General features: G+C 31.5%; 5 protein-coding genes across 8 annotated transcripts; 2 read left to right on the plus strand and 3 right to left on the minus strand.

Annotated features, from left to right (window-relative positions):
• Positions 1-60,996: 60,996 nt before the first annotated feature.
• On the minus strand, positions 60,997-68,200 carry Elp6 (Elongator complex protein 6). The gene is made up of 2 exons (XM_088236945.1): positions 68,043-68,200; positions 60,997-61,869 (listed from the first exon to the last, which is right to left on the minus strand). The coding sequence occupies exon 2, from the start codon at positions 61,866-61,868 to the stop codon at positions 61,110-61,112; it is 759 nt and encodes a 252-aa protein (XP_088093071.1). The 5' UTR covers position 61,869; positions 68,043-68,200; the 3' UTR covers positions 60,997-61,109.
• On the plus strand, positions 64,729-85,836 carry Dic1 (Dicarboxylate carrier 1). Of its 4 annotated transcripts, none has more exons than XM_088236943.1 (6): positions 64,729-67,872; positions 69,489-69,680; positions 70,844-70,959; positions 74,328-74,467; positions 75,116-75,323; positions 75,904-85,836. In XM_088236943.1, the coding sequence occupies exons 2-6, from the start codon at positions 69,512-69,514 to the stop codon at positions 76,144-76,146; spliced, it is 876 nt and encodes a 291-aa protein (XP_088093069.1). In that variant the 5' UTR covers positions 64,729-67,872; positions 69,489-69,511; the 3' UTR covers positions 76,147-85,836. The 4 variants fall into 4 exon arrangements, with proteins under 4 accessions (XP_088093069.1, XP_088093068.1, XP_088093070.1 ...); XM_088236942.1 differs by lacking the exon at positions 64,729-67,872 and adding an exon at positions 68,197-68,301; XM_088236944.1 differs by lacking the exon at positions 64,729-67,872 and adding an exon at positions 68,319-68,596 and having other exon boundaries at positions 69,489-69,629.
• Positions 85,837-94,074: 8,238 nt separating this feature from the next.
• Dgkepsilon (diacylglycerol kinase epsilon) lies at positions 94,075-106,785 on the minus strand. The gene is made up of 10 exons (XM_088236947.1): positions 106,494-106,785; positions 104,780-104,942; positions 103,577-103,695; positions 102,994-103,117; positions 100,644-100,849; positions 99,674-99,819; positions 99,288-99,426; positions 98,014-98,179; positions 97,044-97,189; positions 94,075-94,409 (listed from the first exon to the last, which is right to left on the minus strand). Exons 1-10 carry the CDS (start codon positions 106,674-106,676, stop codon positions 94,284-94,286), a joined length of 1,518 nt encoding a protein of 505 aa, XP_088093073.1. The 5' UTR covers positions 106,677-106,785; the 3' UTR covers positions 94,075-94,283.
• Positions 106,786-107,460: 675 nt separating this feature from the next.
• LOC148274561 (uncharacterized) lies at positions 107,461-115,952 on the minus strand. Its single transcript, XM_088236946.1, has 4 exons — positions 115,678-115,952; positions 109,776-110,021; positions 108,855-109,027; positions 107,461-107,711 (listed from the first exon to the last, which is right to left on the minus strand). Exons 1-4 carry the CDS (start codon positions 115,780-115,782, stop codon positions 107,567-107,569), a joined length of 669 nt encoding a protein of 222 aa, XP_088093072.1. The 5' UTR covers positions 115,783-115,952; the 3' UTR covers positions 107,461-107,566.
• A 1,589-nt stretch (positions 115,953-117,541) lies between these two features.
• Positions 117,542-121,694, plus strand: LOC148274562 (uncharacterized). Its single transcript, XM_088236948.1, has 3 exons — positions 117,542-118,010; positions 118,237-118,455; positions 120,497-121,694. The coding sequence occupies exons 1-3, from the start codon at positions 117,644-117,646 to the stop codon at positions 120,622-120,624; spliced, it is 714 nt and encodes a 237-aa protein (XP_088093074.1). The 5' UTR covers positions 117,542-117,643; the 3' UTR covers positions 120,625-121,694.
• Positions 121,695-127,562: the final 5,868 nt, after the last annotated feature.

Raw genomic sequence — 127,562 nt, forward strand, 5'->3', positions numbered from 1 at the left:
AATTGTTGCAATGCGGTAGGTACTGCCAGGCTGCTCAGGTTCCTACTTCTCAAGGAAAAGCCGATAACCAAAATTTATAAACGGCAGTAAACATTCACGCGTAACCAAAAAGAATAAAAATTAATAATAGGCAGAGTGATGAATGTTACACAGTGTGTAAGGTGGCCACTTGTCCAACCAGCCAATGTCATGTTATAAGCCCTGTAAAAGCCTAGACTTAAAAATTTCCTTCTCTAAAACGTTTTTCATCTCTGTTGCAACGAATTTACAAATTCGATGATAAAATAATGCCGACAGCGGAAAACGGGAAGAAGACTTTGTTTTTTATATATAAACTGATTTGCTGAAAGATGAAAGGGTAGATAAAACAATACATAAGTGGTATAATAATGAACGTGTTACATAAGTGAGTTATGGGAGATTAGTTTGGCCCAAATTACTCCAGTAACGTTTATCGTACATAATACATGTATCGCTTTGTTTGTTTACGCACGTTTTACAAATAATGGACGAATAAAACTGTTTGTAAAACGTAGTTCCACTTGCCCTAAATTGTTAGTTGAATCATGCGTGAATATCTAATCGTTAATATCATAATCCTTCGCTAAGACGAGTACGTAAATAACCAAAACTACGCATTTCACAAGGAAAGAGGAAATGCGGTGGCAGAGAAATTATTAGTTACGCTATCGGTTTTCTTACTATTTGAGAATCAACTGCTCTTAAAGAGCGTACGTTTTGATTCTTGAATCTGGTATTTTGATATTTAAATCCTGGCAATACTCTTTAACATGTTTTGCTGTGGCAATGCTGATAAGTGGAATAAAAATTATTTTAAAAAAAGATAAAAATCCTTATGGACTTCATCTTTAGAAAGTCAATTTATTTATTTGATTTATTTATACTTTTACATTGTTTGTATTTTTTTTATACAGAATAATGTTCCACTGGGGTGTCCCGTGCCGAAGGAAACATTTTACAAAATATGAAAAATGCCTAAGATTAGCTATTGAACAAAGTTAACATAATAATATCAATCAAAAAAACGTTATTAATCCAATTAACCTAATTATCATTAACAGAATAAACAATAAAAAACTAAAATAATCATAAAAAACATAACCAATTTATATATACCAATAGAACAAATTTCATAAACAGTACACACATCGATCCGTGCGCAACCCACCTCCACTATCCATTTCTTAATAGCAATTTTATACTGTGAGAACTTACTAATTGTCCATATGGATAATGGAAGTAGATTGCACACTTTAACTATGATTCCAATTCCACTAGATCGAGGAATATCCATCTTCCCCTTCTAAAAACTCTGCGACCTAGAGATATGCCGATAATTTTAAATTATTGCGGATTTTTTAAAGTTTTGTTTTTCTGAAATTACTCCGCGTATGATGTTTCAAGTTCTCGTCCGCTTGTTTTCGGCCAGTTCTGCCGATTGGTCCGTTGACGCTAAGTAAACCGGAAATCTTCTTCAACTCTCTTATCGACGGTTGGTTCATATGAACTAGTGACGTCGTCCAAAGTAATTTGTTTTTATAAAAAAAATAATTTTGTGTATTTTCTAGAAACTTTGCCTAATTTTTACCGCGCGTAAGAAAACATTTTTGTATCCAATTTCCCGTAGAGCTGAAGTTCCTCATCATATATTTTTATCTCAAAAACGTTTTCCCTCTCTGTAGCAGTAGGTTCATTATTTTGGTCTTTTTTATTTGATTTAATATCTTGTTTTGTAGAACTCTGACCTTCCATTTTATGATAATTTCTTTGTTACTTTCTACAGTTTTTCCCGATAAGGAAATTTCGTGACTTTTGTCGTGCGGTTTTTTCACGTTTTTTTAGTTACACAATTTCAGTTATACAATATTCATTTATTATTTAAGAATGTATTTTTAGTAAATTTTCCGATTTTTCTCGACCTAAGCCTAGTTAACATTTTTTTACAAATTTATTAAATTGAATCCGGGTCATGGTTTTGCAATGTTTGGGTAACATATTGAATATTTTGGGGGCCAGAAACCTGAAATTTCTTTGCCCGAATTCAGAGTTTGTGATAGACCCCATGACCCATCCGCTAGTTTGACTTCTGGTAGTGTGGGAGTGTTCCTTTTGGGATTTGGTAGAATAATTTGCTTTCACAAACATTATTATTCTAAAAATATATAATTGCCTTATATCTAAGAACTCAAATTCCTCGAATAACTTGATGCTGGGGTACCTCAAGGGCTTTTTAAAAAAATATTTATGGTTTCTTGTTTTGAGTATTTTTTATGTGGTAGTGTTGCGATCTTCTCGTATTGTGAATGTGCTATCATTTTTTATATGTCTTTGTGTTATTTTGTGGATTAATTAATTTATTTATTCATTCATATTTTTTTCCATTATAAACTATGATTAATAATAAAAATAATGTGACCTCACTGGGGTTACCCCTGCCCGTGATTAGGTTAAGTGTTTCTATTTTTCTCAGGCTGTCTATGCCTAAATCTTTTACGTGTTTATAGAGTTCTACGGTCGGCGTAAGGTAGCCCAGATTACGTGTGTTTTGTAAGTCTATGAGTAGCCATCGAGTGGAAACTACTCTCGTCCGGGGTTCTGGTTCTGTTTACACTCAGAACTGTATTTTTCATAAGCCACGATACATTGTGGCGGGCAAAACCGACAGCCGTGAGGTTGGCAGATCCAAACTCTGTTTTGGCCCGCAACGCGTAGTTCGCTGTAATGTCAGCCTGGACGAGACTACTAAACACCGTACATCGAAAGTACTCGACACATTTATTTTTGAAAGTTCGTATTGCTTGGCCATCAGCTCTCCGCCAGTGCTCGCTTTTGTAAATTCCTTCTGCACGAAATAATAAGATGTGACTCGTGTGTAACTACTTAGTAAATAACTTCAATTGAACGCAGTTATGCAGAAAGCAGCCAGTTCACAATTTTGAAGAAATTAGATATTGATGTTATCACCTTCTGAAAATAGAACCGATCACAAAAACGGAATTTCTCAATTTGCAGAAAACACCCACAGGACTAAAAAAATCTTACGGTACTTTATAAAATTAATTTACACTGTTCAAACACATAAAAAGATTATTTTTTGTAAGGCCAAAAAAACGAATGTATTCATTATTAATCATTTGTCAAAGTTGAAAAAATTTTAACCGTTGTGTAGATTTAATAATTCTGTTTTCTCACAAAAGTGCTATTATCTCAGTTTCACTTTTCTATGGCTGGCTGCTTTTTGCATAACTACGTTCAATTGTAATCCATCTTACTCATTTAACCTCAAATCAACTCAGGCGCACCCATCCTATAACATAAATCAGAACCTTTAAAATCCTTCATTTTTGTAACCGATCGCCATTTAGGCCGCGCGAAGGATGGAAAAGTTCACATTATGAATTAATAAGGAGCGATCATTATCTATTCCGATAAATATATTTTAATGTGGTTATTTAAAAAGCCTTGATATTCATTTGTATTCTATTACCACTCGAGGAAAACCCTCTAAATATCGAAATAATTCAATTATTTACCACTTCGTGTGCCCATTCTATTTACAGTGCCGACATTGAGGCAATATAATTAAAGGTCAAAAGCTAAACTTTGGAATAATTTTACGAGTATCGAGCAGGTAGATTTTACAATCGCAACCCTACCCCGCCGTTTAAAAATAAATTTGTCCGAGAAGAAAAATAACAGTCATTGATTTTAGAAAAATTATTAATAAATTAACATGATCAAATTTCATTTGAATTTAAAATTGTGTAAAAATAATGTTGATGGCTTCTTTATGGTCATTTAATTAAAAATAACATTATCATTAAATGAAAGAAATCTTTACAAATTTCAATATAAAGGGCGTTTCATCAAAAAGGTACGGCGCATTATATGCAACATGTATCGTTTTTTTTAATCTGGCAATTTAATATTACGAGTTTCCCTTTCAACTCGTCACAAAGTAACTCATTTCCTTTTGCCTTATTCGTGTTAAAAATGATTTTCGAAGGCAGGATATTACGTCGGGGTTGTGTAATAATATAGCTAGTGTGTAAGTCAGTGAACTTCATACATTTCCGCATGCATGTCCTTGAAAACACGACCCTTCGTATTTGATTGATTTAAAGGCTTTATTCAGTTCGAAGCCTCCGTAGTACTATGGTGAGCGACACTACTAAACTTAACATAAATAAAAATATACTAAACCACATTTCTAGTTTTTAATGCCTAGGACTAACAATAGACATACAACTGACACGGACAATTAATATCAACAAGTTAATTAGCAAAGTGGGACATTATCGAGTCTTTTTTTAAAAACCAAAAACGGAAAAATTCTAATGTTCATACATGTTAAAACTAAAATATGTTATACGCAGCAGGATATCAAAATGACATAAACTAACTACAAAGACAACAAAATAAAATATTAAAGTTAGTACATGACCTTCCCTATCTAACTGCAACTAGAGAACTTTTTAAACAAACTAAGAAATTAAATATAACTGAACTCTTTCAACTAGAATCATTAAAATGTATCCATAAATTAGCCACTAATGTAATTGTAGACGAAGAACTTGTAAAAAATTGTAGTCAACATGGACATAATACGAGAATATCAGAAAAATATTATACACAACTTTCTAAAACAAGACAAGGATAATCGAGACTAATAAACCAGGGACTGAAATTATACAATAAACTACCAGACAAAACTAAACAAGACTCAGACAATCTTTTCAAAAGATGTAAAAAATATTATTTGAACAACATGAATAAAAAATGTTTACATTATTTTTGTAAAATGAATGTAATAATCCATAAGGGTTGTAAATACATTTTCAAATAAAAAAATATATATATTTTTTTAAATTTAGTTCTATTATAAACATAGTCTAATACGATATTTACAACGCAATATTTAGATTTACAATTCGTGAACTTCGTGAACTCGGCAATAGTTATTCCCACGTATCGGATATATTTAGTGTAGGGTATTGTTCCTATAGAACAAACCTTTTGAACTTTTTCAAAGATGGTGAATGGTAATTATATTTATTTATTTATGCATTTCATAATACATACAATTTTTCGTTCACTTTGCCCAGCTGTATAAAACAGAACTTATAATTTTCTTGTTATATCACTTTAAAATATTTTATTACTTAAATTTTTTTTACATGTATTCTGTTGTTAATTGTTTAAACTTCTTCTACTGAATATGTTGTATATTTTTTTAATAATTTTTTTTTATAAATCTTGTATAATTTTTAGGTTTATTTTTTTTTATAAATCTTGGGTAAAAGGAAATTTATATATTTTTTAAATATGTTAGTATTATAAATTTTTGTAAAAGGCAAATTTGCCGTTTATGTTAATAAAATAAAATAAAAATAAATAAATATTCTCACATTATTTTACACGTACTGTACTTTTTGTATAATATTTAAATTGTTTATTTATTTATTGTTGCACACGGATCGATGAGTGGATCAAGCCAAATAGGTAAAATGTGTGTAGTGTTAATGAAATTCGTTCTATTGGTCTATATAAATTGGTTATGTTTTTTATGATTATTTAAGCTTTTTATTGTTTATTATGTTAATGATAATTAGGCTAATTGGATTAATTACGTTTTTTGTTGTTATTATTATATTAACTTTGTTAAATAGCTAATTTAAGGCATGTTTCACATTTTGTAAAAAGTTTCCCGGTGAGTGAACATTATTCTGTATAAAGAAAAGAATCCAAACAATTTAAAAGTATAAATAAATATACGCTTATATTAACTTACAAGCCTTTACCCGTGGCTTCGCTCACGCGGTATTAGGGAGAAACTAGTCAGGTAATTAATTAGTATTGTCGTTTAGCAATAAGATTTTTCCCAATTAAATTATATCTTTTTCGGAACAGAAAGTAGCTCTTACTTAATATATTTGAGGGTATCAGAAGCAAACTTTGAAATCTCCACCAAAAACGGAAAATTAGTTATTGATGCCAAAATAAATTATATTGAAAAACCTACCTACCTAAATACCAGCGTAATTTAAAACCGTCTTTAAATCTTGCAAAACAGATTTCAATTATACTACTTGACACCGCAAACTAAGCATTCTCCATTAAATTGGTGAAGCATGATTAGGAATCCCACATTTTTTTTTTTTAATTCGCAAATATCTCAGTCTGCACTCCTGCAATGGAGATTTCTACGTTTCCTTCTTATACCTTCATTTATACATATATATAATATATTTCAATGATTGTAGGGATGTTTTTTATCGATTTATTTTTAAATCGATCACAAATTACTGGCAACACAAAATAAAATATAACTGGGCCAATTATGTGGTATTTTATTTCTATTTTATAATTTTAATTTGTATTTAACTTAATAGGTTTGTACTCGTACGTGTCAAAAAATGATGCAACAGATTTAAAAAAAATACAACTATTGTTAAAAAAAGCTTATCCACATAAAAAATATCTTAAAATATCAACGTTTCTCGCAGCGTTTATAAGGGTTATAATGTATATTTAATAAAAGAATGTTTAAATTTAATAACGACATAATTAGTGGGATTTGTAGGGTCCATAATCCATAATCGATGACAAACACGTGTTAAACTAGTTCACCTGAAGTAGACAAATGACTGACGCGCAACGATGCAGTGTCATAATTTTTTATCGAATCCAATACATACGTATAATGCAACTCTTACAGTATTGCACGTTAAACCGGGAACATTGTTCTGCAGTACATTCACATCTTCCCTACTATGAAAAATGAACTAAAAAGGAATGTGGTTTACAAAGAGACCACAGGACCGGGAGCATTGTTCTGCAGTACATTTACATCGTCCCTACTATGAAGAAATTAACTACAAAGGAACGTGGTACATAAAGAGACCACAGGACGCAGCCAAGTCAGTCGGCCCAACAAGTTCAGTTCAGTCAGTCAATCCAGTGTCCAGTCCATCGACGTAACACTCGTCCGACATAATTCATAATTTATTTGCCATGTAATAAATAACCATCAAACAGCAACCTCGTGTCTTCTCTGTCAATCTCTAACTGGGGTAGGAACTCCAATCCCCAACAACCCTAAATTCCTACAGATTTGGGAAAAATTGCAATAAATATAGTGTGCAAATTACCGTGTAGTCCGAAGGGCTCGGCTGCGCCTGAACCTGCGCGAAGAGGCCCGCGAGCGCGCGCTCCATGAGGCCGGGGTCCCGAGGGCCGCCCCCGGCCATGGTGTGCGTCTTGCCGGCCCCCGTGGCCCCGTAGGCGAACACAGCCCCGTTGTACCCCGCCAGCACGTCTCGCACTAGCGCGCTGGTGGTCGCCTCGTACACTTGCTCCTGCATTATTCAAAAAACATTAGGTACGTTTATAATAACAACAACAACAAAAAACTATCACGCCGTTTCCCCGTAAGGGTAGGAAGAGAAGATAAAACGCCACATCACTCTATCTTTGCATACAGATCTCGCGTTTCGTCCATTCGTACACCTTTTTTTTACGCACGCGCGCCGATTATTCCGACTTTTGACATGTCCATCTTCAAGTATTTGTTGGATTTGGTCATGCCATGTCTTTCTCGGTCTTCCTCTATTTTTGCATCCATCAACATTCGCCTTGTAAATATTTTTAGCCGTTCTTTCGCTCTCCATTCGCTCTACATGTCCTAACCAACGCAGAGCTCCTTTCTTGATTTAGTCGATAATGCTTACCTCCGCCTTGCATAATGTACAGATCTCGACATTTGTGCATCTATCTTACATAGTTTTACCACATGTTTGCCTGAGAGATCACATTTCGACAGCATTTAGCCTACTTTCATCCCTGTTTTTCCAAGTCCATACTTCGCTCCCATACATCAGGGTTCATTGTGGACTGCTAATTTTGCCTCTTGCGACAAACATTTATTTACCAAGGTTGAGTCATGTGCACCGCTCACTCTGTTTCCGGCACTCACTTTCCTTTCAATGTATTTCTCAGCTATTCCATCCCTAGTAAACATACTTCCCGGATACACAAATTCCTCTACTTATTTTAGTATAAACCCATTCACTGTGATTTCACATTTAGTCATACTTTTATTTATTTCAAAAACCATCACATTCGATTTATCGACATTCATCAGCAAATCGCTTCCCTCGCATAAATCGTAGACTTTTGACACCAAGAATTGTAATTCCTCTTTGTTTTTGTAATATCCTCGGATAGATTTTTTGTACAGTATATATTTACGCAATAAACAAAATATATTGCTCCAACTAACATAAACTAGACTAGTGTAAGATAGTAAAGGTTTTAATTTTAACTTTTTAAATCCATAAACCACAAAACAAAGATTGTGTCCTAATTTGCGTAACCCTTACCGAAGACAATTTACAATATACTTTTGAATGTTTTACTAACGACAATACTTTTAAAATATATAACAAAACAAAACTTTACATAGACCGAAAAAATTCAAAATATCGTGACAATAATATCTTTCAACGGTTTTAAAACTCAGAACATATTTATGTTATTTATTTTTTATTACTTAATCTGTCGTTTTTCGTAAACATAAACAGAATATATAAAAGGAAAAATAATGAAACCCACTAAACCGCGAAACTGGTCTATCAGCAGATTTCTTATTTTTTCTTTACAAAGAATATGATATGATTAAAGAAATTATATAAATTTAAAAAGTAATATAAACATTATTAAGAACTAAAAGCAGACGTATTTTTCACACAAAATATATTTACAAAAATTTTAATAGTTGACTGTTATTACATATACATCAAATATATTTGTGTAATGTACATAAACGTATTTAATAAATATATTTGAATTTAGATTGGTACGTGGCTTGTTTTACAAAACCATTAACTTTACATAAAGCACTAGTTTAAAAGTCGCATCTCTTTTGTAATCTGGGTCACAGAACAATTTTAGTTAGCGTGTCGATAGTTATTTTTCGCCATATGCTATTACTCGTACTCTGTTCACGGCATTCAAAGCTATGGAAATTTTAAAATAAAATCGACAAAGGTTAAAGGGATTTGTAATGAAGGGAAAACTATTAAAAATTCTGACAGCCCCTTTTCTTTTCCGTAAACCTAAAAATAACAATTTTGTTGGATTCATTGTTTCTTTTGTATTACGTCTCCGATTAACACCTCAAATGGATGATTTTTTTCCTACAGTTCGTTGCCACGGGAGTTATTTCTCCCTTTTTAAAATTATAATCGAACGAAAAAATCATTAGTGCAAAACACGTCATATATTAATTTACTGGCAACTTGGTTTTAGCCGCGGCTCTGCTCGCGTAGTATTGAAATTAGTTTCGTCGCTTAGCAAATCATTTTTTTGTGGCAGAAAATACCCTATATTGATTGTTGGTCCTCCAACTGTCGCTATGCAAAAAATCGACAGTCCGTCAGTCTACGGCGACAAAGCATATTTAACAATGTTTTGAGAATGTCCAGCTGGTTGGATTTCCTCCCTAGGGAGATATTTAGATCTAAATTTGTTGCAACAGAGGGGGAAAACATTTTTGAGAAGGGAATACTAAAGTCTAAGCATTTACAGGGCTTATGACCTGTCGTTGGCTGGTTTGAGTGGCCCATTATACACTGTGTAACATTCACCATTCAGCCCATGTTTAAATATCCACATTTCTTCAACTCTTACGTTGATTTTTGTGAAGTAAAAGAGCTGAAACGTTTATCATGTGGTTGAAATTCATTCGGCTGAACCAATTCACCTACTGGGCATCGCCTGAAAATAATTTTCGAATTTCATACTTCTTTTTTTTTTTTACCAGTTAGTAAATTCAACAATGCTTTGAGTATGTCCAAGTGTTTGCAGACTGGCTAAGGAGTAATTTAGATCTAAATTTACATGCAACAAATTTTGACTAAGCATATGTATTACGTATACGGCGGCCACCGTGGTGTAATAGCTAAGATACTCGAATCACACACGGAAGGTTCCGGGTTCGATTCCCGGTGAGAACACAAAAATACAATGCGATTTTTCTCAAGCCTGGGTGTTCTATGCTGTAATTCACCACTGAAATTGGGCCTCGTGGCATTTTTTGAGGCACGATAAAATCATAAAATTATATGCATTTTCCACTATTTTTCATTATTCGTGATTTCGAGTGATTTTTTTTCGTGATTAAAAGTAACCCATTTTACTTCACATCTTTTCAGTTATCCCTATGCAAAAAATCAAGTCGATCGGTCTCTCCGTTGTGACGTTTTTGTGGCATGAAATAGGGAAATATTACATTATACGAATACCGATAAAAACATGTGAACTGGATTTAGACAAAGTATTGTATTTTCGAAATCAATATGGATATTGTGGTGAATTGTTTTTATACATAATTTCAAAAATATGTTTTTACAAAAACGCGACGTGTTTGGCCTTAACAATTGTGACGACAAGATTGGTGACGGTGTTCTTTTTAAATTTAAACAGTCTCAAACAAAGTTTAAAATTTAACTGAATCGTGACGTATTAGGGGCTGGCCAATACTTAGGCGGGAATTTGGAATTGTACATAAAAAAAAAATACAAAAAAGTACGCGCGGTAGTTTAACTTTGTGAGGAATGAAGTAATAAGAGAACGGACGCAGCAAACGACGGTGACAACTGTCATCAAGCGGAGGCGATACGGTTGGCCCTAGCCTATATGGCCTACCATAGACTGCGGATGCCTCCTGAGAGCGTTAACCACGCTTGCTTACTTTACGAGGCATCAGGTTCTCGACGTCCTGTACATCCACTGCTGACTGTTTGTCGGCAGTTTATGTCAGAATTTCGGAACGAGAACCTGACTTAGAAGAACGCAAAGGAGTTTGCAACCGATAGAGATGCGTGGAGGCTCTTTGTGGATACCATTTGCTCCAACTAGGGAGCGGACACGAAATGGAGATGACTAAAAAGTACGACAAAATATTTTTTCCAATCGACAGTATTGAATAGACCCTTTTTAATTTTAAATTATATAAACTTTTTAAAATAAACAACTAAAACAGTGTAAGTCACTATCCAAGCACTAGAGTTAGTCTCTTTTTTTGGAGAGTTACAGTGATAACATTTACTAGATGTGTAAAAGTAGATATGTTTGGAATTTTACAAAAACATGTACTTTTTATGAAATTTATAAGTATTTTTTTTTTTTTTTAAACAACGTTATATTTCCCTGTTGGGACATGTATTTATAGAAATGTAGATTCAATTATTGATTTTTTTAATTAAAAAAACAACGATAAATAAAAAAAATATTCCAAATTTTAGTCTGTAAGCATCTTGGGAATTAACAACATTTTATGGTTTAACATCATACAAGTAAAGGTTCTCAACCTTTAGCATTAGCGTATAATCACATTAAAGCATAAATAGTCTAATATAATGTCTTGTAGCATAAAAAGCTCGCATGATTCCATATCGTGTTAACGTGATACATATTTCACGCTGGCAGTTTGTGCTTGTACGTCTTAATAATTTAGGGAAATTCTTACCCCTTTTGTTTTTCCGCCCAAACTATAAATACGTAAACGGTTGAACAATTTTATTCGCGACATAATGTGTAAGTGCTTAATATTTGTGTTGACGAATCTAATAGGAATTTTTTAGCGTAGCTTTTTAAGCGCCGCACTGCAACTTTTACAACTTACACTTTTACATACAAGCTAGACGCTATAAATTCACCTTACATTTTTTAAACGATGACGCCATGGAAGTATTCCAGGATAATGTACTCTCCTATACCCAGGATACATGGGTATGGAAATGAATTGGAACAAATATTCGATATCTTCAATATAAATTCTGTTCATGAATTAAAACGAATTCTCACTCGTTATTTTTTAGAAAAATAATGGATTTATTTTTAAATATATTATTAAATTTTACTTTATTTCCTGGAATACGTGATTTTTTATTTCTTTTTTAACATGTTAGAAATAATTTCAAATTGTACATTGGTGGATTTACTGCCAAATGGCAACTTCTTCCAACCAACTGATGATGATGATTTTACTAAATAGAGGTATTATTTGAGGAAATGTGGATGTTCAAACATGGGCAGAATGGTGAATGTTACACAGTGTGTAAAGTGGCCATGACAGGTCATAAGCCCTGTATATGCCCAGACTTCTATATTCCCTTCTCAAAAATGTTTTCCCTCTCTGTTGAAATAAATTTAAATATGAACAACTCCCTAGGGAGGAAATCCAGCCAGTCTGCAAGCATTTGGACATAATCAAACATTGTAGAGGTATTATTTAGTAATGTAACTATTTTTTTATTTTTTTTGTTGTTTTAATGCTCAAAAAACGTATATTTTTTTAAGTACTCATGTTGTATTATTTTTTTATTATTATTATTATCTAGTTATTCTCAACTTTACTGTGTTATATTTATATTTAGTACATAAGATTTTCTCATAGTTATTGCTTTCTTTTATTAAGAAATGTTATGTTTATTTTTAACTTTCTGTATTATATGTTTACTAAATTATTTAGTATTAATTATTCTATTATTTCTTACATAATTATTGTGCACTGCTGTGATTATTTCTGTAAATTATTATTTTTTTGTAAAAGGTTCTTTGAACCGTTGATGTATAAATAAATAAAGAAATAAATAATCAGCTTGACAAATGCATGCTTTATTGATCCGATTCATTAATGCGTTTACTAAAGTAGAGCCAATTTAATGGGGCACATTTGACATTTGTCGGTTTTAGCTTCATAGTGAGGTGACCTGCTTAAAAACATAGATTAAAGTTAATGAATCGATTCGGACTTCAAACATAATATATGTGAATTGAATTCAGTTACTATGAAAAAGTACTTATAAGTACTGTAATTTTATTTTTAAAACCATAAGTCAAATCCCTGTCCCATTATTACTTTCTTTCGTAAATTTAAGGAACAAAATAAGATAAGTACATAATTTAACAAAATTATCAACATTTGATTTTTCTGGGTAACATCCCTAGTGTTTAAAAATAAAAAGGGTTCACTGATGCAACATTGTAACGACGTTTAGAACAGAAAAAGTTTATTATGTTTAGAATGGTTTATTAGTGAAAGTAAATCGTAAAATTACCTTCTTTTGTCGTTATTACAATAAATATGTAATCGCAATTGAAAAAAGTTAAGCAATTGAGCAGTTCTAAATTCGATAAAATGAATAATATTTTATTTTTTTTACAAGGTTATGTTGTCGAATTTTGATGAAGTGTCAAATGTGACCTATTCAATTGGCCCTACTATAATTATTGCATCTTAAAGAACATATACTTATTTATGATTACTTAGTTGCATTTATTCGCTCATTGCCGCGCTACGGTGCCATGTCGGGAATTGAACCCGAGACCTCTTGCAACTTCTAAAAAGTATCTATGAGAAAATGGTTTACTCATATTTTATTGGTAATGAAATGCAAAAAATATTCATTATTTTGATATATACAAATCATTGTAGACGGGTAAGTAGTGGACTTTATCTCCTTGAAAGTTTAGGTACAGTTTGTGCAATCACAAAATTAATTTATTTTGCTTACTATAATATAAATTGATAATTTATTTTGTAATTTATTTGTCTTCTCTAAGATATAGTTAAAAATGCTAGATAAGGGTTTTTCGGTTAAAACAGTAATCTGCGGTACCAATTTAATTATTAAGTGTAGATAGCAAAAAAATTAGTTAAGATTAGGTTATAAAAAATGGGTCTTAGAAGAAAATATGACAAATATATAATTAATTTAGGTCAATGAATAAATAATAAACCTTGAAAAGAAATGTCTAATCTCTTATCTATCAGCTTATTTAACGGTCCGAAAGAATCCATTAATCCTTATAAATTCTCCACAAGAACGAATAAATATGAACAACGAAAAATGAATATTATCAAACGTTGGACAACCTTGTACGCGGTACTAGCCTTAACCTGAGGACCTTCTAAATATGTGTAGAACTCGGTCAAAAATTAGGGTAGGTAGTTTTGTAAGAATTTGTGTGGGTGGGGTCAGGGAGGGACAGTGTAACACGGGGTACACTATAACAGTAATCATATTTGCAGCAATTTTCTCATTTACACCAATGGGTAAGATGCTCGAGTCATGCATGGAAGGTCCCGGGTTTGATTCCCGGTGAGATCACAAAAATTAAATGTGATTTTTGTCATTCCTGGGTGTTCTGTGTTGTAATTGGGCCTTCTGACCTGTTGTGGTGTTAAAAAATAAATCTTCATTGCAACACTTTTTTCTAGTCAATGAGAATATTAATATCCACCATTTTAATGCAGAGCTAATTTGATAACAGTGTTCACGATTTTTGTTGCAATTGCAAAATATTGTTTTCGTTGGTGTGAAGTAGTGATTTCAAAAAGTAATTTCGTTGCCATTCTAAAATTTTACATTGGTAAATAAACGAATTTAAATGTTTTTAAGCCATTTAATAAATCAAACAAGCTTGGTTGGACATTGAGATCAAACTTTAAAATTAAAAGCAAATCATTTAAAGGCCCAGGACACAAACTCCAGGCAGCCAACAATAGATATTTTATGTAGTTACATAGTCTTATATACCGTCTTATTTCAAAAACATATATATTAATGAAAACTGACGTGCGTTTAGATCAAAGTTTGCTCGAGAACTGACACAGAAGTTGTGCGGATAAAGTTTACTGACAAATCTGGGTAGGTAATATTGTTAACAATAATTAAAACTATTTTAAAAGCCACGTAAATTTGTAGGAGACAAGCGGCTCCAGCGTTTCGAAATACTCCCAAAGTTTAATTGAATTACATTGAAAATTTAATTACTTTGACGTGGTTTTAATCCTATTTTAGTTCTCGCATTTATTTCTCAAACGATTTTTAAAATTTCAATTTGGGATTTCAACCACTAAAATCCATATAGAATGAACGATTATCAGTAATATTTCTTCTGATCCAAAGTGATGCAAAGTTTATTACCAGAAAATAACTTATGCATATTTTAATTCACTAGTATGTTCTCTAGTGTTTTTTTTGTAAAACCAAGCCCAAGGATAAACTATTTATTGATTCGCGGTAAAAAGAGTGCTCATAAATTATTTTTTTTTTTTTCTAAAATTAAATAAAACTTTTTCACTCACCCCGTTTCCCATTTGACCCTACCGCCTTATCTTATCAATACAACAACCACATTACGGGAAAATAATATGGTGCTTATTCAATGTTCATGATTAAGTAAAAAAATAATGATAAAATGGTCATTATACGTAGGTACTACGAATACAACCTGAATTATGGCCATTATTCGATTGTATTTTCATTTCCATTACGAGGTGAGAAATCCATTACTGCCATTAAGGTGATAGTAGGTTGTTATGGCGTATTTTCTTTCTAAGCATTCCATTCAAAGAGTTTTTGTTACTTTTTGGCTCTGGAAGGTTTTGTGGATCAATAATTTTACGTGGGAAATAAAATCTGTTTTCCATTTAACATAACAATATTATTACATTTATTGGGCAAGTGTCATTATGGTATGTCGCATTTGACTTTAAACTTATGTATTTATGTGTTATAGAAATTATACAGTCATCTAATAAATACAAGGTGTGAGAAAACAATTTTAAAATTTCAAATCAATGCATTACAGATTTCACGTTCACATTTATTACGGAAACATAAGGAGAGGGGAAAATTTTGAATACTACAAAAAAAAAATTAAATAAAATTCTATTAAAGGGAGAAGATGCGGTTATGTGCCGCTTCTACTATCTTTGCTCTCCCTCTGTTTCCATGTATATAACGGTGGGCCGATATTTTTTTTTCCCAATTTTGAAATAAAAAGGGTCTTAAAGTAGCTTTTTGGATTACTCGGAATGCGAAAAATATCAAAAAAAATATTCGAAACTTCTTTTGGCCCTCAACCAGAGCTTGAAGTTTTCGAAAAAGTCAATTGTTTGCGCTAAACCGGCTGTCATTTCGTATTTAAGGAAGAAAATCGGTCCAATTAAATTTTATAATGTGCATTAAATCTTATTAAATAATCATCTAAGGGCATGATTTGCAATTTGTTCTTTAATAAATGGATATCATTGTTTAATGAGCCATTGTTTTCGTCAATATTAACCAGGCGCTCAACGGAATCAGATTTGCGGAGTGTAAACTTTTTGCATTTCGGTAGTTTTAAAACATGTTCGAATTTGTAATGTAATTTGATGTTATATCTTTACTAACAATCTATTTTTTTATCAGTATAGATAATTGACAAAATCTTCAGACAGTTATAAACTTCAAACCTCGGTTGAGGGCCTAAAGTAGTATGGAATATTGTTTTAATAGTTTTTACGTTCAATGATGTCTTAAAATTATTATGTCTAAAATAATAAAAAACTTCATACATCATCGGCCAACTCTTATGTGCATTTATTTTTCAAACAAAATTTTAAGAATCAACCATTCATTAAATATAGGTAGTAGGTATAAGTATGAGTTAAGCAGAAGATAAATTAAAAATGTATTTAACAGACCTGATAAAACTACAGCATTTATAGTGCAATACCTCGATGTCACTAAAACTGTCATTATAGGTATACTGTATTCTTAGAAAATTGCTGTTTTTCATATAATTAATCCGTTAGTGCAGAATGTCGAAGAGAACACAACGACGAGTCCAATGACAAAGACTTGGTATAAAATGTTTCCAACAATTTAGCATTAGACAATGTCAGATGGTTGCTTAAAATCTAGAATTCTAAGTGGAGGTCTAGGAAAACCACAAAAAAGGCGGCCAGATAAAGATGGGTATTTTTGTTTGTATAATTAAGTTTATAAATTTATTAGATTATAAATTTACTTGTTTAGTTCATTAACGTCCAAAAAGCATTTACAAAAAATAAAAATAAACTACATGCCCACATACTAAAGAATATACGGAAAAAATATGTGAAATTAGTTTGAAAGAATATCATAAAATGTTTTGCAAAGTAAAAAAAAAACAATTATAACAAAGGTATTCAAGAAAAACCAATAAGCATATAAACAAAAAATGCAAAGATATAAGCTTATGAAATAAATTCTGTAAAGCAAACAATAAATAAAGTGTTACGGTAAGCAAGAAAGACAGATTTAAGTTAAATTAATAATCAAGCAAGCATATATTATCGCAAAAAAAGAAGAAATAAAAATATGTATCTATGAAATGCGTATTTGCCAATACTAAAATGCAATTTGATATAATAGTAAAAAATCAAGTATAAGGTAATAAAAATAAACAAGTATTTTTTTAATTTAAAAAATTGAATTGTCGATAATAGTTTGATGAGCAGCTACAAATAAACTGGATATTGTAGACTTATAAGATAATAAAGAATTGGACAGAATGTCTGCAGCCGTTCCATAAGTGTTACCTAACCTATGCACTATGCAGTCTCGGTATCAATAAATAGTTTTGTTGGTTGGAAAAAGTACTGGAGCAATGAAACAATAAAGTACTTCTAGTGTTGACAGCAGGTACTCTAAAATCAATAAATTTAAGTATTTTTGGTACGTCAAAAAAGAGTTTACAATTTTATACAGTACAATGAGATCATTAATTTACTCAGTGCATGTTCGTCCTAATCAGTTCATGTGCGTATTAAAATGGATGTCGTGTTGGTTTTATATTTTTGTGCAACAACTATCGTGAAGGTGTATAGTGGGTTTTGCATGATGGTTTGCATGTTGGTTAAATTTGTTTCCTGACGAAGAGACGGGTACGTCTCGAAACCGGTAGACATAGAAAAGTCGGTAAGTGTTTATATACAAATATTTAATAACATTGTGATAGATTCCCTGTTTCCGGGAAGCCAACCCACCAATCAGTACAACTCACCAAAGAGAACTAGTGATGTCACGCATGGAGTAATAAAAAAAATACAAAACTTAATAAGAACTTAATCAAAAAAATCGTAGCGATGATACTACGGAGGCATAAAATTTATTTTTTTAACATAGTTTAATAGTCTATTCTATCTAATTTATTTCTTAAAATCTAGCCGAGCCGGCTTAACACTCTCTTAGCCGAGCGATGTCTTCCCACACATTAAATCTTAGACTTACTTATTGCAACTTCCACTTATGTGCTAAATTTTAAGAAATAAATTCGACTTAATGTTCTGTCCATGTTTTCATATCTGTACTTAAGATAACCATCCATTCATATGCCAACACCTTAGATAAGAATAAAACCCCCCTGCTCTAAGTTTCACTGATTAATCTGTTTATTTTTTTGTTTAGATTCGATGACATTGTGAACAATATTCTGTGTTTATTGTATTAGTTTTATATCACCCGTCGATGGGAGGAGTGCTCTCCCGAAACTATAGTTGTGTTCTTGTAAAAGAATAAAATTGTGTAACACTGATAACAAAGTTTTATTTTCATAATAATTTATAATGAAGTGTTACGAAGTGAATGCCGATTCAATTTAAAAAAGTCTATTAATTTGTTTAAAACCACTGAAACTCCTTAAATTATTTCGATAGTCTCTGTTGAGATATTGATAATAATAGTGGTAGAAATAAGACATACCTGTGTGGACTCCTCCCCAAAAGCTCTGTCGTATGTGTATATCCGCTCTGGGGCTCGCTTCCGGGGGCCCTCGCGTGAAGCTTCCTCTAACGCAACAGCCTGTAGCACCATAAAACATAAATGTTTACATACTGTGACTTCGCATATAGCAGGGAGTCCAAAGTTTCAACCACTCTGGACGACCTGCTTTTGAAATTTTTGCGGCAATCTACTAACACTTAAAGTAGTCATTTAAAGTGAAAAATAAATTTTAATTGACAATAAACATAAAAAGTACCATTACTAATTCAACATCAAGCTATTTTATTAACAGCATGATGAAAATAGTATTAACATATTACAACAGAGATGAAAAATATTTTAAAGAAGTCAATATAGATGTCTAGGCATCTACAGGGCTTATGACCTGTCATTGGCTGGTTTAAGTGTGTAACACACTGTGTTACATTCACCATTCTGCGCATATTTGAACATCCATATTACTTCAATTCTTTCATCTGTTTATGTTTGTGAAGTTAATTAATTATTTATTTGATGTTGTTCATAAAAAAAGTATAAATGTCTTATTTTTTGGTAAATAATTTTCTTAAACACACTATAATAGGCTTGTTTTTGCGTTTTTATATCAATTTTGGGAAACAGGGTTTCATGTTTGCATGAAAAAACTGATCAAATCGATTTGATCGATACATGATCAGTGATCAGTAATTTCCCATCACTAGTGACATTAGTTTGGCAGCTGTCAATTTAATCGAGCTATATTTTAAGGACTATGGTGTCAAATTCCGGTTTTTAAGTTATCGGTTATATTTCACACACATAACTGTATTGCTCATCCACCCACTGACAAAAAAATAATAATTCATGAGCAATAAATTAACAACAGCACACTTTGATTCACTAAATATATTTCTATGGCTTGAATGGAACGCAAAATACAGAGAAAATTAGATTTTGTACAGAAAGATAAGTGACTGTTCGCATTCTAGAAATTTTTATTGCTTACAACATTCAAAAGAAGTAATAGAAGTTGAACTTCATTTCGCACAAAGGCAACACTCAGTACCCATTAAAAAAAAACTCTCAATACTGACTTGCACTAACCTTGTCATTGATCACGTGTATAACCCTTTGTGTCTCTCCCTTGTTGAGCGGCCGAACTCTGACAGCAACCTGGAAAACATTGGAATACTTAGAAATATTTAAACTCGTACAAGTTACAATGGAAAGTTTTGCTTGTTAGGGGTTGCCGAAGACCTGGGTTAAATTATTTGCGAAGTTGTTATTCAAAGGTCACATTTGAGTTTTAGATAGAAGTGTTTAATCCTTAGACTGCTAAACAACGATATGGCGGCAAACTTAGAAATCTCCTCTTAAAAATAAAAATTAGTTATTGATGCCAAAATAAACTACGAATAGCGTAATTCAAAACCGTCTCTAAATCTTGCAAAAACAGATTTCAATTAAGTTATTTATTTATTTATACTTTTTCATTGTTCGTATTCTTTTTTTATACGGAATAATGTTCCCTCACTGGGGTGTCCCGTGCCGAGGGAAACATTTTACAAAATGTGAAACTTTTGATCAGCTATTTAACAAAGTTAACATAATAATGACAGTAAAAAAAACATAATTAATCCAATTAACCTAATTATCATTAACATAATAAACAATAAAAAACTAAAATAATCATAAAAAATATAACCAATTTATATAGACCAATAAAACAAATTTCATAAACAGTTTACACATTTTACCTGTTTGGCTTGATCCACTCATCGATCCGTGCGCAACCCACCTCCACTATCCATTTGTTAATAGCAATTGTATATTGTGAGAACTTACTAATTGTCTTTATGGATAATGGAAGTAGATTGTACACTTTAACCGAGTAGTAGGCCAATCCTCTTTGACCGAAGGTTGTATTTATTTTTTTATTTTTTTGCAGCATCAGGGTGGAGTATTTAGTAACTCTTGTATTTGTAACGGAAGGTATAATGTTTACGAATAATGTTGATAATGTTTTAAAGAATAATGTTTACGTGCGTATAGTAACAGAGCTTTTACATAGAGTTGTTTTATAGATTTTATATTAAGATTTTCAAATATACCGAGGGAGCTAGTTCTGATTGGGACTCTTAAGATAATTTTTATTAAAGCTTTTTGTGTTATATATTAATTATCCTACTGGTGGATTTTTTAAAGCTGGCGCGTTCGCAATACTTTCACAAACGCATTGTGTAGTTATCGGAATAAGCCCATGGTTGACATCGCACGGCATACGCATTATGAAAATAATATATGTCTCTCTCGCGCTCTGACGTGCTTATGAGCGTGACATATACAACTATTGCTTTGTTAGTTGCTAATGATATGGTAATAAAATATACACACAGGATTTTTCTGCGTTCGTTTGTATTTCGCTGCGATTCTCAAGAGTAAAAATACGTATTCTATGTATTAAGCCATGGATTAAAAACACTGGTTTATATAAAAAAAAAAATCAGTTAACCAAATCATGTATAGGTCGATTATGTCGTGCTGGCGCTTTCGCAATATTTTCACAAAAACATTTTTAATGTACAGAATATTAATTTTTAAAATCTTGATATTATCTTTAATGTTTTTAAAAATATATATTTTGGATTAGAGCAAAAAAACAAGCACTTAAGAAAATGTCATATATTTATTTATTTTTGAACAAGCATGTTTTTTATCTAATTTTTTCTGTTCATTATAACAATAATTAATAGTGTAATTAAAATGAACAGTACAAATTATATTGGAGAAAATAAGCATACACACTCATTGATAAACAATAAAGATAGTACATTTGGTTAAAATTAAGTATAATCTTTTTTAAAAACAACATCCTGTAGATTTAAATGCGTTTGTGTGATTTTTTGCGAACGCACCAGCTTTAATTAAACAATCAGTACTTGACACCGTAAACTTAGCATTCTCCATTGAGTTGCATACTTTGCATACTTTGAAAATCTCTTTTTTTTTTCGTTTTTCGCAAATATCTCAGTAATTCCTTCAATGGAGATTTTTAAGTTCGCTTCTAATATCCTCAGATATCGTTGTTGTTAATCAGGTCAATAAAATTCTTCCTACGTACATTTAACATAATACATTCGGACAATTATTTTGAAAAATGCATAGGTATTTCGTATTTGTGAATAATACAACAGAAAACATAAAAAGGAAAAAAAAAATACAATTTTTTATTTTGTTATGTTATTTTTCATTTCTTTTTTAAATATACGTATTTAAACCATTATAAAAGAGCTAAAAACAAGGCAACCATTTATAATCAATAAAACAACAGCGTAATAATTTACAAAAAAACCATGATAATAAAACAGTTAATATTTCAAAGAAAGAAAAATGTCGTCTTAAAAAAAATTACAACGCGCCTTGCCGCGCGATAATCATGAAAAAAAATTGTTGTTATATCCAAGAAGGAAAGGGTTTAAAACCACCGACTGACTGGGCGTTACCACGCCCTGTGGTCTCTTTATTGGCTACGTTCCTTTGTTCTTCATATCTCCATGGTAGGTCCGATGTTAATGTACTCTAAGACTACGCTCTCGTCTTTATGTGCAATACCATTAGGGTTGCATAATATGTTGTATTGGATTTTATAGAAAACGCTGACTTGCTTTTATCAGGTGAAGCCATTTACCACGTGTGTGTGTCATCGATCAATGAACTACGAACCCCACACTTTCTACCAACTTGTCATCTCGTTGCTGAATCCGAAATCTAACCAATAAATGACTCCAAAATTTTAGTCCGCGTTCCTTACTACATTAAAATTTAAAATAGTTCTAATTTGTATATTTTAAATAGGCTTCTGTAATAAAAAGTTTCTCCTTCAAAGCGATTATAAACTCCAATAAATCCCAGTTCGAGCAAAAAATGCTCGCATGAACATGATTTTTTAAATGACTTTTGAAAATTACGAAGACGGTATGCTTAACGATCGTCTTTTTTTATTTACTGGGTGATAAAAAATCCAGCTTCTTTAACGTCTCGATACGTAGATAGTAAAACAGATGGAAAAATATAATAACTAAATTTATTTTTTATAGTGGCAATATTTTACGCCTAGATGCTCTTACATGTTAATAAAGCAGAATCTGGTCACGCATCTGGGCGTTAGTTTTAAAAACTGACAGTTCTGTCCGAATTCAAGTCGACTTTAAAACTGATTTATTTCCCTTATATTTTTAATAGCCTTTTAAGAAAAAAAGTGCCAACCTCAGAACGATTCAATTTTTATATAAATCGTTATTAAAGGAAAAATTGCCCTGCGGAAATTTTTTTAAGAATTTTTAAGCGTATCGACGGGTACTAGACCCATCGGTACAAACCGATGTACTTACATCAAAACTTGATGATGGGGGGATTGGTAGTGTATCTTCGTGATCGATCGAGAGAATTGGTCTTCAACCACACCGTCATGGTGAAATTATAACGTTCTAAGCTTCCCATCGTAATCGCATCGGGAAATTAACAGAGTGAAAAGTTATATTCAACTGTCTGTATAGACAAATAATATAATCGATTTTTTGTACGAAAATGTGTATATTCGTAATTTTCCTCGTAACCTGTAGCTTTCTAAATAAATATGTGAATATTTCAAATTTCACACAGAAAATTTGCTTTTAATTTATTGACACTTGAAGATGAATATAAGTTGTTCAATTGACTCCAAAGTAAAATTACATTTTCTCTACGAAAAACTGAAACAATAGGAAAATATCACACACTACGAATACCAATAAAAATATGTAAAATAGATTTAGAAAAATTACTTTGATTTTCGTCATTCATATGGATATATGTGGAAAAACGTTTTAATTCAAAATTTTAAAATTAAATTGTTGAAAATTACCCCTCCTCAAAAATGCGACAATATTGGCCTTGACAATCGTGACATCGAGATTCGCGAAATATACGACCGACGCGACGCGACGCGACGCGACGGTCCTATACAAACGGTCACAAACTACGGTAAAAATTTAACCGAATGAGTGGCCAATGCAATGAAGCGTTTTCGCGTGAATTTTAAATTAAAAAATATTTTTCATTCTAGAAAAAAGTACAATTTTTCGTTTTTTATTACTTAGCAGTATTTCATCGATCCTTATTAATTCACAATGAGGAAGATCAGTGGTTTTTAAATTTATTTATTATTTGTTAATGTACTATTGAACTTAGACAATTTTTTTTTTTTAATTTTAATTTTTTATATTATAGTATTTTAGCTGTGATTTGGTACTTCTGAAAATAATCCGCATGTGACGTCTTAAGGTCTCTTCCACTTCTTCTCGGTCTTGTTGTCATAATCCACCATACTTAACCATTATGTCATTTATTTTTCCGTTAATTTCATTGTTGCACTTGACTTTTTTTCACATACTGTTTACTTTCAATCACTGTTTTATTGCTTTTTATATAATGTGCCGCATATAATGTATATTTTTTTTATTTTTATTTTTTATTTTTTTTTTATTATTATTTTTTTTATTTATTTATTTTTGCACCACAACAGGCCAGGAGGCCCAATTACAGTGGTGAATTACATCACAGAACACCCAGGCTTGAGAAAATACACACTTTAATTTTTGTGTTCTCACCGGGAATCGAACCCGGAACCTTTCGTGTGTGAGTCAAGCGTCTTGACCACTACACCACGGAGGCCGCCATGTCATTAAATGTATATTTACCTGTTATTTCCGTAAAACGGAAAAACAATGTATGATAGGTGCCCTAATGTCGAAATTAGAGCAGAATGCAAGGCTGAGTTAAGCATTATCGACAAAATTAAGAAAGGTCTTTTGCGATGGTTCGGTCATGTGGAGCGAATGAATGATGAAAGAACGGCTAAAAAGATTTATGATGCGAATGTGTCTGGTTGTAGAAGTCGAGGAAGGCCGAGAAAGACATGGCATGATCAAGTACAACAAATTCTTGAAAGTGGTCATGTGAAAAGTCGGAATAATCGACGTGCGTGCATGAGAAGAAGTATGAATGTGAAGGAAGCAAAGGAAGTGTGCCAGGACAGAGTGGTGTGGTGTTCTATCCTCTCTGCCTACCCCTCCGGTGAAATAGCGTGATGGTTAGTTAGTTAGTTAGTTAGTTAATGTTTTTATTAATGGTACGTAATTTAATGTTTTCAATAAAGAAAGTTTTTTAAATACATTGTTTTTCATTTAATATTCTACATTACTTTTTGTACTAAAGTCCGAGGAGGAATTAGGACGCGGGCCCGGGCGGTTAGAACAAAAAACATTGAAGTCCCATAGTTATTTGATAGTCCATATTTTTAAGACTTTTTTCTTTAATATTCTTATCAAAAGCCTATAAATCCAAAATAACAGCAATAAATTGTATTTTTCCTGCGAGACATACATTTGAAACAGTTTTACAACTTCAAACAGCCCTCCTGAAAAATTTGCCAAATGTGACTTCCAGCATTTCAGCTTTAAGGTACAGATTTTTGTATCCAATTTTCCATGGGGTTAAAGTTCCTCATTGTAAAAAAAAGTGATACTTCCCTATTGTTACGATCAAAATATTTGTACTAAGTATGTATCTATTTCATTAGCACTTCCATTTCCACGAATAAGTTAGTATTAAATCGATATAGTAAGTTTAGTTTATCGATTTGTACTTAGTACGAACTCGTGTTATTCTCTAAATTGTAAACATACAGAATTAAACAAACTATTCGTAATCATTTCGATGAAAATACTCCACTCAAAGGAATCATATAATTTTTTTTACAAATAAAATATCGTGTTTATGCGTTGTTAAGTTCGTTTATAACATATTAAGAACTAATATAAGATTCGGTTTTTTTATTTTTTTATCATTTAGTATTCTTCAAAATTGTTTAAATTTCTTTATTAATGTTTTTTTTCTTTTCTTGATTTTATTTAAAAGTACAAAATATTTCTCTTTTCAATTTTTTTTATCAGTATGTATTTATATGTATATTTATGTTTGTTACCTAAGTAGAAGTTTTAAATAATAATAGATGTAATTTAAAAAAGAAAAATCTTCGTTTAGTGTTATTCAAAATTGTTTCAATTTTTTATATTTTTTTTATTAATATGTGATTCTTTCTTACTTTTTTTTTTCTCTTTTTTTCTTTTTTTTTACAGGTTCAAAATATTTCTATCACCAAATATTTAATTTTTCGAGTATTTTTATAACTAGAAATATTATTTTTAAACCAAGAATCTTTTTTTTTTTAATTCCTTAATTTGTAAATAACTGTTAAGTAATAATTTGTTTTAAATACTATAGTTCACTTACATGTATGTATTTTATTATATTCAACTTATATGTAAAAGGCACTAAGTGCCGTTTATTTCAATAAAATAAAATAAAAATATAAACTTTTTACAATATTACAATTTTTTTCACTGTGTTTGCAGATAATTCGTAGAATTCAATATTAAAATTTGCTAGGTATCCAAAATAAACCACTTTTATTGGATTTAATTCTAGTTTTATCTTTTTTAAATATATGTGACGCGTTTCGTCTTGTTAAGACATTATTAAACTAACTTAAATACCTCCAAAGTTTCCTTACATATTTATTTATTTTACGGACATTGTCCATTTATTCAATTCATAGGGTATTAATATTACAATATAAGAATAGTTAAAATCATTAAAATAGAATAAAGAAGCATTGACAAACATAAGGGACATCAAGAGACAAGATCTGGACTATTTATTTAGTGCTCGCTTAAACCGCTGTAAACTTAAACCAAAAAAGTCTAGATCTTGTCTTGAGTCAACAAAACGACAAAGACGGGTCGGAGAATTAAGGCCATGGTTTTTTCTAGGCTAAATGAGTAAACCTACGAGTCGGAATATAGAATTTCACCTGTCCCAGTAATGATGGCACAATAACATAATTATATCCTATTTGTTTAATAATTGTTACTTTTTTTGGTCTGTTAAATATAAAGTATTAACACTATTATGCACCTACATATATATTTAAACGGCAATTACTGTTAATATAAGGAAACTTTGTAAATATTTAAGTTAGTTTGACAGTGTCCTAACAAGACGAAACGCGTCAGAAATATTTAAAAAAAATAAAAGTACAATTAAATTCAATAAAAGTGTTTCATTTTGGCTACTTTATAAAATTACTATTTTTTATCAAAATTTCTCAAGAACATAGTTTTTCAAATTAATTTTAAATATTTCAATCCTTTCTTATTCTTCTATTTCTACAGGTTACTCATTGCACAACTTAAATCTCTTGTACAAAAGATTTGGTTTTTCTCCTAATTGGAAATCTTTTTTTTTCTATCCCTAGTTACATATGTATGACACATGACACAGTTGGTTAAATTGTATTAGGTTTTTTTTATCCCTAGTTACATATGTATGACACATGACACTGTTGGTTAAATTGATTATGTTTTTTCTATCCCTAGTTACATATGTATGACACATGACACTGTTGGTTAAATTGTATTATGTTTTTTCTATCCCTAGTTACAAATATATGACATATGACACTGTTGGTTAAATAGTATTATGTTTTTTATTTTATTTATCCCCTTAATAATTTTATGCATAAAAATCGCTAGATTACATTTTATTTCTTGCTTTACTGTGAGCGAGCTAATTTATTTGTGCATTTTTCCTACATTGTAATACATATTTATTTTGAATATAACCCTCGTCGCCTTATTTTGTAGAATTAGTATATTTTTAATTTCCCCTCAATTACATAAAACATTTAAGTTTGTAAGTGAAAATTATTGATGAAAGTTCATTGTAATTTATTATATAAATAAAAGACGAGTGATACTTTAATCCACAAATTTGGAATATCCAGTGACCGGTTTCATCCCTTGACAAACTACACTACTAAGCTTTACAAGCTAAACTTGACAAACTAGAACTTCTCTAAATGAATAGATTAAAAATAAACCCGACGTTGAATTACTTAATGAACAGATAACACACGTGCATTCTCCATTACTTTACCCATTGTAATATATTTTTACTAATGACTTTTTACCCTTCTGTTTCAGAAATCATAATTGACAAAAATCACACTCACGAAGGATGGGGCACTAAAAATAAAATACTTAAACTCATTAAAATAGCATTATATGAACTCATTAGTTAATCCGAAAAAAAAATAGATAATGATCCTTAAGATAAAAATAACTTTTTTTAATTTACTCTCATATAATTTTGAATTATCTATCCCTACATCTGTTTGGTATAAATACATTGAACTCCTTAATAAAGATACCAGTCTCGAAGATGTCGCGAAAGCGATGAAACCGGTCACTGGATATTCCAAATTTGTGGATTTAAGTATCACTCGTCTTTTATTTATATAATAAATTAATTACATAAAAAAAGAATAAAAGAACAGTAATTTCTGTGTGAACACATGATTGTTTTATAAATAAGAACACCGCTCTTTATATATATTACATTTTGTAATCTTCCCATAAATGAATTTAAAAAAAAATTATTTTGTACATATTGAGAATATCACACTTTCTATTGCTCGACATGGCACATCATTTTTCGGCTATTCCTTTTCCGTCCAATCTGCTAGACTTTGGAATGAGCTACCTCTTCATATAAAAAATGCACCTTCGCTAGCCATCTTCAAGAAACGCCTGAAACATTTTTTTAGCCAATCAATAGGCTTATAAAAGCCCTAACAGATTGGCATTAATGAGTACATATAATGTTATAACTCCTAATCGAAACTAGCTTAAAATCTATTAAAATTTACAAAGGTATTATTATGGCATAATCTAGGCGGACATGCTTCGACATCTTGAATGCTTGCCTTTGCTGTAGGAACACATCGACAGTGCCGTTTAGTGAGATTTTATTTACTGTTCTGAGGATCCTTGGCAGAGGGGAAAAGAATCCGATGTTGGTTTTATAATTTCCCACAGCAAAGACAGCATTGGTACGCAAGCATATTTCGGAGTAAGTTTAGCCAAAAATTAAAATATCGAACTTTTAACTAAAAACGCACGTTCAAATAACAAACCTCCCCTAAAACCTGACCTTGGAAGGAATTCACAAAAAACTAGGGGCTAGAAAGATTTTACCATATCCTAGGTAGCGCTTAAAGATAACACAATCGTTGGGAACTTAACCTTTAACATACTGTGTGAAAAAAACTTCGACGAGTCACTGTGTTGTAACCTCGGGTTAGGAAATGATGATGAACTTTCTCTTTTCATCTTACTATAATTATATGTGTGCCTGGCTTAGTGATCAAATCAGATTGCATCTCTCTCTCTCAAACGATTTTTTTATTTGTCTTAGGGTACTCGATATTTTGTCATTTTCGGAGATTCTGATGCACAAAATATTTCATTTAAAATAATTAAATATACCTAAATATGTGACATATTTTTTTTAGTAGTGGTTGGCGCGTTCGTCTTCTGTTCGGTTCCTACCAAGACATAAAATATATCATGTCAAAGATTGTTAAATCTGGAATATTTCATTGTTCCTAGACTGGTACCTGAAGCGTTAGACTGATCACCTTACCTTCACATAATTTATGATCAAAATACGTGGCATTTGGTTTAACAGTGCACTGCCCTTTGTACCACTGGGTCCAGAAAGGGGAATGATGACAATAATAATGATTACTCCCTAGTTTCTTTAACAGCAAGAGAAACTTTGTCACATTTTAAAGTTTAACGTAAAAAAGCGTTTTAAATAGAAACAAAACGAGAAACTTGGCACATTTGATAGTTTAAAATGTAAAAAAAAACATCTTAAATAAAAACAAAAAGAGAAACTTTGTCACATTTTATAGTTTAAAATGTTAAAAAAAAACGTCTTAAATAGAAAGAAAAACTTTGTCACAAATGATAGTTTAAAATGTAAAAAAAACGTCTTAAATAGAAATAAAAAGAGAAACTTTGTCACATTTTACAGTTTAAAATGTAAAAAAACGCCTTAAATAGAAACAAAAAGAGAAACTTTCTCACATATTATAGTTTGAAATGTAAAAAAAAACGTCTTAAATAGAAACAAAAAGATAAACTTTGTCACATTTTATAGTTTAAAATGTAAAAAACAAGTCTTTAATATAAAGAAAAATATAAACTTTGTCACATTTTATGGTTTGAATATTTATTCAAAAAAGTCTTAAATAGAAACAAAAAGAGAAACTTTATCACATTTTGTGGTTCAAAATGTTAAAAAAAAGTCATTTTGCAGAATTTTCATGACGGCACATTGCTAAACTATCCCCTTTCTTTTACCAACATGGGGGTGAATTATTTATGTTTTAGAATGAGTGCGATTTTAATTCAAGAGCTAAGAATAATTTAATAACATGCGAAAGGCAAAGTCACCGCTCCGCCCAACCCACCCACTATCGCGTGACTCTCGTGTTTATGAAAATTACTTTAAATAAAAATAAATTCTCCTTATCACTTCATTTTTTGAATAAATTAAAGCAATTATGTTGCGGGTACTCGTTATTGTAAATTGTAAATATTACATTCACACTACAGCTGAACTTCGTTTTACGCGGTTTCAAAATAACAGGGCGCAAAAACGAAATTTCAACCTTTAATTTAACAAAACGTAATTTAATAATTCAGTGGAAAGAGTTTATACAGACAAAAAACTTTTAAAGTGGGGTTCTATCTTTTAAAAGGGAGGGTCTATCTCTATCTCTAAGTAAAAAAATATAAATAAAAATTAATATTCATAGCTCTTACACTCTTTTAAAAATCTTTAGATTTACATAAATTATGGGAATAAAAAAAACGACACAACATAGGGCTATATTTCGGGTCGTATTTCTTGGAATCTATAAAAGATAGATAAAAACATTTTTGTAATGTTTTGTAGAATACTAATAACATGTACCTAATGGCCCTGTGTTGTATTCGGATTTTTTTTGATCCGCTCATTTACTTAAATCTAAAGATTTCTTAAAACGGAACGAATGGATTAGAGCGAAAATTAGGGTTTCAGTAGCTCAATCACAAATAACTATCGACGTGCTAATAAGCGACGTGATAACAATTTCTCACCGTGGTTGTTTATCGTATTCGCGATCACAATGGAACATCCGTAAACACCTAATATTAAATGTCAAAATATTCACGTTTTGCGACGTATAATCCTGCTGCGCAATCACATTTTTGAATTTTTAATTTCGCCGGTGTAAATATAGAAAAGTTTTCCAAAACTGCTTTTTTTATTTACTTATTTATTATTTATCGTGCTATTTATTGCATTCAGCCAGCGGTTGGCAAGCAAAACAAGAAAAACAGTTGCCATAGTAATTGAAATTAATTTTTCAAATAAAAAGCAACTAGGATTTGCAATAAATAGTCTCTAGAATGTGTGATGTATGCCTGGAGAGCGAATTGGCGATGAACGAAAGTAAGTCAAAGTAATGGTAATTGAAAGGGGAAGTGAGGTTACTGACTGCATAATAAATGTAAATAACGAATTTCTCGAACAAGCAGAAGAGTTTGTGTATCTGGGAAGCGTGTTTTTAGAAGATGGAAAAGTAGAAAAAGATGTTGAAAGAAGAGTTGCGGGCAACAAAATGAAGCGCACTAAGCACAGTAATTGCTAATAAAAATATGTCAATCGAAGCTAAACTGGCAGTGCACAACTGAGTTTTAGTCTCAACACGTATGGAAGTGAAAGGTGGAACTGGCAGAGGAAGGATGAAAGCCGAGTGAACGTGGTTGAAATGCGATCTCTTAGACGAATGTGTGGGAAATCAATGTATGACAGGGTTACGAATGATGAAATCAGGCGAAAGTGTAAATCTGAGTTAAATATAATTGATAAGATTAAGAAAGGGTCTCTGAGATGGTTTGGTCGTGTAGAACGAACGGACGACGAAAGAATGGTAAATCAAGTATATGGGGCGAAAATGAACATGAGACGAGGACGACCAAGGAAGACGTGGCATGATCAGATAAACCAAAATCTTAAGTCTGGTCATATCAAAAGCAGACAGAACCGAAGGGCATGTATGACAAGATGTACGAATGTGGAAGAAGCTAGAAATGTATGGCAGGATAGACGTGTGTGGCGGTCCATTCTCTCTGCCTACCCCTACGGGGAAACGGCAAGATGGTAGTAGTAGTAGCACAATCGGGTGCGGATGGGGTATGGTGACGATACACGCTAATTAATAATAAATTCGTCAAATTTAAATTCCATTTCTTGCTTTAGGACACAGCAGGAATTCACCTGTTGACTCTATTGTTACATATTTCTATCATACAAGGGAAAACTTAATTGACTTTTTAGTTCTAATAATGTACTGTTGTTCTTTTGTGTCCAGGCAGGTGGAAATTACAGTTCTGTGCAGTTCTAGCGTCCCGTCACTTTCTAAAAAGGGGGAGGAATATACACATTTGTATATCAATATGAGCATATTATTCTCCCCTCCTTTCTAAGCAGTGCCTGATTCTGTGCCAACTGAAATGTTGGTAGGTCCGGCTGTGTGTCCGTATTTTAATGGGAAGTTGAAATTGAACGTAGTTATGCAGAAGCAGCCAGTCCACAAATTTTGGAAAAAAAGGTATTATCAGGTGCAGTAAGGCTAATTTTTTTATTTTAGAAAACATACATTACGGTTTAATACTTATATTTATATTTATTTATACAAGTTTAATATTTTACACAGTTAGATTTAACTCAAATGGACCAGTGAAGTTTCCATATTATATAATAATTATATGTAAGGTTATCAATAAAAGTGCAAAAAAGAGAAGGAAAAAAGAAACATAAATGGAAGTTGTTTAAAATTTTTAATTAAAGTAAAAAAAGTTATTTAAAATTTTGTAGTTAGTATTTACAAATGGAAATAATATTAAAAATGAAGAATTTTTTTTTGTAAAAGTAATTAAAAAGTCGGCCTCGTGGTGTGATGGTCAGCGCATTTGCTTACCATGCAAGAGGTCTCGGGTTCGATTCCCGACATGGTTGATATGAAATTTTATTTTAAAAGGTGTTTTTACACTAGAATATTTCATAGTCCCTGGACTGGTACCTGAAGAGTAAGACTGATCACCTTACCTTCATGTAACAAAAAATGATCAAGATATGCTGCGATCGGTGTACCAATGCAGTGCCCTATGCACCATTTGGTACGGAAAGGGAATGATGAATTAAAAGGTAAGAATTAAAATAAAGAATGAGAAACATGCTCAGATATAAAAAAATAAAAAATATTTTCAAAAAGGAAAAACATAAATATACACATACATAAACATGGTAATCTAGGCATTTACAGGACTTATGACCTGTCGTTGTCTGGTTTAGTTGGCCACTCTACACACTGTGTAACATTCACCATTCTGCCCACGTTTGAACATCCACATTTCCTCAACTCTTCCATCTGTTAAAACTCTTCCATCTGTCCAAAATAAACAAAGTAAAACTTAACCACGAATTTCATTCATATTTTTTATCAAAATCATTTAGTTATGGCCATTAAATTTTATGTGATTTAAATTTTAGAATGACTTTTTACGAAAAATTTAAGAAAATTACGAATTACCAGTATGCAGTAAGCAAAAATGTTCAACCCCTTTAACTACATTTTTACATTGTTCTGTCAAAGTTGAAAGGTGTTTGTGTTACGTCATCGTCACCCACATTTCCTTGTATAAATATATAAGTGTAAACACTTATTCATTATGGAAACAGGTATCTGAAATATGCATACAAAATGCCTTGAGTTACTTGAAAAGGGGGTCAAATTAATATGCCTTGAATACAGAGCAAACCTAACCCCTTGTCTAATTGACAGGGGTGAGTGATGGCTTTTCGTAAAACGAACTATTATCCTTTTGGTCTGAAGAATTACTAATACTTTTGAATGCGCTTTTGTTAAATTTACCATTGACGGGTGAATGTACTGATCATGTGTATTTGATTGATCAAATTGACAACACTGCAGTGAAAGCTTTTGAAGTTCTTTGTTTTGTGATTTTCGCGGTTCGATTTATTTATTTATGTATTTAAAAAATCAAACATGAAAAATTACAAACCAATATTGACGTATGGTCTGATTGGCTGGGGAAGCTGCATTAAAACGACTATGGCTTCAGAAGCTATAGCTCGAAAATCAGTGTTAAGAGTTATATTTAAAAAAAACCATACCGATACCCGAGTGATTTGCTCTTCAAAGAATTTCAAGTGCTGGATATTCGTCAACAGTATATATTAAGGTCAGTAGCGGTCACACATCTCAACAGGGAAAAATACGCAAGGGTTTGTCATTTTCATAATACTAGACACTCCAATAAGGATCTGATTCTACAGAGGGGAGTCAATACTTTTTTGGCTCAAAGGCAGCAATATTATATAGCCCCGAGGGTATATAACCTTATCCCAGTTTCGTGGAAATGTGGTGGGATTGCCAGGCTGAGGAAGGTGTTGACTCCATTCTTAATCCAAATTGGTCGGAGGGAGTCAGAGAATTTGTTGTCCGATGTAGAAGAACGTAAGCTGGTTGCTTGTTTTACTAGTAATGACTTAGGACTTAGGATATAGAGATTTTGGTATTATTTATGTTTTCTCTGGATATTCATTGTTTACCTTTAAGACTAAAAAAACACACATTATGATAAAACTGTAAATACTTTTAAATATCATTAAAAATACATAATTTACTGCTTTAAAACAGGGAAGCTATCCCTAGTTAGGCAGTTTAGATGAACCAACAGCAAAAATAACAAATAAATATGTTTACTTTTACTACTAAATTAATTTGTTGTATAAATAATTACTTGTATATTGCTGTAATAAATATGTAAAGAAAAAAATCAATAAATAAATATTATTTGCGGATGACACAGTTTTGTTGATTGAAGGTTTGGAACTCTGTTAAAAAAAACAAATGGTCGGATGTTATTTATTTATTAATTTTTTCATAGAGTCTTTATTCAACAAATTGTCGAATGTTTTTTTATTTATTAATTTTTTCGTAGAGTTTTTATTCAATAAATTACACACATTATTACAATGATTTTACATTATAAAGAAAACAAAGTATTAGAACATATTTTGTCCCGATAAACTATTAAATAATAGTTTGTCATCGGGTGCTCAGACACTCGTTTTAATTAATAATCAAATAAAAAAGTACAGAAATAATACTGTATCCGTATAAAACAATGATCATATATTATTTTGTTTTTGACGCTTTGAAAAATATTATTAAGAAGACAGAAAAGAAAAAACTCAACAAAACCAGATAAAAATGGTTTTAAATAAAAAAAAATTAAAGTAAGAAAATAGAGTACAATAATACAATTAAAATTAAAGAATGGCCATTTACTTAAATATATTTGAAATATAGGAAAAAAATATAAATAAATAGTGTGTGCTCATTAATGTAATGAAAGCACGATAAAAAATAAAACAAAGCAATTCGAAAATTTCAATTCATATCTACCTATTAAAATTAAGATCTAAAAAGTGTAAATAAAATAAGAAAGAAATAAAAGAAAGGGTTAACCTAAAAAAATAACGAAAATGTATTTAATGAGAGATAAAAAATGTTTTACATAAATAAAAAAAAATGAGGGTGGTTTAAGGCTGGCTAGATAATTTTATACTTACCCTGAATGTCGATAAAACCAAATATATCACGTTCAGTATAGGTAACAATGCCGCGATTATGAACGCTATCTTCATCGGTACATATCGAGACGGTACACTTAACTTCTGTACTACATATATATATCGACTACGGTATGTTCTACCGACTTGTCGTCTCGACGTCATATGACCGAATCCAACCAATGAATGACCCCGAAAATTTAGTCCACGTTCCTTACTTCATTAAAATTAAAATAGTATTATAAATTGGCTTCTATTTCAAAGGGCCCACTTCAGAGCGATTATAAACTCCAATAAATCTTAATTCAAGCAAAAAATGTTCGCTTGAACATGATTTTTATGACTTTTGACAATTACCACAGCGGTATGCTTAACGATCGTCTGTATTTATCTACCGAGCGATTACAAAACCGGCTCCTGTTACGTCTCGATGCGTTCACTCAGGAAGATAGTAAAACAGATGGAAAAAATACAACAACTAAATGTATTTTTTATAGTTGCAACATTTTACGCCTAGGTGCTCTTATTTGTTAATAGGGCAGAATCTAGACACATTATATGTGCATCTAGGTGTTTGTTTTACTGACAGTTATGTCAGTGTTCAGACTTCAAAATTTATTTATTTCTCTCTCATATTTTTAATAGGCTTTTAAGAAATAAAGTACCAACCTCAGTACAATTAAAAATTTTAATAAATCTAATGAAATGTTAGATTCCATTCCCGTAATGTTTGATACACAAAAAACTGTCTCCTGAAAGTAAGTAAAGCATTTATTATGCGGGTGAGATTCAGTTTAGCTCCTTTACTTCACAAAAGACAACAGATGGAAGAGTTGAGGATTTGTAGATATTCAAACATGGGCAAAATGGTGAATGTTACACAGTGTGTTAAGTGGCCACTTAAACCAGCCAATGACAGGTCATAAGCCCTGTAAATGCCTTAACTTCCATATTCGCTTCTCAATAATGTTTTCCCTTTCTGTTGCAATAAGTTTTATATACACTATTAAGCGTGTTGTCCAAATGTTTATTAAAATGTATTCTTTAATAATATGTATGCTTCCACTTTCCATTATGTTGTATCCCAACTCAACACTGGGCCCTTGGCCTCATAGAGTTAGGAAGACGTTATTATTTTTTTGTGATATGTATATTTGTATGAATAAATAAATAAATAAAAATAAATTATTCTACCTAAACACTAAGGATTAGTCCAACAAGCGAAGTAGTGCGGTAAAGCATAACACTTGGACGGATCTATCGATTCCTGTATGGGCAACGCCTCTTCTAAAGAACCGATTGTAAAGAAATTTTACATTTTCGCTAAATTAGATTTAAAAATTGATAAAACAGAAGAACTAGACTTTATGAGCTGTAATTTCGGGAAAGAGGCGGGCGTTTATCACAGTCATTATCCACTCCAACGATAAAAAGCTGGTGATTAAGGCAAGGGGTGTATGTTCTTGAATTAATTTTATTATTTCACGCATGATAATCTATTATTATCCATAACTGAATTTTGCCGAAGAGAAGAGACCACTGTATAAGATCGCTCGGGGATAATTTTATTAACATATTACAACAGAGATGAAGAACATTTAAGAGAAGGTAATAGAGAAGTCTGGGCATCTACAGGGCTTATGACCTGTCATTGGCTGATTTATGTGGCTACTTTCAAACTGTCGAACATTCACCATTCTGCCTTTATTTGAATATTTATATTCCTTCAATTCATTCATCTGTTGATGTCACCAGGGAGTTGAATCCAGCCCTACATTTTCGTCTTACCCTGTATGTGGATAAAACCAAATATATCACGTTCAGTATAGGTAACAGTGCCGCGATTATGAACGCTGTCTTCACCTGTACATATCGAGACGGTATACTTAACTTCTGTACTATCTGTATCTTCCTCGATATGTTCTACCTACTTGTCATATCGACATCATATGATCGAAACAAATATTTCTCATTTATATTTTAAATAGGCTTTTGTAATAGAAAGTGCTCACTTCAAAGCGATTATAAACTCAAATAAATCACAATTCAAGCAAAAAATGTTTGCTTGAACATGATTTTTAACAGGCTTTTGACACTTGCCAAGACGATATGCTTAACGATCGTGTGTATTTATCTACCGAGCGACTACAAAGCCGGCTTCCTTAACGTCTCGATACGTACGCTCCGGAAGATAGTAAAACAGACGGAAAAAATATAATAACATTTTTTTTATAGTGGCAACTTTCTTACGCCTTCTTACGCTTTCTTACGCCTCTTATATGTTAATAGGGCAGAATCTAGCGACATCATTTTTTGCATCCAGCCACTCGTTTTAAAAACTGACATTTATGTCGGAATTTAATTAGACTCATTTTTCTCTTATGTGTATTTTAATTAGGCTTTTAAGAACTGTTTTAAGTTGTTTATATTGTCCGAAATAAGTTTTTTTTTTAACTGCATGTTGTGTCTTCACCTCATCTCCTTAAATAAATACACCTAAACGGGCATCAATTCAACTCTTTAAAATAATCAAATATAGCGATAGTACGAAATAATTGTTTAATGATTTTATATTTATACAGTAAATGCGGTAGAAGAAACGTGTTGCGTGATGTAGAAAACTTTACCCCAATCAGACTATACCGCATAGCGGACAGAGTATATCTAGCTATGCATACATTATCTGCTGATATGAATATCAGGTGAGGGGTCTAGTAACGCCCCCTGGGCACACTATGCAACTTGCAAACACAAATGGCTATGGAAAATTACTTTCCGACTTTAAATTAGTTTTTTGTTACTCTGAATGTAAAATTCCTTATATTTAGTCTTCAAGATTCATTTTCGATAGTCTTTTTAGTATCAAACGTTTTCCCAAAAATGTTATCGTCAAATATCCAGACGTCACTGCGACGTGTGTATATATATATTGTGACGGGTCCTCGTGAATAGTTCTCGCCCTCCAAACCCAGTAGCCCAATAACAAATGTCTATCGACGTGCTAATAAGCGATGTGATAACAATTTCTCAACATGGTTGTTTATCGTATTCACGGTCATAATGGAACATCCGTGAACACCTAATATTAAATGTCAAAATATTTACGTTTAGCGACGTATAATCCTGCTGCGCAATCACATATTTGAATTTTACCGCGGTAAATATGGAAAATATTCTAAACCCGCAGTTTTTATTTATTCATTTATTATTTATCATGCTTTTTATTGCATTTAGCCGGCAAGCTAAATGTCAAGAAAAGCAGTAATAGAAATTTAATTTTAACTTTTTTATATTAGATAATAATAATAAAAACCATAGTTTATTAACAAAATAACAATGACTTTATCTACTACATATACACTAAGGTAATAGATTTTTCTGGATCATCTCTAGTCTGCCTAACTAGGTACAACCTGTTTTAAGGCAGACATTTTTATGCAAAAATAAACAATAACACCTAATAGTTAATTTACTATACAGTTTTACAATATTAAGTTTTACCATTTATTTTTTAAGAATGTATTTTGAGTAAATTTTTCTCTTAGAATACTTAATACTATTACTTCCTTCTATTTCGCAAATGCAATATATTGTATTATTTTTTAAAGCAAATGCCGATTATTTGCCAGCGAATTGTATATATTTACGAGGAAAACAAAAAACAAACCGACACGAGCGTTGACTTAGAGATTACACACGCATTGACTTATGACTGCGATAACTTAATCATGTTCATTATTGTTCATTGTGATCGTTCAAATGCTTTTCATGTTTTAAGCAGGTCGATAATTATTTGTGATTGAGCCTCTGGTCTGTAAAGAGCCTGGCTGCTGTGTGGAAGGCGAGAATTCACATTTTGCTAAATCTCTCCCTCCAAGCCCAGATCCACAAAGTATCGGACTATTAGGTAGGGGGCGAGCACTTTAACATCCTTAAATTTAACCAGTGGTCCCCCGAGGATGAGGCTCCTTTTATGATGCATCACATTCACATATAATGTGTATAGGTGTTTCCTCATCTGCACTGCAGAACCTACATCTAGAAGTTTCGGAAAGGTTCATTCTAGCAAGGTGTTTGTTCAATCTGCCGTGCCCTGGGCGGGCTTTAGTGATAACGCTCACTTGATTTCGGCTAGGCTTTAATATGTCAAAAGCAAAACTTTGCATCTTTCTAGTTACTGATAGAGAGTTCAGAGAGGATAGCTCTAATAACTGGCTATTTTTATTTTACCATTTTATCACATTTAAATTGTATCGCTAATTATTATTATTATGCATGCTTTGAATATATTTTTGTAATGTACATAACCGTGTTAAATAAATAAATAGAAATTCAAAAATTGAAATCACGTGATTGTGTGCTCGTGGATTGCACGTGTACAGCAGTTCAGTCTCCGTGAATGTCACCTAAATAATCTAATTTAATGTGATATATTTTTGTAAACATAAATTGAATCTCCTCTATTGTACTGTTGTACGCAATTGCCAATAATTGATGAAAAAGAGAAACGTAGAATGGCACGGTAATGGGATGCTTGCCTCACATGGACTCAGGGTAGCTTCAACCCCTGTACCACCAACTTGTTTAATGCCGACTGACATGCAAATATTACAACCATAACGAACCTAGAAGTTGAATCCACTAATTAAAACAGAGAAAAATGAATTTCAAGTGAGAATAAAATGATTTTTAAGTGGTGCTTTGTTCATTTACGTAGGTGGAAAAATACCTTTAAAATATATGCACACTGACAGCTTGAAAAGTGTTTCGTAATCAGGTCATATTTTTATTTTTCTTACCGAATTCAACTTATGAAAAAACATGTCATTTTGTTAAAGTAAAGAGAAACAAACGAACAAAATGAAAAGCAGAATCTTGTTGATAAATTTAGTGGGTAGATTTATTGCGTTACAACAATTAAATAATATAATGAATTTACTCTTGCTACGCAAATGGTACTTTCCAGAGAAGGATAATACAAAATTACCACTTAATCTAACGCAGATTTCAAACCCGTAGAATTTTGCTGGTTGCTGGTTGCTGGGTTGGAGATCCTTCCCCAGTCAGTGGTAGACAGAAGAAACGATGTTTATTTATGATGCGTATTTATTACATGGCAAATTAATAATGAATTTAATTATGTCGTGCGTGATACAGCGATGATGTGTTAAACTGACTGTAGCTCAATCACAAATAACTATCGACGTGCTTGAAAACATGCTAATCATTTGAGCGATCAAAATAAACAATAATGAACATGCTTAAGTTATCGCAGTCATAAGTCAACGCGTATGTAATCGCTAAGTCAGCGCTCGTGTCGGTTTGTTTTTTTGTTTTCCTCGTAAATAAATACAGTTCACTGGCGAAAAATCGGCGTTTACTAAAAAAAATAATACAATATATTGAATTTGCAAAATAGTAAGGAGACGACTCCTGAGGGGGTGCAATTCAGTATATTGTCTACAAACATTTGGAAAAAAACTCAAATATTGTAATGGAAATTTAGATTATTTCACTTCTTTTCTAAATTATAAAAATGTACTAAATGTTATACTTGTTTTACTGTTAATACTATGATACATCGCCTCTGTTACTTCAATACTTTTAGTCAAGTGAAGTGAAGTTAAAGAGAAAAACTTAAAGTAAAATCAACAAATGGAAGAATTAAAGAAATATGGATGTTCAAACATAGGCAAAATAGTGAATGTTACACAGTGTGTAAAGTGGCCACTTAAACCAGCCAATGACAGGTCATAAGTCCTGTTAATGCCTAGACTGCCATATTCCCTTATTTAAGGTATTCTCCAACCCTGTTGTAGTTTGTTTATCTTTATTTATTGTTAATTTGCTGCATACCTATGTTATAATATCTTATTTTATTTTCTTTACTTTATTTTGTGTATCTATATTTTCTATACTTGTGTATGGGTGTTTTGTATTTTGTTTCATTATAATTGTTTTTTATTATTATTTTATACTTTGTTAAAGGCGAAAGCCGTCAATTTAATAAATAAATTCACCGATTAATTCATTCCAATTTCATTCCAATAATATCATAAAACAACTTGTTTTTAAACACTTTTTTTTTACCTCCCACCGGTTCCAAAGCAAACAAGCTTCTTCGTCAAGGTTTACGTAACTAATAAATTATTACAATACTGGTCCAAGAAGAAGTTTAAAAATCGAAAAATTGTGTTCAGGCGTTGCCTAGTATGTGAAATAATTCAGTCAGATGAATCTCTGCACAACAATAAAGGTTTCAGCTTTTTAACTTCACTAAAATCAACAAATGGAAGAATTGAAGAAATATGCATGTTCAAATATAGGCAAAAATGGTGAATGTTACACAGTGTGTAAAGTGGCCACTTAAACTAGCCAATGACAGGTCATAAGCCCTGTAAATGCCTAGACTTCCATATTTTCTTATTAAAGGTATTCTCCATCCCTGTTGTAATTTGTTAATAAATTATTTCCAATTTATTTTATCCATGTTTACTAAATACCACCCGTGGAACTAATAAATCAAGTTTTTTTTTTTCCTAAAAGGTTGGTAATTTGTGATGCATATTTTAGAAACTAGGCAGGAGTTTTTATGGTTATTATTTGGTTTATTTGGTTAATAACCAAATAAACAAAAAATATTTTAGTCCACTCCTGTCTAGTTTGAAATTAGCACCCTTTTAGGAAAAAAAGACCTGATTTATTGGCTCCGCGTGTAGTATTTAGGAAGAATGGATAAAATAAAACAGGAAATAATTTATTGGTTACGTAAACCTTAACAAAGTAGCTTGTCTGCTTTGTAACCGGTAGGTGGAAAAAATTAGTGGCCAAAAACAAAGTGGTTTTGTTTACTTTACAATAAAACTTTTTTTATATATATATATAAACAGCTTAACCGATTTACGTGCGGTTTTCAGAGAAATGAAGATCTTTGCGCTGTGCGTGTGCGTAGATATTATTTTTTTTAATCGAATATGTAAAAAAGAAGTTAGGAGCATAAATGTTTTATTCATCAATCTACCAGGGTTGCATTTGAGGAGAATGCATTTGCAAAAAATGGAACAATGTTGTTGTTTTGTGTATAAAAAAAGTTTGTTTTTGAATTTTTACAAACAGCATTTGTTTTTCGTGGATCTCAATCAGATTCTTTCCTTAAAATCCTTATAATTTCATTTATTTCTTTTTATTTGATTTTTGGTAACAATAATATTAAATTCAATACATTTTTAAAAATCGTATTCCTACATAAGTACACCTCTTTGTTGGTGAGACGACCGGAGTTTGACTTTTGCAAAAATAATGCCATATTTGAAAAAATATTCATTTTATGTTTTGGAATTAAACCATAAATAAATACCTACTTAAATTCAATATTTTTTTAATATTGCCAATTTTTCGTTTTGGAATTTAATCACAAACAAGTACCTAGGTACGTACTTATCAATAAAAAGTATTTTTCCAAGGCAAGCTAAATTTCAGGCAGGACAACGTCAGTCGCGTCAGCTAGTTAAATATACATATAAAAAATGACGAAAAACAGAGAGTTTATGAATAATCACAAAGTTAGTGATTAAAATATGAAATTTATATCCAATAATATCGTTTTGGAAAATTTTGGACATTTCATGTTTTTAGAACGAGGGCTTTAATTTGTTTTAAATGTGGTTGTATTCCGCAATCTTTCATTGCCTCTGACATGAAGCACACGAAGTCTAAGATTGATCACCTTATTCCATGCAGCAAAAGTTATTCAGACATGCTACAATTGGAGTATTAAAGCAGTGCCCAATGCACAATTGGATGCGGGAAAGGAAATAATGATGATGATGATAAATTTAGATATTGAACTTGGTTGGAAGTACCTGCTCCATAAACGTGTCACCGTATATATGAGGGTATTAGAAGCGAACTTAGAAACCTCCATTTGAGGAATTACTGAGATATTTGCGAAAAACTTGGAAAAATAATTGTGACATTTCTAATTATTCCTCACCAACTCGATGGCTCAGTTGGAATGTTCAGTTTGTGGTGACAAGTATTATAATTGAAATCTGTTTTTGCAAGATTTAGAGGCGGTTTTGAATTACGCTATTATTTAGGAAGGTAGGTTTTTATGTACCGACTAGTCGGGAAAACCAAGTCGGCGTTGGTCGGCAAAAAGTGCCGACTAATCGGCTGTTTACTTTATTCGTATTTCTTTGCTTAAAAATTTGATGATTGAAATGAAATCGTAACCTTTATTAATAGTTTTTATTATAGATTCAGTTTTTAAGTTTTTTAATATAATCTAGGAATAGGAACTCTTCCTTTGGTATTTAATAATTTAACTTGTGTAATTACTAGTATAATTTTAACAAAAAAATCAATTCTAAACGAGAGCTTTTACAACTCTGAATCAAAAACATACGTAACCTATTTATTGTTTGTGTTAGAATCACAGTTTCGGTTTTGTAACATAAATAATTTAAAATGCAATATTCATTCAATTCAAATTATTCAATTAATAATTTCTAACCTACAAATAAAAGTATGTTATACACAGTTACGTTACAGTGAGTATCATTGAACAAAAAATGGCAAAAAAATGTGTAAAGAGCATGTTACTCTTGTTAAATTATTTATATTTTTCAATTAAAGGCAAATTGTGATGTAAAAAAGCTCGAGTTTCTGTCATTTCTGCACCCCATTGTTAACGAAAAGGCGGACTGTAAATGAAAATCGAATTTCATTCAGTTTTGTTATTGGGAAGTGTTTGAGAAAGGAGAGGTACATGGAATGAATACCTACTTTTAATATAATCTGAATGTTCTTCAATTTCTGGCACTAGATGACAAAATTAACCATAAAATGAGACAATGTTTTCCACGACACGCGACGATTCCAACCACTTTTTATCCGATTTTATGTCAAGTCAAAAATGTTGTTTTGTTTTTGTTCTAAATCCGAATCTTCTAATTTTGAATATCTTCTATCTTCGTGTTAGGTAGTTACCATAAGGATGGGTCAAAGGAAGGATGGGAACGAAAGGTAATCGGCCAGGAATAGTATCGATAAATGCTGTTATTTACTTAACACCCATAAACACTCAGTTTACCCTGAAGATGGCTCCTGCAATGATACCCGAAGCGTCGGAACAAATCCAACACACACGGTATCACCCAAAAATAAACATATTGTAAACAAAAACCTGTTCCGACATGATCGAGCGTCAAATAACTCCGTACAAACAGGCGCCGTGGCGCTAACGTCGCGGGTTCGATTCCCGCCAGTTGCAAGAAAAAAACCAAGAAAGTTTTTTTCTCAATTGGTCTGGGTGTTATGATATATTTTTCATAACTTCCTTCCATATTCTATTTCCCACCTGCTGACAAGCCTCTAAAGAAGAGGCTTAAATTACAATAATCTTCCCACTGAACTAAAAACTATAAAAAATAATATATCAATAAATAAATCTAAAGAAATTTTTTGAACTCGTATAAAAACTACATTAAATTTTAATTAGTATGAATGTATTATTGTTTTATGTTTTTTCTTTATATAAACCCTATGTTTTTTTTTTCTCATGTACTCGTATTTAAAATTATTTAAACGCTTATAAATAAACAACTACAACAGTGTAAGTTACTCTTCAAGCACAAGAGTTAAGTCTCTTTTTTTGGAGAGTTACAGTGATAACATTTACTAGATGTGTAAAAGTAGATATGTATAGAACTTTTAAAAAACATATACCTTTTATGAAAATTATTAATAAAAAAATAAAAAAATAAATTAAAATAAATTAAATGCGAGAGACTCAGCTGTAACGCTGTGCCACGAACATTGCCGATGCCACACGAACTCCACCGAAAGCAATGCTCGGCTTGCAATGCTTTTAAGTCATAGTTGACCCATCTCTAGTTTTTATATATAGTTTATTTCGGCATCAATAACTAATTTTCCGTTTTTGGTGGAGATTTCTAAGTTTAGACATTAGACATTTATTTATAAAGAATTCACAACAAAATAGAATCACTATTACAATCGAATCAATTATTTCATATTAAAGTTTCATAGATAATAAAATTAAGTTTACTAAAATTTAATTTAAGACTATAAAATAAATATATGTATATCAACTTTAGTATGTACTTACAAAATATAAACAACTTTTTTGCATTTAATCTTATCACAAATTAATTTGAATAGTTTCAAAAATGATTTTGTATAGCCTCGAGAAGCATCAGATTAGTGAGAAATTGTATAAGGGTGTATGAATATGAACACAATAAACAAAGTGCACATCAATTATACGTATGTATATCCTAAGCCATGTGCTAGAAATCTAAAGAAAATAAGGGTGAACAAACAACTTGACTTAGCTTATAATACCTTTCATAAAATTCACCCTAACTCATAAACCCGTCGCCAAAATTCGGAAAATATCTCAAGTGGAGTATTACATATTAAAACTAATATCATTAATAATAATAATAATGTTTGGATAATTTATACAGCGCCATTTTTGTGAAAATCACCTCAAGGGCGCTGTACAATAAATAAATATCCCAGCATGTCTTGCAGCTACAGAGCGCATGGACGGTTGGGATTCTAGTTCCTCGTCTCCAATTATGATATTTAGGAGCTAGATAACATCACGTCTTGCAGCTACAGAGCGCATGGACAATAAGAAATCTAGCCCCTATTTACATATTATTATTTTTTATATATTTGACAATGAAGTTTAGAGTTCAAGTTATATTTTAAAAAACGAAATAAAAAGCAAATTTACAAAATTAGAAGTTAGATAACAACAAGTCTTGCAGCTACTGAGCGCATGGACGGTTGAAATTCTAGACACCATTTACTAAATTTAGATATTTGATAGTTGATAACATTTACATAATATGATAAAAAATATATGATAGCTAACATCACAAAAAGTCTTGCAGCTACAAAACGCATCGACGAATGGAATTTCAACAACATAATAAGAATGATTTTAAAAAGTTAACAATAAAAAAACATAGTAATAATACATTGAGCAAAGAACTAGTAAGTATGGCGATTAAGTGAACAGCACAAAAAGTAAAATATAAAAAACTTAACAAAGATAGCATTCCTTAACTTATTATTAAGATTAACAAGATGATAGACAATAATCAAACTCGAAGGGTCCCTGTTTTATTTTGGTATGCAGTTTACAGGATCTTTTGTCATTTTCCTAGTAAATAACTGTAAAAAAAATTGGTTCACATTTGGCTGTTCCCTCGTTCCCTAATTGATACGCATCTGTGTGCGTAGTGTAGGTACCAAGGGATGTATCCACTTCTTGTTAATTTTGTTTGTTATTATTAGACGCATGTTTTCCGCTTAAAATTTCTGAATATTATTATTTTACTTTGATTAATATGTCAGATAAACTTGTGTATTACTTTTGATATTCGAGTAATTTTACGTGATACAGGAAAAAAGGTGTCATTTGTAGTTTTAAATGAACGTAGATAGGTAGCACTATATTATATAGAAATTGTTTTATAATAAATAGTTAAATAAACACATTTTTAAACAATTTTAACAGAAGCACAGTTATAAAATCACGAGATTTTGTGGCGTTTGAATATAGTTTGGTTCAGTCATATTAAATAAGTAATATAACTGAAATACATTTTAAATGAGTTTACTTCTAATACCCTCAAATGTTTGTATTAAAGACAGACTCGGCCAAACCTTGACCTGATTATGGCCCGAACGCATGACCCGTGAAGGCTAGAATCAAGATAAGGTTTTTGTATTGTTAAAAACTCGTCGCAAGGACTATTAGTGCTGACTGCTGACCCGGGGCCTGGGGTGTTCGTTACGGAAGCAGAAAGGTTTTATCGGCATATTTAGGGGTTCAACCTACATTCAAATGGGTAGCTAGTAGGAACCTAAAGTACGACCGATATGAAAATACGTACCTTTATATTTTTCATCCCTTTTTTTTATTTTACAATGCAAATCATTCAACAATTGCAGTGGTAAACAAACATGCTGTTCTAACGCTGCGGTTTTAATACCGTTTACTCATTTCTAAATGCATATAATATTTATTAATTTATTAAATATACGGCCTAAGCAAATTACAACAGTTACATGAAGAAACATAAATACAAGAAACTAAACAAAAAGAACATACAACTTTGCAGCAAAGACAAACAGGGGCAATACAATAATGGTATACAATTTATTAATAAAAACGAAAGACATGAGACTTCGAGCTAAACCATGCCGATCCAACTTCATCCCACACTGTTTTAGTCGCGAACAGATCTACGAAAAGCCGGAAGATCTATCCTAAAGAATTCCAAGTATTGTGACGAATTGACTAATCTACATATTCTGGACATTGTGGCATTAAAACCACAGTTGCTCTTAGAAGATTTAATAAATAGCAGATTTTGACTTCTACATTTGACATTAAGTATTTTGAAAATGCATATAAGGTCCATTTCAGTTCTACGTTTCTCCAATGAAGACAGATTAAGGTATTGCTCTATTTCAAAATATAAATAATGACCCCTTTGTAATCCGAGCAACCATGCCACTTTTCTTAGAAAACGATATATCGTAAAAAAATCACAAAAAACCTTGACTCCATATTACATCGATGTAATATTCAGTAATCACTGTTGAAATAAAATAGGATAGAATTCAACAATGTTTTGACTATGTCCAAATGTTCTTCCTTAGGGAGTTATTCAGATCTAAATTCTATTGCAACATAGAGGGAAAACATTTTTGAAAAGGAAATATGGAAGTCTGGGCGTTTACAGGGTTTATGACCAGTCAATGGCTGGTTTAAGTGGCCACTTTACACACTGTGTAACATTCACCATTCTGCTTTTGTTTAAACACCCACATTTCTTCAATTTTCCCATCTGTTGACTTTTGTGAAGTAAAAGAGCTAAAACCTTTAGGGTATTTTTTTCTGGTCGAATAACAAGTTGCATCGAAGTAACTAATTATCACTAACAGCTTATACAATAAACTTTTATAAATTATATTTAATGGATAAGATACTTGACACGCACAAAAGGTTCCGGCTTCGGTTCTCGGTGAGAACACAAACAATTTGTCTGATTTTTCTCAAACTTGGGTGTTCTGTGTTATAATCTGTTGTGGTCCAAAAAATATATTTTTAAAAAATGCAAATTTTAAAAATAATTTTGAAACACGTAGGTACCACATTCCAAATATTTTTTGTATTCTTTATTTGGTCTTAAAATATTACAAACATTATTATATATGAATGTCCTAATATTTCTAAACTACATAAACTAGAAACTTGCATTTCATCACAATACGAAGGTGATAACGAAAAATATTGCAAAGAACAAATTACTCATATAAGAGCCAGAAGATTGGTTGATAAGGGTTCATGCAAAATCACCGACAACACAATCACTGAACCACCCACCAACCACCGCAGCAGCACATTATCCTATCAAACCACGACAAATTCTTAACGATTTCACCATATTACAAAACAAAACTTCAAGAATAATCCCGAGAAAAAAAAGCATTCTTATAGTTATTCAATTCCATAAAACAAAACGTGTCTTAAAATAAAGATAAATAATCATTTTCATCTCACCATGAGTCTATCTTCAGACATTTTTTGGTCTTCCTCACTTCCGACGCTACTAGAAGCTGAATTAGACTGACTATTCATTTTTGTTTTTGATTTATACACCATTTAAAACAATCTGTCCTTATTTTCATTCATAATAAAAAGTACACAAGTCTGGCACATACACAAGAACCTAATTTAAAAAGTATTAATTTCACTATAGTAAAATGATTCTTTGTTGGAAAGCGGAACAACTATCAGAATAGCTTGTTAACTTGTAACGACAAACAATCACAATTATTATTATTATCGAAATTCGATTTATTTATTAGTCTCGTGTAATTATCATCACAAAATGATTTATAAAAATATCACCAGCATTATTTTCGCAGCGCGCTTATTTTCACAATTCCGTAATTCAGTATCCTGGGTGTTGGATTGTGATAGTATTTTGAGTAGAAACAACCTGCCCGTGAGAGTTGGTCAGGAAAACTGACATTGAAGGTAGATTGACTAACCACGCCGCCGACGAAAGGGTTGCCATGGGGATGAAATGGCGGGCTGTAAACATTCTACATTACTTTACTAATAGTTCATCGTGACAATGTAAACCGTGAACTCTGATCTAGCAAAATCATTAAGGGAACAAGCGCCATAAAGTGTTTAATGTTACTCTTCATTATATTTTAATTTAACCCTTTAATACACTAATAAGCATTTTAATTTTTTTAAAGTTTAAAAAAATTTGTTTAAATTTGTAGGGCAAACATAAGCATATTCATATGTGTGCTGTAATAATTATAATTTATTATTTATTTGTGGACTTATTTAGACCATTTAACAATGGTAAGCGTTTGCCTACCATGCGAGAGGCCTCGGTTTCGATTCCCGACATGGTTGATATGAAATATTTATTTGAAAGGGTGTTTTCACACCGGAATATTTCGTAGTCCCTAGACTGGTACCCGAAGCGTAAGACTGATCATCTTACCTTAATGTATTTTTTTATCAAGATACGCTGCGATCGGTAAACCAATGTAGTGCCCTATGCACCATTAGGTACGGAAAGGGAATGATGATGATGAACAATGGTAAATACATTTCATTAAAAGAAAAACATGTACAATTGATATTTAAAAATGGGAAATTTTAATGTAAATACATGTATTAAATTTATACAAAAATTGTATTTGGTAGTAATATTGTAAACTTATGTTTTTTTATCTGAATAAACTAAAAAAATACAACTAAGAAAATTAAAGCAAGGACAAAAAATACATAATAATTTATATCTCAAGTAAAAACTAAAATATGTTATACGCAACTATTATAGGGAACAGGAAATCAAAATGACATAAACAGACTACAAAGACAGCAAAATAAAATATATAAGTTAGTATATGACCTACCCTATCTAACAGCAACTAAAGAACTTTTTAAACAAACTAAACAATTAAATGTAACTGAACTCTTTAAACTAGAATACTTAAAATTTATGATGTAATTGTAGACGAAGAATTAAAACTTGAAAAAAACTGTAGTAAACATGAACACAATACGAGAATATCGGAAAAATATCATATTCAACCTTTTAAAACGAGAAAAGGACAATCTAGACTAATAAACCATGGACAGAAATTATACAATAAACTACCAGACAAAACTAAACAAAAGACTCAGACAATCTTTACAAAAGATGTTAAAAATATTATTATTAACAGTAGAATGTGAATTTTAAAAGTAAAAATATTTTGTTAAATGTATGTAACCCGTAAAGGTTTATCAATAAAATTTAAATTTAAAAAAAGACAAGATCTGGTCTATCTTGGTGATTGTTTAAATCTAGAAAGGTTTACACCAAAAAAGTCCAGGGTCGGTATTTTAATTGGAAGTTTTTAAATTTATCTTAAATTTTATCCACAAAGTAAAATTAAGTTTTCTCTATGAAAAATAGGATATGTTACAAATTTTTTTTTCAGAACATGTTCAATTATAGGTTACCGACGAAGATATTTTGAATATTAATATAAATATAATCATTTTCGTACATAAATATCGATGTTAGTTTATACCGTCTCGAACTGATTACTGAAGAATTTTAATCGCACCCTCCATTCACTGAAAAGACTGCAGAATTTTCTTCCGACCACAACCAAAAAATCTGTCCCAATCTATTATATTGTCTTCTCTGTGCTAAGCTAATATTCGCTATCTTGACGCCAATACGGAACTCATAGATCGTCTGGAGCATTTTCAGAATCAATGCATCCGCTTTATTTTCAATCTCAACAAGTATGACCACGTATCATCCTTTCGCTCCGAACTTAAGTGGCTTCATTTTTATCAGCGCATAAACTTTAAATCTCTCTCACTTATTTATAATATTCTTCACAATCCTTGCGCTCCAAAATATCTTGCTGACAATTTTATTTACCTTTCTAATCATGGTCTTTCTCAGGAGAGAACACTTTGCATTCCTCGACACATCACATCATTTTTCAGCTACTTCTTTTCCGTCCAAGCTGCTAGACTTTGAAATGAGCTACCTTTTCATGTAAACAATGCACCTTCTCTAGCCACCTGCAAGGAACGCCTGAAACATTATTATATATTTTTAATATTTTCTGCAATAACTTTGTGTATCATTTAAATAAAATTCCCACCTTAAACACAATTACCCCCTCCCTCATCCTTATCGACACCCACTTATTTGTTCACTGTTTCTTTTATGTATGTTTAGTTATAAAAATACCCTGAAGAAGGTAACAGTTGGTTACCGAAACTAGTTGGTAAAAATAAAGTGAGTGTATCAAAAAACAAAGTATAAGTTTTATTTCTCCTAATTTAATTATTATATATCCCCAGAATCCTGAACTCCCTGAGTTTTTACTGCTTTTTTTTCCTTCTCAAATATATCTTTTTTTCCTTTTCCTTTTTCCTCTTTCTCTCTCCTTCCAAACTCATTATCTGATCCCACATTCCTCATTATTTAGTATGTACAAATAACATAATGTACTTTTTATTTTTGTATTTATGTCAATATGTGCAAGCCTCATCTCCCAATCAAAAAAAACATCTGTTATTTTTAATCAATTTGTTTTTATTTATTTTAACAAATGTATATTTATGTTTTTTTAGTACAAAATTTTGACCAATCTCTTCTTTTGACCAGTCCGTTTTTTGGTTGGCTGGAAGATATTGCTTTTAGCAATAAGTCCGCTAAAGTATTTATTCTTGGTATTTGAAGTTTTCAATAAATAAGTAGCGTTCATAATCGAAACGCAGATCTTGTCTCGAGTTTACAATGCGACACAATTGGGACATTGGTGAATGCAAGCCATAGTTTGTGCTGTGCTGATGTACGTGTAAAAAAACGAACAAAACATAATTTACTGTCGAATATAAAATACGATAGTATTATGATGATTTTTTTTTAAATCGTGATTACTTAAATCACAATTAATCAATTTAACGTTATTTTATTAATTGAAACTACAGTGTTCATGTGAAATGGATTAAACCATATTTTGTGCTTATGCGGCCATAGTAAATCTTGCGGGAACATAATCTGTAAGAAACAATCTTACTTCAGTAAGACTGTTAAATTACGGAGTACGAAAATTTTTGTTACAATAACCGTTTAGTTATTTAATAACATAATATTCTAACTAGCAATTTTTGATCAATTTATTATACCATTTAGCCTTGTGAACGATTTGATACCGATAAAATAAATTTACTCGGTTTTTCGCACTATTATGTTTGGAAGTTATAAATTTTACGATAATGTATATTAATAATTCATATTTCATGGCTTTTTTATTTAGATCTTTACATTTTTAATTTTAGGTACATACTAACTAGAAATTTCCTGGATTACCATAATCAATTATTTCAGGAAGCCGAACTTTTTGAGCTAAAGGAAATTTATTGTCAACAGTGGTTGAATGAACCTCAGAGTAATAATTTTCTAGATATGCCCTTGCTCTTGTATTGTATGGAACAAAAGCGTTCCAAATGTATGCTTTGGTTTTTAGTTTAACAACAAACGTGTAATGGACGGTTTCGGTTTGCGCTTTAAATTCTCAACCCAAGTACCTACGGCGCGTTGTATCGCTGTAATATGTGTATAATTTTATGGTCAATAATCATAGAATGGTTTTTCTCTGTATGGGAGACTCTATTAAGTTAATACTGAATACGGTTTTATTTATTTATTTAAAAATTTAACAGCCAAAAATAAATAGTGTACTAGAAATTCCATATTGTAGAATCAGGTCTCGCGCACTGTTAACAAAAAGGCGGGCTGTAATGGAAAATGAATTTCATTCAGTTTTGTAAGAAGTTGGGAGTATTTGAATAAAGGATAGGAACATGGAATGGACACCTACCTTTGATATAATGTGAATGTTTTTCAATTTCAGGCACTGGATGATAAAATGCACTATGATATATTATGTAACTATTTATGATAACTATACAATGACGCGCGACTATTCAAGAACATTTATGCAATGTGATGTTATGTTAAAAATGTTGTTTTTTTTTTCAGAAGAACATTTTTAATAAGTACCTTATTAAAAATGTTCTTCTGAAGTTTCGCGATACGACCCTGAAAAATAGAGTAAGTATATTTATTTGAGTAAAAGCTCCTTTCCCCATCAAAATAGGTAATGAGTTGAAATAAATGTCGCAATAATAAATGTGTTAGATAAAATCTTTCTTCGTGAAATATTCAACGGACGAGACATTGACAGTTAGCATCGATGTCGTGTATTTTACCGCCCACACATATTTATATTACGATATTCGTATTACTGATGATGTCTATTCCCACGGCACTTTTTGTTGAGTGTTCAGTGGCTCAGAAGCTCGATAATTGTGACAGTTTGAAGGTAGACATTGAAAATCGTTATATTCATAACCCACCCGACACGAAATGCTTCTGTTAATATTAGAAAACGTGTTTTCAAATGTATTACTAGACTTGCTAAGATAGTTAAATTCAACATTCGGAAAGACTTTATTTTATTTTATTTTACTAACATAAACGGCAAATCTGCCTTTTACAAACATTTATAATATTAACATAATTTCAAGATTTATAAAAAAAATTCAACTTAAAAATTGTACAAGATTTATATATAAAAAATAACCTAAAAATTACACCGCATGTTCAGTATAAAGTTTAAATAATAAAACATTCTACAGTAAAACAACAAGAAAATCATAAGTACTGTTTCACACAGCTAGGCAAAGTGAACAAAAAAAAGTTCATAATATATATACATATATTATGAAATGCATGAATAAATAAATGTAATTACCATTCACCATCTTTGAAAAAGTTCAAAAGGTTTGTTCTATAGGAACAATACCCTACACTAAATATATCAGATACGTGGGAATAACTATTGCCGAGTTCATGATGGTCTATTTAATACGGCATTACAAGTATACACTGTCCGTGAATTGTGGCTACAAAACGGTGGCACGTGTCTAGTCATTCTTCCAGGCACCCCTGAAGTTGATGAGAGACGATAGTTCAGGGCAATCCCATATTGAATTTACAATTTTGAATAAATTTAAAATGTCTACCTAACTCGTATATGTTGTCATATGTTTTTATTGTTAATGAGTCAAATTTCCTTCGATTGTTTTTATTGTTAATTGGATGGGGATGGAGCTTTTAAAACCAATATTTTACAAAAAATAAGTTAAATATTTTTTTGTTTTGTACACCATTTTGTGAAAAGGACCTAAATTATATTGTTACGGTATTTGTTACAATCATTATAGTGTAAAGTTTCCACAAACCAAGTTTTGTAACATTTCCGTAATAAACGTATAAATAACATTTTTCAATAAAAAATATATAAAAGCGCCATCTAAGAATAATTAGTTTCATATTTTCGATTAGAATCACTTTAATGGTTAAGAATAACACTGGTAACAAAGCATTTTTATTCCACAATAATTCATAAAAATATCCTCTTAATTGAACGACTTAGATCGCGAAATTTACATAATATTTATTTAATACGACAATTATCAAATTTAAAACGTTCTTAAATGCACTGTTTGAAACAAATTATTAATGTCGTAATAAAACTTACTTTTTCATACAATTCTTTCTCTGTTTTTGATGTGTATTATTATTATCTTATCTCTTTCTGATATTAATTTATCAAATATTTTTGTGTACCGTATTTATATTATTTTCACATATATACTTACTGTCAACTAATTTTCATTATTTGTTTTTAACAATAATTTGTTGATACCATTTTTTTTATACTTACAAGTATATGAAAATGTATTTATTTTTTGTTTGAATTCTTTACAAGTTATTTACAATTTGCTTTTTAATTCAATTACTTTTATTATATCCATATATTTTTTTTCTTCCTTTTTTACTATGTAAAGTTTCACTTTTTATTTTGCATGGCAGTATGCTTCTTATTGTTTCTAAATGTATACAAAAAAGCATTGTTTATCTTTTAAATTTTTACGCACTATGTTTGTACTTACCTGTATATTTTTTGTAAATGCCCCTTGGACGTATTGTAAAATTAAATAAATAAATAAATAATGAGAAAATTCAGTGGTTTTTGTAATTTGTTAAACTAAGCCAATATTATTTTATTTTGTTTTCATATATCGTATTATCAGCGAGATGATTTTTTAAAGTTTTTAAGTTTTGTATTTTTGAGATTTCTCCACATGTGAGATCAAAGGCTCTCCGCCAATTATTCTCGGTCAATTCTGCCGATTGGTCCGTTGACGGTAAGTAAGCCGAATATCTTTCACAGCTCTCACAGCACAGTAATTTCTAAATAAAAATATGTCAATCGAAGCTAAATGGCAGTGCACAACGGAGTTTTAGTCCCAACATTTATGAATGGAAGTGAAACATGGAACTGGCAGAGGAACGATGAAAGCCGAGTGAACGCGGTTGAAATGCGATCTCTTAGACGAATGTGTGGGAAATCAATGTATGACAGGGTTGCGAATGATGAAATCAGGCGAGAGTGTAAATCTGAGTCAAGTATAATTGATAAGATTAAGAAAGGGTCTCTGAGATGGTTTGGTCACGACGAAATAATGGTAAAACAAGTAATATGGCGAAAATGTACGGCAATGTGAGACGAGAACGACCAAGGAAGACGTGGCATGATCAGATAAACCAAAATCTTAAGTCTGGTCATGTCAAAAGCAGACAGAACCGAAGGGCATTTATGACAAGATGTATGAATGTGGAAGAAGCTAGGAATGTATGCTAGGATAGACGTGTGTGGCGGTCCATTCTCTCTGCCTACGGAAATGGCGTGATGGTAGTAATAGTAGTAGCTCTCTTATCATTGGTTGATTCATGTGAACTGGTGACATCGTTTAAAGTAGTTCGTTTTTGTTCAAATATTTTTTCGTGCATTTTCAAGAAACTGTCGTACAATTTAGCACCTAACTTTTAGCGCGCGCAATAAAACATCTTTTGTATCCAATTTTCCGTGGGGCCGAGGTTCCTTGACCTTGGCACTGTGCGTTCTCCCTTAAAGTATGCTGAAAAAAGCATGAGTTACCCTGAACTTCCAACGTACGATTTTCCCTCTTTATCGGAAAGAACTAACAGTAAGTTGTTGAACTCGATTCATCGATTAATAGTATAATGGCGTTAATATTACTTATTCATTGATGTAGAGGTAGAGGGTTGACACCACACCTACTAGAGATGGTAAAAAACGAAATAGTTATTTTAAAACAGTTTATTTTTCCGAAACAGTTGCAAATGTATAATATTCTCCCATTAAATATTAAAAAAAAAAAAAAAAAAACTTATCAGGCTCAAGAAAAAGACGTATGCTGAAAATCTGGCTTTTAGAACGTGGTTTTTTATTTTGAATTTTTATTGTGTTTTTCTTTTTTATTTGGACAAGTTTTTATTTTTCTACGTGTAACATATTTTCGATGCACGTGGGAATACATATTTTCTTTTTTTCCATAGTAATAAGAGTTTTTATATTTTATAGAATTTAAGAGATAAGATTAAGTATATTTATTTATTTACCTATTATATACATACGGCCTAAGCCAATTACAACAGTTACATGAAGAAACATAAATGCAAGAAACTGAACAAAAAGAACATAAAACTATTTAGCAAAGACAAACAAGGGCAAAACAATAATTGTATACAATATATTAAAAAAAACGAAAGACCAAAACTTTGAGCTAAACCATGCCAATCCAACTTCATCCCACACTGTTTAGTCGCGAAGAGATCTACGAAAAGCCGGAAGATCTATCCCAAAAAATTCCAAGTCGTGTGATGAATTGACTAATCTACACATTCTGGACATTGGGGCATAAAAACCAAAGTTGCTCTTAGAAGATTTCATAAATAGCAGATTTTGACACACGAGATTTTGATTTTTACATATCGCATACTGAGTAGAAGACTCTTTTAACTCAAAATTTATCGAGTTTGAGTTATGGACACAGTCAATACGTGAATTTCGTTCTGCATATTTGACTAAAATAGTCGTAATTCTACCACAAATACCTAAAAAGTTATACCAATTACTTCACTTTCTTTAATTATGTATTTGTATATACATATTCCCACCATAATAAGCCGTAGAAGCGTATATTTGCTTCCACGCATGATATGGCCCAGATATGCGAGTTTTCTCTGTTTTATTGAGGACAGTAGTTCTTTTTCGGCACTGGCTCGTCTCAACACCTCCACGTTGGTCACTAAATCTGTCCACGGGATTTTCAGCATTCTCCTGTGAAGAAGCGGTGAAGGAAAGATGGAGGGAAAGCGTGGGGTTGGAAGGCGACAGATGTCCTGGCTGAGAAACATCCGCGACTGGACATATTATACATATTCTTTATTTCATCAAAAAGAATTACACTTTCATCTAATGCTGATGTACCTACTACAAATACATTATATAAAAATATACTGAAAAACCTATAACTTGTTCATAAATGTATAACTTTATGTAGAGTGAAACTGAATTTTCGCTCTCCTGTTAAATCAGTAATTTTGAGTAACAACAGTCTTTTACTCAGTGTGCGATACATTAGAACTTAACTAAAAATTAACTTAAAAAATGTGTTCTTACGCGCGGTAAAAATTACAGCATTGAATTTTGTGGCACAGTTTCTTGAAAATGTACGTAAAATATATTAAAAAATATTTTGATAAAAACGAACTAATTGAAACGACGATAAGAGAGTTGTGGAAGATTTCCGGTTTTTTTTACCGTCAATTGACCGAGGAGAACCGCGAGAAAACTTAAAATGTAACACGGAGTAATTTCAGAAATTCGAAACTTTTAAAAATCATAGCGCTGATAATACGATACATAAAAATTAAAAAATTATCTTTTTGACATAGTTTATTAACAAATAAAAAAAACTACTTAACTTCCTCGCTGCGTTTAATTTTTCTTATTTAGAAAATGCAAGAAAAAAACATTTTTATGTTTGAACAGCCCCAATTGTATTTATCAAAGGGTTTTACTTTGTAGCAGTTACGACAAGTGTTCCATCTTTCTTTAGTTTATAGTATAGAATGTTCTTCACGGCCTCCTAAAAGGTCAGTCAAGCTATCACGTTTGGTTCATTACTTCGTACATGATTTCAGTCGATACATTTTGAAAACAATTTGTGGAAAACCACAATAAAGTTTTCCACAAAGGTATCAAAATCAGATATTAAATTATAAAGACTACTTTTCTTTTACTAAAATATATTCTGTATAAATATTTACCTACTCCATAAGAGTCACGAAAAGCTATTTATTTATTTATTCATACAAGTACATATATATTACAAAAAGATAATAATAACGTGTCCCAAATTCTATGAGGCCAAGAGCCCTGTGTTGAGTTAGGATACAACATAATGGAAAGTGAAAGCATGTATTATTAAATAATAGCAAAAATAAAAATTTAAAATTGTTTCACAAATTTTATCTTTATATATATATAATTCTTCTAAACGGCATAACCGATTTACGTGCGGTTTTCAGCGAAATGTAGATCTTTGCGCTGCGCGTGTTCGTGGATATAAATTTTTTCATCGAATCTGTAAAAAAAAAGTTGGGAGCATGAATCTTTTTTTCATCGACCTACCAGGGTTGCATTCGACGAGAATACAAAAAAATAAATAAATGGAAGGATGTTTTTTTGTGTTTGAATGTTAACAAACAACATTCGCTTTTTATGGATCCCTATCAGATTCTTTCTTTACATTCCTTATAATTTTTTCCCATTGATGTATTTTTAGTGGATTTTTGTTAATACTAAAATAATATTAACTGACATTCAATACATTTTTGAAAATCGCATTCATGAATAAAGTGCACCCCTATTGGTGAAAAGAGCCAAGTTTGACATTTGCAAAAAGTATTCTATATTTGAAAATGAATTATTTTATGTTTTGGAATTCAACCATAAACAAGTACCTAGGTTCCTACAGCAATTAAAAGTATTTTTCCAAGCTAATAGCAGGCAAGCCAACGTTCAGATAGGACGTCTGTCTGGTCCGCTAGTTTAACTATAAAATACATGAAATCCTTTCGATCTCGGTTCGTATGTTTTCTTTAAATTCTGTATTTTAAAATTAAATATTTATTTATTTTATTAGGTAAAAAAAATATGAGTTCTTAGTGGTGAGGTTTAGATCTAAAATAACTCCGTAGGGAGGAAATCCAGCATGTCTACAAACATTTAGACATACTCAAAACATTGTTGAAAATCGTTTTTATATTTTTTTTGTACGTTTTCCAAAAACTTTATTTTATTTATTTATTCGTACAACTACACATACGTATATATAAAAAATATATAATACGCATCCCTAACTCTATGAGGCCAAGAGCCCTGTATCGAGTTGGGATATAACATAATAGAAAGTGAAAGCATGTACATTATTAAATAATGGCAAATAAAAATTAATAAATAAATATATTTTAATAGGTAAGCATCTAAACACGCTTAATAGTATATACGAGTAAATCTATGGTAAAAAAATGGTCTCTTCCCTTAGACAAATTCCAAGCTTGTAAACTTCTGAAAATGGAGTAAACGGTATTAATTGACTTAATTACGAAATGATTTTTTTTACGTTTGCCTAATAAAAGTACCGTTTTTTTAAAGAGTCCAGTCATTAAATTATTTTTTGTGGTAAAACATAACACAATACAAAATTACCTTATATCTGGGTCATGATAATATATTGTTTACGGTCTGGCAACATTACGCAGCCACTTCACGCATGCAGGGTGTCAAGTAGAGGGGGTACTTATACAAACTTGGTTCTACGCGCCTTCTGGTATATTATTATAATTCTATGGTTGATTGTTTGCATTCAAATATAAACTTTTTTTATGTACTAAAAATGAGTATCTCCAATTTTTGGTAGCATATGTATGCTCGTTGAATGCAGCCCTGGTGTAAATAAACAAACTCAGTAACTATGGGTACGTTTTCGTCCGACTCCTTTTTATAATATTTTACTCTATAGGGCGCATCTATGTATTAGTATTTTAATGGGTAGAAAATACTTATTTTTTATTTTTATTTTATTTATATTTTTTAATTTTGTTATGCAAAGTAAGTATGAAGGTGCCATCCCAAAGTGCCCAACTTGTTAGAAATTGGTTAACACTGATAAATAAGCAAGAACATGATAAAGCCATATCCTAAGGCCATATCAATAATACTTTTTTTAAAGAAATATTTACGTTCTTATGATTTACCCAAATATTTCTCACTATTAGAAAATGGGAATAAAGTTGGGGTAGAGTGGAATTCGAACCACAGACCTTTGAGCAGTGAGTCCGAGACACAAGTCACGGGGGACCACAACCCTATTTGATTCTTAATTTGTCAAAATGTTGATAGATAAGGGCTGAATTTCACCTCCTAAGGACTTATCAATATCAACATTTTACAACAGAGATGGAGAGCATTTTAGGGAGGGATATGCAAGTCTAGGCATTTACAGAGATTATGACCGCTGGATAAATTTTGAATTTTAAATTTGTTCAAATTTAATTGTGTTCACTTAATTTATCAATTATTAAACAAATAATAGCATAGAAATACAGCTTACAGGCAAATAAAAATTAAATGTACTAGTTAATTTGTTTATTCAAAATAGTAATCCTATTGTGTATAAAAAACATTTTTTTGCTATAATATAATTTATTATGTAGTATATTATACATATATATGTACATAAGAAATTTATTGTTGGGTTCCAGCTGCAAATACTTTGATCCCTCTGTCAAAGAGTTTATAGTGATAATTGTTAAGTTTGACTAAACTATTACAAACATTGTTCCATGGACGTAATACAGAAATAGTCCCTGACACATCTCTACTTCTGCCGGTTTTAAAGCCTGAAACTTCACATATAACATCAGACATGTGAGAGACAAGTCCTGAAAGAATATGGCTCGGGTCTGTCTCTGATATAACATGGACTCCAACGACAAAACTACTCTTGTCGTTGGCGACTAAAGATTTACATTGTTGGACAAAAGTGTTAACTTCGTATAAAGTGTAGCCAAGCTCCAATAATCCGGTTAAATCATCAATAATCAAACATGCTGAAGAATGTTTTGACAACAAACAGAGAACAGAATCTTCAATTATTTTACACAAGTCTTCAATTGACATTTTGTTGTTTGTAAATCCAGTCTTTTTGTCTTCGGGCTGAACAAGCGTGTCGCAAATGATTTCCAAGCAATCAACACTTTTGACAATCTCCACTTCTTTTAACTTTTCGAGATTGTAACCTAATTTTAATCCTATGTTATGGTAGTGCTGAAATGCATTGTGTATTGTCACTAAGCACACAGCACCTTGCTCCTTTAATTGTTTTGCAATTAAACAACTATTAACAAAGTGCGATTCTGAACCAGATATTTCTTTGATTAGGAAAATGGTTCCTGCCATGCTCTCCTTGTCCAAATCAAGAGCTGCCAGTACATCGGACGCCATTCTGTAAATAATTAATATCACGATCAGATCAAGTATTAAAATAGGCTTTAAAGTTACCCATAGATGGTAATACAATCACTTGGTTGAAATTCAATACTGTTGAAACCCATGAAATATCATACAGCTAGGTTGGGAATAATTTCATATGAATTACTGTCAACTCTCTTCTCTATATTCACAGTAAAAAGGTTAAATGACCAATGTGTCATAAATTAAAATTATGCAGGATGCCAATTAAAGTTTGTTTTAATGAAATATGAACATAACCTTTTTTATATTTATTTAATTCCAAAACAATGTTAGTAAGACAGGTGTTATGTGAAAATATTAGGGCTATGGTGCACAAAGGTTGGTTTTTGACCTAAAAATTATATTGATGTTTTTTGATGATATTTCTTGATAAAACTCCAGAGTTAATGATTTTGATACAATTATACATAAAGTTTTCAATAAAACTTCTTGGTTTAGTTTTACTTTTTTATTATTTTGACCAACGAGCGCTTTCGCCTAAGTAGGCATCTTAAAGACTGGTGTTTATAACATTTACAGCTTTTACACTATTTCTAACATATTTTGGAGATAAGGAGATCAAATATATATTTTAACAGGGGACAGAAAACATAAATATTTACAACTAGTTTTTGGGAGTTATCGGACCGAAATTGGGATTAAGTATTTATTATTTAAAAGGTGGGAAAAGAACACATGGCGAAATACAACAGAGTGGGAAATACACATTTTAACAGGTTAAATTAGCACAATACTTTGATTTCATGACAGGGAAGTTTACATACCTATAGATAAATAACAAAAAAAAATTAAGATACGTACCTAGATAACGCATTTGTTTATGGAATGAAAAAATTCATTTTGATAATTTATTGTATGTTTATTGCAATTGCAATTTACCAGTCTTGAAAATGCCAACTTAGGCGAAAGCGCTCGTTGGTCAAAATAATAGAAAAGTAAAACTATACCCCCACAATACATCACATACAAATAATATAATCACTAGATCCTCAACACATAAACAACTTAAACAAATACAAACTAATACCACTTTCAGACAAAGGGATTTTGAGTATTATTCAATTAAAATCTATAACCTACTTCCACTATCTATTAAAGCAATTAGTAATGAGAAAATGTTTAAAAAGGCTATAAAAAAATGGATAGTGGAGCTAGGTAGAAGTAAAATGGATTGTCTCATTCGCCCATACCAATGCTGAATCAACTGCTCCACAACTGTATGGCTTATGTTAGGTTTTTGTTGTTTTCATTGTGTGTTTTGTAATATAAATAATATAGATGTATATAAATACCTTGTTTTTAAAACTGTCTGAATATTTGTTAATTATGTTTGTTTTTTAAGTGAGTCTTCTTTGTTTATTCTCAAATGTAATAAAAAAAAACTAAATTGTTAAGTGTCCTCGGCACGGGAAACCCCAGTGAGGTCACATTATTTTTATTATTAATTTATAGTTTGTAAGCGAAAAATATGAATAAATAAATAAATACTAAGAAGTTTTCTTATGCCTTAATTTATAATTTTATCAAAATCATTAACTAATAAAATTGATCCGAAACCAAGTGAAGGTTATCACTAGGACCCTTACAAGGCACTGCAGATTGAATAAACACCTCGTTAGAATGAATCTCTCTGATGCTTCTTGATGTTCTGCATTACAGACGATGAAGAACCTTAACACATTTTATGTGAATTTATTTATTTAAAATAATTTACATGGCGCCATTTTTGTGAAAATCATTTCAAGGGCGCAGGACAATAAACATCGCATAGGCGGTTGAGATTCTAGTTCCCCATTTCTTAATTTGTTAAATTTTAATAATTATACGGGAGCTAGATTACAACACATCTTGCAGCTGTGGAGTGCACGGACGGTTAGAAATCTAGCCCCCATTTTAATGTGATGCTTTATATCACAAAAGAAGCCACATCTTCGGTGGATCATTGGTTTTACCTAAGTATGTGAAAGCACTCGGCCCCTACCAAATAGCCTGATACTTTAAAAACTTGGGCTTAAATAAATATGAACAAAAAAAAATCAAGTACCTACTTAAAATAACAAAAAAAAAGTTGTAAATAATTTATTCAAAAAATAAATTTTTAGTGCACAAAAACAATAAAAAAAACTGATTTACACTATGAGATGACTTTTAAAATACATACGTCCAACTTTACTTCATTTAAGAGGAGGCCATGTTGAAATAATTTATGTTACTTACTCAAACAACAGAATGGAAACATCACATTTATTGAAAACATAAAACGGAGGTCACATGAAATCAATTCACAGAATTATGCTGTGTATTTACAAAGGTAATTTATATTGTGCCGTAAACAACATGAAACGGTCATACAAACTCAAACATTACAGGTTATTTATTACTCGTACAGAGTCCACAAGTATTTTTAGATAAATTATTTAAAGAATAATTTAAATTTTATCGCAGATGCCTTCCCAAATACTGTGCGAAAAAGACTGCACGTTGGACTGATTATGCCTAATTAAAATCAACAAAATCAAGGATTTGTACTCCTGTTTTCCCTACAACAAAACTGAAAGGTTTTTTCTTAATAAATAGTGCCAGAAATAAATTTTCTGTCGGCACTTTTTGTGTTATTCAAAATAGTTATTTATTTATTTACGGCATTTCTGCCATTTAGTGGTATAAAGAGTGCTTAAAAATAAAAATATTTTAAAATCGAGTATGATGAATATACTCGTACTATACACATTATAAATAAGTTGAAATACATACATATTTTAAAGAAATTATACAATAACAAAATACATTAATCAATCAAATTATAACTATTCCAACCCAATCTTCTGAACTTGATTTGCTCTTTTTGATAAAAATATGTTGGTCACTTTAATTTTTAAGTTAGACATAGATAAACTATTAGTTAGTAAGTTATATTTGTAAAGAGTATGTTCGAAGATGATAGATAAAACTAGGCGCTTTTAAGGGTTTTTGGATGGTTCTAGCACCTATAAAATACTATTTGTTAAAAAAAAACAATAGGGACAAGGCAATGGTGTGTAAAAAATCATCGCTCTAGTGCCGTAATTCAGGGAGAAAATACAGGAATAGGTTTGTACGAAGAAAGGTCAGACCACGCATTCTCTTAAAGTACAATGCTAATAATTATGGTCACCGTATTATAATTTTCAAATTATTATATTTTTTCATGCTTTTGTCGCATTGTTGCTGTATTTCAGTTTACGTTTAAATAAAACAACAATAGAGACTCGCTTTTAGGCATCGAAATGTAGGTCATCAAAATTTAATTCAGTAAGTGAGAAGCTGGCGTACTTAATTTTACGGGACAGCTAAAAAACTAAAACTCATACTTCCAGGCAAATTTTTGCATTTTTTAAAAGTATTGTTACATTATAGATTCATAGTGCTTGCTTATTTGTGGTTTCTCAAAACTTTTTATTGAAAGGAATAAAAAAAATTGAGAATTTGAATCACACCATTTTGATAGCAAATGGCGAAATGATTACCAGCTCTTCATATAATATTGATTTTTTAAAAGCAGCATTTTTAAGAAACAAGGGCACTACATTTAATTTGAGTCTAATTGTTTGTTTTTTGTAAGGAATAACCCGCTAGACCTTTATTTTATAAGCAAGAGCAATTAAATATTAATATTAAACCAGAGGCAAAAGCAAATTATTTTTATTGGTTTGCTGCCTAATAGTAAATGGCTTTGAATAGTAATAAAAAGTACAAACTATTGATACATATGAAGGTATGGACACCTCTGGCAACACCAGAGACAAGGTGTCCACAATCACCAACGTAACATGCCACCAGCTGCTACAAAACGGAAACGAGCTAAGCCAGACTTTCTCCACTAAGCGCTGGTACTAGACTTCAAGCACAACGTCGCAACTGACACTCAATAGTTTCGTAAACTCAACTCATTCAATGTCTATATTTCATATTACCGTGTTCGAACATCTGTTATAGCTAAGTAAGATATTAAAATTAGTAATAAATTCAATTTAATATGTAAGTTAATCTTTCATTTGAATACACACAATCTATACAACAAAACTCCGTTAAATTTAATTAAATCTAATCATCTTTACATTAAAAACATTCACTACTAAAGCATTCACAAAATAAGTTGCTCGGTTGAGTAGAACTCTACTCTAGAAAAATATCCAAATCCCTGTCTGCAGAATGTTAACTTCTAGGGCAAATAAAACACTCTGTTAGTTTTTATAAATTGGTAGAGCAAATTAAGATAATGACATCTATTCTGAAAATAATAAATGTTTTTGTATGATATTCTCTAACATCAATTTTATATTACCTAATAATCAAAAGACAAGTAGAAAAGGTATGTTACATGATTGCTTATAAAATATTACAATGTGTTCCTATAAAAACTAATATAAGATGGAATCCACATAGGTATAATAAAATAGAGATGACGCTTCTTATAATGCAAATTTGAAATTGTGCTCCAAACAACATTGCCGTGCAAAACGCGTAGTGGAGTAAAAATGACTAACTGTTTATGCCGCTTGCTCTGAATTCAAAGCTGTACATGGCGCCCTTTCACGTGGCTTCTCATTTACTTACATACATACACGTATACAAGGAAAAACACTATCTCCCGCCAAATACAAGATAAGCTCCGGAACCTATATTGAATGGAAAATAAGTCGGGTGCTTACTGCTGCATCTAGTGCATACATACCGATAACGAAAACTGGAATTGTCAGGAAATAAGAAATAAAATATCTTATCTTTAGGTTGACAGCCCTTCCGATTGTTCACCAATACAATCTGATTTACTGTCTTTTAGCACCTGGTGCTCATCCAATAATCTACATCGCAACTTAAGTAAGTGCAAGGTTATGAGATTTTTTCATCTGGAAATTCCAATCATATACGACTACAACATGTTATCAATAAATCCTTAAAACTCCTTGGATTTATTAACAGAACCACAACTGACTTCAAAAATAGCAATACCCTTAAAACTCTCATCTGTTCCCTAGTTCGCCCACCTCTAGAGTATTCCTCTGTTAACTGGTCTCCATATTATGATGTTCACATCAAAAATATTGAATCAGTTCAACATCGAATTTTGAGAAAGATAGGCTGGATATTGGGCTTATCCAGAGACCAATATACGTATAATGAGTTAGAAACTAGCTTAAATATATCTTCTCTTCAAGACCGTCGAAATAAATCCGACCTTCTAGTCATATTTAAAATTCTCAACTCACTCTTTGATGCGCCTGAACTACTGAGCTTAATCAAATTAAATATCCCAACTAGAAACCTCAGACCTAACTTACTCTTTCATACGGATAACCATAGAACTAACTATGGTTTTCATTCCCCTATGCCCAGAATTCTTAGGTCTGCCAACAAACATACCAGTCTTGATTTCTTTGATAACAAGTTGTCTTCTTTCAAACGATCACTTAATCTAATTCAATTATAAACACCTCTCTCCCGCTTCCACTCCCACCAAGTCTAATATATACCATTGTGTCCTTCTACTTTCCTTTATAGTAATTTTCTATGTATAAATATGTCCTTAAAAATGCCCATTGGGCGTAAATGTAAATACATATAGATTAGGTTTTGTTTGTAGCATGTAGGTATTGTAAAAACTAGGCACAATAACTAAACAAACCGAATTTTGGATGACTATGCTTAATTATTCAAATACATTAAAACAAAACAGGAATAATGAATTTCACCGAATCCTAAATTAACTCCAAATACAAAGTTCTAGTCGGTTTGCGTTTGTACTTGTACGCAAGTAATATTGCTTCACAAGGTCACCAGCGCGGTTGACGCGAAACGTTCAACTTGTGTCCGCGTCCGACTATTTTCGCATTTCCTAATTTCCTACGTCTACATACAACCGCGGCAGTCACAAGTTACAGTGCGAAATTATAAGTTATAAGAATCAGTCAGCATGCAGTAGTTTCATGAAACGGTATGTAACAATCGAAGCACTTTTCTGTGATAATTTAACTCGTTCATTGTTCGATAGCGTCCAGTAATCCCGATAACAATTCGTGGTTAATCTTACGAAGATATTGATTGATCTTTAAAGAAAGATTACGTCGTTAAAGTGTGATATGTTTTATCATTTATAAAATTTACCTTGTGTTTTACGGCTGGTTTTCAGGCTCGGTAAGGATTTCAGTTAATTTAGCAATTTAAAATTTCTTTTCAAACATTCGAACATGTGTTTCTCATAATTTGACACTTCCAACTGACGTAATTCTACTGTCATCGTTCATTTGACATTAGAAATGCCATCGTTGCGCTCGGATGCGTGTTCGTATTTTACATTTTTATAAAATGAGACATAAAATTAATTAAACGACTTGAGATAGATATCTCACTGGAGGCAGAGCTTGTGAGTTTATTAAGTAAATGATAACGAAGCATGACAGTGAAAATATCAACCTTGATCTTATTATGTCACAGTCAAAGTCAGAATTCGGCCGCAGTTCGCGATTTCAAAAACATAATTTAGCTCTTGTTTTATGTTGACAAGCAATTAAACTCATTAATAGGTGCATCTGGTTTTAATGGTATTCGTTTTTGTGGAACTACGAATCATAAATTTATTATACTTTTGTATAATCAGTCAAATTTATCAAGGTTCTTTATATCAAATTGTATGAATGTGTTCGTTTTTTGTGTGAGAAGTAAGTTATATTGGAGTTCTATTTTTAATATATGTTTATAATTCATTTCCCACTGATTCATAAACGAGGGTATTACTTGCAATCCCGTCAAAATCCAAAATTTAAAAAAGTTAAATGTGAATTGAAAACTTATTCAGAATACAATTGTTTACAATAATATTATAACATTGTCAGTTCAAAAAACGGCTTTATTTGTGACTTTCAAATTATTGGGTCTGTTGCAAATATGGAAACCCCCACTTGAGTTTTACAAAGTTGAAAATCTCCAAAATTAAATTAATTATTTAACTACTGTTTCTTACCTATAAACTATTAACTGGTTATAATAAAAATTTGAAATACAAAAAAAAGTTGAAGCTTTAAGTGTATCAGTTTTTTGTGATTTTCTCAAAATATTGTTAGTCAATATTAAAAAAAAAAAACCACTGAACTTCCTCGCACAAATGAAAAAAGTATTATAGGTAGGATAAGTATCCGAAAGTACTGCGAAGTGAAAAAAAGTCCATAAAACTGATCAACACTATCATTGGTTGATTCAGAAAAAACTTGTGACATAGTTCATTTTTCTTAAAATACTTTTTATTAATTTTTTATACATTTTTGAGAAAATACGCCATACAATCTAATGCTCTAATTTTTACTGCTCGTAAGAAAACATTTTTGTATCCAATTTCCAAGAGCACTGTAATACCTCATTGAGAAAATAACCTTTCTTGGATTTTTTTCTTGCAACTGTCGAGAATAAAATTTTTACAGTTTCACAGTTGGCTGTCTGACCAACTGCGCCATGTCGCCGGTCTTGTATTGTTATAGCCTTTGATGTGTTTTTTCGCCTCAACTTATGCTGTGTTAGCCAACTAACTGATGTATTTATTATTTATTATTATATCAGGGTAACTTGAAGCAATTGCAAATATGTCAGGAGAAGGGAAAAGGATATCTCGTTGGTACTTTGGAGGCCTCGCATCGGCTGGTGCCGCTTGCTGCACGCATCCCCTCGACCTCCTGAAAGTCCAGCTCCAAACTCAACAGGGTGCTAAAGTGTCTCTCGCAACTTTAACAGTCAATATTGTCAAAAATCAAGGTAAATTTTACATAGTGTAGTTTATGCCAGCTATCATCGTCAGTCCAAAGATGGTGGTTTTTTGTTTTCCTCGTAAATAAATACAGTTCATTGGCAAAAAATTGTCGTTTACAATACAATACAATATATTGTATTTACAAAATAGTAAGGAGTATCTAATACAAAAAAGTGAAAATTAAATTACAAACAATTACTATGGCGACTACTTTTCTTGACATTTGGCTTGCCAACTGCCGGCTAAATGCAATAAATAGCATGATCAATAAGAAATAAATAAATAAGAATATCAGTTTTGGAATATTTTCCATATTTACACCGGTGAAGTTAAAATATGCGATTGTGCAGCAGGATTATTCGTAGCAAAACGTAAATATTTTGACATTTAATATTAGGTGTTCACGGATGTTCCATTGTGATCGCGAATACGATAAACATCCATGGTGAGAAATTGATATCACGTCGCTTATTAGCACGTTGATAGTCATTTGTAATTGAGCTACAGGTCATGATGATCAGGTAATCATCATCAAACGTAATGGGTCTGGAAGGAGAGAGAAAGAGGATCCAGCGCTGCGATTACGAACGCTGTCTTCATTGCTACATATCGAGACAGTATAAACTAACATCGATATCTATGTACAAAAATGTGAATATTTTTATGAAAATCTAAAAAAGTATCTTTGTCGGTAACCTGTAATTGAACATGTTTAGAAAAAAACAATGTTAAAATATTTTGTTTTTTATACGCAAAACCTAATTTTACTTTATAGATCAATTTAAACTTCTTATTAGAATACGGACCCAGGAAAGAAAAGGAATAAAAATTAATCAATAAACAAAAATGAGGGGAGGTAAGGGTTCTAAGAATATATGTTTCAGGCGTTTCTTAAAAGTGACCAAGAAATATAAAGTTACATAAATGTATGACCTCTTGAAAAATCACTCCTCAATAATTATTAATGTGTTTTGTTATCAACAAGATATTGTATGTTTATTAACTGTATATATGATAACATTTTGAATTCGTTCCACTCTGCTTATATTGTATACACACGTACATACGTAGATAAGTGTTATTAATAAATTTGATCACCTTATGCATTTTTTTGTTATACTTTAGTATATGTAAATAGAAAATTACTAAGTTGATAACTTTTTCTCAGGTGTTTTGGCATTCTACAATGGAATATCTGCATCCCTTCTCCGTCAGCTCTCCTATTCTATGGTTAGATTTGGAATATACGATGTAACCAAGCAGCACTTTACACAGAAAAATAATGTGAGTTCCTAATTAATCCATAATTGAAACTGTCATTTGTCATTATTATGAAATAGCATGAATCACCTAGCAGAGTTCATGGAAATGTGTACTAAAATAATATAGCTACTGGTATTGTGTAAATGCATTTACGTCTTTAAATGATGTCTTTGGTCGCATTATACACAGTAACTGCAATGAAAATTGCTTCACTAATGACCAGTATATAACAGTATTTAAATAATGCCATTTTTTTAAAAAATCATCTTAATGATAGTTTCAATTATCTATTATATGAGTATATTTACTATCCACTTGTCTTTTTGCACAATTTATATTTGCGAAGATTTGCAGAGGAAGAATGAAAGAGAGAACGCCTTCAAAATTTGATCTAGACGTATGTGTGGGAAATCAATGTTTGGCGGGGTTATGTATGATGGAATCAGGCGAGAGTACAAATTTGAAACAGGTATAATTAAGAAAGGGACACTAAGGCGATTTTGTCATATAGAATGAAGAAATTATGAAAGAATGGTTAAACATGGCAAGAATGAATGGTGATGTAGAACGAGGACGACAAAGAAAGACATGGCATGATCAGATAAACCAAAATCTTAGGTCTGGTTACATAAAAAATAGACATAACCAGAGGGCATAGATGTATGAATGTGGAAGAAGCTAGGAATGTCTGTCAGAAGAGACTCGTATGTAGTGGTAGTATTATATGCTCATTTGCGGGATTAATGTCAAAAGGCAATTTCTTCTAATCAGTTTGTAACTAGAATCAAAAGCTTTCATCTTCCGAAGAGACATATTGAGGCTCAAGGCATAAACCAGCTGGCTGCCAATGCTAGGTATTTTATGTGCTCACACAGTCCCACATCCTGCCTTATATTAAAAAAAATATATAAATTAAAGCTGACATGCGTCCATCTCAAAATGTTTATCTGAACTGACAAATAAATTAATATATTGCTTCTATTTATTTAGGACGCCGTGCGTGATTACTTTATTATTAATTTCAATGGAGACAAGCAACTCCCGCATTTCGAAATATTCCCAAATTTTGATTTAATTACAGTGAAAATTCAATTACTTTTAAGTGGTTTTAATGCATTTAGAGCATTATTTTACTTATTTTATTTAAAATGATGAAAAGATTTCTTAGTAAAATGTCTGTAACAGGCGCATGAAGCATAAAGGCATTTTCGGGTGTTTTTACGTAAGTTCCTGCATTTATTTCTCATGAAATTAAAAAAAATTCAATGGCTGTATACCTAACTATCCATAAGAAATTAACAGTACAATCATCAGTAATATTGCTTCTGTTGGAATGATGCAAAGTGATGTTTCCAATATCTGACCCTTATAATACAAATGATTAAGATAAATGGCATTGGTTAATTAGTATTACTTTTTACTGTACCGTACAATTAAAAAACATACTTTCATAGTAACTTCTAGTAACCTGTGCTACGAAAATTTAACCACAGCATTCTTATCTCTAATAAAGTAGCCACTAATAATTTATCTAAATATTTTTTGACGCATTAAGCTAACACGATTTTCTGTGCAATTATTTTTCAACCTAACTTTACTGCATCGTTTTTATAGTGTGAATTTTCAAATGGCCTTTTTTTGTTTTTATTGGTAAAAAGCAGTTTTCGGTAGGTGGTTTTTTTGCCATATGTTGTTTGATGTTTCTCAAATACTCGGGTACGATACTTACATTTAGATAATGATGCTCAGATAAACACGAAGCACATCTTATTTGTTTTTTGTACAATAAAATTCAAGTACATGTAAATGTACCTCAATTTGATTTGATTTATTTTATACATGAAATATAAGAGTTTTTATGAATTTTTTATCAGTATTTTCAATGATCTCAGCTTAATTTAATGTGCTCATATCAGTATGCGTTTATATAATATGTAGATGTTCAAATACAGTCAAACTTGGTTATACTGATCACGAAATAGTAAATAGTTAGATCTCGGATGTAATTGAACCGGGTTGTGGTCCCGTGGTAGTATTGTGGACTCTCGGGCCAAAGGTCCAAGGTTCAAATCCCAATCTACCACAACCCGATTTCCATTTTTCCAGCACAAGTTATTTACAACTTTCAGGAAATGGTCCAAAATTTAAATATTTGAGCAAATAATAAGAACTCGAGTATTCTCTTTTTTTAAGAAAAAAAAAAGAAAAGACAAAACGCTCATTAACATTTTAGTTGATGGTTTTCTTCATACATTTATTCACTGTTATGACAAGCTTACTTCTCGGACATGCTGAACAAAAATATTGGCAACAATTTTGCTAAAATTCCTTAATTGTCCAAAAACATAATATTATAAAATAAGAACCTAAAAGTAATAAAATGGGCAACTAACTTGAATGACTGATACCACCGGGCGTCGGGATCGGATTATGTTTATGACAATGTAAGTGTCTCAGCAGGTACCTAATTGGTGTTTTCACCGACATTGACAAAGTATCACACATATGGTGTAAATTATAAAAAATCCAAGCTATACCCAGTAAGTGCCAGTTCGGCGAATCATTATAATTTACAACTTCTTTTGTAGTTTATGAATGATACGTTTGTTTCGGGGATTTTACAATGTTTTCAGATTTTCTATGGTCAATGGATAATAAAACTTACGAGTGGGTAATGTCAGATCAGTTCTAGAGCAGATCAGTTAAAAATTAACACTTGAATTATAAACTTGTTTACTGACAAGAGGAAGTGTCTCTCAATTTGTGAAAAATTGGCAATTATTATTAGTGAAATAGAACATGGCGTGAAAAATGTGGAAGTGTATTCAAAGTTCTCTCTGTCTTTATCCACAGTGTCCGCATTGTGAAAAAATCAGAATGTTTATTTATCTGCATTTGAAATAAACATCACAGACATGAAAAAATGTTGAATTTTAAAATTTTATGAAAAAAGGGGATTGACAGAAAAGTGTGTCCAACTAGATTCTAATTGTATTATAATGTCTTCGTGTAGTGGATGTGTTTGTAAGCATTGATACATTATAATTTTCCCTAGCAGTTTTTATAAAAAAATATGTATGAATTATATTACGTATATTTATTTGTCAATGGCGATAGATATATATATTTTTAACACTTTCTCTGGTATTACGAATAACGCTTATTTATACTCCGAAAATTCGGTCAGTCCCATCCTCTTCGTAATAACCAAGTTTGACTGCATATATTATAAATGCACATTCCGGCTATTTTAGAACCAGTTAACTAAGTTGGCTGACAGATTATACAGATTATACCCTTATCCCTTATCTTACCCTTACCCTGATTATTTTGACGTGTCTACTTTTATAGTTAATAGTTTGATAATTTTCTTACATTTTTTTTCTCAGGGTGCTCCACTATCCCCGTCTTTATCTGTGATGTTGGCAGCTCTCGGAGGAGCAGCTGGTGGGTTTGTTGGCACTCCTGCAGATCTCGTGAATGTTCGCATGCAGAATGATGTCAAGCTTCCAAAAGAACAAAGGCGAAAGTAAGTTTTATTTTTTTAAAGATTTAATCTAAAATTTTTGACGATAAATTGAAGAATCGGGTTGTAGTCCTGAATTGGGTGGTGGTCCCGTGGCCAATGTCACGGACTCATGGATCAGATATCCAAAGTTCGAACCCCACTCTACTCCGACTTTATTTCAATTTTCTAATAAAGATTTATTTACAACTCATTGAAAATGGCCACCAAAATTTATTTATTTGGGTAAATTATAAGAGTGCCAATATTTATTTTATAAAAAATGAAAAAAAAGAAGTGCTTGCATTCCTCTTTTAAAGTTTTTGACCATTCGTAAAAAAAATTGTAAAAAAGAAAAATGGGAAATGGGAAATGGGAAACAAGTTGTGGTAAAACGAGGTCATCTTCTATTTCCCTTTCTGTCAGCAATTTGATATCCGTGCTGGATAATCAGTATTTGGATGTTTTGATCATTTGTCACTGTTCTTAAGATGTTAATAGGTCAAGTGATAGTGGACGTTGGTTTCCGGGTGAGTCCCATAATGGTGTAGGAAAAACTGCTTAAATTGTCATTTAAATTTGAATTTCTTTAGTAAAAAGCTTGACAAAATGTGAGCTCGGCACCATTTTATAAAAAAAGCACCGCTTAAAATAAATAAATGTTTTTTTTAGTTACAAACATGCCGTGGACGGGTTGTACAGAGTCCTGACAGAGGAAGGTGTGGCGCGGTTATGGTCGGGAGCGACTATGGCGGTCGGCAGGGCAGTTCTCATGACGGTAGGACAACTCTCCTGCTACGACCAGATCAAGGGATTCCTCCTCAACACGCCGCACTTTGAAGATAATGTCATTCTTCATGTAGTCTCCAGTCTTATGGCCGTAAGTCTCTTTATTTACTTTTTTTGCATTACAGCACTAAACACCCAAGCTTGAAAATGAAAAGGTACAAAATTTTTGTGATTTCACCACAAATCAGCGTACATAGAATCCCCCCATAAGTGAGGTAAGAATCTTTGCCATTACATTAAATGAAAATGATATTTTAAGAATTTTTTCTAAAGGTAACTAAATAACATATTTTTTCAAATATAAATACGTAGCAAAATTTTGCAAAATTGATAAAAACATTTTGTTTTTTTTTTGTGTTTGAAGCACTAGCTTTGTGGAACATTATCATTACATATCAAAATGAAAAAACATTGTTTTTTATGTACAATTTTATTTTTTATAATTTTATAAACTAATTTTAGTTACAAAATTTGTTTGGCTGGGCAGAGTCAAAACACATTACTGTATTCCTTCCTTTCGCCTTGAACGGAGACGCCGGCTATAGGTACTCCATTACTCGTACAAAACTACCCCTTTAACTCCACTTGAATTTTCCTGGGAACAATATCCATCGCTAACTTCTCTTACATTATCCAGGAACCACTGCTTTAACTTCTCTTAAATTTTCCAGGGTGCAATTGCCACCACCATGACTCAACCTATGGACGTTCTGAAGACCCGCGCTATGAACGCCAGCGACTCCAAGGGAGTGAAAGCTCTCATCATCAGCACCGCCAAAGAAGGGCCGATGAGCTTCTTTAAGGGATATGTCCCGGCCTTTGTACGCCTGGCTCCTCATACAATACTCACGTTTGTATTTCTCGAACAATTACGCCTCAACTTTGGATACTTGCCAACCAAGAAAAATGATTAATAAACTACCTCTAGAAATGACTAACTTCTTATTTATTAGATCGCTATTAAAGTAAAAAACTCAGAACAACAAACAAACCAAATTAATGTATTGTAATATTACAATAAAAACATCAGGATGAATATTTATCAGATTGTAAAATTAGTACAATATTTATTACATTGCGTTATAGAAACACTATTGTTTATAATATGACAGGGACATTATGTATAATGTTATTTGTTTAATATCCTTCAATGTGCCTGTTGCACTTTAAAGGTACAATGTTTTTATTCGGTATTCTATTAAATTGCGTATTTTATAAACTACTTTTAAAATGGACAAATAAGTATTATATGTTATTTCCAAAATTAGACAAATACAGGTGTTTCGCTGATGCAGTGATTTGCTAGTAAAAATAAATGGCATCGTGATGCATTTAAATTTAGGCATTTACAGTTAAAACATTTTATACTTCCTACTTAGAAAATTCAGGAAACGCTCCTCTCTATAGACATTGCTTTAATACAAAAATATGCTAATTTATTATTGTATTGATTTGCTGCCCTCGTTCAGCTTAGCTTTAAATATCAAATGTTTAATTTGGTATGTGGCCGATGAGGAAGTTCAGTGCTACAGGAAATTGAATATGCAAAATGTTTTTGCATGCGGTAAAAATTAGAGCATTTAATTGTACTGTGAAGTTTCTCAAAAACGGATGAAAAAATTATTAAAACTTAACCACTTTGAAATGTCACAGGTTTACGTTAACAATAACCAATCAAGTATATAGTTCGATTCCCGACAGGGTTGATATGAAATATTTATTTCAAAGGGTGTTTTCACACTAGAATATTTCACTGTCCCTGGACTGGTACCTGAAGCGTAAGACTGATCATCTTACCTTCTTGTAACAAAAATGATCAAGATGCGCTGCGATTGGTGTACCAATGCAGTGCCCTATGCACCATCAGGTGTGGAAAGGGAATGATGATGAATCAATTATAGCTTTGTGATAGATTCCGGTTTCCAGATGTTTTTCAACATTTAGTGCGTTTTGACTGGTTCTTTTAAATATCATGTAATCAATAATGTAACACGAGCCATGTAATTTCAAAAAATCATAGCGATGATAATATGATACATAAAAATAAAAATATTTATTTTTTGTCTTAGTTTAATAGTCTATTAACAAATTTAACGAAACCACTGAACTTCCTCATTTATCAAATTCATACAATATCAAAATATTGATATAAGAATCTATTCAATGTGTCTTAGACCCTTACAGAATTTTCACTATTGAAACCCACAATGTTAAGCAGTATTCCGCAAATGAATTGATCCAACACTTCTATGGAATTTGAAATCATTACTGGAACCATCCATTGTTCTTTTAAGATTTTTTTGTTGCTCTTATAATGATACTTTTAAATTGAGAGTAATCATGGCCCCTGTATTCTATATTACCTCTTATAGAATACATATTTTAATCTGCTCTCATGTAGAATTGTGATATGTAGTAACATTTTACATTATTATTTGGAGGTAAGCATCAAATGTTTGTATCTTTCGTAACTAGTTTATTAAAAACTAAAGTTGCTTGATGGTAGCTGTGTGTTTATTTATTCGGAAGATTTTTATTTTATAACTTAAACTCAGCTTTTTGTATTTATTTTCCAATATTAAAGTAGGTAAAAGGATAAATGCACAGATAAAATATAAACAAATCTACAGTACTTGGCTGTTTTATGTGATTTATAAAAAAATATAAACATTTTTGTTGAGTGGAAATCCAGCTTTCACTTGGGTAGTTATAATTATTTCCGTTTAAAGGAATTTATTTCATGAAATAGAATTGGAAATATTTCCAGATGCGAATGAGAATAAATAAATATTACGCATTTAAAGATTCGATGCCCCACAAGGGAAGTGTTAGCAATGCTATTATAAGTCGTATATCTAATAAAGTTTAGCAATAATTAAAAAATTAATATAACTAATATAATTTATCATTTAAAACACTAAATCGCTCCTGTGATACTTTCACAGATGTTGTTTGGAAGCTCTTCACATTGTTATATTGTACTCTAATAAAATCTTTTGCATTTATCTTCCTCTAATTAAATCAATTCTGAGATGTATGTTTAAATCACATTCGCAGAATAATATTTAATTATATTTGTATCCACTAAAATATCTCGAATCCTATGAAAAATATCTCTGTATTTTATTATAAACCTTTGAAAGTTAAAACAATATTTTTCATTAATATATGTAGATGAGTTTATAATACTAAGTGAATTCACTTTAGGTTAATGTTGTCTAAATGCATATTACATAATCTTGATCTTCCAATTTTGTGTTCTTTAACATTTGTTGAAAGATCTCCATAATGTGATGTTAATTTAACTTTCCCAAATTCTATACGAACCATTTAATATTTCAAGATCAAATTACTCAAATATCATTGGATGATCCTTTAACAACGTTGAAAAACACATCTCATTGTCTGTTGAAATATTACCTAATTATATAAGATATTCTTCTTATGAAAATCCCACCTAAAATGACATTTCACTTTATTTTAACATTTGATAACATCAAATCATCGCACTTTCTTTGCATAGTAACAATTTGTAATATTAAAATATGTTTCATTTACTATAATAAATTTTATTTTCCTCAAATAATGTTTTAAAATGAAGAATTTGTTTACACTGGCAACATATAGCAGCAAAACTGATACAATTAAAGAAAGTGAGAATTTGTTTGTCAAAATTTACTGTTAATTTTTCCAATCAATCATGTATTTAGATAATTCTGATTCTTAAATAATTTACCTGACAAAAACTGTTCAAATAAGTACTTCCAAATGTTGATAATTTCTAAGAACTTTGAATTGTTGACAATCGGGTGTTTCAGTTTCTCTAAATACATATTTTCCAAGTGTTTCTGCACAGAAACAATGCAATGAGTCGACAAAATGAATGTCATCCAATCTTAAAATCATTTTGAATTGTTACTTGTAATATATAAATTGTGTTATTTAGTTTTAGTATGCCTTGTGATCAAATTATTCTTCTTTGAAAATTTATGTGACAAATTTAGAAGTGATTTGATTATTATTAATATTCAAAGCATTAACTTTGTGATCAAACATTTTACAAAATGTCATTAAATATTTGTAAATAACCACTTATCGACTTTTCTATGTATACCAGTTTCGGGACATACCCGTTTCTTTGTCAGGACACCATTAAACCAACATACAAAACCCACTACACACCTTCGACCATAGTTGTTGCACAAAAGTATTAAACCAACTTGACATGCATTTTAATAAGCAACCCTTACTTGCACTGCTTAGGTTATGAAAATATTTTATGTTGTGGGAGAAATAGTTGAAAAAAGAGGGAGGGGCGTGAGTTTAATAGGTATAGGGTGGCCATTACAATGGGACATCGTATAATGGGCTATATTGAAAGGTTGTTTGATTATTGATCAAAAGAACATTGTTCTTTAAACTCAAACTCTGCTCAACAGCTGTTCAAACTCAAAATATTTCCACATTATTTACCCTTTATTATTTGTATGTAAGATTTTAACTCATTTGATTTGCACCAACTTTGCAATTTGGTTTAATTGGTGTCCTGACAAAGAGACGGGTATGTCTCGAAACCGGTAGACATGTAAGAGTCGATATACAAATATTTAATAAAATTTAGTGATTTGATTATTTTGATATCATATAGTTTTATAGTAATTTAATTACCAATGTGATGGTGCTTAGCATCTTTCGGTTTTGGAACAAAATTTCACATATTTTTACTAACATGATGTTAGTTAGTACTTTAAAAAACATAATTATTCAATATTTTACACATAGAAAAACATAGTTAAAATTACAATTTAAAATATTTTTAATCAGTATTTTCTTTTACTTTATTTTTTTACAAAATACTGTCTTTCATAATTTTGCCAAACAACTGGCATAATTTTGTGTATTTTAAAAATATGAGCAATAGTATGTATGTAAAACATATATTATAATTACATTCCAGTTTGGTTTGAAAATATATACACATACCTAAATCATTTTAAATATGTTATCTTATTATATCCATTGAAAACTTCCTGTATTTATGGTGACTGGAAGTATGAATGATATTATTTTTTCTAAATAAATTTTACAATGTGATGTCAAATACAATATTAGATTTTTAGACGTGTTCGTTTCTTGTTAACTTTAAAAAATAATATTTTTTATACATTTAACATTCAATCTGTTATGAAAATCCATTTCATAAAATACATAGTATTAAGATGATTATTTTGGCAAATTGATCTAGGCAAAAAAATATATTAAACAACATGCTACAAGTATTTTTAATATTATGTAAACTAATCCAATCAATGATTATTTTTTTACATGGAAAGTAATTGGTTTTAAAAATAGAACTCTTAATGTTTTTTATACTCTCTCATTAGTTTCTAAAAACTTTGTTTTTTTTTTTTAATGTTGCCAAGAGAGTGTTTGATTGTACCATAGAGTAATATGTTTTATCAATTTAACACCTATGTTGTTTATGTAAGAATACTGGGTAATTTATTTTATTTATTCACTTACAAATTTATGCAAAATTGCATTTCCTTATCCAAGTGTCGTCTCCGTACTATCAAATTGGCCATAAAATGACAGTTTGACAAAGTATCTGTAAAAATTGCACTCCAAAAAGTAAAAATCTCGATGTAGTTAATGGTAGATAGTACGGGTATAAATGTGTAATGTAACTTGATGACCAAGTGATTTGCGTTTCTGAAAATATTTTAAGATATGATAACGGAACATTTTATTTTAATCTTATTTTCCAAAGACTATTTTCTTTGATCATTTGAAATATTTTCGCCGTTCGACAGATTCACATTATTATTTGTTTTTTCAGCTACCTACGTGTGTATTTTTTTTTTCTTTTGTGATCAACTCAAATAAATTGTATACTTTAATATAAAAAATATTTTTCACTCTGTGGTAAGTCTTTTTTACCACATTTTGTATAAATCATTACTTCCTTTAATTTAAATGTGACATGCAACTATTTATTTTCAGTTTAAATTAAGACTTTTAATAAATTATGTTTTACTGGTCTAAAAAAATATTAATAATTACTAAAAAATTTAAAGCGTAATTTTATTGTATATTTTACTCTTTAAAATGTTGTTTAAAAACTATGGTTAAACACTTGGATAAATTTATTCATTTTTAGTGCATCTAGGCAAGAAAAGTTGCATTTTATGAAACTCATTAAAAAAAAACCTATTGGCATATTTTGGTTTTAATTATATATTTTTGTGGTCATTGAAATAATCGGTGCTGTTTCATATTATTAAATAATAATTCTTTTAATCAATAAGACGAGGATCCTGTGATTTTACATGAAAAGCATTTGAAAATTTCTAATACTGTTAATTAATTACCTATAAAAATAAATTAGAGTTATATATTACTCGTTTTGAAACTTGATTTCATCATTTTAACTAAATCAGCTTTTTTATCCGAAAAGAACACATTTTTATACTTCCTACATAATTCAATATTTTTATTGTTCAGTTATTTGTGAAATTTTTGTTGTCGAAAGGCATTCATTGTGTAAAAGTGAAGGCTTTTTTCTAATGTTTTGTGTTTTGACACTCATCATCAGGGTAGTGAACATATTTTTATAACCAAAAAATATTATATTTAATGTTGTCATTTTTGTAAATTACTTATATGCTAAAATGATATATTTTAGATATCCTTATTTAAAAACTACTTTTAATTATATTAAAATCATTTATGTGTGTATGCAGCATTCCAAATTATTTTAGTAATTTATTTTATATATGTTTTTTTTATTCCACTTTATCTTTAATACAAATGTATAGAATACATATATTTATTTATTTATGCTATTCACTGACGTATAATAAATAGACCTGTTATTACATAATATTTAATCTAATATAACAAATATTGCATTGCCCTCAACAAACAAGATAGCCAATCGCCATACACATGCAATCATTCATATAAAAAAGAGATACATATATTTCCATAGTTCATATTTACTTCTATGTAACTCGTTACCATAGAAAAAAAGTTAGCTGCAAGCTGTCAATTTTGTTTAATGTACTTTGAAATAGAACTTATCTACGTACTTGTTCTATAAATTAGATTGTATTTATGAATGAAACTGTATATTGTTAGTATACTGATAAAACCTTAGAGTAATAACACGCCACCTGCTTATAGCCTTACTGACAAAAACCATTCTATGATTATCAATCACGGCTACAGTTTGCAGCAATACAACGGGCCGTAGGTACTTAGGTCGAGAATTGCAAGCGCAAACCGAAACCGTCCGTCACGTATTTGTTGTTAAACCAAAAATTAAAAACACTTGTTTTATTCTACTTCTTTTTTTTTTTGGCTTTTTCACGGCGCTACTGGGGTGTTCTAGCCAGTGTCGTGTTTTGTTTTTTTAGGACATTTACACATTGTTAGTATTTTACCCGGTGTAATTTATTATGGCTTGTTTGAACACCTGGGATCCAAATTGCTCTCTAGAAAAACTAAGACCATTATTTACAAAATTCTCCTCAGACCGGTCATTGCATATGGTGCCGAATGCTGGGTTATGAATAATGGAGATGAAAATATGGTATTAATGTTTGAAAGAAAAATATTAAGGAAGATATTTGGCGCTGTCAACCAAAACGGTGTGTGGAAGAGACAGTTTAATCGTAAATTAGAGGCACTATATGGCGAACCCAACATTGCACAATTCATTAAAATAACTTCCACTTCGGAAGGCAGGCGAAGCAGAGTCAGACCAAAATTAGTTAATAATTAATTAATTAAGATGGCTGGATAATGTGGAAAGTGACATTAGAGCAATTGGCCTGACAAACTGGAGAAGCGCCGCAACGGGCTGTAGCGCCACCGATGATAAAAATGGTTTCATTAGTTGTATCATGTCCATAATATGTTGAAAAGACTTTTGTTGAAACAAACATTCAAATTGATTTTTCCCAGTATAGGTGAAAATGCATTTAGAGGGTTTTATCAGTACGCTGACGATATCTGTTCTGTTTTTCACAGTTACAGATTATTAAGCATTTAATCATTAACACTAACACGGTGGCATATTTTCTGTGTAGCATCACGTCTGATCATGACAAAGTCCATTTGAGAATGAAGGTATGGAAAGCAATTGCCCACAAATAGAAATGCCATTTTCTTCAAGCCTAGCTTTCTAGAGTGCCTATTTAATTATACGTCATTCCTGCTATGTAATTATTTTACTACTGCAAGCTTCATTTATGACACTTTAAAGTCAGTTAATTTATTGTTATTGTAATATTTATTTACAGTGTTTCTAGGATTAATAATATTTATTTAATGAGGCTAAAATTAACTCTTGTTTCTTTAAATTAAGTTTATTTTGTTATTCCAAAACTCGCCATTATGACAAGTGTCAAATTCAAAGTGTGTCATATTCATTATTGTTACTTTGACTTGCATTTTTGAATATTATACCTTTGTTTTTAAAGTCTATGTATTCCAATACATAATGACCTATTAATACCATCGACCTATTAATACTCACTATTGATATATATATACACTAAATGTACCACTAAGCACCCATCTTGTATTCCATTCAACCTATGTTCCGGAACCTAACTTGTAGTCAGTAAAATTGAAGAGGCATAAAAATGCGCATTATACAGCTTAGAATTCACAGTAAACTGGCATAGACAGTTGGTCTTTTTTACTCTTCTACGCATTTTGCACAACATTGTTCACGCGACAACGCTTATTTTTCGGAACATTATTTCAAAATATTGTTCCATGAAGCATCATCTCTGTTCAATTATACCTCAGTGAAAATATTCCTAATAAAATAGTGACACAAAAAAGGTACCCATAGTTACAGAGTTTGTTTATTTGAAGCAGGGCTGCATTCTACGAGAAAGCACATACTGCAAAAACTGGAAACTCGTTTTCGGTCTATAAAAAAGTTTGTATTTCATCATCATCATCATTCCCTTTCCGCGCTTAATGGTGCATAGGGGACTGCATTGGTACACCAATTGCAGCGTATCTTGATTAAAAAAATTGTTACGTGAAGGTAAGATGATCAGTCTTACGCTTCAGGTACCAGTCCAGGGACAATGAAATATTCTAGTATAAAAACACTTTTTCAAATAAATATTTCATATCAACCATGTCGGGAATCGAACCCAAGACCTCTTGCATGGGAGGCAACCGCGCTGACTTTTACACCACGAGGCCGACCGTATTTAAATGTTTTGAAACAACATTAGTTTTTGATGGATCCCAATCAAATCCTTTCCCTTTAATTTCTATCCATTTATTTATTTTTCTGGATGCCGGGGAATGCTAAAATAATATTAACTCACATTTATTATATTTTTAAAACCGTATTCCTACCAGTGCACCCCTGTTAGAAAGAAAAGCTTCAGTTGTGTCCCGCTAGGCGTAGTTTGACATTTTAAATAAATAATACTTATAGTTAAATATTAATTATTTTAAGTTTTGTTGATTACTCATAAACAAATACTTCCCGATGAAAAATTACACCCTCCTTTTTGCTATGTTTATCCAAACCTTAGAGTAATAATTTGCCACTGGCTAATAGAGTCACCCATACGGATAAAAACCATTATATGATTATCAAGCACGATTTTAGCTACAGTTTACAGGAATACAACGGACTGTAGGTACTCAGATCGAGAATTGCAAGCGCAAACCAAACCAAAAATTTGGAATGCATTTGTTTTTTGCAATAGAGCTAAAAGTCTTCTCTAGCGAATTATTACTCCGAGATCTGAACGGTTTTTACGCGCTTTTGCGAGTATTTTGATATCAATTCCAAACATCGAGCTCACGTCACACCTAGCTGGCGGTCAAAGAATGACTAAATACGCTTTGGAAATCACTGAGCGTTTGGGCATCAGATATATTTGTCATAAATTTTTGAGGGCTCAGTGCGTCTATGTATATTAATAGGGTGATGGGTATTACGAACATATTTGTCATTTTTCTTAACTGGTGTGTTTTGATTTCTTACATATTGTCGCTTAAGCGGCAACACGACCAATGCCATGTTTTTACCAGATTGAGATAAGTATGAAAAAAGCTTTGTAGCCTTCTGAATCGACCTGCATTCCCAGTTTTGACAAATCCCACTAGAGGCGCCACAAATCGACTCATATTAACATGACATATCAAAATTTTCTATACAGCATGACGTATATCTTATTAAGTTTTTTGTCTTTCCTGTAAAGTGAAAAAAATGAGATAGGTCATGTTGCCGCTTAAGTGACAATATCCTTTCCAACGTATGCCAAAATTTTATTTTTTATTTTTACAATTGACAATATTTATGTGTATCTACCTACTTTATTGATTTCTAGCGAAAGTGTGAATCTTTAAAATGATTTAAGTAGTTTAATTGCAATAAGAGGTTGTCAAATAAGCTAGTCTTCCCTTCATAAGGTTTATTTTTGAAAATTTCAAATTATAAAAATGACTTACAATACTATTTTTATGTTGATACCTAAATACTTTTATATAAATATGTTGTTACCTGTGGAAAATACTAAATGGTTACAAATTATTATAAATAAAGTCAACTACTAAAATGTGTGCCTTAAAACAATTATTTATTGTATTTTGTCCCTTCTCAATTATTTTAATAAATATGATCAATATAATATATTATCTTGATTTTTCAAATTTCTTCCTACAGAGAAGATAAAAAATACTAAGCCAAACAAAGTAAGATATAAATCACAATTAATAAGCAAAACCAATATCTGTACTAAGAATAAACAACGGGAGTCACATTGAACAAAATATTCAGGAAACAAAATTTTGTGATTTCCAAAACATCATAACTTATGAACCAAATTATATAATTTCAACCTATAGAGAACTTTCAAAGTAAAATAATGATTTTTCATAATAATAGTACATTTATTATGGAAATAAAAGATGAGTGATACTTCAATCCACAAATTCGGAATATCCAGGGACCGATTTCATCGCTTTCGCGACATTTTCGACACTGGTATCTTTATTATGAAGTTCAATGTATTTATTTATACATAACAGAGGGAAAGATAGAGAATTCAAAATTATACGACAGTAAATTAAATTAAATTGTTTTTGTTTTAGGGATCATTAACAAGGTTGATATAATGTTATTGTAATGAGTTTAAGTATTTTATATATTATTTTTACTGTCCCATCCCTCATGAGTTTGATTGCTGTCAATTAAGATTTCTGAAAAACGTAGAGGATATTCCGAATGTGTGGATTAAAGTATCACTCGTCTTTTATTTCTTTAATAAATTACAATAAACTTCCATAAAGAACTTTCACTTACAAACTTATTTTTTTTATGATAGTACATATTAAAATAGCGTATCTGGGACTTACTGCTGTTTTTGCACTAAAATGATGTGGATTTCAGATTTTTATTTTAACTTAAAAAAACAGTTTTATGACAAAAGTGGCCTGTATCCTCTACGGTACAGATATAAATCACCAATGTACAAATGTCAGGTTCGATTCCCGAAATGGTTGATAATACTTATTTAAAATGGTGTTTTCACTCCAGAATATTTCATAGTCCCTGGACAGGTACCTGAAGCGTAAGACCGGTCATCTTACCTTCATGTAACAACAATAATCAAGATACGCTGTGATTGGTGTACCAATGCAGTGCCCTGTGCACCATTAGGTGCAGAAAGGTAATGATGATGTATATGTTATTCCGCCAAAGTGTTTCATGCTTTTCAATTTCATGCCAAAAAGAGTATTTGCGGGGAATTCGACTTCACTACTATTTTTTTTTTAAATTGCAGCTGAAGTACATAGAATTCTCGTGGAGACCAGTGACCATGCTCTGTCATCACATGACATCATCATCATCTCTGATCTGCACCATGATCCGCTGGGTGTAGTGTATTATGAGCTCCTTAAACCCAACAAAACCATTACAGGAGATTGCTATTGACTACAATTGATGCGTTTGAGCCGAGAAATGAAGGAAAAACGGCCGCAATACGAGGAGAGATACGTTTGTCATATCAAAGTAATTTTTCAGCATGACAACGCTCAGCCACATGTTGTAACGCCAGTCAAAACATATTTGGAAATGCTCAAACGGGAAGTCCTACCCCACCCGCCGTATTTACCGGACATTGCTCATTCTGATTACCACTTGTACCAATTTTCACAAAAAACAGCGAGAACTTATTTAATCTCCAATATAAAAATTGTTTTCTTTTTCAGTCTATATATATTTTTTACGTAATATACGTACACCCTACATGGAGCTGCGGAGAGGGCACAGAGCCGTGAAGGGTGGAGACGCATTGTTAACGGAATGGCTGGGGAAAGTATCAAGTATCATGCCCCTCAGAACTGAGGAACGACAGAGAATATGTACATAATCGGCGATGTACCTTAAAAGCTTTTTTACTTCAAAAAAACCAATAGGTAGAAGAATTTATTGTAAGATTATGAATGTTCGAACATACACAGAGTAATCAATAATAATTTTTGTGTAAATTAATCATTCAAACTTACAAATGACAGGTCATAAGCTCTCCAAATCTCCAGTCTTCTATATTATTAACAGGTTCTCCATCATCTGGTCAAATTTATGTCTCAAAAATCACCACATGCCCCTGAAGATAGCCGAGTATTCGTAATAATAACAGATTATTAGGTAATTATTTAAAAGAAAAACAAATCATATTTAAACACGTTTTAATGCAATACAATTACATAAATAATTTAACACACAGAGAGATCAACAGTAAAGTATTCAAAATATTTTACATCATTTTATAGATACAAACATGCCACAGTAAATTTTAAGTACAGAACTAGATAAATTATCTGAAAATAACAACACTTTTTTTTGCTTTATAAATATGTGAAGATATTATTTGGAGACTAGGACTAACACCGCATATAGCACCTAAGTATATAGTTATTCATTTATTTATTATAGAATCATACAGATTATTAGAAAAAAAGTAATAAATACACTACAATCACAAAGCCAATTAAACAATTCCACATATATTTTTTTTTCAATCGGTAATCAAGATTTTTCAATCAAGAAACCAATTCAATTGATATACAGTGGAACCCACTTATTGTGATCATTACTTCTGATTCTTATGTAAAACGACTTCCTGAATCCGAATATAACCCCCTTTTCCCCCCGAAATCGCAGTTTTCTGAGGAGAACTCTCCTATTTTTATCAAGGCCATGAATTTGATTTGGAGGGGTGAAAAATATTATTTTAGCTGTAAATTCAAAATTCATGTTCTAAAACTTTTCCCCTCTCTAGCTACTCTGAAGAAAATGAAGGCTAAAATAATTATTTTCATCCCTATCAAAAAGTGATTCAGATAGGCGGGGGGCCCTCCACCGAAAACGGTGGAAACGGTCATTTTCGGATTCAGGAGGTCGTTTTACATAAGAATCGGCAGGAACAGTGTCAGGGCCGATCTTTATGCAGACCGGCGTTATCTTAATTTACCAGTACTTTCTCGAACTTCAATAAAAATGCTAATAATACATCAAAAAAGATCCTAATAAATGCATTAGTGTGAAATAAGCATCGCGTACATTCAATGAAAATAATATGATATTGATCTGACAACAAAGGTTGTACTGCAGTCTTGAGAATTCATTATAAAAACTGTACTCGGAAAATATTATGACCAGTATATTGAAAACTTTAATGGATATTAAATATTAAGCACAAGAAGGAATTTCCAAAAACATGCATTTTTATGATAAAATATTTTTTTTAATTAATGACAGATGGACATCCTATTTTATTCTCACTGGCAACATCGTCAGAGTTTTTTTAAGAAGTTTAAACTATATCGCTGCTTAAATTCAAAGGGGGCATAAATAAAAAATCCCGACTTTATGGGTGATAGTTAGCACAAAACTCCATAATTATCTCATTCTATCTAGATATAGCTTTAAAAAACGCATCTAATGAAATTAAAAACATAGATATAAAAAGTAAGATAAAAAAAGCAAAAACTCGTGTTTAAACCTTTGACTGGCTCTACTTCGAACAAAAGTTAAAATTCGATTTGCGGCCCTTGCGGAAATTTTCAAAATATTGTAACAAAACCACCTGGTCCAAGAAGAAGTTTAAAAATTGTTTTCAGGCGTTGCCTAGTATGTGAAATAATTTGATCAAATGAATCTCTTCACAACAATAAAGGTTTCAGCTCTTTAACTTCACTAAAATCAACAGATGGAAGAATCAAAGAAATATGGATGTTCAAACATTGTGTTAAGTGACCACTTAAACCAGCCAGCGACAGGTCATGAGCCCTGTAAATTTCTAGATTTCCAAATTCCCTTCTCTAAAATGTTCTCCATCTCAGTTATAATTTGTTACTCTATCATTAGTTAATTGAGAAGAACTTGTGACGTAATTCTTGTTTATAATTTTTTTTCATACATTTTTGAGAAACTTTGTAATACAATTAAATACTCATTTTTTTTCCGCTTGTAAGAAAACATTTTTTATATCCAATTTCTAGTCGCACTGAACTTCATAACTATATAAATAAAGATATCACATATTAAACATAACAAAAAAATACAATTCAATTATCTACTTGATAAAAAAAGCCTTCTTATATATATAACACCGAATATGCTACTAAAAATACACAAAACCTATATCAGACCTACTCTCGAATACGGGTTTCAGATATGGAATCCTTATTTTGTTAAGGATATCAACTTGTTGGAAAGAGTCCAAAGACGAGCTACAAAGTTGTCACCGACCCTAAAACGGCTTCCATATGTGGAGAGACTGGAAACTCTCGGTCTCAGAATGCTGCAGAAACGGCGAGAAAGGGGTGACCTGATAGAGACATACGAGATAATCAACAGTCACTATAGCTGCCCAAATTTGGATCCCATGTTCAAGCTTAAACAAGATGCTTGTCTTCGAGGCCACAGTCTCAGGCTGGAGAAAACAATATTCAATCTAAATCCACGGAAGCATTTCCTGAGCAATAGGGTTGTTGATGGTTGGAATAAGCTGCCACAAGAGCTGATCTCAATGTGTAGTCTCAATGGGTTCAAAAAGGGACTAGATTTGTTTTCGGAAAAGTTTAAGTGCGCCAACAACTAACTTTCATTTAAATAGATTTAAGCATATCAGCTTTAAGCTGCTCGCTTAAAATTAATAATAATAATAATAATAAATACAAACACCTAAACAATTAAAACCAATTCACGTGTGAATGTCAAGCCAATGACCGATACCTCTGTAAATGCCTACCTAGACTTCCATAGTTTTTAATATAAACAGAGATTGTTACAGCTAATTAATTTCATGAAATGCATATCAAAAGTTAAATACAAAGTATTTATTAAAATACCCGTGGCTATCTACACATTTCTTGAATCATGTGGCAGTCATTAGATAGTTCTAGCATATTTTTTAAACCTGCAGCTATGTATTGTAGGTACGCACAGTAGAACTCCATTTATTCAAACTCCAGTCATCCAGATTGCCGGTTGTTACAGGAAATAAAAAAAAGAGATGTTATAATAACAAATAAAAAAGGTTTGAGGGACATGCTTAAGTAAGTTTTTAATGCGAGTCCTATTCGCTGTACTATTTTAAAAGCATTTAAAAAGTGATCTTATGGTAAATTTTGCATTTTATTTCAAAACATTGCCTTAATTTAATGGTTAGTCAAATTAGCTGGATTTCTGCATATCCGGATAACATCTGGCACTCATTTATCTGTATAATTAAAGTTTTACTGTACGTAAATCTAGGCTTGAGTCTCGAACTGCTGTGAAAAATCACAATACAACCTTTACAAAACTAGAATTTACCATAGCAGCTTTAGGAATTCAATTATTTATAAATACATATTAGCAAATAATTGCATTATTATAATATCACATCGACATATGTAATATATTTTGGCCATTTTCGTGGTTTGGCACCTTATAATTTTATACTAAAACTTCCCTGCATTACTGGATTTTCACCAATACAAAGTTAAATGCAATTAATTTATTTAAATGAAGATTCACATCCTTACTTTGCTTATCTATGAAAAATTTGTGTTAATAATAGATCTAAAGACATTTAAACATTGATTATTTCAGCCCGGATGTACATGTATTCAAATGTTCGCAAAATTAAAGATTAATTTACTGTACTACCTACCGAAATTAAAGAGCAGCGAGTTATTTTTTAAAGTACGTCTCTAATTTTTCGGATTATGTTGGTAGTTGACATTACACAGAATAGTTTGTTCTTTAGTTTGACAGCTGGCTTCTGATTGTTTTGCTTATTTTGGAGCAAATTTCTGTTGGTCTTTTTGATGATATTTCAAGCTAGTTTTCCTTATATTATATTGTAAAATATGCATGTTTCAGTAACATTAACGATTTAATATCAGTTTGAGAGCCAGCGTTCATTAAAAATTCATGTTAAATAATTCCTAAGAATGGTCTCAGACCTCAGAAGGAATAATACCATAGCTACTTTTTCTGTGATTCTGTGTGATACAACAACTCTCATCTATGAAATCAACTCAAACAATGTAACTTCGTGATATATTATATTGTGTAGCTATATTATCCATTAATTTAACACATAACAGTCAGTATTAGGTATTCTCATTACAATTGAAATGTCAACTGGCCGATTTGTTCTAGAAACTAGAAATGAATCATTCCAAAAACGGCAGCGTCGAGTGCCACATGTGTTGCGAGTCATATGTCAAAAGTATCATCTCATAGAAAAATAGTCCTTAAGAAATAATGTTTGAGATACTGTTTTCCAAATCGAAAATCTTCAAAGAATTTGTGTAATCTGAAAGTTTACTCTAGGAGAAAAATTCTGCCACTGGGTTTAACATGTTCAAAATATAGTACACTTATTTGTATGAAGAAATAAGCTGTAGTAAACGGCTAGTTCCTTGGCTCACTGCTGGTTCTGGGCGCCATTTATTAATATTTTTATTTATATTTGGAGAAAAATGCAAGATTTTTAAGAAATAGTAATTATTTGTTTGATTGTTTTTCTGTAAATAAAGTTACCGTAAAAAAATATTATGGATAGTAAAATATAATGGTAAACTGCGCATAGTCGCTTCTATATAAGGTTCGCCCCTGATAAACTGTAACCCGCTAGGTAACCAATTAGGATTGATATCTCTGAAAATTGTTAATTTTTAATAACGTTTTACGTTTGCGGACACTATTTTTCTCATAGGATCCACTGATATATATGTTTCACTTCCGATTTGACCGTAGTTGATGGTTTGAACTAAATCTTATTTGACTAACAAACTGAGACACTTTTGTTGCAGACAGTACTTTATAGGGACACAATGTACAAAAAGTAAAATAAATAAATATTTCCTCCTACCATATAGTTACCTCAATTTTCACATAGACTATAGTCATCTTTCCACCACCAATATCTTTTAGACTGGTGGCTATAGCTGCCATTTCCTTAATGAGAGATACGATTTTGACAGCTATAGCCGGCATAACCGCGAACATGTTAAGTATAAAATTATTTTTATACTAAATTGCTATAAACTACCACCAAAAATGTTTCATAAAATATAACTTATGAATGGTAAAAAAAACTTTAAATTCATATATAATATCCTGTAAACATAGTTTAGCATCCAGCTAACGATATACAAAGGTAGTGGGGTAGTTCAGTCCCTAAAGTATCCGACATAACACAAAAAATTGGAAAAACATATTTTTATTTCTCAACACATAGTCTCCATTTAGCTCAATACGCTTTTCCCATTAATGAATTGCATTGAAAATAAATTGAATTGAATTGACTTTATTGTCGGCAAATCTTTTACCACCGAGCCATTTTTTCAAGAGTGGAAAGATAAAATTTTCAAACAGTGCTAAATCTGGCAAACATGGTGCATATTGCTCGGCTTTATTGCTGTGAAACATCACCAAACACTCGATTGAAACATCTTCACGATACTGTTTTTGTTTCATTGTGAGCAAACACGGCACTCATCTCACATACAGCTTTCTCATGTCCAAATTTTCAGTCAGTATATGATGTACAGCACTTTTTGAAATGCCTGCCATGTCTGCTAGCTCGCGCACATTCAGTCAACGGTCTTCCAACACCATTTTGTGAATTTTCTTCACCATTCCTGGCGTAGTCACCTCGTTTGGTTGACCACTGCGATGTTCATCTTGGCAGCTTGTGCGGCCTCGTTTAAACTCCGTTACCCAATATTTTGCTGTTGTAAACGAAGAAACAGACTAGGATCCCCCAAAGTAGAATCTAGCTCGACTTAGACAGTTAGACTGAGGCCTTTCAAATGAAAGCATTGCATCAGATAACGATGACCAATTTTTTCCATGGTTACAAATTCATTGAGTTCACTATTGATGGCTGTCAAACAAATAAAAAACAACATAGTGTCTTGAAACTTCAAACTATGACTTTTTAAGGTTGATACTTTCGACAGTAGTTATTTTTTTCAACCCATAACTGCCATCTATTTGTCAGAGCATGTACTTCTGGGACTATTGGTATAATACATGCAGCTAAAACAGATAAAACTACCAATGGTATTTCAACATGTAAAAATAATGAGATCAAATGAAATTAAAATCAAAGCTTTTGTTCATTATACACCTGTTTGTACTAGAATTATAAAAAATAAATTAGAATTATATCATATTACATAATATCCACTTGTACAGTCTATTTATATCAGATCAGTACTCTAAAAATATAATCACAATTGAAACAATAAATATCTTTAAATATCAGATTAAAAGTAAAATTATATTTTTTTGTATAAGATTTTTTTCCATAGCCAACTATCGGCCTGGTCATTTATGTGAACAAAAGACAGAAAAATATCTTTTTTTTTACTATTAATAGCAAAAAAAAACATGCGAACAATTTAAGAAATATTAATGAAATGTAAAGTAAAAACACATTTCCAAGGTAACAAAAGCATGAAATGAAAATAAAAAACTACAGTGTAGTTTTTACTAGGTAGAAGTTTCTCTCCGACACAGGACTGTAGCTTCTCCGGATTTCTCTATATGAATTTCACATGGCAGCTGTTCCCAGGGTTCTCCGTCCACTTGCATGGGAGCCTTGCCTTTTAATTTAATCTTTAAAAAATAGACAAATAACATTTTTATAATCAATGCCATATTAATATTAATTCAATGAATTTATTTATATATATAATATGGTTTTTATTCCCCTATGCCTAAAATTCTTAGGTCTGCCAACAAACATACCAGTCTTGATTTCTTTGATAACAAGTTGTCTTCTTGCAAACGATTTCTGAATAAAATTAAATTATAAACACCTCTCTCCCGCTTCCACTCCCACAAAGTCTACTATATACCATTGTGTCTTTCTACTTTTCTTTATAATAATTTTCTATGTATAAATATGTTCTTAAAAATGCCCATTAGGAGTATATATAAATGATATAAACATTACAAAATATTATATCTTAATTGAAACAAACATTTTTTTAAAAATTTAATAGCATTAGATGCAGTGGTCTCTCGGTAATCCGGCAGATATCGGACCAGAGTTCTTATTATTTACTGAAATATTAAAATTTTCAGACCATTTCCTAAAAGCTGTAAATAACATGTGCTGGAAATTAATGGAAATCGAGTTGTGGTAGAGTGGAATTTGAACCCCAGACCTTTGGTCCATGAGCCACAATACTACCTAGGGACCACGACCCGGTTTAAAAACATGTGCATTAGTACATACACACAATTGAAGTGTTAACATAAACCCGTGACAAGCAGTCACTTGTCTCAAATTCACGCTGGAAATTACCGAGCTACCTGCTTGGTATAAAAACTGAATCCACAAACTGAAACTGAATCCAGTCCTTGTCTACGAAAATTTGGACAAACTCAAAATATTGTGGTAAACACCGGATTACTGGCAGGGTTGGAGAAGTGAAGTCCCGGATTATAAAAGGAGTACTGTATAAATAAGAATAATACATAGGTAAACATAATTTTAAATTAGTGTATTGAAAACTTTTGAATAAAACTCACGTTGATCCCTTTTTCTCTTACATCACTTCACATTACATACATTAATATTATTATTTTTAATCAAATTTCTCTTCTGCAATTTTTATGGCTGCTAAAATTGCTTTCGTGAAATTTTGTTGACTACTCTTGGTTTAAAATCTTCTCCTTGTATTGCTTTTTCAAATTTTAAAGATTACTTGCTATACCTGTTATTCTTTCTTTTTTCTCTGCTGCATTGATATGTTTTTATACTTTTAAACTACTTTTAATTACTTATATTATATATGTATATAAAATCAATATATTGCTGCTCTTACTATAATGTGCAATTAATTTTGAAGATGTTTTTTAAATTGACTTAAATTTACTGTCTTATATTTCACTTCAAGATTCTTCTCATCGTTTCTTTGAATCCCTTAAAATATGTATATTTATGTTTTTCCTTTTTTAAAAATGTTATTACTATTTTATTTTATTTTTACATCGAAGCATGTTTTGCATTCTTTATTTTAATTACTTTTACAAATTTTCTTAATTTTTAATATTATTTCCATTTGTAAATACTAACTTTAAACTACAAAATACAAGCATTAAAATAACTTTTTTTACTTAAATTTTAATTTTTAAACAACTTCCATTTATGTTTTTTTTTTCCTTCTCTTTTCTGTACATTCATTAATAACCTTACATATAATAACTTTATAATACGGAGACTTCACTGGTCCATTAGAGTTAAGTCTAACTGTGTAAAGGAAGGAAGGATCAGAAGATTTATTGATAAGGACTCCTGCAAAACTATTTACAAAGCAATTATTGAACCACACGTTAACTACTGTAGTAGCATTTTATTTTTATCAAACAAAGAAAACATACATAAACTAACTGTATTACAAAATAAAGCCTTTAGAATCATTTTGAAAAAAACAGATATACGAGGGTAAAGTCGATGGTAAATGAAATGAAATTATTAACATATAAACAAAGAATATTTTACAATACAATGATATTTGTTCATAAAATTATAAACTCTAATAAAAAAACAGAATTTTGGAAAAAAATTGATCGGAACCAGCATGAACACGATCACAATACTAGAGAAAAGAACAAAATTAGACTTCCATTTAGGAAAAAGGCAAAGTCACAAAATTCAATTTTATTTAAAGCAATTAAAAAGTATTACGAAATGGAAAAAAATATTTATGAAGAAAAAAACATATCAAAATTTAAAATAATGGTCAAGACATATGTGATAAACAATTTATAAATTAAATATATTTTCAATGTTATTATTAGAACACACATAACAATATGTATGATATGTGTGCCCTACTTTAAGATTTAAATAAAAAATTAAAAAATATAAAACTTTGTAACTGTACTGTATATTTCCTAAATAAAAGAAAATAAAAATAAATAAAAAATAATATCTATAGAAAATGTTAAAAAAAGCAGGAGAATCCTACATCGAAAAACTCCCTCAGAGACGTGAAAAATATAAACGTCATTACCATTGGCAAGTTAGTCCAGTATATTGGAATGTACTGTTGTCTATGTTGACGCTGTCTAAGGTAATTTTCGGAACAAAAAACTAAAGCTCAACATAATTCCAGGGCTGTCGACAATACCGCACAACATAAGTATAATGAATATAACATTGATATTAAAAAATATATATTTTCAGGGGCATTGTACCTTATCCAAGATCTGTTTGTGTATTTAAAAATAATACTTTACCACAGCCTTAGTTCCTTGACCCAAGCGTAGTGGTTGAGACAAGCCAACTTGTAACTGAGCAATGTGGAAGGAAGAATTGATACCCAAAACTTCAAATTGCCCATCATTAAAAAACTGTGTGGGATTCATTTCGCCGGCTCCCGCGTCTGAAAAACACAATCTGCTTTAGAGTGCAAATTTCAAATTATTATTTAGTGGATTATGTCAGTTTTGGAGAAATACGGCAGATAGACAGATGTTGATACTGTTACAAAAAAGTAGAAAATTTTTCAAAATTGATATTTCATTTGGATTTCTTCATGATTAAATAAAATTATTTTTCATATGAACATTCAAGAAGCATTCAAAATGTAGTTTTGAAAAGGATAAATTTGTGTTAAGGGTTACCAAACAGAAGAAGTACACTAAAAATATTCGAGAAAAAAAGAGATAAGGTTGTGCCATTTAGAAGTGGTAAAAAATTTGACATGAACATGATAAACAATATCTTTTTCTTCTCTGTTTACATCAGTTGATCTGTTATCGGCTAGAGGATGATTCCTGAGACAATGAGTCACAGTTGTCCTTCCACCTCTTCGGCAGTCTTCTGGCCAGACAGCGACCGGCTGGAATTTTGCAGGCCACAATATAGGGGGTTCTGGTATCGCAAATCCATCTAATTTCTTGATTCCGGATTCTGTTCCATAGGGTTTTTCTTACGTTTGCCCTTAGTACTTTCATCTATGACGCTCTGAACAGATATTTCGTTCTTAGCGCATCAGCTCCCGTCTCTACTGCATACGTCATGATTTGTCTGACATACATTTTGTATATCTGGACCTTGTTATATGCTTAAATATCACTCCAACAATACCAACATTATAACAGGTCAACTGACATCACTACACTGTTTAAATTATCATATGTGTTTATTATCCTTGGTTAATATATTTAACACAGCAATTATTTTTACTTCTACAAATAAACTTACTCCAAACATCAACTCCCGCACCCCAGGAAGGAATATTCAACAAGAGAAGAGCTTGTATGGGAGGCAGAGGAACTACTTCTCCATCTAGTGTCAGCTCCAGTAGATTCTCCAACCCGTGGCAATCTTGTGCGAGAGCTTGGTGAGTACCCAGGAACAAATATATAAACTGCAAAAAAACCAATCCTATTCAAATAAATCTATAAGATATTGTAGTTCTTTCACAAACTAAACAGATATTACTGTTTTATTAGTTTCTTATGTCTTAAATTGCATAATTATTAAGCAAGAATTAGTCTAAAGACAAATAAATTTTATATGAAATATAGCTGGAACAAAATCTGTGATGTTAAATTCTGAGTCGCAATATCATAATTGGAAGAAAAATTACTTTAAAGCTGAGTTGTAAAACAAAAAATAAACTGTCGTATTATTATCCCTGTTAAGGACACTTTTTGTGTTGATTTACGACTTGCAAACCAAATAAAATATATTATTTTTCAAGATAATAAACCTAATACATTTGAAAAAACTTAGTGTAAGACTGATCTACCAATGTACGTTAATACGATACTCTTGTGACGATAGACTTATTATTAATCTGTAATATTAGAAAATAAATACCTCAATTCTGGTGGTATAATTATGTACCACTTTGTCTAGGCGTCCTACAAAGGGCAAGGCTAGGGAAATATTAATTACCGGATATGCTACAGATTTCCAAAGAAATGAATGACATTCAACAACACTGAAATGACTAAATCCATCAACAAAGACGTACAAAACTATTAAGAATGGACAAACAAAAGCCGCTCAACTAATAATGCCAATAAATTCAATATAAAAATGCTGACATACATAAATATACTGACATACTAAATAGACAACAACAACACTACCACAAAAAAAAGGATGGACAAATGCAGGAAAGTCAAAAATACTATATAATGGACTTAAACACTACAATGACTTACCTTACTACTTAAAAAATTTCAAAAAGCAAACGGCTTTACTAACAAGACTAGACATAACATGACTTGACTTACAACATGTTTACATAACGCAAATGGGTATTGAAAAATCATAAATAAATCAAATTAAAAAAGCAATATGAAAAAGTCTGTTACTATAGGTACGTTTCACTTGGGTTTTTTTACCAGCAAGATGACGATTTATATTATTGACTTCTTTTTGCACTTTTTTCACATAAAACACATAATCTGTATAATGTAGGTACTCCTTCAAACTAATTTTTATTTTTATTAAATTCAACTTACATAATTGAAGGTTTGACTGCTACAGAGGTAGAGTGGATGACATCTAGCCTTGTGGAAGTCCAGAGCAACTTTGGCGTCAACTCCGACACTAACGTAATTGTACGCAACTAAATTTCGGCGTCCTACTTTCACTGACCACCTAGAAATAAATATATTGAACCCTTTTAAACCTGAACTAACTCCTGTAGATGATATAATTTTTTTTTTTAAATTAATTTTTAATGAACACAGGGTTTCAAAATGATCAACAAAATTTAAAAACAAATGATGGATGCAGGATATAAAAGATGGATGTAAATTTTGATGTGTTTTAAACTAACAGTGACATCTGACAGAAGTTCACATGATCTACATTTCTGTTTAATATTTTTTTTACATAAAGTCACCTGTCTATATTCTGGGATGCGGCATTTTTTATGTCATCGATGATAGTCAGGGGAGCTATAGGGAGAGTTGTGGTTCCTCCCCATCCCAATACACGGCTTAGGTCATTTCCTGTTCCAAGGGGAAGGATACCGACGGCAGGCGGAGGCTGAATAGAAAAAATGCTGTTGTTGTTTCTTTCCGTTATAAATAACAGTGTTAGAAAAGGGGAAACAAGTTGTGGCAGAGCGTACCTCGGATCCCAGGAGTTCTCGACACTACCCACAGGACCACAGGCCATCTCCATATTGTTACTTAATAAAATTTCCCCTTGTGATATACTAGTAAGCATGTTAAACAATCATGCATGAGGTCTGTGATTTAATTTACGGCACATTCAAGATTGAACATTTCTTTAAAAAGCGGGTTTGGACATGAGTCTGTCTCATGGCGTAGTGGTTTGTGCAAATAAAATAAAAATCACCTTGTTTTATTTTGATTAACTTTGTTCAAAGTTCACCCAACTAGTTTCGATAACACTTTGGCTTTTTCAGGGCTAGTTGGTGCATTTGCCTATCATGCTTGACTAACTTAATCTTCTCACTATATATTTTTGAATGAACTAATTTTTAGATCTAAATTTGTTGCAACAGAGAGGGAAACATTTTTGAGAAGGGAGTATGGAAGTCTAGGCATTTACAGAGCTTATGACCTGTCATTGGCTGGTTTAGTAGTTTAGTAGTCTAATAAAATGGTGATATTGATTGTTTAATTGTTAAAGTGTTTGATATTCGTCCCAACTAAACACAGGACTGTGGTTCCATGGAGTTGGGATTTGTGTCTCAATTAAATGTAACATAAATTTATTTTTAATAAAATAAATAAATAAAAATGATCTTAATTCACTGTGACTGGTATACCAATCAACAGTAGTTTCTAGTAATGACAAATCACGGCCATGTATTATGAAAATAAAAATTAAGAAGAGCTTACAGTTATTCCAGAATCCTTGATGGTGGTCAGTACAGCGGACACTGAGCCGTCTCCTCCTGCCACCAGAATCCTCGCCGAGGAGGGAATCCAACGCAGCATGGAGCGGAGACCGGAGCGGCCCAGAACAACGACCTGGATAGGATTCAGGTATCCTCGGAAATCTGACAGAATTTCCTCTCCCACTTGACCACCAGATTTAGGGTTTACTAAAAGGAAGGGAATATTTAAAGCGTATAATTTGAGTGTGTTTGCCTGTTTGTTTGTGTTTTCATCACGTCAGAACGGAGCAATCGATTGACATGATTTTTTGCATTAGGATAGCTGGAGAGATGAGAAGTGAAATAGGCTAAAAAAATCACTCCTTTCGGAAAATCTTTAGTGGAAAAATAAATTCTTCTTTCACGTCGTAACGGAGCGACCGATTACTATGATCTTTTGCACAGGGATAGCCAAAGAGCTTACAAGTGTCAAAAGTTACTTTTCATACATACATATAATACAGATTGTGAAATTAATGCTCCCTTAACGAGTGACATTTCCCATAAAGAGTGACACAGAAAGGGGAAGTCCCATCTTCACATCACTCACCTCCCAGATGGCAGTGAAACTTGGTACAAACTTGATTTAAGATTGAGGGAAGGTTGAAAAGGAAAATTTGACGCAACAAGTTTTTATCAAAAGTTGCTGGAATCTTGTTACGACAAGTTTGAAGAGACAAGTTTTTGCCAAAACTTGCTGGAAACTTGTTATGTCAATAACGGTATTTCAGAATCCGAAAGTCATAGAATGATGATCAACACATTGCCATATACATTAAAATATGGAGAGAATTATTTTTTTGATTTATTTTTTATTTAAACAGTTATATTTAATCCAAGGACTTTTATACAAGATCGATTTTTTTTTTGCACCACAACAGGCCGTGAGGCCCAATTACAGTAATGAAAAATAGCACGGTACACCTAGTCATAAGAAAAATTATATTTAATTTTTGTGTTCCCACCGGGAATTGAACCGAGAACCTTCCGTGTGTGAGTTAAACGTCTTAACCACTACACCACAGAGGCCGCCGAATTAAATTCGTTATTTTAAAACAGTGGTTAATTCCAAATAACATTCAGATTGGCAACACTTCTCCAGTCATAGAAAAATCACCGTTTTACTCTGTGGATTATTGATTATATGTAGATCTAGTGCGTAGTGCTGCCGATAAAGTAGTATTAATCAGGCTTTTCTATTTGGGTGATTTTTAATACTTTTAACATTGTTTAAATATTAATACTCAGTTTAAAGGATAAACGATTGATATGCCACCGAGGAAAAAACAACCAAAATGAGTTTTTTTAGAGCTGTCATCCGACAAAACCACCTTGTCCAAAGTTCTTTTCATCTTGCATGATGTTTGTTTTTTTGTAAAAAACAAACATCATGCAAGTTTGTTGGATGGTAACTAGGAAGTTTGCTTTAAACTTGCCTCAAGTTTACAGAGTTGCAATCTCAAACTTGGGTCAAGCTTGAACTCTTGATACTTCAAACTTGATACAAGCTTGAGGCAAGTTTAAATTGCTATCTGGGCTGTAAGCCGGGACTTCCGCACCAATGCGTCAGTGTTTAGCATTCGTTCTGCTAGCGCGTTAGTGTCGCATGTGATCACGCATTCTTTCAAACTTGTGTTCAGGCATTATTTGTGTTTTTTTTGCACAGTTTAATAACCCTTTCAAAAACGTCCCTTAAGAAAAGGCCACAAGAAGACAGCCATAAGTGAATAAAAGTAACAGCAGAAATGAAATGTAAAATAATTGAAAAGCGAGAATTTGGCTATGCGTTCTACAAATTTATTCAATGATAATGCTGTGTCTCATTTTCACCAAATTTTGAAGCATAGGCTTCATAGGAAAAAACAAATGTGTCTAGACAGCTTTCTAATAAAAAATAATTCATTATCTGTCATAAATTCATAATTAACTAGTTTGATTTTTTTATTGTTTTTTTGAAAATCAAAATCGCATTCCAGGTTGTTACGCTTCTTAACAATAATTTATGTTATTTTATTTTAATAAACGTTATAAATAAAAAAAATGAGCAATTTTTTTCAGCATGGAATGCATTATCGTATTATACATTGATTTATGAGTGAAAATTTATTTTGCTTAGCGGGTGTTTCACACAACGAGTAAGATTCTGGAACGAATTATTCTCGTTATGAGAGGTTCTACTGTATACTACTCACAGTTTTTCACTTGAAAACCTTCAAGCTCCTTTTATTATTATTTTTAAGTGGCAAAATTTTCCATTGCCTATATAATTGTAAATTTCAAACGAAAAAAACAATTGTTTGGGAAATACGAACCAATCACAACCAACGGCTTCCAGTCTGTCCAGGCAGGAGGCTGCACGGAGATGTGTCCAGTGCGGTTGATAGTCACACAATTGGGAGGAACTATCATAGAACGGATAGAACCAAAATCACAAACCTGGAATCAAATTCAATTGACTTAATACAACAGTTCAATCTCAACTGTTACTTTGGTTATTTTGCTAGTACGCTCGTACTCTTTAAGTCCGGGTTCCTGAATTGATTTCCATACAAAAAAACCTATCCATCATTTTTCACTATTACAGTATTATTCTTTGTTGTTGATTATTATGGCTTAACAGGGGCACAACCTCAAAAGGCCAAAATACATTAGTTAATATGTTAAGAAATGTAATTTGAAATGAATAAGTAAATAAATCAAATAAATTCTTTGCACAGTATTGTGTGAAACATATTCACCATGTAAAACGGGAGTTTGGTGTACATCACTGTTAAGAATTTAAAAAAATAAAATAATTATGTTACATTGTGTCCACTGTTGTCACCAGACTTGAGGTTCAGGTAGGAAATGTATTTGAAATAAAAGCTGTGATGTAGAACTGGAAAGTTAAAATACCTCATTCTCATTTGGTTCTCCGGAGTCTTGGTGAACAATGCGGTGACACCAGCAGCAGAAATAATCATTTCCTCTTCCTTCCGATATACCCCCCTCGCATTCGTCGCATGAAGGACCAACTTAAAACAAAATCAAGGAAAATTATTTTATATATTTGTTATTTTTCCAGGGAAGCAAGATTTTTTCTACGAAATATAAATATTTAATATGTACCATATAAAAAATAGAAGCATTTTCAATCATGGCGATTTTTTAAATTAAAAGTTTACATTAAACTAAAACGTATTATTAGGTACATATCGTCGCCTTTGTTTCTCAACCTTGTATCTGTTTTTTATCCGAGAGGAGGAAAAACTACTTATTTTCTAATGGATTTATAAAATAATAAATGCGTGAATACTATTTCATGAATAGATCCGAAATACACTCCTTTAAGGTGTAACGACCAATCATTTAATTATGCTTTTCGGGTAAATAAGGGATTTTCAGATACAAGGTTATAGTACTGAAGATTTGAGAGAGATGAGCGAGAGACGGTCACGTGTCAATATATTTATGAAATTCTAATGTACGTTCACAAACATATTAATGACTAAGCGGAACAGAGATTTCCATAGATTCAAAACAAGAAATAAAGATAAACTAGCCGTGCCCACTACTAGACTGCAAAAAATTCATTATTATTTTGCCTAAAACTGCATACGATTGTACAATAAGGTAAATTCAGGCTTTGCCGACAAAGAATTTAAAAGATTCTGTCAAGCACGGGCTATTTGAAAAGAGCTACGGTAGAGTAAAAAAATATTTGCGGGACAAGACAGCTTGGAAATATATTCATGTTTATTGATTTTAGATTGATGATTTTAATTGTGTTTTTGATTTGAATTGTTGAATATTATTATATAGGTAGTTTAAATTTATTGATGTTTATAAGTGATTCAACGAATCTTATGTAAAGAATTTACTACACTAAACTTATCATTACATTTCATTTTTTACTCTATCTGCCAATTGAAAACTACTGTAGAAATAAAAATATTAGCACAAATTTTGACCAATTTCCACCAGCTTGTTTTTGGTTGGTTTAACACATATTGTTTTCAGCAATAGGCCCGTCGATGTACATTTATGTTGTTCAGAAAGCTTTCAAAAAAATATTCTGATTTTAGTATGAGTACATAACGCGTGAAATATTGCAATCACCTTTGACCCAGTGGTGAGTAAATGGTACATCTGATGGCGCAGTAGCGAGGCGACAAGTTCTCTTCTTATCAGCGGATTTCCGGCATCCCCTGCAAGCGCTCAGGCCACACTTCTCACAGTAAAGACCGATAGTGGACAGCATCAACCTTTTGCACACTGAACACTGACAACAGAAAAAGTTGCTGTTATAATTATTTATATAATTTGTAGATATTCCGCGATAAAATAACATAGATTATATCATTTTGATATAAGATATCTAGCCATGGCATTATGCTGACATTGGTTAGGCATATCTAGCACAAAAGCCTATTATTTCTTTTACAAATAACACAAGTTCTATAAAAATAACTAAAGAAATCCGAAAACTTCATACAAACTCGTTGGTTTAGCTAGATTGGTGATTTTTTAACTTTTAAAAGACTGCGTAATGGTCAGCGCGTTTGCCTACCATGCGAGAGGTTGATATGAAATATTTGTTTAAAAGGGTATTTTTGCACTAGAATATTTCATAGTCTAGACTGGTACATGAAGCGTAAGACTGATCATCTTACCTTCATGTAAAAAAAAATATCAAGATACGCTGCAATTGGTGTACCAATTCAGTGCCCTATGTACCATTAGGTGCGGAAAGGGAATGATGATGATGAAAATATCCATTCGAAAACGGTGCTATAATGTTGTTACATTAAGCAAAAGATGAGGTACCGTAAAACGGGGTTAAATTGCACCATCAAGGGTAACATTGCATCAAAAAAAAAAAGTTTTTAGAGACACCTGTTGTCATTGCTACTAACAATAACTCATTGTTTCTCCAAATATTCAATGGATGTCACTTTTCACTCTTACCTAAGGTTATTTTCCATGCAATATGGTACTTTAGTACTGAGCGATTAGCGGTTTGGGTTGGTTGTGCAGTTTTTATGAATAATTTCTATAGGTAATTCTTATCACATCTTCAACAGTGTGTATCAAAAAAAAAGTGATGCAAAGTCACCCCGCCCTAGGGCTTACTTTGCATCATTTTTCAAAAAATTATAGCTTGTGTATGAAACTACAAAATATACTTATAACCACAAAAAAGTAAAGGAAATATATTATATAACCATGACATTTATTGTCAAAAACACTACTCATCTCCTCGATGAAAAAAATCATTATAGCTGAAAAGTTATTAAAAAGTGATGCAATTTAACCCCGTTTTACGGTATTTTGAAATACAGGTAATCAAAAACAACAATCAAACATAATGATATGTATACTGTTTAATAATCTATTTTTCATAATTTATAGAAAAAATCATATAATTTAGGCCTGTTAAAGAAAAACAAGACTTTATTATCAAAAACAAAAAAAAATATCAAGTCTTGTATTATATATAGACTTACGTAATATCATAGGCATACAAGAATTAAGACATATTTGATAAATTTTATAGGTTTTATAAGTAAGTTCTTTTGAGTAACGGTTCCAACATTTTAAAAGCTATTATGCTGAGAGTTAACTTTCTCAATTATTAATTTCCCTTAAATATGTGATTGTGAACTACTAGAAAACATTTAGGACATTTTATTTTAAAACATTTTTGAATAACTGAACAATATCGTGATTTTTAGATGTCCTTCGATATAAATAACTGTTTGCACATATTTTGTACTAGTAATGGGTTCTTTGATGAACTATCTGTATTAATACAATTAATAGATAAACTTACAAGCGCATTATACGGAAGGCATTTATTTAGTTGTATACTTCTCCAACTGTGTCCTTTGTAGCGATAATTCGCCGCAACATAAATATCAGAAAACCACCATTTAAATATGTACGCAATAGATAAAACAGGAAGTGTTATATACACAAGTGACCATAATATAGAATGGAATAGGGAATTCATCATTTTAATTGATTAATTAGGATATAATCGGCAGTTAAAATATATCAATTTTGTGAAAAACAAGTCTCCAATAAACGTCAGTTTGACATCTTTAACACAGTTTGACAGGTCTAGTTTGTACTTTGTTTATATTTTTATAAAGCTTCGTCTATGAAAAAGCTTTGATAGTGTATTGCTTGTAATGAAATATATTTCGCGGTCTTTTCGCTCGATTTAAAAAAAAAATGACAATTTTGTTTACTTCTCTATAATTGAATTGTACCCACGTAGAAGTAGAAGGGCATATCGTCGGTAATACTGCAATACCGCGTAACTATCGATTGAATTTTTTAGCAAGGGAATCTGGAAAGCGTTCTGTAAATATATTACTTACGACTTTGATCAACCAAAAATACCATTGGAGTTTTAGAAAAACTGTCATTATTTCTAGTAAAAAAATAGCAATAATTTAAAATTAACGGCTCTCAGCCCCTATACTGAATTTGTTGCCGTGAAAAAAACAGGTTACGCGGTGTTGCAGTATCACCAAGGATGTACAATAAAAAAAAAACAATTTTAACGAGGTACCATTGACAATCATTGAATTTTGTGAAACAAGCAGTTTAATTTTTTGAAAGAAACGAAAAAATTTACTTAATAGAACTTCGCATAAAAGTTTTTGTTGAATTACTCTAAGAATAAAACAAAATCCCTTATACCCTCCTACGTGGGCATAATTCCATTTGAATTTGAATTAGTAATAACATTGAAGACTGCTGCCATTTAAGGATGATAAATAATAACAACGTTCTTTACAAACTTGTGTATTTTTAAATTATGTAGTACATATAATACATCAGTGTAAAATGGGGCAATGGTTATGAAATAAATACAAAATGTAGATGAAATAATTATTATATACTGTTCAGAATGCTGGCTAAGCGCCGTGTACATAAATCAATGGGAGTTTTCTTCTGTTTGTTAGTAACACTCAAATCCGCTCCGGCATAGACCAACAGGATGGCCGCTTCATCTCTTTCCTCTTCGCAAGCCAAATGCCTATAAAATATAAATATCATAAATAATTCAATATTTTATACATCTTGTTTATCATTTATAATAAATTCAAAATCTTTACATAAATTCAATTTATTGATTACAAATGTCATTTTTTCAACTGACAAAATCATCAAGTGCTCTCCTACAAAAATTTTGATTATCTAACAAGTTTTTTTCTCTAGGAAAGGCTGTCACAAAAATACAAAAAACTGGAACGACTAAACATGTTTTGGTAATTAGATTACATAAAGTGGAGCTCTTAAGCTATCCTTAACCTGAATTAAATTTGGGTTAGGGGAAACCCATTAAAACAGATGCCAAAGCAACTTATTGTTAAAAACTTATTTATGTTTCATCGAGCACTTTACACACTGTGTAACCATCACCAATATTCATATATTTTAACATCTATATTTCTTTAACTCTTCTTAAGATCACACTGTGTGAGAATTATCATTCTGTTTACATAAACATTCATATGAACATTCATATTTCTTAACAATCATCATCATCATCATTCCCCTTTCCGCACCCAGTGGTGCATAAGCACTGCATTGGTAACTCAATGCAGCATATTTCGATTATCTGTTACACGAAGGTAAGTAGATCAGTCGAACGCTTCAAACGCCAGTCCAGGAACAATAAAATATTGCAGTTTCAACAAGTATTAAAATTGGTATTTCACGTTCCGTTCAGAATACCAGGACTGGTATTCTGAACAGAATTGCGCACAAAGAGATCGCTCTGTTAGGAAAGGAAAAACGCGTTAAAAATGTGTTTCTTAAGCCCGCTTTTGCGTTCAGAATACCACCCTAGGAATCAAACCCAGGACCTCAAGAATAATGATAGGCAAATGTGCTGACCACTTTACAACAATATGGCCTTATCCCCGCTTTATTTCCTCATTCAGGAGTTTTACTATAGAGTAACCATTGAGTGGAAAACACTTGCCCAGGATTCTAATTTATTTCACACACAGAACTACAGTTCTGAATACATTTTTCATCCGCACGAACACAGAATAAAAACAATAATACAATAGTTAAGATAAAATTTTATAAAATACATTGCTTGTCTTTGCTGTAATGTACATTGATATTATGTTTGAAGTAACTATGAAACAAATGATTGCAAGTAACTTACAGGGCGGTATTTCCTGTATTATCCCTAGTATCGGTGACCAGATTACGTTTCTGTCCCAGCAGTATTTGTACTAGAGGAACGCGGCCCTGAGCTGCAGCTCGATGTAGTGGAGTCGCTCCACAAGTATCTGCAATATTCACGTTGGCATCATTGTCCAAGAGGAACTGGGCAATCTAAGAAAAAAAAACAATAATATATGTAAATGTCAACAAAACCATGGTGCCCTATATTGCTTTGTCTCATTTTACATGAAAAAATATTAGAATTAAAGCCCACACTTATATCAAACCAATCTGAATACAAATATAAACACAATGTAGAAAAAAATGTAGTAGATTGTAAACTTTTTTCTTTTATAAAATAAACATTATTAATCAAAAAAATATAGTCTGTATTAAAATGCTGCAGCGAGACTTATTTTCGTAATCTCTAAGTTATTATACCTCTAAGAAAAAGTAATTATACCTCTACGCAAACAGCGCACTAAATTCAGTGAACACGTATTTGCGGTCGCAGGCCCTACGGCATAGAATGCTCTCCCAGCAGAGGTGTGGGGCTATGATTGTGAAGTGATGTTTAAAAAAAAAATTGTGAAGTGATGTTTCTAAAAAAGCTTAAAACCCACTTGTTCTCAAAATCATTTAAATAAATCCGTAGGATATGATAGCAAAACCAATTGTTATAATTAAATTACAAATTTAAAAGCTTCAATTAAATGTATTTATCTATAGAATCAGTGTGTAAAGCGCGCCCTTGAGGTATTATATTACAAAAATGGCGCTATGTAAGTTAACCATAATAATAACAATAACGTATAAAAAGAGTTACAATATAGAACAAAAGAGCCTTATAAACATTTGTAATAAATAAAATAAGACAAAAAAGAAGTAAAACTGGATCTGAAGGTAATGTGATAAATACTTCTTTCCATCCTTTGGAGCATGCGTACTGCAGTGCGGAATGTCCTTGGTTGTTCCGGTGGTCGACCTTGGCTCCCTTGGAGACCAGAATCCTGACTACGGTAGTCCGGCCGGCCGCAGCAGCTAGCACCAGCGGAGTGGCACCCGAGTCCTCGCTCCAGTCCACGGGGCAGCCCAACTCCAGGAAGTGGCAGACCAAACTGTCGTGCCCTCCAACTGCGGCCCAGTGAAGGAGTAAACGCCCATTCTAATTTTAAAAAAGTAAACATTGTCGCCTTAATTTGAATACAACAGTCTCTAAATGATAGATTTACGCCAGTCAATCAGAACTTTTGTGTAAAACTTAAATGTTTTTATTTTACCAAATATTTTGTTTTTAAGAGTTTTATCCACCGACCTATTAATACACATAGACGTGCCCTGAGCCCTTAAAAATTATGACACTTAACTGATGCCCAAACGCTCAATGATGCTCAATGTGTATTTAGTCATTCTTTAACTGCCAACCAGATGTGACGTTTAGAGTCGAAACCAAAATGCCTGCTTGTATCATAAAAGCATGTAAAAACCTTTAGGGTAAGCATTGTTTAAAAGATTGAGTAACTTTTCATCGGTAAATATTTGTTCGTGAGTGATTAACAAAGCTTAAAATAGTTAATATTCAAATAAAAATATTATTTTTTGCAAACGTCAAACTACGGCTAGCGGCGCAATTACGAAGCTCTTCTTACTTACAGGGGTCCATTGATAGGAAGATGTTTTAAAAATAAAATAAATTTTAGTCAACAATTATAACAATTTATGCATTCCTCAAAATCCAGTGAAAATAAATAAATCTAATCGAAATTATAAGGAATTTAAGGAAATAATTTGATTGAGATCCACCAAAAATGAACGCTTATTGTAAACATCAAAAAACAAACTTTTTTGATACACCAAAAATGGGTATCCTCCTATTTTTGCTAGTATGTTCATACTCGTTGAATGCAGCTCTGGTTTAAATAAACAAGCTCAGGATACGTTTGCGTGTCACAACATTAAAAAATATGTTACTCTATAGCAGGGGTGCTCAAACTTGAACTGCTGGCGATCTACCTCAATATTTTTAGACTACTTACGATCGACTTGAGAGGCTGCAAGTATGTGTGATGCAGGGTTGTCGTACATACACGATACACCCTACCTACCTAGGTAGGGTGTACCGTAGCATATATAGATATTAGCTTTCCGCACAATTTACATTATCTTAGTCAAGGTTTGGGTTAGGTTTACTTAAGTTCTTCTCTACAATATCAATGAAAAAACTCCTAGTTATTCAAAATTGCGAGTTTATTCGTTGTTACAAAACAAAAGAGTTACATATGGTGTTAAACTCAACTAAGGAGTGACTTTGGATGTTGAAGCGTGGCACTGCATGTCCTCAGCATACTTTTCATAAGATGGTGCGTAACCACTGAGTGCCAATCGCAAGCATGATGACATATGATCGTCAGTTAGTTGATTGCGCTATTTTGACTTTATTATCTTCATTTCAGAAAATGCAGACTCGCACAAGTAAGTTGACCCAAACATTGCCGTCAGTTGAAGGGCGATTTGCCTTAGATTCGGATATTTATCTTCAGATATAAAACACCAGAAATTTGTATCAGATGCTGTAGCTTTGAGATGTATATCTGATATAATCTGCACCAACTCATTTTCAACAGAACATGAGTTCATATTAAACTGACTTGCTACTTCAGTAGCTAATTCCTCAATGTTTTTACATGAAAAAGGATAACTCATAAATGATGCTATATTTGCCAATTTACTGCAATCATAAAAACGCATTTCGAATTGTCCCAAAATATTTGATAATTCAGCCTCATACGTATCATAATTCAACTGAGGAATCCTTGCTTTTAAAGACGGAAAATGTTTCAGATCATTTCTTTTCAGTTGATCTATCATAAATTGCAATTTACTTTTGAATGCGTTTACTGCGCTAATCATCTCAATAATAGTTTTTCCTTTACCTTGAAGCTCCAAGTTAATGGTGTTTAAGTGCATTGTGATGTCAGTCAAAAATGCCAAATCAGTCTGCCATTTTTCGTTTTTCAACATCTCAGTGTCATCACCTCTTTCGTCTAGAAAAGCTGTTATTTCGGGCAATAATTCTTGAAACCTTTCTAGGAATTTTCCGCGACTCAACCACCTGACGTCCGTGTGAAGAACTAAATCAGTGTGTTCAGCTGACTCCCTATCTTCCAACTGCAACTTAAAAAGCCGCCGTTGCAAGCTACGTGCACGGATGGAATTCACAATTTTTGTTGCAATGCCCATAATTTCCTCCGTGTTTAAAACTTTTGAACACTAAACTTGTTGATGTATAATGCAATGGAATGAAAAAAATGAAGGGAATTCTTCATTAGCTCGAGACAATGCCACAAAACCGTTCTTCTTTCCAGTCATTGCTGGTGCTCCATCGGTTGTAATGCACACTAATTTATATATTGGTAGCTTGTAGTTTTTTACAAAATTGATGAAAACGTCATATATATCTCCGCCACGGGTCTTCCCCTTCAGAGGAATGATTGTCAAAAATTCTTCCTTAGCCAACATGTCATTGAATACCATCCGAATAAAAATACACAGCTGGGCAGTGTCTGTCATATCGGTGGATTCGTCGAACTGTAAAGAAAAGTATGTACATTCCATGATATCATATTTTAGTTTATCTGCGATGTCCTGACTCATGACTTCAATACGCCTTGTGACAGTCGGACGAGATAACTGAAGTTCTCTAATAGCAGACATGATTTCTGTTTTATTTTTAAAATCTCCAAATAAAGTCTCACCTGCTTCAATAAATGCTTCCTTCACAACCGATCCATCTTCGAATGGTTTCTTGTGTTTCGCCAATATATGAGATATTTCAAATGACGCGATCGTAGCAGCTTTTGATTGTTTGGCTGGTCTTGTGAACATGGTTTGTTCTTTTTTCAAACAAGATATCAAATTACTTACTTTTCGTTTTCTTAATTCACTCTGTGGCGGAAAATCCTTTTCATAGTTTTTATGAACCGTTTTATGATGCCTCTCTAAGTTACCACGCTTAGGTATTGCAACTGACGCACGACAAATAACACAAATGCACTTATCCTTCACCATACAAAAGAAAAATTCTTCCTCCCAATCGTTATTAAAATGATACGTTTTAGATTTCTTCATTGCACTCATTTCGCACTATTTAATAATAAACTTTGTATCGACGTAGTATCGCCTTCAAGTTACAATTCAGAATGACTACAATTCCTGCAGGCGCAACATTTATATCGGCGTGAACGAAAGTCTCGAATGTTCCCGTCAAACGCGCCGCCCGAAATGGTCTAGTACAGTCTAGTCTAGAAACAACGCGGCTTTTCTTTGACAAGTACCGCGCGTTCCTTTGATAAAGCCGCCTTTTGCCGTAAGCAGTGTTATTACGTAATAAATTTTTGTAGTTTAGTTACCTACTTATTAAAAAAAAATTTCTTCTCAAGATCTACTCAAAAAGCACTCGCGATCGACTGGTCGATCGCGATCGACCGTTTGAGCACCCCTGCTCTATAGGGTTTTTGTAGAGGTATATTATTATACTCTACTAGATAGTAGCTATTTGTTGGTTCATGTAAAACACATGATTTAATGGATTTAACCATCCATAATACCTTTTTAAATTGGATCACGTTGGGGTCACCATTTTGTAGAGGTATATTATTATACTCGACTAGATATTAGCTATTATTTGTTAGTTCATGTAAAACATATGATTAAATGGATTTAACCTCAAGGAATAAATAAATAAAATAATTTAAGTTAGTTACAATTTTTGTTTTATTACACACGAAAATACAGAGATTAAACACAGAATACTTTAAAGTGAATTTGAATACTGGTGAAGACAGAGAAGGGCAAGTGATGCGTTACGCGCCCTTATATAGGTCAATTGGGCACTGCGGCCATAGACAACAACAACATCCTCGTCTCACTCTCTGGTCCCCACATTTTAAAGTTCTTTGCAAATATCTCAGTAACTCCTTTAATGGAGATTTATGAGTTTGCTTCTAATACCCTCATTTAATTTATCTGACATAAATTTAATCCTCGTATGTGGACTACACCATAATACCACTCTCATTGCCCTGTCTATGTGTATTAATAGGTCGATGGTTTTATCCAAACAAATGTAAACAATTGTGCTATTGACTTATGCTGTATTCCGAGGAGTACAGATCTTTGAGATAAGCGTTATTCAAAAAACGTGTTTTATCTCTTGTCTGTCCACAATTTCTTCATTCAAATGACAGAGATAGATGCTATAGTGAAAAATATTAAATCACAATCTCAAATACAGAAAAAAATACTTGCATTGTATTTAAATTAAGGCGACGATATTTACATAATTTCTCATTTTGCACAATCGCATTTGAACGTAGTTTTGCAGAACGTAGTTTCCATAATTTTGAAAAAATTAGATTTTGGTGTTATCGGATGCAGTAAAGTCAGTTCTATGTTCTGCTAAAAAGAGCCATACCGCTTTCATACAAAAAACTATAATAATCGCCTTCTTAAAATAGTATCAATCACAAAAACGGCATTTCTCAATTTGCAAAAAAACGCCCACAACACTAGAAAAATCGTACGGTACTTTAAAAATCATTAAAACTGGTCAAATACATGGTGAGATTTTTGTTTGTAATTTTAAAAAAAGGAATGTATTCATTGTTTATCATTTTTCAAAGTCAAAAACGTTCAAACTGTTGTGTAGATTTGATTTTTCACTCTTTTCATAAAAGTGCTATTATCTCAGTTTTACTATGCTATGGCTGGATGCTTTTTGCATACCTACGTTCATTTGTACACTGACGAGATAATTGCTGAATGACAATTTCTTCCTACCAACTAATATAATAAATAATTACCATCCCCTTTCCACAACCAGAGGTGCATAGGGCACTGCATTGGTAAACTAATTGTGGTCTAGTTCGATCATCTGTTACATGAAGGTAAGATGATCAAACATACGATCTAGATGCCAGTCAGACCCTTAAGCCCACCATCCACCCGCAGCTGTTATAGAGTCCTGGGGGACTCTCTGTCAGCATAGAGGAAAGTTATTATAAATATTCCTAAGGAATACAAACTCTATGCATATTAAGGAGGGGGGAGGAGGACGTATGTAAAGAGGCCATCACGTCGTCCCCACCCCTCAGGATTCCCTCAATGCCTCTGTTTTTTTTTTATTCAAAAAATATGTTCACAAACAATTTACATAAATAAACGTATCCAAATATACAAAAACAATTTCTTAAAATTATAGTAACATAACTTACACAAAACATAAGTAAAAACACGGATATTTACAATAAGAGATAAATGAAAGATTACAGCGTGGAACCACTTTTAAAAACCAATATTTCTCATCCCCCCTGCCAGGAATCGAGCCCAGAGCCTCAGCGAAGCAGGCAAACGCGCCAACCACTACACTGCGAGGCGGACTTACCTACGCTCAATTTCCTTTTTCAAGATTTTTACCTAAGCAACCACCGAATCAAAAAAACCATCCGGCGTTCTGGTTCTATTTCACACACAGAACTGTAATTTTGATCGGCCCAGACACAAACAATTTAGGAATAGTACTATTGTATTATTTATTCATAACATTGCTTGTAGAAATTTAACTGCATCGTTTTCATTCTCAGATTAAAAATATAGTGTAATTATCTGATGAATTGCAATCCATTTTTTGTTTTTTTTTCCATTTCGTATTTATTTATATGTTTTGTAAGATGGGCTTATTATTAAATAGTATAGTACATTAGTACAATTTATGTTGAGTCATCGTCAATGGCTTTAATACTGAATAACAAAACAATACTCACATTATCGGGTTTTGTTAACAAAGCATTTCCACTTTCATCTAATCGCACTTTTACTATATTGAAATCACCCTTATAAGCCGAATCGTAAACATCATTAGCAGTCATTGCTATTTTTTTTTTTAGTTTTAATGGTATGTAATCACAGATTTTTTGTTTCTAAACGTATATGATATTCCAATTATTTGTATTTTTAGGTTATGCCGCAAAATTCTTAATGACAGCATGACAGATGTTTTCTATGGTTTGTTTGTGACATCTATGTGCATAAAAATGGCATAGGCATTAGGCATTGGTAGCTTTTATTCGATTAGTCGACTAAAAAAAACATTTCTAGTCTAGAACAAGGAACCGTATTGTGGTAGTCCTTGTTGTTTTATCTAAAATAACTCCTAGCTTTTACCTTATTATATGGTTTTTCCGTTAGACAATAAGAATTTCATCGATGATCTGATAAAAAGTAGACTGAATGTATTGCCGATCCACCAACCCGTTGTTCCTTCGTTACGACAAAAAAAAAAACAAACCGACAAACAAACATTCACATTTATTTTATAAGTTTGGATTATGTAATTTACAAGCACTATTAGGTTTTTGGTGAGTTTTCTTTTTATAACGCTTGTTTTCATATTTATGTTTTTTTTTTTTTATGAAAAATAAATATTTGCGTTCTCAAGATTTACCCAAATATTTAATTTTGAGGGCCATTTTCAACGACTTGTAAATAACTCACTATTAGAAAATGGAATCAAGTTAGGGTAGAGTGGGATTCGAACCACAGACCTTTGGTCCGTGAGTCCGAGACACTAGCCACAGGACCACAACCCGATCAAATTTGTTGAAATTGAATAAGTCTAAGTATTTTGTACGAGTGATTTTATTTTTATAAATGTAAATATTCATTATTCTACGGAGTTCAATATTTAAAAAAAAATATAATTTATTACCTACATTAGATAAATACCAACGCATTGACTTGTTATATCATATGAAACGCTTGAATTTGAAAAAAAGCAAGTATTGCAGTCCATTATAATAAATAAATACCAACGTATTGACTTTTGGTAAACCATGAAACGCTTGAATTTAAATTGTGTACCTGTCATGTAAAAGCCCTCTGGGCGTATATTTTAATTTTTGTATGATTATTTTTATGTTTGGGTCCATTTTGTTACTTATCAAATTTTATTTTTGTTTTGTTATTTCATAGTTATTTGTAAATAGTTTTTATTAAGAAAAAAACAGAATTTACATAAATAAATAAGTAAAAAAAAAAATTGCCTTTATTTTGTTTCAGTTTTTCACAAATATAAATATACTAGTAGAACATGTTACAAAGTAAGTAAAAAATGTAAATTATTATGTAACTCGTATCAATGAAAACCATTTAACATTTTACAAAAAAGTTTAGCCTTTTTTTATTAAAAGGTTTCTTTTTAGTTTATTTGAATTTCCAAGGGGTGGGAAAATTAAAAAACAATTTTATGGTGTTGTTATATGTTTTTTTCCACTAAATTTAAAGAATTTGTATTTTACCTATTTTAAATAGTTAAATCTGACCTCATCATATGAATTTGAACAATTCGAACAACAGATATAACTATAAGATTGTTTTTTTTTCTTTAAAAAAATACCGTTTTACCTTTTTTTGTAAAATTGTAAAAATGAATTGTGTGTGCATCATTATTTGGATAAAATTGAATAAAATAGAATAGAATGGTTTTATTCTGTTCTATTCTAATAATAATAATTGAATAGAATAGAACCTACCTATTGACAAATAGCACTAACGACCAAAGAGTCCAACGACACCGGCTCAATTCCATAGATAAATGGCGGCGTTTGTTTTGAAATATTTATCCGTTGTGTTTGAAAGTCGCTGTCACTCCTTTTAGGAACTGTGTTCGACTTTGTTTTATAGTTTAAATTCAATGTATCATTAATTGCACCCGCAAATATTCTCAGCAATATGGCAGGTGAATATATATCGTTTGAAAGTGTGCCCGAATGGAACCATTTACAAATTAGCGAAGAGCTGTTTCGAGCGAAACATCAAGAACCTCTCTTAGAATATAAAAAAGAAATAAATACGCTAATGCGAGATGTTCAGAAACACCTGTCCTTCGTCGACGATATATCCAAAAGAAGTATAAAAAGTGAAGCAGAAAGAGTATCTAACACTAAAATACTTTTACATCAATCCAGAGAAGAACGCGATAGATTAAAGTGCGACACTCTGGAGTTTTCGGACTTAAACGGTAAAATGAAGCATACTTGTAGCGAAATGAACGAACGACTTAAAACGCTCGAACATGAAGCTCAGGAACTGATGCAATGTAAGTGTTTTTCACTTAATATTATTTCAATTTTCCACGGTGTTAATTTTGTAGCATACATAAATGCAGTCCTCTATTATTCTTATATTGGTAGCCAATCTTGACAAATTTCTTCAGCACACAAACGTACACTTTTCAAATATTCACATTAAATGTCCATTCTGCAAGATGCTACACTGATCGGGCGTTTTCACTATTTAATTTGCTATTGATTTATTTTTTTTAGTGAAAAAAGCCTTTGCGACTGAAGTGAAGTCTACATACAACGCTTTTATTCTGGCAAAGGACTATTACAAGGATAAGTTAAAAATGTATTTCTCGATAGAAGGATCTTCGGATGCGGAAGAAATTACAGTTCTTGTTGAGTTTTTCACTTCAAAGCGGAAAAAGGAATCCAAATACTCTGTTACTATTGGGAAAGTTAAAAGTACAGACAAATGCAGATGTAAGTATATATTTACAATCATTTCCAACTCCTAAAAATGATACAAAAATTAAATAAATGTTTATCACAACAGACAAGAGAGACATTTGAAGAGGGATGTAGTAGTCTAGGCATTTACATTTACCTGGCTGGTTTAAGCGACACTTTACACACTGTGTGACATTCACCATTCTGCTTATGTTAAAACGTCCACGTTTCCTCAACTCTTCCATTTGTTGACTTTTGCGAAGTAAAATGAACTCTCTTAACACGAGTTTTCACTATATTAGAGAGGTAGAAACGTTATTATTAATTATGTGTACAGACCATTTGTAATTTTATACTTATCTTTGTCAACAATAAAAAAATAAAAAAAGAGCTGAAGCTTTTATCGCGCTGGTGAGATTCATCCGGCTGAACGATTTCACCTATTCGGCAACACCTGAAAACTATTTTTCAATTTTTATGCTTCTTATACCGGTTCGTCAAATCAACAAGCTTTTAATCAACAAGCATTTAATCAACGGAGCGTTCTTAACAATTTTACATCGATTGATAAGGTGGTTGATAGGTTTCCTCGTTAAGGTTTAAAAAATAATCAGATAATTTTTGATAATCATTGTTCAATAAGTCCACTTATTATTCACTACACATTGTGACATACATACAATACTCACACACCCATACACACATACACACCCTATATAAATATACTCACCCTTTCACACCCTATTTAAAACTGTACAATAATAAAACTGATACATTAAAACAAGTGCGACACATTATATATATAAATATATTTCTACCGACGTATTGAAACCATTGTATCAATTCTATAATGTCTTTTGTTTTTATGAGAAAAATAAAATAAACAATATGTTGAGTATATCCAAATGTTTGTAGACAGGCTGGATTTCACTCCTTAAGGAGTTATTAAAATTTAGATCTTAATAACTCTGGAGGGAAAACCAACCTATGTAATATAAATTACGAGAGGTTTTACTGTACTGTAGTACTAATATCCAGATACTACTATCTCAGGAATCTTAATGATCCCACTAGAAAAAAAACTCGAAATCTATTGTGATTTAAATTTTTAAACTAAAACACTATTTTTTAAACAATATTTTGAGTAACATATTAGCTGGAATATAATGCAATGTTTTTTACTTGAAATATTTTCTTAAAAAAAACGTTTGCGTTATATTCAAAGTTAAAGATTAGCGAATTTTTCCTTTCCTTCCTGCTCCAAATATATAGGCCGGGCTAAAACTGTATGTCTCTCAATAATAATAATAACGCGCTGCCCGGTTATAGAGATGCCATTTCGCTCTATTTCGTATTCGGTTAGCGACAACTTCACTTTGCTGGAGGCCATTATTGTTTGGTTTGACAACAGACATTTTCATCGCTGTTCTTTGTTTTGCTCCTAAATAATGTGGAAATTTCTTTATTATAATAATAGAAGACGAATTATAAAAATATAAGTTGAAATAACCCTGTAATAATAAATATGTAAAACCTATCTTTTGAGGAAAAAAATACATAGGTATATTTAAAAGTCATTTCAACGCAAATTAATATTGATTTGGCCATTCTAGACCCAAGTATGGCCCATTATTTTGCTGTAAACTGTAGCTAACTTCGCGATTGATTATCCTAGATAATTTTTTTAGCATATGGGCGGCTGTATAAGCTGAGGTATGTCCAAATGTGAGGTTTTGTCTGTAGTGCTCAGCGCATTAGCTTACCACGCAAGAGGTCTCGAGTTTAATTCCCGGCATGGCTGACATGAAATATTCTAGTGTAAAAAGGTGTTTTTACACTAGAATATTTCTTAGTCCCTGGACTGACATCTGAAGAGTAAGATTGATCATCTTACCTTCACGTAACAAAAATGATCAAGATACGCTGCGATTGGTGTACCAATGTATTTCCCTATGCACCGTTAGGTGTGGAAAGGGAATGATTATGATGTCCAAATGTTTGTACATAAACACTGGTCAAAATTGATATCATAACAGAGATGGAATTTTTAAAATGTTTTTTTGTTTTTTTCTAGTGGTCAACATGAAGCCCAAGTTAAAAATATTCTCCGCACTTTCCAAACGACTTGAAGAGACTAACGATATATCAGGATTACTCTGCTGTGTGCGGAAATGCTTCATAAATTTACAATCTCAGCAATAAGTACAAGATATGTTAGTTATATTGTAAGCATTCACAGCTGTAACTTGACTCTTTCAAAGTAATTTTGTGGTTCGTACATTAGAGCATCTGATTATAGGTATAAAAAAATATGTTTTTACTGACTTTGCTTTTTGAATTGTATATAAATTATGCAGTAATCTATAGATAATGTATGTATGTAGATTGTATGTAAAGTATTCCATAGAGTAACACCATCATATTGGATAAATAAAATCACACCCCAGAAAAACAGTGGCTCAATTGAAACTCATTTTTTACAAGAGGGCAGTTACGCACCCGCGCTATCAATAAACTAACATTCATTGGCAAAAACAAAGCCACAATGTAATTTCTATTCGTTTGTGCCATCTAGTTTTATGTTTTCAAAGATAACAATGGCATAATGATCATTGTGCCACTATTATTTCTTAAATTTCAGTTAAAAAACATAGTGCTACATTGACATTTTTGCTTTAAAATATTCTTAAGAATTATGCTTATTGTGCGGAAATAAATATATTTTCAGGAACATTTTTCTGCTACTCAACTCAAAAATGTCAATTTTGGACTTGTGCTATTATTATTTCTCAGGTGCAAAATATATCCTTAAATGGTACTAAAAAGTTTTTCCCTCATCTGTAAAAAAGTCATGCTTATAATTTCTTAAATTCATCCATATAAACATATTTTGTATCAACTTGTGGCCCGGTTTTCACCTCGTCGTGTATGCCAACCGTGCGTCGAGGTCTCGGGTTCGATTTCTCCGGACAAGACCGATGTGAAATATCGGTTCAATAGGTAGTTTCACCGTAATATTTCACAGTCCTTGGACTGGCTCCTGAAGTATGACTGAATCATCTTGTCTTCTTATCATATATGATCGCTTATACACTGCGGTTGGAGTACCGATGCAGCTAAGGAAATGACGAGGATGAGGTCCGGTTGTTTGACCATCAGTAAAAGTAAAAAATTGTTAGTATTCTAGTAATTAGTAACTACGAAGCTTTTAAACAGTTCACTTTTTGTAAAAAAACGGAATATTTTTTCTAAATTATTAATGAATACATATCGTGGTGTAATTACTACGACGAGGTAACTTCAAAATTAGCATTTTCGAGTTGACCACTAACACATTTTTCTATCCTCCACCATGAATGCTGCAAATAAACAAGTCTTGCATTCAAATCATCAATATTATTCAAATGCATAACAATTTGTCTATTTGCAGCATTTATTAACTTAACACACTTCGGTCGGGAAAGGTATTGCTTCTGCGGATAGCTGGCGACGGGCGAAAATAAAGGCGCCGCGCAAATTTCTTTAATTTGTTTAAAATCACTATATTTTCGAAAATATTAAAATATTTCAATAAAAATTTCTACATACTAACTCAGCATATCCAAGCTATACAATTACAAACCAAAACCAAATATTATTTGTAATTCAACATCATTTTGGTTAAATATTTTAAGTAAAACTCGATTTCTATTTTATAACATTACATATTTTGTATAAAAAAAGGAGGTTTGCATTGCTATTTGATAATTATGTACATACAGTTAAGACCTTAACAAAGAGATTGGTATAAAATATTCATATAAAAACATTGTATAATTCCTTCTTTTTGCCTTTTAAATAAGGCCGGCGCAAAAGGTATTTCTACCCTTTCCGCCGTTAAGCATCAATCCACTGAACGGCTAGAAATACCTTTCCCGCTCGAAGTGTGTTAAATCAACTCGAGAATCCTGATTTTGAAGTAACCTAGTTGCAGTAATTGCCCTGTAATATTACTTCTGATCTTTAACTCTAGGAAATCCTATAAAAAATGGCTGAAATATTCGGAAGGGAAATATTAAAGTCTAGGATTATAATATTGTAATTCCAATAGCATGCGGGGTGCAATAATACTTTTATATTAAACTTGTCATCGATTGAACTTGAGATTTATTATATGGTAACTCAGTCTACTCTAGTCGGCCTCGTGGTGTAATGGTCAGGGCATAAGCCTACCATGCAAGAGGTCTTGGGTTTGATTCCAGACATGGTTGATATGAAATATTATTTAAAAGTGTGTTTTTTCACTAGAATATTTCATAGTCCCCAGACTGGTTTTCTGAAGCAAAAGACTGATCACCTTACCTTCGTGTAATACAAACGATCAGGACACGCTACGATTGGTGTACTAATGCGGTGCCCTATGCGCCATTAGGTGCGGAAAGGGAATGATGATGAACACGAAGCAATGATCAATATACATCCTACGGAGTAAGTCTATAAAATAAGTAATCCACAATTAGTAGTTATGTAACAAATGATGTATGTATTGATTGTGTAAGCATAAAATAAAACAATATTATATAAAATATTAAGGTTTATTGTACAAACATTAATTTACACATATCCCTATCTTGATTTGTAAGTTAATATTTCTTATTACAAATATATGGTCAACATATTATTACCTAAATAAAATTATTTCAAATATAATAAAAAATATTTATTTTGATGCGAGTCGCTCGTAAATTAAAACACACCTAGCTCAATAATACACATATAATATGTACTGAGGATATGTACTCTGTGCTGTGACAAACAATTCCAGCGTTTGTTCCCCATTATATTGGGAAAATATACATGTAATATATTACTGCGCTAAAACATATTTCCATACTAATTTGTGCAGAGTTCACAAGTGAATAAGTATTCGGAAAAAATATTTCATTGATCTTTGTGACATTTTAGAATTCCAAATTTATGATAGGTATTATTTTTATATCAAACATAAGTTACTAAATTTAAAAATGAATGCATTTCTCATTATTAGAAGAAATGAAATTTGTTGAATGATTACGAAAACCTTACAATAACATATATAATTTTAAATGCCCTTTTTTTAAACAATGAAATACTTTTTACGCAATTTGACACAATTAAACTGAATGATACATATTACTTAGTTAATTAAATACATAACCAGTTTTAGAATTCCAACCCATGCATTGTAATAAACAGTTTGTTCTGTCAAAAAAGAGTAGATATCATAAAAATCAGAACTATAACAAATTTTAACACAAACAATATAAAATTATAAGAGGCTCGTTTTGTGACTGCAAAAATTGGTTACAACTTTCTATTTCAGTGTTACTATAAGAGGAAGCCACAAAAACATCTTTTCTGACCATACATTATGCCAGTGATATGTACAATTGTTTCATACCAAGTCTCAATATTCAGAAGTTCCAATTATGTAGGTATACACGCATGGAAGACTAAAGACAATTAAATTTCGTATGTGTGAAATGTACAAGCAAGATTAAACTTCAGTCCATAAAATAAAACAATGAGGAGAAATCTGAGTTTATCTGACATTTCAAAGATTTACGGATACAATTAAATAGAGTTAATCAATTTAAGGAAACTCCTCTAGTACCTAGCTCGTACAATAAACTAATAACTGTGGTAGTTTCGTACTTAAATCGATTAAACGATATTTAAATTACATCATAAAGTGTATAATTGTTGTAAATTTCTATAGACTTAATTGTTCAAGCAATTTAAAATAAAAATATTGCATTGGCACAACAAAAATGAATGTTAAAAAATTGCAGAACTAAAGTTTCTCGTGATAATTAAATATCTTAATGAATCTTTAAATACACAAAGGTACATACACATATTATACAAAATGTGGCACGAAAAGAGAATGTAAATAACTGTAAGGATAATAACCGATACATTCTCAAAATTTACAATATTATGATTGAAGAAATAAAAAGGGGAAAAATCTGTGTCCACGGGGAAAATTAGATCAAATTTTTACTGAATAACTACATAACACATAAGTTAACTTACGCGCTAATTTAATGTTTCACTCTGCATCCGATCAGAAATAATTAAGTTGCATAAAAAATTAGACCCTATATAGGTTGTTTTACTTGATTACATGTTTTTTTCCTCACATTGTCGCTTATGAGCCTAACAAATCTTAAACAGGCATATTTCCGAAGGATGTTTGATATTATCTAGAGAGCAAAATGGGAAATAAATTGTGGTAGAGCGAGGAGTGTAGTTTGGACCTCTGATCTAGAAGTATACAGCACTACCACGGGACTGCAACAAATCTAGTGGATTATTTGAAGTATGTAGAATAAAAGAAGCAGATAATTTACGGAGTATATTTTTGTGGCAAGCGTAGTAAATAACCACATTTTAAAAACAATAAGAGGAGCTAAAATACGTACAAATTGTCTTTGGGTTTTTCTACAAACATAAATATACTGTTCATTTTTATCACCAATTTCCCCTGTGGACGCAAATCAGTAGTTTAAAATATAAGGTTAGGAATATTCCAATGCATAATGTAGATGAAACATTAACGGAAGCGTGTCATAGTGAATGTGTTTGCAGTATGTAATGTTTGGATAATAACTATAATTTGTCAGTCTTTTCTTCGTATTATAAGAACATCCAACACATATGTATAAAATTTCCATTACGACTATTAACAACACATTACAATACATGTGAAGTAAAATACAGAAGCTAACACTTGTATAGTAATTTATTTCATTTTACTCAATTATCAACTACAATAAAATATTGTCGCAATAAAATCAACATAATATAATAATACGTAATAAATAATGATCTATTTCAACTAAATGCTTTTGACATGTGAAGACTCTAAAACATTTTTCAAAAACAAATACAAAACTTTTGTTTTTAATGTCGCAAGTTTGATTCTCAATTCACAATAATTAAATGTGATTTTTTTCAAGTGTGTAATTCATTACTATATTGAGTCTTGGCCTGTTAATAATTATTTGAGAATCCATTTTTCAAAAAAACATACATATCTGGGGGTTAATGGTAAGTGTCAAAAAGGCATCAGAAAGTACGCCTAAATAACCATTATTTAAGTGCACACTTTGGTACTTTGAGAAACTTATAAAAAATGTGTTTGTCACACGTTTAAAAAAAAAAGTTTTTGACATATTTTAAAGCAAGAAATATCTGTTCACAAAAAAAGGAATTGAGATTTTTCGTGAAAGGCACCACAAAGAATTTAAAAAAAATATTTTTAGTGTTGAAAGAAATGTTTTTTTCAATTTAGATAATTTTATATGAAAAATCACTATAGAAATAATAAACTTTTTTGACATGGGCACTTCTAGCACTAACCCCCAGATTTATATTACCAGGGGATTACTTTACACACTGTATAGCATTCGCCATTCTGGCTATGTTTGAAATTAGATTTTTATTTCCGTATAAGTTTAAGAAATGTGCATCCGGACTTGAGATAAAACTTTTTCAGAACCTCACTTTAGGACGATCTAATCAGAATATTAGAGACCTCTTACTTAAATGTAAATATAAAACTGTCGGCCTTTAAAACGGTTAGCGCGTTTGCCTACCATGTGAGAGGTCTCGGGTTCGATTCCCGACATGGTTGATATGAAATATTTATTTAAAGGGGTGTTTTCACACCAGAATATTTCATAGTCCCTGGACTGGTACCTGAAGCGTAAGACTGATCATCTTACCTTCATGTAACAAAAATGATCAAGATACGCCGGGATTGGTGTACCAATGCAGTGCCCTATGCACCATTAGGTGCGGAAAGGGAATGTTCTTGTCAAAATATAAAACTAAATTAAATAATATTAAAAAAATAATGAAAATAAAAACTCATAAAAGGAGATAAAAATGGGATATTTTTGCTTGTTATTTACTTTGTAATATTAATAATCAAGAATCATTTATAAAAAAAAAATGTTACACGTCATTATTTAGAAAATACATTTCATTTTTAGTACATACATAGGTCCCATAGGGGGCATTAAAAGTGACTGTAAAATAAAAAACAAAATGCACACCAGTTTGAATTTCTTACTTACAGATTTAGAAAGGCCATATTGACATTCACAAAACAGCATTTTACATATTTATACACCGTTACAAATGTATAATGATTAGAAACAGCAAAATATAAACAATTAAAGCTTTCAAATACACTGGAATAATAAGTTTGCATATATTATGAAAAACTATGTACACATTCAAACTATATAATATGTCAAATTATCAACATACAGATAATATACACACTTATATACTGTAAATCACAAAGGAATCTAGTGGCTGCGCTTGTGTACCGCGATGATCAAATTGTTTTATGTTGAATTACTTTTTTCAATACACCAAATAACCATATTAACATCAAAATTTAATCTATCAATTCCTTCTGACAACTCCTTCAACAAGCCAACAGAACCAATGAAACAAAAATTACAAAACAGAGTTGTTTAAAGGGTTTTTCAATTTGAATTGTAAGTTGGCACGTTTTTCATAACATGGTAACTTCATTCTATGACGTCAATTGCATCAACTTTTGTACTACAAATGGGCTTATTGAGCGTAGCAGATCTGATCCGACATGAAATTGAGAATTATTATCACAGTTTAAAGTAGAATATTTAAAAAGGTTAGGAATATTGAAATGAAGACTATAGTTATATTATTAAATTTATTGTTTCACCATTTACTTTGTGGTATAACATTTAAAATAATATATTGTAAATAAACTTTGAATTTTTACACCACACACGAGTTTAATATTAGTTAGGACACGACACGTTTCGGGTATTTGAATAACCCATCATGAGAAACTTGTTGCGTTTTAATTTCTAACTAATATTAAACTCATTTGTGGTGTAAAAATACAAATTGTTTTATTTATAATAAACATATTTTAAGATTATGATTTTGGAAATGTTTTCCGGTTTGTGTAATAACCCTTTCTAAGAAAAGCATCGCTCTGTCGCAGCCATAAAAATATATTTTAGAGTTTTCAGTTTGGTGATCATTACACACATTTTTTATTGATTGTTATCTAATTCTGTACAGTTTTATTTTATTTGACCTAATTTTTTTTA

Source organism: Micrasema longulum, unplaced genomic scaffold (genome assembly GCF_059751315.1).
Source record: "Micrasema longulum isolate JH-2025_06_02 unplaced genomic scaffold, ASM5975131v1 h1tg001623l, whole genome shotgun sequence".
NCBI classification, from domain to species: domain Eukaryota; kingdom Metazoa; phylum Arthropoda; class Insecta; order Trichoptera; family Brachycentridae; genus Micrasema; species Micrasema longulum.

Excerpts from the sequence above, each read along its gene's own strand:
- Elp6 (XM_088236945.1), bottom strand. The coding sequence starts at position 61,868 with ATGGCGTCCGATGTACTGGCAGCTCTTGATTTGGACAAGGAGAGCATG.
- Dic1 (XM_088236943.1), top strand. The coding sequence starts at position 69,512 with ATGTCAGGAGAAGGGAAAAGGATATCTCGTTGGTACTTTGGAGGCCTC. Across the intron at positions 70,960-74,327 it reads ACTTTACACAGAAAAATAAT|GGTGCTCCACTATCCCCGTC; the intron begins GTGAGTTCCTAA and ends TTTTTTTCTCAG. Across the intron at positions 74,468-75,115 it reads CCAAAAGAACAAAGGCGAAA|TTACAAACATGCCGTGGACG; the intron begins GTAAGTTTTATT and ends TGTTTTTTTTAG.
- Dgkepsilon (XM_088236947.1), bottom strand. The coding sequence starts at position 106,676 with ATGATGAATTCCCTATTCCATTCTATATTATGGTCACTTGTGTATATA. Across the intron at positions 103,696-104,779 it reads TACTCACCACTGGGTCAAAG|TTGGTCCTTCATGCGACGAA; the intron begins GTGATTGCAATA and ends TTTTGTTTTAAG. Across the intron at positions 99,427-99,673 it reads GCATCCCAGAATATAGACAG|GTGGTCAGTGAAAGTAGGAC; the intron begins GTGACTTTATGT and ends ATTTATTTCTAG.
- LOC148274561 (XM_088236946.1), bottom strand. The coding sequence starts at position 115,782 with ATGACTGCTAATGATGTTTACGATTCGGCTTATAAGGGTGATTTCAAT. Across the intron at positions 110,022-115,677 it reads TGTTAACAAAACCCGATAAT|AATGGGCGTTTACTCCTTCA; the intron begins GTGAGTATTGTT and ends TTTTAAAATTAG. Across the intron at positions 107,712-108,854 it reads AATACAGGAAATACCGCCCT|GCATTTGGCTTGCGAAGAGG; the intron begins GTAAGTTACTTG and ends TATATTTTATAG.
- LOC148274562 (XM_088236948.1), top strand. The coding sequence starts at position 117,644 with ATGGCAGGTGAATATATATCGTTTGAAAGTGTGCCCGAATGGAACCAT. Across the intron at positions 118,011-118,236 it reads AGCTCAGGAACTGATGCAAT|TGAAAAAAGCCTTTGCGACT; the intron begins GTAAGTGTTTTT and ends TATTTTTTTTAG. Across the intron at positions 118,456-120,496 it reads AAGTACAGACAAATGCAGAT|TGGTCAACATGAAGCCCAAG; the intron begins GTAAGTATATAT and ends GTTTTTTTCTAG.